This window comes from Melanotaenia boesemani, chromosome 20 (assembly GCF_017639745.1).
Source record: "Melanotaenia boesemani isolate fMelBoe1 chromosome 20, fMelBoe1.pri, whole genome shotgun sequence".
NCBI lineage: Eukaryota > Metazoa > Chordata > Actinopteri > Atheriniformes > Melanotaeniidae > Melanotaenia > Melanotaenia boesemani.
Window position 1 is genome coordinate 935,602 of NC_055701.1, and position 140,522 is coordinate 1,076,123.

The window sequence follows — 140,522 nt, forward strand, 5'->3', positions numbered from 1 at the left end:
CCGCCTCCTCTTCTCCACAGCAGCGTCCTAGCCCGCAGGTGGTAAATGCCTCAGTGCCACTGCTGGTTCGATGCCACAGTGACCTACGGTGACCTACGGTGAACACAGAATGGAAGTTTATATAAAAGCAAGCAGTATTATGTACTTTATGGGTACTTTGTACATCACTTTAGATAAGCGTCTGCAATCAGCTACGGCTTCGTCAGCGTTACCATGGAAACGGGCCGGTTCTCTAACCAGCTGTGTTTCCTAATCAGTTTTCAGATCAAGGACCATTTCGTTTACGCCAGAGACCCCGCAGTGCTTAATCTGGAGGTTCAACAATCATGAATAAACATACGGAACCTATAGCATTAATTATTTTTAACACTTATAGCCCATCTAGATCCGCGAAATCGGCTATAAAACTGCTAACATTTACGTTGCTAACTCTACTGCAGCCTCCAACAAATGATCAGATCCATAACTGTCATCAGGGATAGAAGAGATAAGAAGCCTGCTGCAGTTTATATTAGAATTATGATCAAATATCTTCATACTTACAACAGTAGAAAACAGCCTCCGTCTGCATCGGTACCGCTGAGTCGGTGGCTGCCAGCTCTGAAAAACTGGTTGAAAGTCCCTCCCCTTCCGCTACGTCAGCAAGATGGCGTCCGTTTAGTGCGTGTAGTGTCCATCGTTTCGCACTAGATTTTTGGCCGAGTTTAGGGCAGCATCCGGGTACTTTCAGTGCACTGAGCTTTTACTGAAATTTCTGTGTCAGCGCACTAAGCACTTAAATGTAGTGTTCGAAGTATAGAAGTGCGCGGTTTGGGACACACCCTAGGTGTCAGTGCTACTTATTTCTCTTTTAATTATCCCACAAAATCACCAGTAACAAATCATTCCGGCTGTTTTATACTCATATCTGACATTTACTTTCTAAGCATATCAGGAATAAAGACCAGTCATTTTAATACTCTGATAAGGCAGCCCATCCATCCATCCATTATTCATGGATAGACGGACGGACGGACGGATGGATGGATGGATGGATGATGGATGGTAGATGGATGGATGGATGATATATGGATGGATGGATGGTAGATTGATGGACGGTAGATGGATGGACGGACGGATGGAAGGATGGTAGATGGATGATGGATGGATGGTAGATGGATGGATGGATAGATGGATGGATGGATGGGTGGATGGATGGATGGATGATGGATGGTAGATGGATGGATGGATGATGGATGGATGGTAGATGGATGGATGGATGGAAGGATGGATGGATGGATGATGGATGGTAGATGGATGGATGGATTGATGGATGGTAGATGGATGATAGATGGATGGATGGTAGATGGATGGAAGGATGGATGGATGGATGATGGATGGTAGATGGATGGAAGGATGGATGGATGGATGATGGATGGTAGATGGATGGAAGGATGGATGGATGGATGATGGATGGTAGATGGATGGATGGATGATATATGGATGGATGGATGGTAGATTGATGGACGGACGGACGGATGGATGGATGGATGCATGGATGAATGGATGGATGGATGGATGATAGATGGATGGATGGATGGATGGATGATGGATGGTAGATGGATGGAAGGATGGATGGATGGATGATGGATGGTAGATGGATGGAAGGATGGATGGATGGATGATGGATGGTAGATGGATGGATGGATGATATATGGATGGATGGATGGTAGATGGATGGACGGACGGACGGATGGATGGATGGATGGATGGATGGATGGATGGATGGATGCATGGATGAATGGATGGATGGATGGATGATGGATGGATGGATGGATGGATGGATGGATGGTAGATGGATGGATGGATGGATAGATGGATGGATGGATGGATGGATGGAAGGATGGTAGATGGATGATGGATGGATGGTAGATGGATGGATGGATAGATGGATGGATGGATGGATGATGGATGGTAGATGGATGGATGGTAGATGGATGGATGGATGGAAGGATGGTAGATGGATGGATGGATGGATGGAAGGATGGATGGATGGATGGATGATGGATGGATGGATGGATGGATGGATGATGGATGGTAGATGGATGGAAGGATGGATGGATGATGGATGGTAGATAGATGGATGGATGGATGGATGGATGGATGGATGGATGATGGATGGTAGATGGATGGAAGGATGGATGGATGATGGATGGTAGATAGATGGATGGATGGATGATGGATGGTAGATAGATGGATGGATGGATGGATGGATGGATGGATGATGGATGGTAGATAGATGGATGGATGGATGGATGGATGGATGGATGGATGATGGATGGTAGATGGATGGATGGATGGATGATGGATGGATGTTTATATCTGGAAGAAGAGATGAACGTCAGGTGTGTGCTTTTTGGCCATTTTCCGGCTTGTTTACGGTGTTCATCGTTGGGACGGTTGGGGTGAAGAACCGGGCAGGTTTCTGTCCTCCAGTAGAAACCGATAAAATGCAGAAGTAGAAGAATCCTCCATGACTGGCTGCTGCATGGTGAACCTGAGCAGGATTAAATTCAGACCGGAGGTGACTGCAGATCTGCCTCCTCTGCTGCTTGATGACTGAGTGTATGAGGAAGGAGCAGCATGAACAGAGAGGAATTAAAGCCACAGATGCAGGCTGAATGAAACGAAGTAGGGGGAGGCTCCTCTGGACATTAGTTTTGTGCAGGGATGCGTTGTTCCTCTGGAATGTGTTCAGCCTGAATATGGTCCTCCTGGGCTGCTGCATAAACCAAGAATGTCTCTGTGCATGCTTGAAGTCATCAGTCATCATTTGAGAACCCTCATGGTATGAAAATGTTTATTTTAGCTGCTGCTTATTGCTCTGGCAGGACAAATGCACTTAGCACACAGTAAATATTGGCTTATTGAAATGATCTGAGAGCTCAGCATCCTCACGTCTGAATGAGTCTGCAGCTGGTCGCGGCCATCACTCAGCACATTAAACTCAAACATAATCTTTATTTATACATGAAGAACTTTCAGTATAATATAAATATTTATTCTCTGGTTTCAAGAGCTTTTTTAAAACCACTTTTTTGGACCGTCCGGTTTAGATTCTTTTAAAATATGAGCCGACTGTTAAGCAGGCATAGCCACCCGGTGTGTCTTCTGCTGCATCCTGGTCCAGACAACTGCTGCTCTGGATATTTTCTCTTCTTCAGACCATCTCTGGAAACCCTGGAGATGGTTGTAGGTGAGAATCCCAGTAGATCAGCAGTTTCTGACCCAATGACATGGTTTATATCCAGCTGAACCTCAGCGAAACACCATCACATATTCACACCTGAATCTGCTTTAACACATCACGACTGTGGGACAGGCTGTCGAACTGACTGGAATGAAGCAGCTGGCAAGAAGCTGTCGGATCCTTTTAGTTTGTGGTTCATGCTCGTTCCTGAGAGACGGGCGGCTTGTTTCACCTCAACATCTGCTGGCAGGACTTCATGTCATCATCCAGCAGTGGGAGTCGCCTGCATTTCATTCACTTCCACCACCTAAGTGTTCACATCTGAGCAGACTTTAGATGCTTTTCTGTCCATCATCACACACGTGATGCAGTCCCGAACAGCAGATGATGTAACTGGACCACATCCAGATTTTTCTCTCTCCATTAAAATGTTTTACAGGCTGAAACGTCTGTCCAGGCCAAGTTTTCTGAATGTTCTGTAACTCTGACATGGGAAGAGCAGCATTACACTTCATGATTCATGATTTCTTCTAGCTTCAGTAAAAGTCAGGCATCATCAAGTGCTTCAACTTCTGGTGGGAAAAGAGAAAGATGGAAAAATGATTCCCAGTCCTGCTCATTTCTAAAGAGGAATGTCTGTCACACCCGTCCTACTGTTCTCTGGGCAGATCAGTTTATTCACCCTCAGCATGTCGACGCTCCTGGATCAGATTCAGCTGGGAACATAAAATCTGTCTGTGGGAAGATAAACTTTTTGCTTCAACACCGAAGTTAAAGCTTCAGGATTTCTTCAGAGCTTTTTGGATGCTGGTTAGGAGAAATCTGAGCAGATGCAGACGCTGTTTGAGCAAACGTCTCCAAATGAAACCGCTGTCGGTGCTCAGATCCTGCAGACCAGGCATCAGCAACTCTGGTCCTCGAGGGCCGTGTCCTGCAGGTCCTGGATGTTTCTCTCCTGCAACACACGATTCAAAAAACATGGATCTACAACAGCTTGTTATCACGTTCTGCACAAGTCTGTTAATGATCCATTCATGTGACTCAGGTGTGTCACTGCAGGACACCTGGCCTGAGGACACCTGGCCTGAGGACACCTGGCCTGAGGACCGGAGGACCCTCTAACATCCCAATAACATCTGTGATGTAATCAGTGTCTTAACACTAGAGAAGGGTTTTATGGGAAACAGGTCAGTAGATGTTGGCAGCAGGATTCCACGTTGCTTTGCTCCTCAAAGAAAGTCACACTGAGACAAACTAGACCAATAAAAAACAAGATTAACCCTTCAAACTCCAGGAGATCTCCCCGAGCGCTATCTCTTCATCAGCACAACCGACACAGCGAACACGAGGAGATACAGATCGCTGATTAAAGCAGAGTTTAGTTGTGATGTCAGCCACCCACAGCACAGAGGAGGTGAAGAAGAGGCATGAGGAAGGTTGAGGACCATCCTCGCTGTGAAACCGTGCTTCCTTTGTCACAGATGCTGGAGAGGAAGGTAAACCGGGCTGCCGCATCTCCTCCAGCAAACCTCTCTTCAGGTTCCTTTCAGGAGACAATAAAACAGGATTAGAGACGTGAAACGAAGGAGAAAAACATCAAGGATCGGAGACCTGGTTGAGGAAAGACTGGAAACAGAAGTGGACTGGAAGTTCAGAGTCTCTCTGAGGATCATGAGGATCTTCTACACTGGAGTGGTGGAGAGAGTTCTGGTAACACCACCCAGTGGTACAGGACCAGGACTGGTCAGGACCGGAGGGCCCTGCAGAGGGTGCTGAGGTCAGCATAGCGTACCGTGGTACCACCCTCCCCCCTCCAGGACATCTTCATGAGGAGACCAGCAGCCAGAGGAACAGGATCATGGAGACCCTCATCATCCTAACAACGGTGTGGTGGAGAGGCGGCGCTCGGGCCGCCGTCTGAGGCTCATGAAGGCGAACTCAGAGAGACTCAGGAGGAGCTTCTTCCCTCAGGCTGGACGAGCTGGGAACTCGACCCCTGGCCAGCATCCGACCTTCTGCTGGAAACACCATCATTTCCTCCCTTTAACAAGCTTCTTATACATATCGTCAGTCTGTACAGCAGCACAGCACCGTGGCTCATTAGATTTATATTTATTGTCTTTTTAGTTTATAACCGTGTTGTTTTTGTTTCTTTACTGGTGGGAAGTGGGTGTGCACAGCCTCGGATGCATGTACGACTGCATTTCACCGCTTGGATCAATCTTAAAAACTACAGAAATGTCTCCTATTTGGTCATTCACTCTTTAACCTGTTTATGTGTTGACTAACTAGAATGCAAACCAGTAACCAGTAACCAGTAACCAGTAACCAGTAACCGGTAACCAGTAAAGGTCCACCCAGCTCTTCCTCCAGTCGACTGTGTACCAGGTGAAGCGGTGAACAACACCATCGCTTCTTCTTCTCCTGTGGCTTTGCTGCTGCAGGACGTGCACTGACTCCATGTTTCGCTCGTCTTGATCAGAGTGGGAACAATGTGGGGAAAATGACGGACCAAACACACTCCAGGGGGCCTGAAACCAGATCCCCTTTTACAGCCACTTGCAAAACAAGCTCTCTGTATAATGTAATGCAGTGTTGATCAGAGCCCTGCTGAGCCAGCAAGCTGCAGAGGCACTTTTAATTGTTGCAGGTGGCCTGGCTCAGGGAACATAGCTGCGATGCACAGGGATCTGCAAATAAAACTCCAAAGCATGCATGTGTGAACGGGTACACAAACAAGTGAGCTGAGTCCAAGACAGCTGTGTCTGAGACGGCTGTGCCAAGGTTCATAGCCCGAGTTAACAGCATGGCCTCCTTTCGCCTGCAGTCACTGATTCTGGCCTGCAGAACACCACCCTGGATTTAACCATGACGAGTCCACAGCTGAGCTTTGTACTATGGAAGCAGTTCATCAGCACGTTGCAGCCGCTCAAAACCAAAGGTCACGAAGACGTATGTCGGTGGTACATCTGAGTGGCGGCAGACACGAAACAGCCTGTTTCTAATTATTGACCTTTGAATGATTTGTTCAGATACCTTCCCGATGAAAGTATCGATCCTCTGCTTGGTTCTTCACGCCGAGGCAGACGCGGTCGTTTTTCTGACAGATTTAAGAGCAAATAAAGAAAATTCTTTAAAACTTGGTGGAGACAAAAAGGAAAATAACCCATTAAATTTTAGTGCACATACACATTTATTTTTATTATAAAAACAGCAGCGAAGTCAGAAATTTGTTCATCTGACTGTCTGGAAACAGCTTCTGTTTTCCCTCCATGTCAACAGGAGTCGGACAAAAACGTTAAGAACGGAGCGTTTGTCGTGGATTGGACGCAGGAGACCAGGTGGGAGGAGGAGTCACGGAGACGGATGAAGGTTTAACTAACCGAGCTGGAAGAGAGTCAAACAAGAAAAGACCAAACTATGAAAACCAGAACGCAGAGACCTGAAGACGGAAAAGCCCGGACTAACACACGCAATGGCCTGGCCATGCTGAAAGGAAAACCTGGAGCATGGACACATCGGGGCGAGTTACAAGATGAGGAGCAGGTGATTAATGACCTGGAGCTGGGGACAGGAAGTAAAAACTACAAAATAAAATGGAGAACTCCAACACGTCAAAAGACGATCAAACTAAACGGCAGAAGAAGAAAAGCCACTCACCACAACGCACAGTGTTGGAGCGTGACGGCCTCTGTGGTTACGTAACGACCATCACGAGCTCGCCTCTGAACGCTGAAAGCATCCGAACTGAACGTCACATGTTCGCCAGTCTGAAACTCCACAGTCCAGATGCAGTTCCTCGCTTCGTCTCTGATGTACGAGCTCACCGCAGAACGACGTCTCCTTTCCAGTGATGGAGGATGACACAGCTTCCTGACATCAAGGCTCTCCATCGCCTTCAGGAACTAATCTTCATCACAATCAGGTGGAAGAGAAAAAACATGGAAGCAACATTTACTGTCACGTTCAAAGAACTCACCCTCCTTTCATCTCTGGTTTCCATGGTGATGATGAACCCTTAAAACTCCACCAGGTCTCCCCGAGCTCCACCTCCTCCACCACCCGGAGCGGTGGTGTGTAGCTCTGTGGGGTAAATGTGATGGACATTTTACCCTTTAGCTGATCTACAGAACTTTTCCAGACATTTCTATCCCGTCCAGGAGGCTCGCTGTCCTCTGGTCCGCCTGGGGTGTCCCCCACGGGACATGGTGGGTGGGTTGTGTGTGCAGTGACTGTGTGATGGTGAGAGCTTGTGGGTGCGGCACAGGGACGGTGTGAGTGTGGGGTTATATAGGGTGCAGGTGGGGAGTGGAGGGAGGGGGTCGATAGCACCCTGGTTCCCGGGGTGTGCGGTTGGAACCTCGGGGTGTGTGCTGGCCTACGCCAGGTGGTTGTCTGGGGGGGCCTGGTCTGCCTCTGACCTCCGTAGAGGTGTGGTCACATGATCTCACTCACCACTCTTCATCCCTGATCACTCCTCTTCCTCATGCTCTGCATGCTGACACAGTCACTGAGTTGTCCAGTGTGTTTTTATACTAAGAAATAATTATTTTTTGTATTTTTCCTGTGAGTTAGTATCTGGTCGCTGTTATGTCTTTTTGATTTGGTTATTATTTAAAAACTCTTAATGACTGGCAGCCCTGTTTTTTTTTTTCTGTGTGTGTGTTTCTGCTTTTGTAAAAGTTGTAGAAATTTTCTGGTGTGTTCATGTACAGGTGTAACAGTTTGTTGTCTGGTGATGGTGTGGATTGAAGGTTGTTTCCTTCTGTCTGTGATCTTTTTGTCTCCTTTCTTCTTTCCCTTTTGCTCTTTTTGCTATTTTCCATCTTTTTCTTTCCCCTCCGGTCAGGTCCAGCAAGATTACATAGATTCCATGATTCAAAGTAAAAAAATTAATAAATGTATCACATTATAAAGAGGAGCCTTACCCATAGGCCTCCCCTTGGCAGAGCAAATTTGTTCAGCACGATACAGCAACCAGATTATCATCTTGCTGCTATGATGCTGGACAGAACAAGTTAAAAAAAAAAAAAAAACCTGGCATCTAACAGAGCTGATGGTTCTGGGTGGACATAACATGCTGTCCCACAACCAGTCCAGGATCTAGTCCACCAGGCTGTTTATACTGGAATTAAAAACTGTTACAGACTGGTTTATACTGGCATTAAAAGCTGTTACAGACTGGTTTATACTGGGATTAAAAGCTGCTACAGACTGGTTTATACTGGGATTAAAAGCTGCTACAGACTGGTTTATACTGGGATTAAACGCTGCTACAGACTGGTTTATACTGGGATTAAAAGCTGCTACAGACTGGTTTATACTGGGATTAAAAGCTGCTACAGACTGGTTTATACTGGGATTAAAAGCTGTTACAGACTGGTTTATACTGGGATTGAAAGCTGCTACAGACTGGTTTATACTGGGATTAATAGCTGTTACAGACTGGTTTATACTGGGATTAAAAGCTGGTACAGACTGGTTTATACTGGGATTAAAAGCTGTTACAGACTGGTTTATACTGGCATTAAAAGCTGCTACAGACTGGTTTATACTCGGATTAAAAGCTGCTACAGACTGGTTTATACTGGGATTAAAAGCTGCTACAGACTGGTTTATACTGGGATTAAAAGCTGCTACACACTGGTTTATACTGGCATTAAAAGCTGTTACAGACTGGTTTATACTGGCATTAAAAGCTGTTACAGACTGGTTTATACTGGGATTAAAAGCTGCTACAGACTGGTTTATACTGGGATTAAAAGCTGCTACAGACTGGTTTATACTGGGATTAAACGCTGCTACAGACTGGTTTATACTGGGATTAAAAGCTGCTACAGACTGGTTTATACTGGGATTAAAAGCTGCTACAGACTGGTTTATACTGGGATTAAAAGCTGTTACAGACTGGTTTATACTGGGATTGAAAGCTGCTACAGACTGGTTTATACTGGGATTAATAGCTGTTACAGACTGGTTTATACTGGGATTAAAAGCTGGTACAGACTGGTTTATACTGGGATTAAAAGCTGTTACAGACTGGTTTATACTGGCATTAAAAGCTGCTACAGACTGGTTTATACTCGGATTAAAAGCTGCTACAGACTGGTTTATACTGGGATTAAAAGCTGCTACAGACTGGTTTATACTGGGATTAAAAGCTGCTACACACTGGTTTATACTGGCATTAAAAGCTGTTACAGACTGGTTTATACTGGGATTAAAAGCTGCTACAGACTGGTTTATACTGGGATTAAAAGCTGCTACAGACTGGTTTATACTGGGATTAAAAGCTGCTACAGACTGGTTTATACTGGGATTAAACGCTGCTACAGACTGGTTTATACTGGGATTAAAAGCTGCTACAGACTGGTTTATACTGGGATTAAAAGCTGCTACAGACTGGTTTATACTGGGATTAAAAGCTGTTACAGACTGGTTTATACTGGGATTAAAAGCTGCTACAGACTGGTTTATACTGGGATTAAAAGCTGCTACAGACTGGTTTATACTGGGATTAAAAGCTGTTACAGACTGGTTTATACTGGGATTAAAAGCTGTTACAGACTGGTTTATACTGGGAATAAAAGCTGTTACAGACTGGTTTATACTGGGATTAAAAGCTGGTACAGACTGGTTTATACTGGGATTAAAAGCTGTTACAGACTGGTTTATACTGGGATTAAAAGCTGCTACAGACTGGTTTATACTGGGATTAAAAGCTGTTACAGACTGGTTTATACTGGCATTAAAAGCTGCTACAGACTGGTTTATACTGGGATTAAAAGCTGTTACAGACTGGTTTATACTGGGATTAAAAGCTGCTACAGACTGGTTTATACTGGGATTAAAAGCTGTTACAGACTGGTTTATACTGGGATTAAAAGCTGTTACAGACTGGTTTATACTGGGATTAAAAGCTGCTACAGACTGGTTTATACTGGGATTAAAAGCTGTTACAGACTGGTTTATACTGGGATTAAAAGCTGTTACAGACTGGTTTATACTGGGATTAAAAGCTGTTACAGACTGGTTTATACTGGGATTAAAAGCTGTTACAGACTGGTTTATACTGGGATTAAAAGCTGCTACAGACTGGTTTATACTGGGATTAAAAGCTGTTACAGACTGGTTTATACTGGGATTAAAAGCTGTTACAGACTGGTTTATACTGGGATTAAAAGCTGTTACAGACTGGTTTATACTGGGATTAAAAGCTGTTATGAGATGTCTTGCAGAGGGATGCAGCACTCTTAAAATTGCCAAGCTTTTGAGGTGTGATCATCGAACAATCAAGCGTTTCATTCAAAATAGTCAACAGGGTCGCAAGAAGCGTGTTGAAAAAACAGGGCGCAGAATAACTGCCCATGAACTGAGGAAAATCAAGCGTGAAGCTGCCAAGATGCCATTGGCCACCAGTTTTGCCATATTTCAGAGCTGCAACATCACTGGAGTGCCAAGAAGCACAAGGTGTGCAATACTCAGGGACATGGCCAAGGTAAGGAAGGCTGAAAAACGACCACCACTGAACAAGACACACAAGATAAAACGTCAAGACTGGGCCAAGAAATATCATAAGACTGATTTTTCTAAGGTTTTATGAACTGATGAAATGAAAGTGAGTCTTGATGGGCCAGATGGATGGGCCCGTGGCTGGATCAGTACAGGGCAGAGAGCTCCACTCCGACTCAGACGCCAGCAAGGTGGAGGTGGGATACTGGTATGGGCTGGTATCATCAAAGATGAGCTTGTGGGACCTTTACGGGTTGAGGATGGAGTCAAGCTCAACTCCCAGTCCTACTGCCAGTTTCTGGAAGACACCTTCTTCAAGCAGTGGTACAGGAAGAAGTCAGCATCGTTCAAGAAAAACATGATTTTCATGCAGGACAATGCTCCATCACACGCATCCAAGTACTCCACCGCGTGGCTGGCCAGAAAAGGTCTAAAAGAAGAAAAATAATGACATGGCCTCCTTGTTCACCTGATCTTAACCCCATAGAGAACCTGTGGTCCCTCATCAAATGTGAGATCTACAGGGAGGGAAAACAGTACACCTCTCTGAACAGTGTCTGGGAGGCTGTGGTTGCTGCTGCACGCAATGTTGATCGTGAACAGATCAAGACACTGACAGAATCTATGGATGGCAGGCTTTTGAGTGTCCTCGCAAAGAAAGGTGGTTATATTGGTCACTGATTTGTTTTTGTTTTGTTTTTGAATGCCAGAAATGTATATTTGTACATTTTGAGTTGTTATATTGGTTTCCCTGGTGAAAATAAATAAGTGAAATGGGTATATATTTGGTTTTTGTTAAGTTGCCTAATAATTCTGCACAGCCTGTACTGGGATTAAAAGCTGCTACAGACTGGTTTTAGTGGTAAAAGATATTTTGGAGTTTTTAGGGTTAAAGGATGGAGATGGAGACTAAGAAGATGGGTATAACTTGGTTTATTTGTTCTTCTGTTTCCTGTCCCAACACGTTATGTTTATTCCACATTTCTGAGGTCCGGCTGCTCCCAGTGTGACAAGAACAACGCAGAGAATTATTTTTACTCGATGAGTTTTTGTTTTCCAGTAAAGTTTTTTCCTCTCGATGCAGCATGGGAGATTTATTTTTTCGTCATGACAGCGTGCAGAACGGGAATGATTTGAAAGAGCTTAACCAAATGCATTAGTTCCACTCTGCATGTCCTGTATTAACGCACCAACTCACATGTGCAGAAGAACTCAACATTTCAACAGATTCTTCTCAGAGAAGGAACTGAATAAAAGACTCCACAGCCCCCCAAACAGAGAAATTCTTCACCTGCAGGATGTGTTGGGGTTTCCCTCCACCATCACACTGGCTACATTCTTCACCTCCACTTAATTTCCTACAAATGTTGCCCTAAATTATTCATAAATTCTAACTTGATGGAGATAAAATACCTTTTAAACATAGTGAAAAAGTCCCACAGGTGGTTTTTATGAGATGTAATGAAGGTATTTACATCCTCTTGTTACCTGTCACGGAGGTGAATGTGGATGATCAGCCTGCATAAGAAGCGCTGAGATGCAGACTGCGTGATGAACAGCTTCCTCTTCCTGCCGCTCTGCAGCTGTTGCCGGGCCTGCAGCCCATCGGGGCCGTAAATCACCGCCTTTGTACTCCAGAATCAGCCTATCAGCCGCAGGTGTGGGCTCAGCCTGGGATTCCACAGCTCCGCTGGAAACTGGACAGAAGTCCAGACACGCTGGGAGGACAGGGTTCTGATCCGTCCTGCTCACGGTTTAGTTGAGTCAAGGTGATGAAAACTGGTGGAGGGAAGATCATCATCATCATCTTCACCCTGTAAGTTCATTCTTAGAGAAGCTTTAACAGGCTGAGAGGCAGGAAGCAGACAAGCATTCGCCTCCAGAAATAGTTTGAGGTAAAATGTAAATAGTGCTTTACTGTACCTGGGATGATACCCAAAGCACTTCATATCATACGTCACATTCTCACACACACACACACACACACACACACACACACACACTGATGGCGGAAGCTGCCATGCAAGGCTCTCAACCACGACCCACCAGGAGTTCGGCTCAGAGCTCAGAGACACCTCGACATGAACTCGACAGACCGAGGATCGAACCGGCAACCCTCAGGCTGGAAGAACAGCGCTCTACCCACTGAGCCGCCCCGAGTTTGTACAGGAGCGCTTCCTGGATTCACCAGCTCTCATCCGAGGTGCTCTTTGGATCCGGGACAGGAAGCTCGGTATAACACAAACTCCACCTCCGTCACAGTTTCTGGCCTCGGTCCGACCGGATGAGTTCACAGTGTCTTCATAGTGGAATTCCACTAGTAGGAATTCTCTACCTGTAATGGAACGTTCCACCAGGAAACAGGAAAACTACAAACATGGTACCGTTTTACACCAGCAGGTGGCACTATTAAAACATCCGCATGCCCACATCAACACATGATTAAAAGCGACTTTCCTGGACAAATCGGACGTTTGCAGGAATATTCACATTAAACGGGAAAGTCCGGCTCGTCGTTCCGGCCAGGGATTTACGGCTCTCCTCCCTCTGCTTGAGTCTGTCACCTTCTCAGCTGGAAACGATGCAACATGCTTGTAATGTTTACGGATCACCGCGTGTTGCTCCATGAAATGCTTGAATGTAGGAGAGTTGCACCTGGACACCTGTCCTGCATCGCTCTACTGAACCTGTAGGTCTGTAGGTCTTCATCCGGACCAGGTCTGTTGGTTGAAGGTGTGCCATACAGTCGGGTATCTGCCTGAACATCACGCCACGTTAACCCGAGGGCCGCCATGTTGGGACACGAAGGCGTCCAATCCCTGCTGCAGCAACGTGTTACTAACTGCATGTGTTCCAGCACGAGCCTGGCAACGTCTACCGTTACCATGGAAACAGCACATATTGTGATGCTAGTCATGCAGATGGTGGTGTGCAGTCTGACGTGGAGGCCACAACGTCGGTTGTCAGAGGGTTCACCAGAAACCTGGAGAAGGTAGACCAGAATTAATAAGTTATCCTGACTGAACCGCCCCTACGTTACCATGGAGATCTATCCTGGACCCTTAGCCAGGTCCTTAGTTAGCTTAGCTTAGTTGGGTTAATCCTAGAGTTTTATTTTCCAGTCAGGAGTCAAACCTCATCAGAAATGACTTTTCTAATAGGTTTAATCCATGTTTTCATCTGGCCACAACCAGGCCTCAAACTACGGTTCAGTTTTTCCTTTTAACGTTCACCCTTATTATGAAGTTACAGTGATTGTAGTTATGAAGGCTGCAGATGGTCCATGGTGGCTAAATACAGCAGCTGTCCTACACAAACACCTCTAAAATGTTTGATGGCAATATGAGGCCAGTGTTGGAGAAGCTGTGGTTGGAGATTACGGGGATTCCCTCTGGGATGAACGGATGTGTGGAAATGAAGTTGTGCTGTTAGATGTTGAATTAATTAGTTTAATTTCTACCTTTAAGTTGGGATAACTGTAAACCAGGACCAGAGCGGAACCAGTTTTCAGCCTGAGAGCTTTAAACGAAGACCAGCCACCTGCTTCTGATGTGGACTGACTGGAAAAATAAAACATCTGTTTCACTTCCCATCCTGAAGCTTTTATTGTGAAGGTAAAGACACTAATAGCCTAATTTCCTGTATTACTGCATCAGATTACAGAAACACAAACCCCTTCCTCATGTCCTCATCTACCGTCTTCCATCATCTGTCCTCTACCTACTGTCCTCCATCTACCGTCTTCCATCGTCTGTCCTCTACCTACTGTCCTCCATCTACCGTCTTCCATCGTGTGTCCTCTACCTACTGTCCTCCATCTACCGTCTTCCATCGTCTGTCCTCTACCTACTGTCCTCCATCTACCGTCTTCCATCGTCTGTCCTCTACCTACTGTCCTCCATCTACCGTCTTCCATCGTCTGTCCTCTACCTACTGTCCTCCATCTACCGTCTTCCATCGTCTGTCCTCCGTCTATTGTCCTCTACCTACTGTCCTCCATCTACTGTCCTCGTCTACCGTCTTCCATCGTCTGTCCTCTACCTACTGTCCTCCATCTACCGTCTTCCATCGTCTGTCCTCTACCTACTGTCCTCCATCTACCGTCTTCCATCGTCTGTCCTCCGTCTATTGTCCTCTACCTACTGTCCTCCATCTACTGTCCTCCATCTACCGTCTTCCATCGTCTGTCCTCCGTCTTTTGTCCTCTACCTACTGTCCTCCATCTACTGTCCTCCATCTACCGTCTTCCATCGTCTGTCCTCTACCTACTGTCCTCCATCTACTGTCCTCCATCTACCGTCTTCCATCGTCTGTCCTCCGTCTATTGTCCTCTACCTACTGTCCTCCATCTACTGTACTCCGTCTACCGTCTTCCATCGTCTGTCCTCTACCTACTGTCCTCCATCTACCGTCTTCCATCGTCTGTCCTCCGTCTATTGTCCTCTACCTACTGTCCTCCATCTACCGTCTTCCATCGTCTGTCCTCCGTCTATTGTCCTCTACCTACTGTCCTCCATCTACTGTCCTCCATCTACCGTCTTCCATCGTCTGTCCTCTACCTACTGTCCTCCATCTACTGTCCTCCATCTACCGTCTTCCATCGTCTGTCCTCCGTCTATTGTCCTCTACCTACTGTCCTCCATCTACCGTCTTCCATCGTCTGTCCTCTACCTACTGTCCTCCATCTACCGTCTTCCATTGTCTGTCCTCTACCTACTGTCCTCCATCTACCGTCTTCCATCGTCTGTCCTCCGTCTATTGTCCTCTACCTACTGTCCTCCATCTACCGTCTTCCATCGTCTGTCCTCCGTCTATTGTCCTCTACCTACTGTCCTCCATCTACTGTCCTCCATCTACCGTCTTCCATTGTCTGTCCTCTACCTACTGTCCTCCATCTACCGTCTTCCATTGTCTGTCCTCTACCTACTGTCCTCCATCTACCGTCTTCCATCGTCTGTCCTCCGTCTATTGTCCTCTACCTACTGTCCTCCATCTACCGTCTTCCATCGTCTGTCCTCCGTCTATTGTCCTCTACCTACTGTCCTCCATCTACCGTCTTCCATCGTCTGTCCTCCGTCTATTGTCCTCTACCTACTGTCCTCCATCTACTGTCCTCCATCTACCGTCTTCCATCGTCTGTCCTCTACCTACTGTCCTCCATCTACTGTCCTCCATCTACCGTCTTCCATCGTCTGTCCTCCGTCTATTGTCCTCTACCTACTGTCCTCCATCTACTGTCCTCCGTCTACCGTCTTTCATCGTCTGTCCTCCATCTATTGTCCTCTACCTACTGTCCTCCATCTACTGTCCTCCGTCTACCGTCTTCCATCGTCTGTCCTCTACCTACTGTCCTCCATCTACCGTCTTCCATCGTCTGTCCTCCATCTACCGTCTTCCATCGTCTGTCCTCTACCTACTGTCCTCCATCTACCGTCTTCCATCGTCTGTCCTCTACCTACTGTCCTCCATCTACCGTCTTCCATCGTCTGTCCTCCGTCTATTGTCCTCTACCTACTGTCCTCCGTCTACCGTCTTCCATCGTCTGTCCTCTACCTACTGTCCTCCATCTACCATCTTCCATCGTCTGTCCTCTACCTACTGTCCTCCATCTACTGTCCTCCGTCTACCGTCTTCCATCGTCTGTCCTCTACCTACTGTCCTCCATCTACCGTCTTCCATCGTCTGTCCTCTACCTACTGTCCTCCATCTACCGTCTTCCATCGTCTGTCCTCTACCTACTGTCCTCCATCTACCGTCTTCCATCGTCTGTCCTCCGTCTATTGTCCTCTACCTACTGTCCTCCATCTACTGTCCTCCGTCTACCGTCTTCCATTGTCTGTCCTCTACCTACTGTCCTCCATCTACCGTCTTCCATCGTCTGTCCTCTACCTACTGTCCTCCATCTACCGTCTTCCATCGTCTGTCCTCCGTCTATTGTCCTCTACCTACTGTCCTCCATCTACTGTCCTCCGTCTACCGTCTTCCATCGTCTGTCCTCTACCTACTGTCCTCCATCTACCGTCTTCCATCGTCTGTCCGCCGTCTATTGTCCTCTACCTACTGTCCTCCATCTACTGTCCTCCATCTACCGTCTTCCATCGTCTGTCCTCCGCCTATTGTCCTCTACCTACTGTCCACCATCTACTGTCCTCCGTCTACCGTCTTCCATCGTCTGTCCTCTACCTACTGTCCTCCATCTACCGTCTTCCATTGTCTGTCCTCTACCTACTGTCCTCCATCTACCGTCTTCCATCGTCTGTCCTCCGTCTATTGTCCTCTACCTACTGTCCTCCATCTACTGTCCTCCATCTACCGTCTTCCATCGTCTGTCCTCCGTCTATTGTCCTCTACCTACTGTCCTCCATCTACTGTCCTCCATCTACCGTCTTCCATCGTCTGTCCTCTACCTACTGTCCTCCATCTACTGTCCTCCATCTACCGTCTTCCATCGTCTGTCCTCCGTCTATTGTCCTCTACCTACTGTCCTCCATCTACCGTCTTCCATCGTCTGTCCTCTACCTACTGTCCTCCATCTACTGTCCTCCATCTACCGTCTTCCATCGTCTGTCCTCTACCTACTGTCCTCCATCTACCGTCTTCCATCGTCTGTCCTCTACCTACTGTCCTCCGTCTACCGTCTTCCATCGTCTGTCCTCCGTCTATTGTCCTCTACCTACTGTCCTCCATCTACCGTCTTCCATCGTCTGTCCTCCGTCTATTGTCCTCTACCTACTGTCCTCCATCTACCGTCTTCCATCGTCTGTCCTCTACCTACTGTCCTCCATCTACTGTCCTCCATCTACCGTCTTCCATCGTCTGTCCTCCGTCTATTGTCGTCTACCTACTGTCCTCCATCTACTGTCCTCCGTCTACCGTCTTCCATCGTCTGTCCTCTACCTACTGTCCTCCATCTACCGTCTTCCATCGTCTGTCCTCCGTCTATTGTCCTCTACCTACTGTCCTCCATCTACTGTCCTCCATCTACCGTCTTCCATCGTCTGTCCTCCGTCTATTGTCCTCTACCTACTGTCCTCCATCTACCGTCTTCCATCGTCTGTCCTCTACCTACTGTCCTCCGTCTACCGTCTTCCATCGTCTGTCCTCCGTCTATTGTCCTCTACCTACTGTCCTCCATCTACTGTCCTCTACCTACTGTCCTCCATCTACCGTCTTCCATCGTCTGTCCTCTACCTACTGTCCTCCATCTACTGTCCTCCATCTACCGTCTTCCATCGTCTGTCCTCTACCTACTGTCCTCCATCTACTGTCCTCCGTCTACCGTCTTCCATCGTCTGTCCTCTACCTACTGTCCTCCATCTACCGTCTTCCATCGTCTGTCCTCCGTCTATTGTCCTCTACCTACTGTCCTCCATCTACTGTCCTCCATCTACCGTCTTCCATCGTCTGTCCTCCGTCTATTGTCCTCTACCTACTGTCCTCCATCTACTGTCCTCCATCTACCGTCTTCCATCGTCTGTCCTCTACCTACTGTCCTCCATCTACTGTCCTCCATCTACCGTCTTCCATCGTCTGTCCTCCGTCTATTGTCCTCTACCTACTGTCCTCCATCTACCGTCTTCCATCGTCTGTCCTCTACCTACTGTCCTCCATCTACTGTCCTCCATCTACCGTCTTCCATCGTCTGTCCTCTACCTACTGTCCTCCATCTACCGTCTTCCATCGTCTGTCCTCTACCTACTGTCCTCCGTCTACCGTCTTCCATCGTCTGTCCTCCGTCTATTGTCCTCCATCTACTGTCCTCCATCGTCTGTCCTCCGTCTATTGTCCCCTACCTACTGTCCTCCATCTACCGTCTTCCATCGTCTGTCCTCTACCTACTGTCCTCCATCTACTGTCCTCCATCTACCGTCTTCCATCGTCTGTCCTCCGTCTATTGTCCTCTACCTACTGTCCTCCATCTACTGTCCTCCGTCTACCGTCTTCCATCGTCTGTCCTCTACCTACTGTCCTCCATCTACCGTCTTCCATCGTCTGTCCTCCGTCTATTGTCCTCTACCTACTGTCCTCCATCTACCGTCTTCCATCGTCTGTCCTCCGTCTATTGTCCTCTACCTGCTGTCCTCCGTCTACTAACGCCTGCATCACTTATTAATAAACAGGAAGACGTGATCATGACAAGCATCGAGCTGTAGAAGCTCAGGCAGAACTGAGGCGCACAGAGAAGGAGATGGAGACAAACCAAACTCGTACAGCTTCAGGGACCAGCAAGAACTGGAGAGGACGATCTGGCAGGGTGGTGGTGGTAGCAGAGTTTAAATGGAAGTCCTGATTACGGAGATGAGATGCAGCTGGTGAAAACCTGATCTGGTTCCAACACACCTGTTCCTGCAAACAACACTGAAGCTGTTTTTGAGGCTTACGGTGGAAAAAGACCTAAAGGAGCTGATGTTATGCTCTTTTATAAGTTAATAAATTCGTTTGGAAGATTTTACAAGGAGAAGTTAAAATGCTTCAATGTTTGAAAAACCCTTCTGTTATGCTGCATCATCCACCCTTCAGTGGTAGCTGCTCCTTATTACTTTCAGACAAACCAACCATCGAGCCAAGATCATGCTCCAGTGTTTCATGGTGGTGTCGTTATGTAGAGGAAGAAAACCCTGAATGTAAACAGAAAGGAGGAGAAAATCCATCAGTGGTGTCAACCAACGTGGTCAACTTTAACTTTTGGACATCTGATGAAAAATCATCCCAGGATATCTTTAAAGATGCACTGTTGGGTGTAGATTCCCCTTTAGGTGGTGTTCCACGTGTAGATTCTGGATTCATCCTGAATGCGACCTGCAGAAAACTGATTTGGTCACAAATGAAGAAAATGCCTCTAAAATGCTCTTTGGAGCATGATTGTGTTTCTAAGTGTTTGTTTGTGCTGCACATGTTTTCCTGAGGGCCTCGTGGACATGAACATGAGTATTTTAATAACCACAGATGTGATGCAAACACAGTTTTGGCCACTGAAACAATAATTAGGGAAATGCCTTCCTGGGGGAAGATCTAAAACCCTGACTGTAACTAGAAAGTCATTTTCTAAAACTTCATTTTCGATTACCCCCTCAGTTAAAATCACAGAACTGCTCTGTCTGTTCTCTACTTACAACCCTCATTTTGTTAGCTTTTAGCCTCTGGCTCCAGTGCTGACCTAGAGACAGGAAATACTTCGTATCAGCTGCTCCATGTTGAACCCCATATCATGCAGCATCTACATACTCCCACCAGCTCCGATCATGAAAATGAATCACATATCTGATCATAATTATACTGATGACACTCAGCTCTCTGTCACTGACTCACCAGGGGACTGGTCCCAGACAAAGCTTCAGTTTGTGTATCAGTCAAATCAATTAGTGGATTTTCCCAAAGTTTCTTTGGATAAATACAAATAAATCTGAAATGGTTGTGTTTGGAACCAAAGATTAGCTTCAGTCTGCAATGTTCAAATCGGTGGATCAGTCTGAGTGGTTCTGGATCTTAGAAGTCTCTGAGCCACAGGGACTTCTAAGATCATCTGGGTTAGGTTCTGTAGGGAATGTGACATCAGGGCGGTGTGATCTCGCCTCTCTGAAGGTGCAGAACTCTGCAGAGTCATGGAAGAAATGCTCAGTCATGGTGTGATAAAGCAAGCATCATATGAGCTTCCTGAGGCAGGAATCACACAAACGTATTAAATCTTGATAAAGTGTGAATGAAGCTAACACGATGCACGCGCCAACGCTTCAGCTTATCTTCACATGACAGGACTTCTCTCTGACTGTTTAACGCTGCTGGGAAAGCTTTAATAAAGTTTCGGGTATTTGGTCAAAGTATTGATCAGCAGGGGGAATTCAAACTTTAGTTCAAGTCATTTTTATAATCAGGTTACTAAGAAAGCTGTTTCCAGAAGCCGGTGCAGTAAACAGGCAGATTGGTGGGGCTCGGTTTGCCTCCATCAGTCTGCAGAGGTGAAGCCGAGCCGCGAGAGGAGGGGGTGTTATACGAGCTGAGAGCAGCCAAGCCCCCTTCTTGGACATCGGCGAGGGGAAAATTCACTGATGAAATGTGGCACAGGCCCCGGAATGCAATTCCAAGCTTCCACATCTGTGAGATAGATGAAACCAGGTTCCTAATTTAACAAGCATGATGTCAGTGGGAATACGTGACAACGCTCCATCAGGGCCAGCGTACAGGTGGTCAGACAGCACTGCACTTAGCCCACTTTTATACTCTGCTTTTAGCATTTTCATGTATTCATCATCATGTCCAGGAAACAATCTACATCTAGTAATTACTCCGGTATTCCACCTCCTTAAAAAGGAGGTTTGACAGAAAAATGACTTCAGGAAGAAGAATTCCTCCAAAGAGTTGATGAAACCAGCCCTTTTTATAAAAGAACTACAGTTTTAAGTGAAAAGAGTACATGACCAGGTCCAGGCTGGCTCAGTCTGGTCACCATGACGACTGGGTGCATTAAACTGGACAAATGAAGACTTCTAACCAGCTACTGATGGTAATAACTGGCATCTGGTGGACCAGCTGTGGGAAATGACTAAAACAACATGACTTTACATTTATGAACTCCTTTATCTGTTTTCTGTTTCTACTGTTCTTATCTATTGTTAGTGTTTTTAGATTTGATGTTTGTTTTAACCTTTTAACTCCATTGTTTTCATCATGGGGATCCTTCACACCGGTATTGTTGCCTGTTTGGCCTGCAGGGTTCTTACCATGGTGATCGTCCTTGTCTGGCTGTCTGGGGGTCCTGCAGTGCAGCCCTATGGATGTAACGAGCTTCATACATCAAATTAGATTGACTGAACAGGTGAACCTTACAGAAAGCAACAATGGACGTGCTCGCGTGTTTTTCACTGTACAGGTACCGAGGTCTGGGATAAAGGAGGAAGCTCGGAGGGGACGGAGGTGGAAGCTCGGAGGGGACGGAGGAGGAAGCTCGGAGGGGACGGAGGTGGAAGCTCGGAGGGGACGGAGGTGGAGCTCGGAGGGGGTGGAGGTGGAGCTCGGAGGGGGTGGAGCCTTTGTGGTCGCTCCTGAACTGTGGGACTCTACGGGAAAGAGACGCCCCATCACTGTCCAGTTTTAGAAACGGCCTGAAGACGTTTTTACGATCTGGCCTTGGATCTAACATGAGACTCTTGTTTTCTTATTTTTAGTGTTTTATTGTTTTACTGCTATTGTTTCTGTTTCTACTTTGCATTTTACTTTACTTTGACAGTTTTTGCTTCTGTGCTGTTCAACTTACGTTGTTAAAATGCTCTATAAATAAATTCGAGCTGAGGCTGCATGTACGGGGAGAACATGCAGACTCTGCAAGTTATCCCGTGACAGCGGGGGGCTCTGGCTGGGGCCCCTCTCTGCTGCCCTCTGGGTGGGTCCAGGGTGGTCTTCGTGGTGGGGGGGCTTAGGTTGGTGTTCCAGGATGCTGCTGATGGCCTGGGTCTCTGGGCCGCCCTAGTCTTCCTCTAGCCTCGGTGGAGGGTCACACTCTGATCCTCCTCTTCCTCATCCTCTGCATGCTGACACAGCACAAGGGGTCCAGAGGGTTTATACACCAAGAGATGCTTTGGTTCAGGTGTGTGTGTTTCTGGTTCTTTGGTTCTGTCAGTCACACCAGGCCTGCTGCATGCTCACCTTCACAGGTGCAACTAATGAAGCTAATTGGACCAATAAGGCTCAGTTAAAGGAGCCTCCACTGGGAGGGGTGAAAGCTAGTCTGAACCTCAACACCAGCTGTGTAATCGTTTTTAATAATGGCAGATTCTTCGTGTGTGTGTTTATCGACCACATACAAACGATACAGACGGCGTTTTAGCTCTGATACATCACGTTCATCAGATCATATGTTGATCTCCACTTTGTTTACATAGCTGGCCTAGCTAAAGCCTTGCTAACAGCACCTTCTAAAAGCTTATTTTCTGTGCAGATGTTAATAAAACGGGTTCTGGACACATGACCCAGTGCAGAGGTCATTCTAGCAACCTTTAGTGGCTCCGACTGTACAACTCCAGATTAAATCAAACATCTGGGGCTATTTTTGGTAAAGGTGTGGAGGTTAAAGTAGTAGATGAGCTCGACTTGGAGGAAAGAACAAGTGCATCATCTCTCCATAGGAGTACCACAAGGCTCTCTTCTGGGCCCCCTCTCCTCACCACTGTAACCACACCCACTGGTACAATCCATGTCCAGTCATCATAACGTCAGCACAGCGTGATTGTCTGAATCCGATTCCAGTCCCACTGCTGCCCAGAGAGATTTCTGGGTCTCCAGCAGCTGTTTAACCCTTAAAACGCCGGCAGATGTCTCCGAGCGCTTTCACTCCTACCATCTTCGTTTCTCAGAAGCTGCAGTGTTTAACTCTGGGTGAACTCTACAGGCTGGTTTATAATAAAACAATAACCAGGCCAACCATAAATAGCTCAGATAAATGGCTTGTGGAGTTTTAGGGTTAAACTCAGATATTCAGGCTTCTTCTTCTGTTTTTCAGGATCATCATCTGTTCCTTTGGTTTCAGTTATTGCTCCATGGTGGTGGAAGAACTCTGAACACAGCTTCTACTCATGCTTCCATCGGGGTTTCCGACCATCTTCATGATTCCTGCTCTGAAGATAAAAACCAGAACCAGCTACGTGGCGTACCACTGCTAACTGCTACATATTAGAACAAGATGGCCTCCAGAAACCTCCAGCAGGGGTAAATGAGTCATGGCTTAAATAAACAAACAGGTGTGATTCCATAAAATTCAACACAAACAGCAGCAGGACCACAAGCAGACCTTCAGCAGGGTTAAACCATGACCTCAGAACGGTGACAGACTGAAGCGTTTAGCCTCAAAACTTCTGCTGTAAACACAAACAAATGAGCTCATCATTAACTCACCTCTGAGGAGAACGTGTCCATTATGCCACGAGAAGCTGCTTTTACAGTCTGAGTGAACGCTTGTTGTCGGCCGTCATCCATGATGAGCCGTGGGCTCTGCTTTACGAGCCACAGCTCAACATCTGGCTGCAGCTGGCAGATCAGAAAGCCTGAAACTGCTCCGATCCACAGACGGTACTGCAGGTGTGGAAAAACGGGCCCAGGGTTGTACTGGTTTTAATGTTGTGGCTGATCACATGACTGTTTACAGCCCCATAAAGCAGGTTCATGCAGAAAACACCAGACCCCCTTTCCTCACATGAACCCGGTCCAGGATCCCATCAGGTGGTTTTCATTTGGTTCCATTCTGAGTTCCAAAGTCTGAATGATCCACAATCCTGAATTCCTTATCCTGGAAACAGAAACCTGGAAACTAAATCCCGGAAAACAGAATCTTGGAAAACAGAATCCATCACCAAACTTCCGTCTGACCGATGGAAGCAGAAATGTCGCCCTCTGTGTCGTGGTGCTCCGCCCAGCATCCACCCAGATCACTGGTGATGGAGGACCAGAACATCCAGCATCATCTCCAGGCTCCACTTTACCTTCAGTAAATAAATACTGTCAGCCGAGCAGTCGGACGCTGCGGGAACCAACCTATTATCCCTTCATGCAACGAGTTGCTTCACCGTAAATGAAGCATTCTGACTCTTTTGCTACGACCAAAGTTCAGCTGATTACCAACACGAAGCTTTTCTTGGTCCAAAATCAGGACCAACCACCTGCACTCAAACTCGTCTCTGCAATATTTCATTAAAAAGTGTTTCCAGGCTCCTAAAACTCTCTGTTTGGACTTTATTTAAATCTCACTGCCTCAGTCGAAGCCTCGAGGACCTCCTGTGCTCTTTAATGGACCAGTTTGGGGGTCCAGGGACCCTAGGTTGGGAACCACTAACCATGGCAGTGTTGATGCTGAACAACATATAAAAATACATGACATGATGCATTCACTTGCACTCAGATATCAGAGGTTTACCAGGTACAGAAAGAATCATTTTGCTCTTCTTCACCTTTAGAGCTGCGTCAGTTAAACTTCGTTTAGACAAGATTAAAGCTTGTTTGCTTTAAATGGTGAATGCTCTGTATTTATAAAGCACTTTACATCTAAAGGTTTTATTTATTGCCTTTTATACTTTATAGTGAAGATTTTTAAAATCACTTAATAATCATGAGAGAAATGATCCCAAACCAGCCAAATAATTAAAACCACGTACGTCCACGGGAGGAAAAATAAAAGCGGTGCTGCAGAGGGAGACGTCTTCATCCGCATGTTCGTGAAGGTTTTTTGAACAGATGTTTAGGTAGATGGTGACGTTAATCAGGTTTATTGTTTTAATAGTGTTTTTCTTTTTATGTTTGACATCTTTCATTTTCTGTATTTTAAGCAGTTTTGTTTATATTGTTCTATGAATCACTTTGAAAATGTGCTATATAAACACATTTATTGTTATTATTAGTGTGATATTTAAGTGAAGCATCATAAAATTAACCCAGACGCAGCGATAACCTGGAACGGCTGCAGGGAATAGTTCATATTTTATAAGGAGGAGGAGGGATATTCATGCTCTTCGGTTCCTCTGACGTCAGCTGTGATCCGGTCAGGAAGTTCTGTTCCTGGTTCTGACTGAGTTTCTTTATTTGCACAACTCTCTCATTTCAGTGATGCACGTGCACGCTGTGTTTCCCTGTCAGGGCAGCAAACCGCCCACATTTCATTTGGTGTTGTGTTGCCACCTGGTGGTCAACAGGAAGTACTGCAGCTGCAGGCAGACCAACGCCTGAGTTTGATTCTTCTGCTAATGACACCTGATGTCTGGTCCTCTGATGGAGGCTAAACAGCATCTATAACAGGGATCAGGCTTACTGGGGAAGAGTGGAAAGGTTTTCCTACAGCTACATTATCCAGAATAAAACGGTCCAGAGATTCTGATGTCACATCGATATCATGTTTACTCAGTAAACGGATACTAACAAACAGCCTCTGTGTAAATAAAGTTTTCTGGCAGCATTCATGTTTGTCAGCATCTCAGAGGCTGGACCAGGACGGTAGAGTTCCCCTCGGATGTCTTAAACAGTTATAAAAGCAGGAATTCACCTCATTTTTGCTTCTTTGTTTCTCTCCTGTCGACCACGTTCAACTAGAGAACCATCATCTTCCAGATAAAATCATTTATTTACACGTGTCAGTGTTAGGAGGAGAAGCAGGTTGATGAGCTGCAGCCTCCCAGAAGATTCCCACATTAAAGTCCAGATGATTCCCACATTAAAGTCCAGATGATTCCCAGATGTTGGATCTGACTGGAAATCTGCTCAGTTTGAATCATCTCTTTTTATTTGTTTTAACCTCGTAAACAACAACACATTCACGCTGCATCCGCTGCTCCTCTACAGCCTTACAGGAGAAATCCACACATGAACCACGTTTCACATGAGAATCACGTGAACTGAACACGTGAAAAGAAGGCGAACTACACGCGAGAAAAGTTTTTCATGTGGTTCACAGGTGAGAAAACATGAATTCCACATGAGAGTCAAGTTTCTACGTTTCATCCTGACATGAAGGTTTTCTACCGAGACTCCGTCCAGGAATCCATCACGGATGTAAACACATGTAACGTTAAAACCCAGAATTCAGATGAAAGGATGAAACAAACAAACAAACAAACAAACAAACGTCTGCTTCTCTCCGAGTCCTGATTTCAGCCTGGAAGCTGCTGGTTTTCTCATTGTGAGGAGGTACATGGCAGCTCTGCAGAGGAAGACGTCGGTAGAAACCATCAGCAGGTCTCTTCATCGCTGCTCCTCCTCCTCTTCCTCCCGTCTCCGTCTGACGCTCCGTGGTGGTACCTGACCCTGGTCTCCGGGAGGCTCTGGCCCGGCCCCAGCACCTGCCTGACGGTCACGTTGACCCTGGAGCTCCGGATGTACCTGGAAATCACCGCCCAGTCTTGGTCCGACACCGGCTCCAGGACGCCGCCCTGGGGCAGGGGGGGCGCCGGACTCGGATCCTCTAGAGATGCTGCTCGCTCCGGAGGCGCCGGGAGGATGCGCGGGACAGCGTGGTAGAGGAGGCGGCTCTGGCCCGACATCACCATGATGTCCCCGCTATGCATGAACATGGCGGTGGGGGGGTCCTGTCTGCGGGTGCCCCCCAGGAGGAAGACGGCCGAGTGTCCAAAGCTGTCCAACAAAGACAAGGAGAGTCAGAAGGGGCGAAGACTTTTCTAGGAAGCAACATCCTGAGGACAGGCTGCACCTGAAGGACAGCAGAGGACGAGTGTGGTCCAGCTCCGACTCGTCCACGTGGATTCCCAGAGACGAGTCGGGGCGGTAGAAGTTCAGGATGGCGGCTTCGGAGCGGAAGCCCGGGAACCCGCAGGCGGCCGTTACCTGGACGGACAACGCGTGGAGGTCGGCCGGGAACGGCGTGAAGCTGTCGGCGGAGTACGTCTGGGGGGGAGAACAGAGAGGTCAAGTCTGGGCTGGAGACCGGAACCTCGTCCATCAGCTGATGGACGGTCACATGACACTGATGACATGATCAATGATTCACGTCGACCAATCAACTCGTCTCTCTCAACAGGTTCATTTCTGGATCACCTGTTTGTCTAACATTGGTTAAAAGGTCGTCCCATGGCTGATGCGTTTGTGTGTCAAGAGTTACGGAGGAATTTTCACTTTTCACCATTTAGTTAAACATTTTAAAAGTGAGAAGAACATGCAGGACATGTCTGAGGAGGAGGAAGCTGGAATAAAATGAAACATGGAATAAATACATGCATGAAAAATAAAATAAGCAAACTAAACATTACAAACTAAAATAAAGACAAACACTAAATGAATGAATAAAAAAACAGAAGACAGAACTAAATTAAAATTTAATAAAACAAAGTCCTTTTCTTGCTTTCCTGGAGGCTGAGATGTTTCAGGATGTTTTCTGATGCTGGAATAAAACCTGACGTGACAGCTGACCTTCTTCCACACTGACGTGTTTGGCCGCTGATGCAGCCGCAGGATCGATCCTGCAGCCGCTCACCTGCTCGCCGTTAGCGCCGCTCACCTTGGTGCTCCAGTTGTAGTGGTAACCCAGAGTGACCCAGCGCAGCTTCTCCAGCAGAGTTTTTTCTGGTCTCTTTCCAGGAGGACAGCTGTGGAGGACACGGAACTCAAGGATCAGACCACAAAGCCAACATGAGGATGTCTGTCCCTGCAGCGCCACCTGCTGGTTGGAGGATCTGAGAGGATGATTGGGGTCACGCTGCCTGACCATCCAGGACCCCCCTCCTCCCTGCGATGGCCGGTTTTCTGTCCCGGCCTCAGACAGAAGGCACCGCAGTCCGACATGCAGAACTGGAAGGTTGCGGGTTTTTATCCAGCAGCCGTCAGACAGTTAAACACACGGTAACGCCTGGCAACATGCGGCCATCCTGGGTACTTTAACTCAGCATTTCTACCATATTTATACTCATTCCTCCTAAAAGGCTGTGATGTGATGTCCTCGTGCATCTCTGGTGTCCTGTTGCTGAATGACAATAAAGAACCCTCTTCTGGAGGTGAGACAACAATGTTCAGCATTAATCTGCATATTTCTGGTTAAATTATCTCCGAGCTGCTCGACCAATCAAACAAATGTCTCACCTGAGGACGTGAGCGCTCTTGCCCCAGATGTCCTGGGTGTCGGAGGGAGACATGTGCATGTCCAGGTTACAGATGTTCGGTTTCTGAGGGTAGGTCTTCAAACACTGCCTGATCCAAAAGGCCTGGGAACCTCGAAGGAACGGATTGGAGATGAAGATGAACCCTGAGGACACAGTGATGTTCCAAATGTGAGACCCAGCAGAGTGACGAGCTACCGGAGACAAGTCTGGAGAGGACATAGGGTCCCCTCCAGTAAGAGTTCAGTACGTTAGATGAACAGTGTTCACCTGGACAGTCCTGCAGGCCGAAGGCTCTCCACTCTCTGACGGGCTTCAGTCCGACCCGAGCGGCCTCCTCATCGCTCACGGCAGCAGGATGCAGCTTAGCTGGAACTACCTGTCAGGTTCACACAGACCTCCACCATCAGGCCGAAGCTCAAACCTGCTCATCTGATCGTAAAGATTTTAACTTCATAAAGTCTAAACTCCGCCTCTGATTACTGGGCGTCACCGTCAAGCTCTTAGAAGCAGGCGGCCAGCCGCCTCCGTCTGGACTGGTTATTATATGACGGATTTGCAGATTATTTATGGTCGCGCTGCGTCGCCGCCGTAGCTCCACGGGCTCTCTGGTGATTGGTCAGTTTGGGATCACATGTTGCCGGATATCTGGATCTTCTGGCTGAATTTGTGTGGTAACCGCCATTTTTAAAAACAATAACCAGTGGATCAAGTTGATGAGAGGCTGATCGAATTATTTCTTCGTTTTCTTCACAAGCTAATAAAGACACTGAACCATGCTGGACGCCATTGTTGTTTTAAAACATGAAAATACCACCGAACTGAGAGAACCATCAAAAGAACTCCGACCTGGTGAGTTTACCGGTCGATACGCCCCTGCTGCCACCTTCAGGTTAGGAGGAGAAACTGCAACATGACACCAAAACGACATGTACATCCTACGCCGAGTGGAGAGCAAACTCACCAGCGTCAGCTACTCCGTAGCCGACCGCACGCAGACGCCGCGCGTCAGCTACGCCGTAGCCGACCGCACGCAGACGCCGCGCGTCAGCTACGCCGTGGCCGACCGCACGCAGACGCCACGGTGGTCACAGCCAAACAACCAGTTTTACTGCAGAAAGCTTGGCCAACATTTTCCACGTTACCATGGAGACGCATCCTCACACCTTTTGAATAAGATGCAGTGGAATTGAGACGAGATTCTGGCTGGGAAGTCTGGAATGTTCTGGAAGTCCTACTTCTGAAGGAGACTTTAGTCATCAGACGTTCTTCGTTAACAAACGCAGCATCAGGATGTCTGGATGTAGTTCCCGAGTCCTGTTGCTTCATTTTCCACAAAGAGCCGCACCGGATTCTACACGGAGACTGAAACACGAACATGTTCGGAAAGCTGAAGAGTCGCTACCGGAACGTCCAGCTTCTCCTGGTCATGATGAGAAAAGTTTTAATGGTTAAGAAATGAGCCAGTAAATGTTGACGTGAACGGCCAGAGGAGGATCCAGGTCTGGTGTATCTGCCGTGTGAGGGTCAGGGTTAGGCCTCGCTAGTTTTACCACCACAAACCTTTTCATGATTTTTCTGAAAGTGAAGGTGAACAGCCTTCCAGAGGGAAAGTTTTAACAGATTCCAGCTGTTTATGTGTGAAGTGGAAAAATAAAAGTCTAGAAAGGCAGCCTATGGAGACAGTCTATTATTAAATTTATTATAGTACTTAGATTTTATTAATTTTACTTAAAAAATAGTTGAAATACTTTAACTAATTAATCTTTAGCCAACAACAGCTGACATTGAATAAATAAATACATTTTTGTATGTATTCAAGCATTTGGAGAATAAAGCAGAATCTCATTCTTGTTAACAAAGATTTCATTTTTACAAAGATCCGTTTCTTTCTGAGAAGAACTCTTCCGTTCACATTTCCTGAACTTTCCCGCTTCTACCCGCAGCAAACATTATTTATGCCGGTACTTTCAGCTCAGGGATGAAAACGAGCATCACGTCCCCCCGTTAGCCGAGCTGCGTCCGCCTCCGTCCCGGCCGGTGGGCCGTCTGTCCCCCCACCTTGTCTCCCGGTGTCCCGCTGCAGAAGTCGGTTACATCCCTGAAATCCGGCGGAGGTTCTCTTCTCTTATAGAACTTAAATATTTTTCTAAAAGCATCTTCTCCACTCTCTACCATGGAGGCCGCCATCTTGGCCATGACGTGTATGAACTTTCAACTTCCGCCTTTTCCGGTTTACAGATTAAAAAAATAACAGACGACTATCTATCTATCTATCTATCTATCTATCTATCTATCTATCTATCTATCTATCTATCTATCTATCTATCTATCTATCTATCTATCTATATATATATATATATATAAAAATAATATAAAAATATAAAAATAAAAATAAATAATAATAATTTAAAATAAATAAAAATAATTTAACGCATGCGCTGATGTAACCCACGTAACTACGTCACAGGTCAGAGTGGCATTTGAAGGACGAAACATGGCGGCGCCGTCTAAGAAAGTGTTTGAGGTCTTCGTGTCTAAAATCCCGTGGACCGTCGCCAGCAGTGAGTCTCTTTCTTTCCTCAAATAAATCCCAACGTGTCAAGTTTCTACTGGAATGTTTTTGGAACAAATTCTCAGTTTTATTGTCATCTTTTTAGCCTCGTGTTGCTGAATGTGAAGAGACGCGTGACGTTAAAGATGTGTCTTCATGCACTTTAAATGGGCAGTATGTGTTCAGACTGTTGAATGAGGAATTAATTGCACTATTATTATTATTTTATTTATGAACCTGTCTGTTACAGTCCAGCAGTTTCCTAAAAACTCTGCTGAGCAGTGAATTGAATAAAACCCTTCATTAGTCCCTCAGTGGGGAAACTGCTTTGTTGCAACAGTACAGGTGATATCAAACACACACACAATAAATTATAATATATCCAGTATCTGGTCTGCAGGGTGAGTGTGTACAGGACATAAACATGTACATGAACACGTATATAAACATGTATGTAAACATGTAAAGACAGTTTCATGTGTTCATTATATTGTGAGACAGCAGCAGGAGGAAAGACCTGCAGCATCTCCTCCACACAGCGAGGATGGACCAGTCTGTCCCTGAAGGAGCAGATAGGGGGCCTGCAGGGGGGCTCATGGTCCGGCTTTGGGGGCACTGAGTCCAGAGACCAGCCCAGGACCAAGCTGGACTTGTAATGGGCCAGTCGAGCTCTGGGGGGACAGTGCACCTCTGGACCTCTTAGGTCTGCCCGTTTTCAGTGTTTCCACCTCAGAGCTTCTTCAGCAGCTTGTCAGCGTCGGTGGAAGCCTGAATCTGGTGTGGTGCCTCTGGCCCAAGAGTTTCGGAGGTGGTGATCCCTGGATTAGGCATTAAATGAGGTTGTCATGGCAACGTGAGTGGTTTTTATTCCTTGCGACACTCTGAGCTGGTGACTGACAGCCCGACATGTTTGTGTTTTTCAGAGGAGATGAAGGAGTACTTCGGACAGTTCGGCCTGGTGAGGAGCTGCCTCCTACCGTTTGTAAGTGAACCTGAATCAGACTCGGTTATTAATCCAGGACAAGAAAACACGACTCGTGTGACCGAAGCTCAGAAATTTGAAGCTGAACAGTTAAAAGTCTAAAATGACCACAAAAAAAACGGAGGATGAATGAAAGATGTTAACACCGGGACGGCGACAGCTGCTGGTCACATGACCTCAGCAGAGGCAGCGACAGATCCGACCAATCACACGAGGCTCGACCGTCTAGGGCGTACAACCAGAGGTTCAAATAACTCATCTTATTCATGTCTGAGGCTTCCAGCGGATAGAAAAGTCTTCACCCAGCTGAAGTTCCAGATTTTTAAATCACTTCCAGACTTTTTCCTCCTTCAATGTGAACTTTAACCGGAGCTGTTCACCTGGAAGCAGGAAGCTGGGCGAATGTTGGACAATCTGGACTTTATCTGGACCAGAGTCCTGGTGGAGACAGAATGCTGGGAGTTTTAGTTAAAGGGCGTCCAAATTTATGCATCCAGACTGTTAAAGGTTATTTTTCCTATTTTTCCTGGAACAGCCGGTTTGTTTTCCAGGTGAACTGTTCAGGTTATTAAAGGTCTCATTAAAGGAGGACATGAATTAAAAACCAGGACCCGTATTCCTGACGATTCTGGGAATCCTCTGAGATCCGAACTCAGCCTAGCAAGGCGTCCTAGGTCAGGAGTGATTCCAGAACGTTCTCAGAGCTCCGAGCAAGGACTGGACAGCAACTCCCGTCTCACTGAGGAGGTGTGGTCCACCCGTTGCTAGGCGCGAGTCATCATTTCAGAAGCTGTGATTGGTTGATCCTAAAGGTAAAAAACAGCTCTGGAGGCAGCGGGACGTCAGATCAGTAGATTTATTGGTGGAATCTGAGAATCCAGGAATGCGGCCGCGGCGTTTCACCTGGAGGACGTCACTTTACCCAGAAACCAAGTTAAAATGGACTAAACCTGAACCTCTCCACATAAACAAGTTCTGGTTTTATTTCTGGCTGAAACTTTTAGTCTAACCCAGACGAAGCTGCAGGGAAGGTTGGGAGGGAGCTGGTTCGCTGAGGCCTCACCGGGCAAACATCAGAAAGTTCTGCTTCTCCCGTCTGGAAAGCGGCGCCGTTTCTAGCCTGTGCAGAGAGAATAAATGGGAATGTTGTTCTGCTGCATCTTCCCCACTGAAGGTTGTCATTTTATGTGGTTTTAAACCAGGACAAGCAGACAGGCTTCCACAGAGGCTTCTGCTGGATCGGGTTCTCCACGGAGGAAGGGCTGAGCAACGCGCTGCAGAAGGACCGTCACGTCCTGGAGGGAGCGAAGGTAAAACGAGCATCAAACGTCCGGATCAGGAGCAGGAGGTGAAACGTCATGCTTCCTGTTGTTTTCAGCTCCAGGTTCAGAGGAACAGACGTCCGTTTGGAGGAGCAAAGTCGGACAAAGACGCCGACTTTGACTGACGCGCGGTGGACGGGACAGACGAGACGTTCAGGGACCATCTAGAAATGATCCTTGGACCCCGGTGGATGCATCCGTGTCCAAGTGTTTCTGTTTGTGTGTGTCAGCGTCTTGGTTTTCATGGTTGTCCTTTAATAAAATCTCTGTGTTGTCAAACTTCAGCTTGTGGAGGTTGTTTAAACCTTTTTCAGTCAATAACTGATAATAAAGAAAAATAGTTTTATTATTATTAAAACTATATTTCTGTTGGGTTGACTTTACGAAAAGAATCATTGTTTTCTTACCTTTTGAAATGAAGCACACCTGAGAGCGGCCATGTTCCTGCCAGGAAAGGCGAGTAGAAGAAGAGCGAGAGATGAAGAGGAAGGTGGAGGAATCCGTGGCTGATGTTGTGTGGACATTTGAGAGAAACTGTTGGGGATCAGAATGATTGCAGTAATTTAGCATTTATATCATTTAGATGCAGTTGTAAGAAGGTGTGGAAATAATATTTAAAATGTTTGTTTTATCCCATGACAAAAATAATAGAATGACCTGATGTAGAAGATGCTACTTCAGCTTTTTTATTTAGCAAATATAAATGAAGTTACATGAAATAAAGTAAATATGCAAAATTAAGTTTGATTGCTTAGCACTCTGGCTTTTATTGATAGCTTAGATATATAGATATGCCATCAGAGGTAACACAAAGAAAGATGAAATATGATAAAATATTAAATATTATCTAAATTCTATAGAAATCCGATTTGTTGTGGAATTTCTTTAATTATTTCCCGTCGGAGAACAGATTATCCGAGTTCCAAGTTGCCTTGAACGCAGCATCGGCTTGCAGTATTTGAACAGCTTTTTACGCATGCGTGAAAGTGTCGCATTAGAACCCGGAAGTGTAGTTTAAATGAGTTATAAACAGCAACATTCGAAGATTAGCTTAACATCGGCGGTAATGAAACCGGGTCTCCTCGTGTAGAACTACATTACCCAGAACTCCTCGCGAACGCGCGTCGAACACTCGAGAAGAGGTCAAAACAAAACCGGTAAGCGAGCTACAGACGCGGCGCGTGCAGTGTGAGGTGAGGCGGCAGTGGTTGTGTTTCAGGTGAAGGCGTGTTTGTGTCACACCTGTCACCCTCCGCGTGGGTCTGAAAGGCTGCTCTCCGCGGCGTGTCCGCTCACACACTCATGTTACAAAAGTGGTTGCATAATACAGGTATAAGAAGTGTTTATGTCACCGCCGCCATACATACACTGCGCGCGCCTGTAGTCTTCCTATAGCACACAGTTTGTCACCTGGGGTCAGGTCACACGCGAACGAGCCGTCCTCGTGTCCTGCTTCCAGTCCGGCAGGTAAACAGGAGAGAGACGGGACAGCTGTCCTCAGGTGTGTCATTCCCAGAACAACGTACCTCTGGTCGCGCGGGGTGAGTGCCGAAGTGAAGACCGGTGTCAGCTGATGTTCATGACCTGTTACATGTCATTTAAAAACACGCGAGTGCGCGTGGACGAGCAGGAGAACTTTAAATCACAACATTTCTCAGTGGGATTCTGTGATGAAATGTCCACAGAACAGATGGCGTTAATCCAAAGAAAACATTTATCAGTTATTTCAGCTTCAACTTTGTTTAAAGAAGATAACATTAGAAAGTGGAATTCTAAAAGGCTGGCCTCCACTCTTATCCACTCATTCCTGCTGGTATGACAGAGTTACAACACAGTCAGCTTTATTCTGAGCCCGTGAAATGAATAAAAACTGGTTTCTGTTTCTGTTAACTCACTTCTTCTTCTGCAGCCCTCTGATGGCGGCCCGGCTCCTGAAGGTGTCCTCTCTGGCCACAGCCGTGCTCGCCTCCTCTGGGTTTTACCTGCACAGCAGACAGCTGGACCTCAATGACCTGAGCGTGGTCCGCTTCGGACGGGCTGCCGCCGTGGTGAGTTCAGAAACAGGTGTATGTAGCGGGTAACCTGATCAGTGGTAGTTTAACTTCATCGAGCGGACCTTCTACCAGCCTGTTGATGGTCATTTTGTCTGTGTATTATTTAAACATGAGAAGACTCGTGTTGTTGTAAGCTGGCCGAAGCAGAGCTGGAAAAAAAGAAATCCCAGTTAAAACACCAGCAGAACTCAGTATGTGTTGTAGACTATTTTTTATTTAAAGTTGGAACAGGAGCAACAAAAGGCTGGAAAATAGCTGGGTATAAAAGGAGCACTTCAGAGAGGCAGAGTCTCAGATGGAAGATGCTGCTTCATCACGTCTGTGCTTGCTTGTCTCCAGACGGCCGTCATCAGCTACGACTATCTGACAGCTTTCAAGCATGTGGACTACGGCACCGAGGAGTACTGGGCCCTCAAGTCCAAGGTAGGCCACCGCTTCCGTAAGGTTCCAGCTGAGTGAGAAACACCGTGAGATTAGAGGCGTTTCTAGATCCTTTCTGGAAGACAAAGATCACATCAGCGGTGTAAATCTCTGAGAGGATGACGAGGTTTGCTTTCTGCCTGCAAGGTAAAGGTTCCTGAAAACCACATGCAGCCAGTTTTTCCTCTCCGAGACCAAGCGGTGGACAAACCAGCTGTCATTCTGCTCCTGCGCAGATTGCAGTGAAACTACTCCCAGCCAATGGAGTCATAGAGATGATGATGATGTCACTTCCTGGGTGCGTTTGTTTTACTTCCCAGGTGTGAATAAACTGCGTTATATTTGCCAGCCACGTATGCTCGATTTTCTCCTGATACAACCTCATAAAGGCCAATAAATTTCTCACGTAGGACTAAATAAATCTTGAACGCACTGCCTCTTCTTCTCTCAGACACGTTTTGTGTCCCACCACCATCATCATCATCGTCATCATCTCGGAGAACTACGGGTGTGGAAGTGATCTGAGGTTATCAGCTACTGAGCTGTAGCTGTGTGTCTGCATAGAAAGGCATGCTTACAAATATTTAGCATAAACTAACCTTCACTTAGTTAAACCTCAGATGTCCAAGTGTCAGTGAATGCAGCATGTCAAGCATTTCTCTACGTTGTTCTGCACAAACACTGAAAAATGTCTTCAGCTGTTTGTTTTTACACATTTAACATCTGATGACCACTGCAGTTGTAATAACCAGCTAATTATTAATTATAGGTTTCATCTGTGCTCCCCTTTCCTGGTCAGTGCTCCGGCCTGGTCCCCCAACAGAGCTGTTCTAGAGCGCCCTGAAGCATAAACCCTTCCTACCACCTGTCAGCCACCTGGTTAGAGAAAGTCCTGCCCTGATTTCTATTTCAGAACATGCTCATGTTTCCTGTCACCACATTCATGGCCCCTAAAAGAAAAAGCTGCCTATCCAGCATCTGATGTAGAGAAAACCAGAGATATCTACAGTAATACTAGATGCTTCATGGCGGAGCTTCGAACGTCCTCACCCGGCGGCCATATTGCCACAGCCTTGCTCTCTCTGGGATCTGTGGTATCTGAGGGAAGGTGAGAGACCTGCACAAACATAAATACTGTTATCTGGCTGAAGTCCTCACAGATTTACAGACGGTTTGGTGTCTTACTAAAGTTATGAACGTGGTTACAATTCTGGATACTTGAACATGGTGAAATTGCAGCTTTTCTGTAAACGTGCAGCTTAGGTGTGTTTTCCATCAGTAAGGCTCATCAGAGCAGCAGAGCGGCTCATTCGCCAGGCACCAGCAAGTTCCAGCCAATCACAGCCATCAGAGAGCAGGAGGTCGTGTACCTGGTAGCAGGAGGATCGTGTTGGACGATGAGTTTTAGCTGGAGCGGCACATCGGCTGCACACAGTATGGCCGACAGTCCCCACCATGCTGCTGGCGTTAGCTGCTCCCTGGTTTAAGCTAAAGCTGCATCGCATCGCCAAGATGGCTCCTCCTCGCTTCCAGAGAAACACCAGAAGCTCCACAACACGGTCCTGCTCACAGGAACCAGCCCAGACAGGTTTTTAGGTTGTTTGTGTGTCTCCATGTGAATATCTCCACAGTAGTGTAGTTCTCTGTACAGGGTGGGGTTCAACAAGCTGCATCAATGGATGTAAACGCATAAATCTTCTACCTATTTTCTTTTCCAAATAAATTTCACTTTTATGTCCAAGGTTTTACAGACATGAAGAGAATGTCAATAAAGTATTATGTCTTCCGTTTACCCGCAGAGCGTTACGCTCTGTAACGCGCCGCCGGTGTACAGCGGGTTATGGTACGATATACCAGCGGTACGTTACGCTCTGTAACGCGCCGCCGGTGTACAGGTCGTTGCGTCTGTATGTTGTAGTAAATTAACAGTCACAGAGATGATGGAGGAGTCAGATCAGAAAATGATTCAGAGCCAGAGGAAGTCACCACATCAGGTCCTCTGACCTCCATCTTTATTCCTCATTGCAGTTAATGAGCTCTGATGTCTGCATCTCATCTTCCTGGTGGTTTGTGTGTCCATCAGTCGGCAGGGCAACCAGCTGCTTTTAGCCTCTGCTGAAGAGCTCAGCAGCCACTTGTTCCAGCCTCATCAAAGGCTTCCAGAGCCAACCAGAGGCCAATTATCCGGCATCAGAGGGAGCGTGGAGCTCTGAGCTAACTGGAGCTGGAATGTGGGCTCACATCTGCTACCTGTTTATATTCACATGATCACATGATCACATGATCACACAGCTGAAGCACCAGGTCTGCTGGAGTTTAAATGAAATCAGATTTAACCTTTTAATTTTATCATCTGACCAAGATCTACACCGTCCTCTTCATCTACACCCATCTACACCCACCATCCTCTTCATCTACACCATCCTCTTCATCTACACCCATCTACACCCACCATCCTCTTCATCTACACCGTCCTCTTCATCTACACCCATCTACACCCACCATCCTCTTCATCTACACCGTCCTCTTCATCTACACCCATCTACACCCACCATCCTCTTCATCTACACCGTCCTCTTCATCTACACCCATCTACACCCACCATCCTCTTCATCTACACCGTCCTCTTCATCTACACCCATCTACACCCACCATCCTCTTCATCTACACCGTCCTCTTCATCTACAACCATCTACACCCACCATCCTCTTCATCTACACCGTCCTCTTCATCTACACCCATCTACACCCACCATCCTCTTCATCTACACCGTCCTCTTCATCTACACCCATCTACACCCACCATCCTCTTCATCTACACCATCCTATTCATCTACACCCATCTACACCCACCATCCTCTTCATCTACACCATCCTATTCATCTACACCCATCTACACCCACCATCCTCTTCATCTACACCCACCATCCTCTTCATCTACACCCATCTACACCCACCATCCTCTTCATGTACACCCATCTACACCCACCATCCTCTTCATCTACACCCATCTACACCCACCATCCTCTTCATGTACACCCATCTACACCCACCATCCTCTTCATCTACACCCATCTACACCCACCATCCTCTTCATCTACACCGTCCTCTTCATCTACACCCATCTACACCCACCATCCTCTTCATCTACACCGTCCTCTTCATCTACACCCATCTACACCCACCATCCTCTTCATCTACACCGTCCTCTTCATCTACACCCATCTACACCCACCATCCTCTTCATCTACACCCATCTACACCCACCATCCTCTTCATCTACACCGTCCTCTTCATCTACACCCATCTACACCCACCATCCTCTTCATCTACACCATCCTCTTCATCTACACCCATCTACACCCACCATCCTCTTCATCTACACCATCCTCTTCATCTACACCCATCTACACCCACCATCCTCTTCATCTACACCCATCTACACCCACCATCCTCTTCATCTACACCGTCCTCTTCATCTACACCCATCTACACCCACCATCCTCTTCATCTACACCCATCTACACCCACCATCCTCTTCATCTACACCGTCCTCTTCATCTACACCCACCATCCTCTTCATCTACACCCATCTACACCCACCATCCTCTTCATCTACACCGTCCTCTTCATCTACACCCATCTACACCCACCATCCTCTTCATCTACACCGTCCTCTTCATCTACACCCATCTACACCCACCATCCTCTTCATCTACACCGTCCTCTTCATCTACACCCATCTACACCCACCATCCTCTTCATCTACACCGTCCTCTTCATCTACACCCATCTACACCCACCATCCTCTTCATCTACACCGTCCTCTTCATCTACACCCATCTACACCCACCATCCTCTTCATCTACACCGTCCTCTTCATCTACACCCATCTACACCCACCATCCTCTTCATCTACACCGTCCTCTTCATCTACACCCATCTACACCCACCATCCTCTTCATCTACACCCATCTACACCCACCATCCTCTTCATCTACACCGTCCTCTTCATCTACACCCATCTACACCCACCATCCTCTTCATCTACACCCATCTACACCCACCATCCTCTTAATCTACACCCATCTACACCCACCATCCTCTTCATCTACACCCATCTACACCCGTCTACACCCACCATCCTCTTCATCTACACCGTCCTCTTCATCTACACCCATCTACACCCACCATCCTCTTCATCTACACCGTCCTCTTCATCTACACCCATCTACACCCACCATCCTCTTCATCTACACCCATCTACACGTCCTCTTCATCTACACCCATCTACACCCACCATCCTCTTCATCTACACCCATCTACACCCACCATCCTCTTCATCTACACCGTCCTCTTCATCTACACCCATCTACACCCACCATCCTCTTCATCTACACCGTCCTCTTCATCTACACCCATCTACACCCACCATCCTCTTCATCTACACCGTCCTCTTCATCTACACCCATCTACACCCACCATCCTCTTCATCTACACCGTCCTCTTCATCTACACCCATCTACACCCACCATCCTCTTCATCTACACCGTCCTCTTCATCTACACCCATCTACACCCACCATCCTCTTCATCTACACCCATCTACACCCACCATCCTCTTCATCTACACCATCCTCTTCATCTACACCCATCTACACCCACCATCCTCTTCATCTACACCCATCTACACCCACCATCCTCTTCATCTACACCCATCTACACCCACCATCCTCTTCATCTACACCGTCCTCTTCATCTACACCCATCTACACCCACCATCCTCTTCATCTACACGTCCTCTTCATCTACACCCATCCACACCCACCATCCTCTTCATCTACACCGTCCTCTTCATCTACACCCATCTACACCCACCATCCTCTTCATCTACACCGTCTTCTTCATCTACACCCATCTACACCCACCATCCTCTTCATCTACACCCATCTACACCCACCATCCTCTTCATCTACACCGTCCTCTTCATCTACACCCATCTACACCCACCATCCTCTTCATCTACACCGTCCTCTTCATCTACACCCATCTACACCCACCATCCTCTTCATCTACACCGTCCTCTTCATCTACACCCATCTACACCCACCATCCTCTTCATCTACACCGTCCTCTTCATCTACACCCATCTACACCCACCATCCTCTTCATCTACACCATCCTCTTCATCTACACCCATCTACACCCACCATCCTCTTCATCTACACCGTCCTCTTCATCTACACCCATCTACACCCACCACCCTCTTTATCTACACCACCCTCTTCATCTACACCGTCCTCTTCATCTACACCCATTTACACCCACCATCCTCTTCATCTACACCGTCCTCTTCATCTACACCCATCTACACTCACCACCCTCTTCATCTACAACACCCTCTTCATCTACGCCGTCCTCTTCATCTACACCCATCTACACCCACCACCCTCTTCATCTACACCCACCATCCTCTTCATCTACACCATCCTCTTCATCTACAACTACACCCACCATCCTCTTCATCTACACCGTCCTCTTCATCTACACCCATCTACACCCACCACCCTCTTCATCTACACCATCCTCTTCATCTACACCCATCTACACCCACCGTCCTCTTCATCTACACCCAACTACGCCCACCATCCTTTTCATCCACACCCACCACTCTCTTCATCTACACCGTCCTCTTCATCTACACCCAACTACACCCGCCATCCTCTTCATCTGCCAGGCAAGGCAGTTTATTTATACAGCACATTTCATGTACCAGTGCTTTACATAAAACAAAGACATTACAGATATTTAGAATAGTAAAAGGCATCACCACCCTCTTCATCTACACCGTCCTCTTCATCAGGTCCACCTTCTAGTACCGGGTCGGACCTTTTTAATCCTGGTGTGATAGATGAAGCAGGTGGTGGAAACCTTCCTCAGAGGTTTTCTCCATATTGACATGACAGCATCACACAGTTGCTGCAGGTTTGTCGGCTGCATCCATGATGAGAATCTCCCGTTCCACCACATCCCAAAGCTGCTCTACTGGACTGAGATCTGGTGGCTGTGGAGGCCGTTGGAGTCCAGTGAACTCATCGTCATGTTCTAGAAAGCAGGTGGAGATGATCTGAGCTTTGTGACATGGTGCATTATCCTGCTGGAAGTAGCATCAGAAGATGCTCCACTGTGGTCATAAAGGGATGGACATGGTCAGCAACAATACTCAGCCTGAAGGGGAAGGAGATCCGTTGATCCAAGGCAGGATGGATCCATGTTTTCATGATGTTTGCAGCAGATTCTGAGCCGAGCATCTGAATGTGGAGCTGAAATGGAGACTCATCAGACCAGCAACGTTTCTCCATCTTCTATTGTCCAGTGTTGGTGAGTGTGTGTGAATTGTAGCCTCAGTTTCCTGTTCTTAGCTGGCAGGAGGCACCCGGTGTGTCTTCTGCTGCTGTGTGATTGGCTGGTTGGATTTCTGTGGTAATATGTTTAGCTGTGTTGCAACTTACTTTGTCTTCCTTTGACTTCCTGATTTGAAAACTAATGCTGATTGACAGATGTCAGATCAACAGGTCCAACACCCCCAACATAACCAAGATATCCCCTGAAACAGACAAGCGTTCTTTACTTGAACCTGCATTTTGTTCTGTAAGGACAGCCCTTATAAAAATAGCAAATTTATCTGATAAATCTAGGCTATATTTTTTACAATGATCTGGCGACCTTCTGGATTAATCTTGGGACCCCCAGTTTGGGAAATACTTGGGAATGCTTTAGAGGAACTGACACCCTTAAGCCCCATTAATGCTCAACATGGAAGACGGATATGGAGTTTCTCGTCTGTCTTCAGTATTCTTTACGTGCGTATTTTGGGCCATTTTGGGGGCCCTTGAGGACCCATACCCTGATGGCGCTAACGAAATAGTACCACCAGACACCACGGGGGCAGTGTTGAGCAATGAAGTAAGATCAGCAAAAGAAACAAAGAAGAAGAACCTGCGGCGTATTTAATGAGCACACAGATCACCACCATCTACTGCGCTGCTTCCTTATATGTTTCTTTCTGAGGATGAACATCATCATGCTCTTCTTCGCTGTTGTCATGGTTACTATTAACTAAAACTGATGTTGGAACTTGGAGGGAACTCTGCACTGCCCTCTGGTGGATGTATGAAACAGACGTATTTACGTTCGGAAAGAAGCATAAACGAGTTTTTAGGCAAGCAAAGTTTATTTCTATCGTCAGAAACATTGAAATATCAGAATACAAGAAGCAGAAATTAACGTTAGAAAATTAACCAAAGAAAAAGGAAAAGGAACAAACTTTGGATAAAAACAGTATTAAGACACGATCCAGTTTAAAGATTCCAGCTTAAAGAACCAGATCCAGATCTGGACTCTAAATAAAAACTAGTCCATGCAGCAGAGAACAGGTGGGTCTTTAACCTGGATCTAAATAAACTGAGTGTTTCAGCTGATCTGAGGCTTTCTGGGAGTTTGTTCCAGACATGTGGAGCATAGAAGCTGAATGCAGCTTCTCCATGTCTGGTTCTGACTCTGGAACTGATAAGAACCTGGATCCAGATGGCCTGAGGGTTCTGGTAGGCTTATGTAGACCGACATCAGCTGGAAGCTTCTACATTTGGAGACCATTGCTGCTGCTAGTGAAGGCCATAATTAGGTGTTCGATTGAACCCAAGAATAGAAAAAGCTGGTGAATTATTTAGTTAATTGTGGTTGTGTGTTCCTCGCTGGTGGCCAGGTTCAGACCTGCGGTGGTGAGATAGATTAAACAATGAGAGAAATGAACACATTAATGTAAAGAAGAGGATGAAAGGAGAGGTCTATATCTGCACTGATCGTGCAATCCTTTATACCCTTTCAGTGTTTTCTCCCTCCTCCTCCTCCTCCTCCTCCTCCTCGTCTCAGGGAGTCCAGGCTTCTATTAGCATCTCATTACAAGCCATGCCAGCAGATGATTGGGAAATTAAATGTAGCTTACTTAATTCACATGAATAATGTATGACTGATGTTTGAGGCCTAGAGGCAGGCTTGGAGGCGTCGGTCCAACGTAGAGATGTAAACCTCCAGCCAAATCAAATGTCTCGTTCCCACCAGACGTCCTAATAGAAATGTGAGGGTTATCTTCATTTCCATGAGCCTGCGTGTCCTTTTTCTGCCTCCTGTTCATCTGAACCCGTCTGCTGTGGCCTTGGGTTGTTTATTCAGAGCTCTTCCTGCAAGCAGTTTCCTAGAAAAACACTATTCCCTGAGTCTGAAGATGCGTTTATGGTTGATCCTCCTCCCGCCCTGTGGGGTAGATTGTGATGGACAGCTAACTTTTGCCCACATTGTTTGAGCTTTGTCGGCTTCTGGTTGGACTCCAGCGTTGCGCCGCCTGTTCTTTCAGGCCTGTTTCCTGTGTTTTTGTCTGTTTTTGCTTTCTTGTTTGACTGAAAGGACAGTGTGTGTTGCTGAGTGATTGTCACCTCAGTTTTATAAGAATGAGACATGTGTCCAACAGTCCACACCGGCAGCACCGGCGTTCTGCAGGACAAAGCTCGGCGTCAACGGACTGGAGGCTGTGATGTGTCGCTCAGGGACAGACTGTTGGACTCTGAGACAACCTGAAAGCAGCAGCGTGAGGAGACCAGAAGCGGGTTGGACTGAAGGAGGAGGATGTGATGACCAGCAGCCAGGACAAACACGATAATGTGTAACCACGGCTTTGCCTCCTCAGCTGCGGGAGTACAGCGCAGGGGGCCGCAGGCAGGCAGCCACCTTGATGGCTGAGATGAAAAGAAAAACACGGCATCATGCAGATTGTCTGTGAGCCTCCAGGTTCAGACATAAAAGCTCGCCTTTTAGCCCCGTCACGCTGATATGAAGGAAACCCAACGCTCAGCTGATGCTGATTAGTGAACAAACTCCTCCCACATCAGCTTCTCGCCTCCGTCATCCAGCTTCCTCAGACTTTCGTAGACATGAAGCCACGTGGATGGCAGTGTCCATCGGTCTGCTGCTGCGTTCAAGGACGGCTAGAATCTGACCTGGGTTGTGTTGACTTTAATACACTGCAGTGTAACACAAACACTGGTCTGTGTGGAATCAGTGGCTTTGACTCAAGAATCCTCTATCTTTTTTAGTTTTACCTGAGTATGAGGAGGTGCTGGTCTTCTCAAGAGCTTGTAAAAACTAGTTCCAGGGTGATGTTCAGCATGGTGTAAAAAGTAGTTCCAGGTTGATGTTCAGCATGGTGTAAAAAGTAGTTCCAGGGTGATGTTCAGCATGGTGTAAAAAGTAGTTCCAGGTTGATGTTCAGCATGGTGTAAAAAGTAGTTCCAGGGTGATGTTCAGTATGGTGTAAAAAGTAGTTCCAGGGTGATGTTCAGCATGGTGTAAAAAGTAGTTCCAGGGTGATGTTCAGCATGGTGTTAAAAGTAGTTCCAGGGTGATGTTCAGCATGGTGTAAAAAGTAGCTCCAGGGTGATGTTCAGCATGGTGTAAAAAGTAGTTCCAGGGTGGTGTTCAGCAGTGTGTAAAAAGTAGTTCCAGGGTGGTGTTCGGCACGGTGTAAAAAGTAGTTCCAGGGTGATGTTCGACACAGTGTAAAAAGTAGTTCCAGGGTGATGTTCAGCATGGTGTAAAAAGTAGTTCCAGGGTGATGTTCAGCATGGTGTAAAAAGTAGCTCCAGGGTGATGTTCAGCATGGTGTAAAAAGTAGTTCCAGGGTGGTGTTCAGCAGTGTGTAAAAAGTAGTTCCAGGGTGGTGTTCGGCACGGTGTAAAAAGTAGTTCCAGGGTGACGTTCGGCACGGTGTAAAAAGTAGTTCCAGGGTGGTGTTCAGCATGGTGTAAAAAGTAGTTCCAGGGTGATGTTCGGCACGGTGTAAAAAGTAGTTCCAGGGTGATGTTCAGCATGGTGTGAAAAGTAGTTCCAGGGTGGTGTTCATCATGGTGTAAAAAGTAGTTCCAGGGTGATGTTCGGCATGGTGTAAAAAGTAGTTCCAGGGTGATGTTTGACACGGTGTAAAAAGTAGTTCCAGGGTGATGTTCAGCATGGTGTAAAAAGTAGTTCCAGGGTGGTGTTCATCATGGTGTAAAAAGTAGTTCCAGGGTGATGTTCGGCACGGTGTAAAAAGTAGTTCCAGGGTGATGTTCAGCATGGTGTAAAAAGTAGTTCCATGGTGGTGTTCAGCATTGTGTAAAAAGTAGTTCCAGGGTGATGTTTGGCACGGTGTAAAAGTAGTTCCAGGGCGATGTTCAGCATGGTGTAAAAAGTAGTTCCAGGGTGATGTTCAGCATGGTGTAAAAAGTAGTTCCAGGGTGATGTTCAGCACGGTGTAAAAAGTAGTTCCAGGGTGATGTTCAGCACGGTGTAAAAAGTAGTTCCAGGGTGATGTTCAGCATGGTGTAAAAAGTAGTTCCAGGGTGATGTTCAGCACGGTGTAAAAAGTAGTTCCAGGGCGATGTTCGGCACAGTGTAAAAAGTAGTTCCAGGGTGATGTTCGGCACGGTGTAAAAAGTAGTTCCAGGGTGATGTTCGGCACGGTGTAAAAAGTAGTTCCAGGGCGATGTTCAGCATGGTGTAAAAAGTAGTTCCAGGGTGATGTTCAGCACGGTGTAAAAAGTAGTTCCAGGGTGATGTTCAGCATGGTGTAAAAAGTAGTTCCAGGGTGATGTTCAGCATGGTGTAAAAAGTAGTTCCAGGGTGATGTTTATCGTGGTGTAAAAAGTAGTTCCAGGGTGATGTGCAGCACGGTGTAAAAAGTAGTTCCAGGGTGATGTTCAGCACGGTGTAAAAAGTAGTTCCAGGGTGATGTTCAGCATGGTGTAAAAAGTAGTTCCAGGGTGATGTTCAGCATGGTGTAAAAAGTAGTTCCAGGGTGATGTTTATCGTGGTGTAAAAAGTAGTTCCAGGGTGATGTGCAGCACGGTGTAAAAAGTAGTTCCAGGGTGATGTTCAGCACGGTGTAAAAAGTAGTTCCAGGGTGATGTTCAGCACGGTGTAAAAAGTAGTTCCAGGGTGGTGTTCAGCATGGTGTAGCATCTCTTCTTCTAACATGTCTGCAAACGTCTGGGAAGTGAGGAGACCAGTTGCTGGAGTTCTAGGAGAGGGATGTTGTCCCATTCTGGTCTGATGCAGGATCCTAGCTGCTCTACAGTCCTGGACCTTGGTTGCTGGATTTCTGCTTCCATGATGCTCCAGATGTTGTGTACTGGTGAAAGGTTTGGACTGCAGGCAGGCCAGTTCAGCAGCCGGACTCTTCTCCTGTGAAGCCATGCTGCTGTGATGGATGCAGGATGTGGTTCAGCATCGTCTTGCTGAAATCTGCAAGGCCTTCTCTGAAAGAGATGTTGTCTGGATGGGAGCAGATGTTGCGGTGCACAGAGATTTCCTCTAATTCTCTGAATCTTCTGATTATATTCTACACTGTAAATGGAGGATCTTCAAAGTTTGATTAACATTTTTCTGAAATTGTTCCACAGTTTTAGATCCAGTTTGTCTCAGATTGGTGAACCTATGTCCATCTTTCTGTCTGAGAGACTCTGCCTCTCTGAAATGCTCCTTTTATACCCAGTTATGTTACTGACCTGTTGCCAGGTAACCTGGTTAGTTGTCCAATGCTCCTCCAGGTGTTTCAGGTTTGTACCAGGTACTTTTCCAGCCTTTTGTTCCTCCTGTTCCAACTTTTTCCAGACGTGTTGCTGCATCAGATTCACTATCAGCTCATATTTTCATCACATGGTGAAACTTCTCAGTTTCATCCTCTGACTGTTGTTGTTCTGCTACTGGGAATAAAATATGAGATTCTGTTTTTTTCAGATTTTACACAGAGACTCGACTTCTTTGGGATGGAGGGTTGTTTTTCTCTCATGCTACATAAGCTGTAGATTCTCACGCGTGGCCATGGATTTACGTTATCAGTGGGTCACTACATCTCCACCATGTTCAGCCAAACAGAAAACACTTCTGTCTTCTCATTTGTCTACTTGGAACCTGGTCCTTCTCTCTGGCCTTTCACCCAGTGTGTGAGCTGCTTTTATTATGATTATTTAAACATTATTTGGTTTTTATGTATTCTATCTGGTTTTCATTATTTTAGCTTTGGTCCTATTTTGCATTTTATTATATTTTAAAATAGTTTTGTTTCTTGAAATATTTCATGTATTCTTACATTTGGGTCAGCACCTGCTGTACTTCTGTAGAAAGTTAACTTGGCTTTTCCGCTCGTGGTTACGTTATGTTTTATGATAAAAGTAAAAAAAGATTAAAAGTAAAGTCCAGGGTGCTTACATGAATGTGGTTTTATTAGTTTATTTTCGCTGATGGTGAGATCCTTGGTCTCTTCTTCTTCCTGCAGCTGCTTGCTTTGCTGGACTCTTTATGTTGCATCTGCAACCTCGTGTTAGCTTTAGAGCTTCTGACTCCTGGAACAATACAAGGACAGTTTTTAGGAATTAGACTGGAAGCCTTTCAACCTCTTGTACGTCACAAGTTGAGTTGTTTTGTTATTCCATGTTATTCAGTTGGTTTTAACTATTTATTGTTGGAACATCTAAATTGTTTGTAGATTTTTCAGTTAATAACTTTTTCCTACATACCATGAGAAAGTTTAATAATTGTGGGTTGATAGGTGTAAGTTTATTTATTTATGATCATGAATTTTTAATTTGGCTTTTGTGACTTGATGTTAGTGGAAAAGAATGTCACTCCTTGTGTATAAATAAAGTTTGTAGACATGTAAATCTCGTGGGGACCAACCTGCAGCTGATTCAGATACAAGCGTACCCCGTTCAGATCAGCCCATCTTGACCTGAAGGGACGTGGTATCTATCAAACATGCAGTGCTGCACACGGTCAGTCATTTTATATCTGAACTGCACTGATTCCACCTTCAGCCTCAGATGCAGTTCACCTCCCCACCAGCAGATGTCAGCGTTGACCACATCCTTCCTCACAGGAACCTGGGAGGGGGCTTGGCTCAGCTGAGTGCCCACCACCTCTCCTGGAGGCCTGGCTCAAATGAGGGGCCTGCTATGTAAATTGTGGGTGGGGCCAGATAAGTGCTGACCTTGAGGAGCTTGTGGCAGCAGCTTATCAGCCGAACAAGTCGGAGGAGGGAAAATCCTTGAGGGATGAGGAGAGGAGGGAACGTTTAACATTTGCTTCCCAACTGCCTGCTGTGGTTAAATCATTGCTGACGAGCTGGTCTGCAGCAGCCTCCATATCTGGGCTGAGGCTGCTGCTTCCTGCAAGCCAACCAGCATCACTATTTTTAACGGGGGGTCAGAGAAAGCTGGAGCTAATATGAACATCTGAACTGATTTACATCTTTCAGCTTTGGTTCATTTGTCATGATCACACAGTACCAGTGTTTCCACAGGGCACATTACAGTGATGGACGGGGCTGGGACAGGCTTGTTGTTGCCATGGTGACCAGTGCAGTCAACTGTTTAAAGGCATCATGTTGATGATGTGCAGATGAAACCTGAGCTCTTTAGAAACCCAGTTAAAAGCATCAGTACCCGAGTCTTTATTTACTGTGTTGTTTGTGTTTGTGTTAGCTAGGTCTTTATTTACTGTGTTGTTTGTGTTTGTGTTAGCTAGGTCTTTATTTACTGTGTTGTTTGTGTTTGTGTTAGCTGTGTCTTTATTTACTGTGTTGTTGTTTGTGTTAGCTGGGTCTTTATTTACTATGTTGTTGCTGTTTGTGTTAGCTGGGTCTTTATTTACTGTGTTGTTGTTGTTTGTGTTAGCTGGGTCTTTATTTACTGTGTTGTTGCTGTTTGTGTTAGCTGGGTCTTTATTTACTGTGTTGTTGTTTGTGTTAGCTGTGTCTTTATTTATTGTGTTGTTGCTTTTTGTGTTAGCTGTGTCTTTATTTACTGTGTTGTTGTTGTTTGTGTTAGCTGTGTCTTTATTTACTGTGTTGTTGTTGTTTGTGTTAGCTGTGTCTTTATTTACTGTGTTGTTGTTTGTGTTAGCTGTGTCTTTATTTACTGTGTTGTTGCTTTTTGTGTTAGCTGTGTCTTTATTTACTGTGTTGTTGTTGTTTGTGTTAGCTGTGTCTTTATTTATTGTGTTGTTGCTTTTTGTGTTAGCTGTGTCTTTATTTACTGTGTTGTTGTTGTTTGTGTTAGCTGTGTCTTTATTTATTGTGTTGTTGCTGTTTGTGTTAGCTGTGTCTTTATTTACTGTGTTGTTGTTTGTGTTAGCTGTGTCTTTATTTACTGTGTTGTTGTTTGTGTTAGCTGTGTCGTTATTTACTGTGTTGTTGTTTGTGTTAGCTGTGTCTTTATTTACTATGTTGTTGTTGTTTGTGGTAGCTGTGTCTTTATTTACTGTGTTGTTTGTGTTAGCTAGGTCTTTATTTACTGTGTTGTTTGTGTTAGCTAGGTCTTTATTTACTGTGTTTTTGTTTGTGTTAGCTGTGTCTTTATTTACTGTGTTGTTGTTTGTGTTAGCTGTGTCTTTATTTACTGTGTTGTTTGTTTTTGTGTTAGCTGTGTCTTTATTTACTGTGTTGTTGTTTGTGTTAGCTGTGTCTTTATTTACTGTGTTGTTGTTGTTTGTGGTAGCTGTGTCTTTATTTACTGTGTTGTTGTTTGTGTTACCTGTGTCTTTATTTACTGTGTTGTTGTTTGTGTTAGCTGTGTCTTTATTTACTGTGTTGTTGTTTGTGTTACCTGTGTCTTTATTTACTGTGTTGTTGTTTGTGTTAGCTGTGTCTTTATTTACTGTGTTGTTGTTGTTTGTGTTAGCTGTGTCTTTATTTACTGTGTTGTTGTTTGTGTTAGCTGTGTCTTTATTTACTGTGTTGTTGTTGTTTGTGTTAGCTGTGTCTTTATTTACTGTGTTGTTGTTGTTTGTGTTAGCTGTGTCTTTATTTACTGTGTTGTTGTTTGTGTTAGCTGTGTCTTTATTTACTGTGTTGTTGTTTGTGTTAGCTGTGTCTTTATTTACTGTGTTGTTGTTGTTTCTGGTAGCTGTGTCTTTATTTACTGTGTTGTTTGTGTTAGCTGTGTCTTTATTTACTGTGTTGTTGTTTGTGTTAGCTGTGTCTTTATTTACTGTGTTGTTGTTGTTTCTGGTAGCTGTGTCTTTATTTACTGTGTTGTTTGTGTTAGCTGGGTCTTTATTTACTGTGTTTTTGTTTGTGTTAGCTGGGTCTTTATTTACTGTGTTGTTGTTTGTGTTAGCTGTGTCTTTATTTACTGTGTTGTTGTTGTTTGTGTTAGCTGTGTCTTTATTTACTGTGTTGTTGTTGTTTGTGGTAGCTGTGTCTTTATTTACTGTGTTGTTTGTGTTAGCTCAGTCTTTATTTACTGTGTTTTTGTTTGTGTTAGCTGTGTCTTTATTTACTGTGTTGTTGTTTGTGTTAGCTGTGTCTTTATTTACTGTGTTGTTGTTTGTGTTAGCTGTGTCTTTATTTACTGTGTTGTTGTTTGTGTTAGCTGTGTCTTTATTTACTGTGTTGTTGTTTGTGTTAGCTGTGTCTTTATTTACTGTGTTGTTGTTTGTGTTAGCTGTGTCTTTATTTACTGTGTTGTTGTTTGTGTTAGCTGTGTCTTTATTTACTGTGTTGTTGTTTGTGTTAGCTGTGTCTTTATTTACTGTGTTGTTGTTTGTGTTAGCTGTGTCTTTATTTACTGTGTTGTTGTTTGTGTTAGCTGTGTCTTTATTTACTCTGTTGTTGTTTGTGTTAGCTGTGTCTTTATTTACTGTGTTGTTGTTTGTGTTAGCTGTGTCTTTATTTACTGTGTTGTTGTTTGTGTTAGCTGGGTCTTTATTTACTGTGTTGTTGTTTGTGTTAGCTGTGTCTTTATTTACTGTGTTGTTGTTTGTGTTAGCTGTGTCTTTATTTACTGTGTTGTTGTTGTTTGTGTTAGCTGTGTCTTTATTTACTGTGTTGTTTTTTGTGTTAGCTGGGTCTTTATTTACTGTGTTGTTGGTTGTGTTAGCTGTGTCTTTATTTACTGTGTTGTTGTTGTTTGTGTTAGCTGTGTCTTTATTTACTGTGTTGTTGTTGTTTGTGTTAGCTGTGTCTTTATTTACTGTGTTGTTGTTTGTGTTAGCTGTGTCTTTATTTACTGTGTTGTTGTTTGTGTTAGCTGGGTCTTTATTTACTGTGTTGTTGTTGTTTGTGTTAGCTGTGTCTTTATTTACTGTGTTGTTGTTTGTGTTAGCTGGGTCTTTATTTACTGTGTTGTTGTTGTTTGTGTTAGCTGGGTCTTTATTTACTGTGTTGTTGTTGTTTGTGTTAGCTGTGTCTTTATTTACTGTGTTGTTGTTGTTTGTGTTAGCTGTGTCTTTATTTACTGTGTTGTTGTTTGTGTTAGCTGTGTCTTTATTTACTGTGTTGTTGTTTGTGTTAGCTGTGTCTTTATTTACTGTGTTGTTGTGTGTGTTAGCTGTTGCTTTATTTACTGTGTTGTTGTTTGTGTTAGCTGGGTCTTTATTTACTGTGTTGTTGTTTGTGTTAGCTGTGTCTTTATTTACTGTGTTGTTGTTGTTTGTGTTAGCTGTGTCTTTATTTACTGTGTTGTTGTTTGTGTTAGCTGTGTCTTTATTTACTGTGTTGTTGTTTGTGTTAGCTGTGTCTTTATTTACTGTGTTGTTGTTTGTGTTAGCTGTGTCTTTATTTACTGTGTTGTTGTTGTTTGTGTTAGCTGTGTCTTTATTTACTGTGTTGTTGTTTGTGTTAGCTGGGTCTTTATTTACTGTGTTGTTGTTGTTTGTGTTAGCTGGGTCTTTATTTACTGTGTTGTTGTTGTTTGTGTTAGCTGTGTCTTTATTTACTGTGTTGTTGTTGTTTGTGTTAGCTGTGTCTTTATTTACTGTGTTGTTGTTTGTGTTAGCTGTGTCTTTATTTACTGTGTTGTTGTTTGTGTTAGCTGGGTCTTTATTTACTGTGTTGTTGTTGTTTGTGTTAGCTGTGTCTTTATTTACTGTGTTGTTGTTTGTGTTAGCTGGGTCTTTATTTACTGTGTTGTTGTTGTTTGTGTTAGCTGGGTCTTTATTTACTGTGTTGTTGTTGTTTGTGTTAGCTGTGTCTTTATTTACTGTGTTGTTGTTGTTTGTGTTAGCTGTGTCTTTATTTACTGTGTTGTTGTTTGTGTTAGCTGTGTCTTTATTTACTGTGTTGTTGTTTGTGTTAGCTGGGTCTTTATTTACTGTGTTGTTGTCAAAGTCACTTCATTTGTCAATTCTGCAATATGTACAAGACATACAGAGGATCGAAATTGTGTTTCACTCAGACCCAAGGTGCAGACAATAAACATTTAACATACATCTTTAAGTAAAAGAAAATGTCTCTGCTTTGCTATACTATATATAAAAAACTATATTAAGCTATATAAAAGGAATAAAAACAAGAAATATAAATAATGAAAAAGGCACAAGTAGCAGCAACATTGGTTAAGGAAAACCAGATACTGCAAAATGAACACAGTGGTGCAAATGGCATGGCAGTTGTGTAGGTTTAGCTTATATACTGGTAAGTTAAGTGTCCATAAACAGTTCAGTTGATGGGTGGCGGGTTCAGAGTCTGGAGGTTTTGTGGGCAGGGAGCAGCGAGGGGGGGGGGGGGCAGGGGGGCAGGGCAGGGAGTGAGTTCAGCATCCTGACAGCCTGGTGGAAGAAGCTGTCCTTCAGTCTGCTGGTCCTGGCGCTGAGACTCCGCAGTCTCCTCCCTGAAGGCAGCAGACTGAAGAGGCTGTGTGACGGGTGGGTGGGGTCACCAGCAATGCTGAGAGCTTTGCGGGTCAGGCGGGTGCATTAGATGTCGTAGAGGGAGGGGAGAGGGGCACCGATGATCTTCTCGGCTGTTCTCACAATGCGCTGGAGGTCTTGCGGCAGGACGCGGTGCAGGAGGCGTAGCACACTGTGATGGAGCTGGACAGGATGCTTTCCACAGTGCCTCTGTAGAAGGTCTGCATGATGGGGGCCGGGGCTCTAGCTCTTCTCAGCTTACGGAGGAAGTAGAGGCGTTGATGGGTTCAACGAACTGTTGGGGGATGATTGTGTTGAATGCTGAGCTAAAATCAATAAACAGCATTCTGGCGTATGAGTTTGTTGAGTCCAGGTGAGTGAGGGTAGCTTGCAGGGCAGTGGAGGTGGCATCATCGGTCGAGCGGTTGGGCCGATATGCAAACTGGAAGGGGTCCAAGGAGGAGGGGAGGACAGATTTGATATGTTCCATGACGACTCTTTGCAGGTTTTGTTTCGGTCTTCCTTCGATGCGTATGAAGGCTCTCCATGTCCACGTCGGTCTGACAAACCGGTCTGAGATCCATCACTTCTGGAACTCTGGGAGGAATCAGGCAGGTTTAAATGGATCAATGAATGGAACGAAAAGTGAAGCAGTTGAACAGCAATGGCTACATACTCCTGACATCAGCTGTCAGGAGTCCAGTAATTCTGGACGTTTTCTTGGTTCGGATGTTTCCGGACTCCGCCTGCAAACACCCAGCTGGTGTCCGTCCCTCCAACCGTCCCTCCATCCATCCATCCGTCCCTCCATCCATTCATCATCCATCTGTCCCTCCGACCGTTCATCCATCCATCCATCCATCCTTCTATCCATCCATCTGTCCCTCCAACCGTTCATCCATCCGTCCCTCCGACCGTTCATCTATCCATCCATCCATCAGTCCGTCTCTCCATCCATCCATCAGCCATCTGTCCCTCCGACCGTTCAGCCATCCATCCATCCATCCATCTGTCCCTCCAACCGTTCATCTATCCATCCATCCATCAATCCGTCTCTCCATCCATCCATCATCCATCCTTCCATCCATCCGTCCCTCCGACCGTCCCTCCATCCATCCATCTGTCCGTCCGACCGTTCATCCATCCATCCATCATCCATCCATCCACCGTCCCTACGACCGTCCATCCATCCCTCCGACTGTCCCTCCATCCATCCATCTGTCCCTCCGACTGTTCATCAATCCATCCATCTGTCCCTCTGACCGTTCATCCATCCATCCATCCGTCTGTCCCTCCGACTGTTCATCCATCCATCCATCCATTCATCCATCCCTCCGACTGTTCATCCATCCATCCATCCATCCATTCATCCATCCCTCCGATTGTTCATCCATCCATCCATCTGCCCTCTGACCGTTCATCCATCCGTCCCTTCGACCATCCTTCTATCCATCCATCTGTCCCTCCGACCGTTCATCCATCCATCCATCTGTCCCTCTGACCGTAAATCCATCCGTCTGTCCATCCATCCATCCATCCGTCCCTCCGATCGTCCCTCTATCTATCCACCCATCTGTCCGTCCTTCTGACCGTTCAACCCTCCATCCGTCTATCCCTCCATCCATCCATCCATTTGTCTGTCCGACCATTCATCCATCCATCATCCATCCATCCATCTGTCCCTCCGACCGTTCATCCATCCATCCATCCATCTGTCCCTCTAACCGTTCATCCATCCATCCCTCCAACCGTTCATCCATCCATCCATCCATCCATCCATCCCTCCAACTGTTCATCCATCCATCCATTCGTCCTTCCGACCGTTCACCCATCCATCCATCCGTCTTTCCATCCATCCATCCATCTGTCCCTCTGACCATTTATCCATCCATCCATCCATCCATCCATCCATCCGTTTCTCCATCCATCCATCCATCCCTACGACCGTCCCTCCATCCGTCCCTCCGACTGTCCCTCCATCCATCCATCTGTCCCTCCGACTGTTCATCCATCCATCCCTTCGATTGTTCATCCATCCATCCTTCTGTCCCTCCGACTGTTCATCCATCCGTCCCTCCGACCATCCCTCTATCCATCCATCTGTCCCTTCGACCATCCTTCATCCATCTGTCCCTCCGACCGTTCATCCATCCGTCCCTCCATCCATCCATCCATCCATCCATCCATCTGTCTGTCCCTTCAACCGTTCATCCATCCATCCATCCATCCATCTGTCCCTCTGACCGTTCATCCATCCATCCATCCATTCATCCATCCCTCCGATCGTTCATCCATCCATCCATCTATCCCGCCGACTGTTCATCCATCCATCCATCCATTCATCCATCCCTCCGATCGTTCATCCATCCATCCCTTCGACCAGCCTTCTATCCATCCATCTGTCCCTCCGACCGTTCATCCATCCGTCCCTTCGACCATCCTTCTATCCATCCATCTGTCCCTCTGACCGTAAATCCATTCATCATCCATCCATCCATCCATCCGTCCCTCCGATCGTCCCTCCATCCATCCACCCATCTGTCCGTCCTTCCGACCGTTCAACCATCCATCCGTCTATCCCTCCATCCATCCATCCATTTGTCTGTCTGACCATTCATCCATCCATCATCCATCTGTCCCTCTAACCGTTCATCCATCCATCCCTCCAACTGGTCATCCATCCATCCATCCATCCATCCGTCTATCCCTCCATCCATCCATCCATTTGTCTGTCCGACCATTCATCCATCCATCCATCTGTCCCTCCGACCGTTCATCCATCCATCCATCCATCTGTCCCTCTAACCGTTCATCCATCCATCCCTCCAACCGTTCATCCATCCATCCATCCATCTGTCCCTCCAACCGTTCATCCATCCGTCCCTCCAACTGTTCATCCATCCATCCATTCGTCCTTCCGACCGTTCACCCATCCATCCATCCGTCTTTCCATCCATCCATCCATCCATCCATCCATCTGTCCCTCTGACCATTCATCCATCCATCCATCTGTCTCTCCACCCATCCATCCATCCGTCCCTCCGACCGTTCATCCTTCTATCCATCCATCCATCCCTCCGACCGTCCCTCCATCCATCCATCTGTCCCTCCGACTGTTCATCCATCCATCCCTTCGATTGTTCATCCATCCATCCATGTGTTCCTCCGACCGTTCATCCATCCGTCCCTCCGACAATCCCTCTATCCATCCATCTGTCCCTCCGACCGTTCATCCATCCGTCCCTCCATCCATCCATCCATCCCTCTGATCGTTCATCCATCCATCCGTCTGTCCATCCATCCGTCCCTCCGACCGTCCCTCTGATCGTCCATACATCCATCTATCCATCCATCCATCCATCCATCCATCCCTCCGACCGTCCCTCTGATTGTCCATCCATCCATTCATCTATCTCTCCGACCGTTCACCCATTCATCCGTCTGTCCATCCATTCGTCTGTCCCTCCATCCATCCATCTTTCCTTCCATCTGTCCCTCCGACCGTCCCTCTGATCGTCCATCCATCCATCCATCCATCCATCCATCCATCCATCCGTCCGTCCATCCGTCCCTCCGTCCGTCCCTCTGATTGTCCATCCATCCATTCATCTATCTCTCCGACCGTTCACCCATCCATCCGTCTGTCCATCCATTCGTCTTTCCCTCCATCCATCCATCCATCCATCCGTCCCTCCGACCGTCCCTCTGATCGTCCATCCATCCATCCATCAATCCATCCATCCATCCATCCATCCATCCATCCATCCATCCGTCCGTCCATCCGTCCCTCCGTCCGTCCCTCTGATTGTCCATCCATCCATTCATCTATCTCTCCGACCGTTCACCCATCCATCCGTCTGTCCATCCATTCGTCTTTCCCTCCATCCATCCATCCGTCCCTCCGACCGTCCATCTGTCCCTCCGACTGTTCATCCATCCCTTCGATTGTTCATCCATCCATCCATGTGTTCCTCCGACCGTTCATCCATCCGTCCCTCCGACAATCCCTCTATCCATCCATCTGTCCCTCCGACCGTTCATCCATCCGTCCCTCCATCCATCCATCCATCCCTCTGATCGTTCATCCATCCATCCGTCTGTCCATCCATCCGTCCCTCCGACCTTCCCTCTGATCGTCCATACATCCATCTATCCATCCATCCATCCATCCATCCATCCATCCCTCCGACCGTCCCTCTGATTGTCCATCCATCCATTCATCTATCTCTCCGACCGTTCACCCATTCATCCGTCTGTCCATCCATTCGTCTGTCCCTCCATCCATCCATCCATCCATCCATCTTTCCTTCCATCTGTCCCTCCGACCGTCCCTCTGATCGTCCATCCATCCATCAATCCATCCATCCATCCATCCATCCATCCATCCATCCATCCATCCATCCGTCCGTCCATCCGTCCCTCCGTCCGTCCCTCTGATTGTCCATCCATCCATTCATCTATCTCTCCGACCGTTCACCCATCCATCCGTCTGTCCATCCATTCGTCTTTCCCTCCATCCATCCATCCATCCATCCGTCCCTCCGACCGTCCCTCTGATCGTCCATCCATCCATCCATCAATCCATCCATCCATCCATCCATCCATCCATCCATCCATCCATCCGTCCGTCCATCCGTCCCTCCGTCCGTCCCTCTGATTGTCCATCCATCCATTCATCTATCTCTCCGACCGTTCACCCATCCATCCGTCTGTCCATCCATTCGTCTTTCCCTCCATCCATCCATCCATCCATCCGTCCCTCCGACCGTCCATCTGTCCCTCCGACTGTTCATCCATCCCTTCGATTGTTCATCCATCCATCCATGTGTTCCTCCGACCGTTCATCCATCCGTCCCTCCGACAATCCCTCTATCCATCCATCTGTCCCTCCGACCGTTCATCCATCCGTCCCTCCATCCATCCATCCATCCCTCTGATCGTTCATCCATCCATCCGTCTGTCCATCCATCATCCCTCTGTCCGTCCGTTTTTCTGTACTGCTTGTTTAAGTTCATGGTTGCAGGGTAGCTTGAGTGTGTCCGAGGTTTGTAAGTTTTTTGCATGTTGCCTGCGTGCAGCTGCATCTGGAGGGCGAGGAGAGTCTCTGCATGCATTTTCATACCCAATCAGCACGAGTCATCTGTAAAACTCGGGTCAAATGTCCTGCAAAGAGGCAGAAAAGAGGAAGCTGAAGAAATAAATTATTAACAAAGCTTGTTCTGATCTGCTTATCTCACCTTGCTAGCGAAGAAATTCAAGATGCTGCAAAGCTGATGGAATGAACCAGCATAGGCCGTGTACTGGTGGATTTCAGAGGTCTGAATGAGACATTCTCACATTACGATGGCATTAAATCTGTCCATCATATACATAAAACTGATCGGATCACTGATTGGTAAACATGTCAGCTGGAATCAGATGGATTTCAGTCAGATAGATGACACACTGTCCATGTAGACGTAGCTAATGATGCTAATTCATTCAGCTGCAGAGTTAATGAATGTACGGAATCAGTGGGTCAGTGATGCTTTCACTGACATGCCGTAAACATGGCGGACTCCTGTCAGGGCTCGCTGGTGTCTGTTCAGGGAAAGCGGTGAACACTTATTCCCTGATGGCCTCCATGGTTAGAGCATTCAGGTACACAACCGCTGTCCAGCATCGCTCTGCTTTCCTCAGTATAGATTAAAACAACGTCGTTCGCTGACAGCCGAGCCCTCTGGAAGCAGCCTGAATGTTTCCCGTCTGAGCTCTTTTACGCCAGCAGGGGCTGTTTTCATCGCGTCCCGCCCAGCTGATAAAACTCTGATGAAAGTGATGTCAGCGCCGTATCAGACTTGTTTCCCGGTTTTCCCGCTGGCCTCCTGAATGTGTTAAAATCGGACCCAACTCAGCTGGTCCATCGTCTCACGTCTGGGAATAAAAGTGAGTCAGAAATAAAGGTGGAGCTGGTGGCTGCACAGAAAATCACTTTCTACACTTCTTATCCTACATTTGTGGGAAAACTTCCTTCCATGAAATCAGCACATTTAAAGTGTTTTCTCTTAAATAAACCCGGCCAGCGTATCAGAGGAAGCATCTCAGGGTTTTACACGTGTGTGAGTCCCAGGACACAAAACAGTTTTCACCAGCCTGATCTCTGGCCTGTGGCAGCTCAGATGTTTTTTATTTATCTAAAAAAAAAAACAAACAAACAAACAATTTTTTAAATTTATTTTAATCCAAATTTAATTCAAATGTATTTATTTAAACAGAACTGGTGAGCTGCAGTTTCCACTGTGGTCTGTTCGACGGGACAGATTCATACTGATCCTCTTCCTCCTCCTCGTCCTCCTCTTTGTCTTTCTCCTCTTCCTCCTCCTCTTCCTCCTCTTTGTCTTTCTCCTCCTCTTCCTCCTCTTTGTCTTTCTCCTCTTCCTCATCCTCTTCCTCCTGTTTGTCTTCCTCTTTGTCTTTCTCGTCTTCCTCCTCCTCTTTGCCTTTCTCCTCCTCCTCTTCCTACTGTTTGTCTTTCTCCTCTTCCTCATCCTCTTCCTCCTCCTCGTCTTCCTCTTTGTCTTTCTCCTTTTCCTCCTCCTCTTCCTCCTCTTTGTCTTTCTCCTCTTCCTCATCCTCTTCCTCCTCCTCTTCCTCCTCCTCGTCCTCCTCTTTGTCTTTCTCCTCTTCCTCATCCACTTCCTCCTGTTTGTCTTCCTCTCACCCCTCCTTCTGCTCCTCCTCATCCTCCTTGTCCTCCTCATCTTCCTCCTCATCCTCCTCCTCCCCTTCCTCCTCCTCCTCTTCTCCTCTTTGTCTTCTCCTCTTCCTCCTCCTCCTCTTTGTTTGCTTCTTCCCCCTCCTCCTCTTCTTCCTCATCCTACTCTTCCTCCTCCTCTTCCTCGTCCTCGTCCTCTTCCTTATCCTCCTCCTCTCTCTTCTCCTTCTCATCGTCCTCCACTTCCTTCCCGTCCTCCTCCTCCTTTTCCCCCTCCTCTTCTCCTCCTTGTCGTCCTCCACTTCCTCCTCCTCTTCCTCTACCTCCTCCTGCTCCTCCTCCTCCTATTCCTCCTCCTCCTGCTCCTCTTACTCCTTGTCATCCTCCACTTCCTCCTCCTCTTCCTCTACCTCCTCCTGCTCCTCCTCCTCCTCTTCCTCCTCGTCCTCCTCCTCTTCCTCGTCCTCATCCTCCTAGTCCTCTTCCTTATCCTCGTCCTCCACTTCCTCCTGTTTGTCTTCCTCTCACCCCTCCTTCTCCTCCTCCTCATCCTCCTTGTCCTCCTCATCTTCCTCCTAATCCTCCTCCTCCCCTTCCTCATCCTCCTCTTCTCCTCTTTGTCTTCTCCTCTTCCTCCTCCTCCTCTTTGTTTTCTTCTTCCCCCTCCTCCTCCTCTTCCTTCTCATTCTCCTCTCTCTCCTCCTTCTCATCATCCTCCACTTCCTCCTCCTCTTCCTCTACCTCCTCCTGCTCCTCATCCTCTTCCTTATCCTCTTCCTCCACTTCCTCCTTTTTGTCTTCTTCTCACCCCTCCTCCTCCTCCTCTTCCTCCTCCTCCTGCTCATGGTGGAGGTTTCTGCCGTTTTAGTGTCATGTTTGCTGAAGCATGACACTAAAATACAGAGCATGAAATTAACTGTGGCTCCCTCCTCCTCCTCCTCTTCGTCCTCCTCCTCTTCCTCCCCCTCCTCCTCCTCTTCGCTCTTCATCGCATCTTCCTCTGGTTTTACTGTGACGGGGTCGCTCTGTCTCAGAGGCCCAGCGAGGGCCTTGGTCCGCCCTGCAGGACTTTCCTCGTCCTCTGATGGACCAGCAGCAGTGAAAACACAGGTTTAATCTCAGCATGAACGTGTGCCGCTGCACCCCCCGTGACGGCCAAGCAGCTGATCGTCAGCATCAGCAATAAACAGCTTCATTCAGTCCACTCCACCACTGTCCACTCCACCACATGTCCACTCCACCACTGTCCACTCCACCACATGTCCACTCCACCACATGTCCACTCCACCACTGTCCACTCCACCACATGTCCACTCCACCACTGTCCACTCCGCCACTGTCCACTCCGCCACTGTCCACTCCACCACATGTCCACTCCACCACTGTCCACTCCGCCACTGTCCACTCCACCACTGTCCACTCCGCCACTGTCCACTCCGCCACATGTCCACTCCGCCACATGTCCACTCCACCACATCTCCACTCCACCACATGTCCACTCCGCCACTGTCCACTCCGCCACATGTCCACTCCGCCACATGTCCACTCCGCCACTGTCCACTCCACCACATGTCCACTCCACCACATCTCCACTCCACCACATGTCCACTCCGCCACATGTCCACTCCGCCACATGTCCACTCCGCCACTGTCCACTCCACCACATGTCCACTCCACCACATCTCCACTCCACCACATGTCCACTCCGCCACTGTCCACTCCACCACATCTCCACTCCACCACATGTCCACTCCACCACATGTCCACTCCGCCACTGTCCACTCCACCACTGTCCACTCCACCACATGTCCACTCCGCCACTGTCCACTCCACCACATGTCCACTCCGCCACTGTCCACTCCACCACTGTCCACTCCACCACATGTCCACTCCGCCACTGTCCACTCCACCACATGTCCACTCCGCCACTGTCCACTCCACCACTGTCCACTCCACCACATGTCCACTCCGCCACTGTCCACTCCACCACATGTCCACTCCGCCACTGTCCACTCCACCACTGTCCACTCCACCACATGTCCACTCCGCCACTGTCCACTCCACCACTGTCCACTCCACCACATGTCCACTCCGCCACTGTCCACTCCACCACATCTCCACTCCACCACATGTCCACTCCGCCACTGTCCACTCCACCAGATGTCCACTCCGCCACTGTCCACTCCGCCACTGTCCACTCCACCACTGTCCACTCCACCACATGTCCACTCCGCCACTGTCCACTCCACCACATGTCCACTCCGCCACTGTCCACTCCACCACTGTCCACTCCGCCACTGTCCACTCCACCACTGTCCACTCCACCACATGTCTACTCGACCTCTTGTCCACTGCCCATACATCCACTGGATGGATATTTCCTGTGTTTGTCCCCCAGTCTGTCCCACAGTTAAAGTCTTCCTTGTGCTTCTAACCAAGTTCATGTTGAATTTTGTGTCTCCTGTGAACTGCCTGCGTCTCTGTGGCTGAGCAGGTGTTTGATGCTAACTGCTAACAGCATCTCTGCCGTGTGGTAATGACCCAGGTCGTCAAGCTGAAGTCATTCTGATTGTAAAAAGAGAGAATTTTTTATAATAAAGATGCCTGATGTGTCTGATACAGACGGCTTTTTCTGCTAATCGTTGTAATAATATAATAATAATAATCGTTCCCCAGACCTCTGAGTGGTGTTGTTTGTTACCTTGTTCTGTATGTGTGTGTGGGGGGAGTCACACCCAGGCCTTTAATTTCCTTTTATTACTCTCCATTTATAACTATCATCCATAAATTCATTATGTTTATATAATAAATAGAATAATTTTTATTTTACTATTGATTACTTCAAGTCAGACTGGGTATAAAAAATTAAATATATAATTTTTATTATGTTTTATACGAATCAGACTGATCAGGGTGAATTTAGATTGAATATAAAAACTGCGAACCAAACTTTCTTTTATATTTTATTCCTTCGAGCCTGAAACGATAACAGGAGGAAGGTGGCGCTGTGGCTCTATCATGGTTTCTGAGCAGAAAGTCTCATCTGGAGTCTCTGGTGGCTTGTTTCTGTCATTGCTTTGTCATCATCACCCAGATGACACTCATGTCAAACGGTCCTGGGGGAGGCTGCCGGGGGAGGGAGGGGGGAGTCAGGGGTTAAGGGAAGCTAATTTCACGCCTTTTTATTTGCTCTGGTCTCAGGAGAGGAACTCTATGAGCATTATCACTTCCAGCTGGTTCAAATGGACACACACACACACACACACTCTTTGTGTTTCATGGTGACGATGCCTCCAAGCTCAAAGTCAGGTACATAAAGAAACTGATATTGTTTCCCAGAATGCCGTGGGCTGAGTGGGATTTTCCAGTTCTCCTGTTCTTAACGTTCAGAGCCGAGTGAAATGAGTCGTCTCAGCGTTTCCTGGGAGTGGTTGTATTTACTCCTGGAAACCGGAGTTAATACAACCACTCCCGGTTTCCAGACTTCTGCTTCTTCTTCCTCCTCTGACAGTTTTTACGCTGCAGAAAACGCTGAAAATGAGACAAAAAGACCCTTAAAACACCAGTAAAACGTTAAATAAAAGAGGTGAAAGTCGACGTGGGTTTGCAGAGTTGTTGGGTTCCTTTGTTCCCTGCTCCGGGGTCCCAGGACTACGGACCTTTACGGAACATTCACAGCAGCAAAAAGAGCAAATAAATGTGCTTTAATTCCTCCAGGTAGACGTGTTCACCTGCAGCCACCAGGATGCTTAAGGTTTCCTCATCTTTCAGCAACCCAAGAGAGAGGAAAAAAAGAGCAGAAGTTTTGAGAAAGAACAAGATGATATTTGAGCGTGAAAACCAGAAATCCTGTTCTCAAAGCAAACAATTACGCTCCTGATTAAAATGTCCCCATATATATTTCCTTCCTTTGTACTGGAGTGACACTGTGAATGTTTTGCCTTCATTTCGTTGTGAAAGCGCCATCTCTGAGCAGCTTATGAGTGTAAAAACGCGTGTTGCTAGGGGACAAAGGTGTTCCTGCAGACCTGACCCGTTCCCTGTCCGGCAGGTCCACCTGCGATCAGCTGAGCGGCTCCGGGACCTGTGCTGCGCCAACCGGGGGACTTTCATCAAGGTGGGGCAGCACCTCGGAGCTCTGGACTACCTGCTGCCTGAGGAGTACACCTCCACCCTGAAGGTGCTCCACAGCCGAGCTCCTCAGAGCAGCATGGAGGAGATCCAGCAGGTCATCAGAGAAGATCTGGGAAAGGAGGTGAGAGGTGGTCACATGACAGGTCACATGGTCCCTACCGGCTGACGTGGGAATCATTTTTTATTCATGCAAACACATCATACAAAAACGGAGAAAAAAGTAATACTTGGACAAACAAGGTGAAAACAGATCAGATAAAGTCCAGATGCTAACATATAAAATAAGAATAACAGTGATATTAATAACATAACTGAAATAAAATCAGGATCTTAGTTGTCATAACAAAAAACTAAAAATGGCATAAGTAATGACAAATATATCTTAATGGAAAGAAGAAAATAAGTCATTTTAAAGTATTATTATTAACTACAAAAAAAAAGCAGAATTATGATCTCTGTTCTCATCAGATTAATAATAATGCTGATAAACAATGAGACATAGGGAAGAAATAAGGAGGAAGAAATAAGGAGGAAGAAATAAGGAGAAAGAAATAAGGAGAAAGAAATAAGGAGAAAGAAATAAGGAGGAAGAAATAAGGAGGAAGAAATAGGGAGAAAGAAATAAGGAGGAAGAAATAAGGAGGAGGAAATAAGGAGAAAGAAATAAGGAGGAAGAAATAAGGAGGAAGAAATAGGGAGGAAGAAATAAGGAGGAAGAAATAAGGAGGAAGAAATAAGGAGGAAGAAATAGGGAGGAAGAAATAAGGAGGAAGAAATAAGGAGGAAGAAATAGGGAGAAAGAAATAAGGAGAAAGAAATAAGGAGGAGGAAATAAGGAGAAAGAAATAAGGAGGAAGAAATAGGGAGGAAGAAATAAGGAGGAAGAAATAAGGAGGAAGAAATAGGGAGGAAGAAATAAGGAGGAAGAAATAAGGAGGAAGAAATAGGGAGAAAGAAATAAGGAGAAAGAAATAAGGAGGAAGAAATAAGGAGGAAGAAATAAGGAGAAAGAAATAAGGAGAAAGAATTAGGGAGAAAGAAATAAGGAGGAAGAAATAAGGAGAAAGAAATAGGGAGAAAGAAATAGGGAGGAAGAAATAAGAAGAAAGAAATAAGGAGGAAGAAATAAGGAGAAAGAAATAAGGAGAAAGAAATAAGGAGGAAGAAATAGGGAGAAAGAAATAAGGAGGAAGAAATAAGAAGAAAGAAATAAGTAGGAAGAAATAAGGAGGAAGAAATAAGAAGAAAGAAATAGGGAGAAAGAAATAGGGAGGAAGAAATAAGGAGGAAGAAATAAGGAGAAAGAAATAAGGAGAAAGAAATAGGGAGAAAGAAATAAGGAGGAAGAAATAAGGAGAAAGAAATAAGAGGAAAGAAATAGGGAGGAAGAAATAAGGAGAAAGAAATAAGGAGGAAGAAATAGGGAGAAAGAAATAAGGAGGAAGAAATAAGGAGGAAGCAATAAGGAGGAAGAAATAAGGAGAAAGAAATAAGGAGGAAGAAATAAGGAGAAAGAAATAAGGAGGAAGAAATAGGGAGGAAGAAATAAGGAGAAAGAAATAAGGAGGAGGAAATAAGGAGAAAGAAATAGGGAGGAAGAAATAAGGAGGAAGAAATAAGGAGAAAGAAATAAGGAGGAAGAAATAGGGAGAAAGAAATAAGGAGGAAGAAATAAGAAGAAAGAAATAAGGAGGAAGAAATAAGGAGAAAGAAATAGGGAGGAAGAAATAAGAAGAAAGAAATAAGGAGGAAGAAATAAGGAGAAAGAAATAAGGAGGAAGAAATAAGGAGAAAGAAATAAGGAGGAAGAAATAAGGAGAAAGAAATAAGGAGGAAGAAATAAGGAGAAAGAAATAAGGAGGAAGAAATAGGGAGGAAGAAATAAGGAGAAAGAAATAAGGAGGAGGAAATAGGGAGGAAGAAATAAAGAGGAAGAAATAAGGAGAAAGAAATAAGGAGGAAGAAATAGGGAGAAAGAAATAAGGAGGAAGAAATAAGAAGAAAGAAATAAGGAGGAAGAAATAAGGAGAAAGAAATAGGGAGGAAGAAATAAGAAGAAAAATAAGGAGGAAGAAATAAGGAGAAAGAAATAAGGAGGAAGAAATAAGGAGAAAGAAATAAGGAGGAAGAAATAAGGAGAAAGAAATAGGGAGGAAGAAATAAGGAGGAAGAAATAAGGAGAAAGAAATAAGGAAGAAGAAATAAGGAGGAAGAAATAAGGAGAAAGAAATAAGGAAGAAGACATAAGGAGGAAGAAATAGGGAGGAAGAAATAAGAAGAAAGAAATAAGAAGAAAGAAATAAGGAGGAAGAAATAAGAAGAAAGAAATAAGGAGGAAGAAATAAGGAGAAGGAAATAGGGAGGAAGAAATAAGGAGGAAGAAATAAGGAGGAAGAAATAAGGAAGAAGAAATAAGGAGAAAGAAATAAGGAGGAAGAAATAAGGAGAAAGAAATAAGGAGAAAGAAATAAGGAAGAAGAAATAAGGAGGAAGAAATAGGGAGGAAGAAATAAGAAGAAAGAAATAAGGAGGAAGAAATAAGGAGGAAGAAATAAGAAGAAAGAAATAAGGAGGAAGAAATAAGGAGAAAGAAATAGGGAGGAAGAAATAAGAAGAACGAAATAAGGAGGAAGAAATAAGGAGGAAGAAATAAGGAGAAAGAAATAAGGAGGAAGAAATAAGAAGAAAGAAATAAGGAGAAAGAAATAGGGAGAAAGAAATAAGGCGGAAGAAATAAGGAAGAAGAAATAAGGAGGAAGAAATAAGGAGGAAGAAATAGGGAGAAAGAAATAAGGATGAAGAAATAAGGAGGAGGAAATAAGGAGAAAGAAATAAGGAGGAAGAAATAAGGAGGAAGAAATACGGAGGAAGAAATAAGGAGGAAGAAATAAGGAGGAAGAAATTAGGAGGAAGAAATAGGGAGGAAGAAATAAGGAGGAAGAAATAAGGAGGAAGAAATAGGGAGAAAGAAATAAGGAGAAAGAAATAAGGAGGAGGAAATAAGGAGAAAGAAATAAGGAGGAAGAAATAAGGAGGAAGAAATAGGGAGGAAGAAATAAGGAGGAAGAAATAAGGAGGAAGAAATAAGGAGGAAGAAATAGGGAGAAAGAAATAAGGAGAAAGAAATAAGGAGGAAGAAATAAGGAGGAAGAAATAAGGAGAAAGAAATAAGGAGAAAGAATTAGGGAGAAAGAAATAAGGAGGAAGAAATAAGGAGAAAGAAATAGGGAGAAAGAAATAGGGAGGAAGAAATAAGAAGAAAGAAATAAGGAGGAAGAAATAAGGAGAAAGAAATAAGGAGGAAGAAATAGGGAGAACGAAATAAGGAGGAAGAAATAAGAAGAAAGAAATAAGTAGGAAGAAATAAGGAGGAAGAAATAAGAAGAAAGAAATAGGGAGAAAGAAATAGGGAGGAAGAAATAAGGAGGAAGAAATAAGGAGAAAGAAATAAGGAGAAAGAAATAAGGAGGAAGAAATAGGGAGAAAGAAATAAGGAGGAAGAAATAAGGAGAAAGAAATAAGAGGAAAGAAATAGGGAGGAAGAAATAAGGAGAAAGAAATAAGGAGGAAGAAATAGGGAGGAAGAAATAAGGAGAAAGAAATAAGGAGGAAGAAATAGGGAGGAAGAAATAAGGAGAAAGAAATAAGGAGGAGGAAATAAGGAAGAAGAAATAAAGAGGAAGAAATAGGGAGGAAGAAATAAGGAGGAAGAAATAAGAAGAAAGAAATAAGGAGGAAGAAATAAGGAGAAAGAAATAAGGAGGAAGAAATAAGGAGAAAGAAATAAGGAGGAAGAAATAAGGAGAAACAAATAAGGAAGAAGAAATAAGGAGGAAGAAATAGGGAGGAAGAAATAAGAAGAAAGAAATAAGGAGGAAGAAATAAGAAGAAAGAAATAAGGAGGAGGAAATAAGGAGAAAGAAATAAGGAGGAAGACATAAGAAGAAAGAAATAAGGAGGAAGAAATAAGGAGAAAGAAATAAGGAGAAAGAAATAAGTAAGAAGAAATAAGGAGGAAGAAATAAGGGCGAAGAAATATGGAGGAAGAAATAAGAAGAAAGAAATAAGGAGGAATAAATAAGAAGGAAGAAATAAGGAGGAAGAAATAAGAAGGAAGAAATAGGGAGGAAGAAATAAGGAGGAAGAAATTAGAAGAAAGAAATAAGGAGGATGAAATAAGGAGGAAGAAATAGGGAGAAAGAAATAAGGAGGAAGAAATAAGAAGAAAGAAATAAGGAGGAAGAAATAAGGACAAAGAAATAAGGAAGAAGAAATAAGGAGGAAGAAATAGGGAGGAAGAAATAAGAAGAAAGAAATAAGAAGGAAGAAATAAGAAGAAAGAAATAAGGAGGAAGAAATAAGGAGGAAGAAATAGGGAGAAAGAAATAAGGAGGAAGAAATAAGAAAGAAATAAGGAGGAAGAAATAAGGAGAAAGAAATAGGGAGGAAGAAATAAGAAGAAAGAAATAAGGAGGAAGAAATAAGGAGAAAGAAATAAGGAAGAAGAAATAAGGAGGAAGAAATAAGGAGAAAGAAATAGGGAGAAAGAAATAAGGAGGAAGAAATAAGAAGAAAGAAATAAGGAGGAAGAAATAAGAAGAAAGAAATAAGGAGAAAGAAATAGGGAGGAAGAAATAAGAAGAAAGAAATAAGGAAGAAGAAATAAGAAGGAAGAAATAAGGAGGAAGAAATAAGGAGGAAGAAATAAGGAGGAAGAAATAAGGAGAAAGAAATAAGGAGAAAGAAATAAGGAGGAAGAAATAAGGAGAAAGAAATAAGGAAGAAGAAATAAGGAGGAAGAAATAGGGAGGAAGAAATAAGAAGAAAGAAATAAGGAGGAAGAAATAAGGAGGAAGAAATAAGAAGAAAGAAATAAGGAGGAAGAAATAAGGAGAAAGAAATAGGGAGGAAGAAATAAGAAGAACGAAATAAGGAGGAAGAAATAAGGAGGAAGAAATAAGGAGAAAGAAATAAGGAGGAAGAAATAAGGAGGAAGAAATAAGGAGAAAGAAATAGGGAGAAAGAAATAAGGAGGAAGAAATAAGAAGAAAGAAATAAGGAGGAAGAAATAAGAAGAAAGAAATAAGGAGGAAGAAATAAGGAGAAAGAAATAAGGAGAAAGAAATAAGTAAGAAGAAATAAGGAGGAAGAAATAAGGGCGAAGAAATATGGAGGAAGAAATAAGGAGGAAGAAATAAGAAGAAAGAAATAAGGAGGAATAAATAAGAAGGAAGAAATAAGGAGGAAGAAATAAGAAGGAAGAAATAGGGAGGAAGAAATAAGGAGGAAGAAATTAGAAGAAAGAAATAAGGAGGATGAAATAAGGAGGAAGAAATAAGGAGAAAGAAATAAGGAGGAAGAAATAAGAAGAAAGAAATAAGGAGGAAGAAATAAGGACAAAGAAATAAGGAAGAAGAAATAAGGAGGAAGAAATAGGGAGGAAGAAATAAGAAGAAAGAAATAAGGAGGAAGAAATAAGGAGGAAGAAATAGGGAGAAAGAAATAAGGAGGAAGAAATAAGAAAGAAATAAGGAGGAAGAAATAAGGAGAAAGAAATAGGGAGGAAGAAATAAGAAGAAAGAAATAAGGAGGAAGAAATAAGGAGGAAGAAATAAGGAAGAAGAAATAAGGAGGAAGAAATAAGGAGAAAGAAATAGGGAGAAAGAAATAAGGAGGAAGAAATAAGAAGAAAGAAATAAGGAGGAAGAAATAAGAAGAAAGAAATAAGGAGAAAGAAATAGGGAGGAAGAAATAAGAAGAAAGAAATAAGGAAGAAGAAATAAGAAGGAAGAAATAAGGAGGAAGAAATAAGGAGAAAGAAATAGGGAGGAAGAAATAAGGAGGAAGAAATAAGAAGAAAGAAATAAGGAGGAAGAAATAAGGAGGAAGAAATAGGGAGAAAGAAATAAGGAGGAAGAAATAAGGAGGAAGAAATAAGAAGAAAGAAATAAGGAGGAAGAAATAAGGAGAAAGAAATAGGGAGGAAGAAATAAGGAGAAAGAAATAAGGAGGAAGAAATAAGGAGGAAGAAATAAGGAGAAAGAAATAAGGAAGAAGAAATAAGGAGGAAGAAATAAGGAGGAAGAAATAAGGAGAAAGAAATAAGGAAGAAGAAATAAAGAGGAAGAAATAGGGAGGATGAAATAAGAAGAAAGAAATAAGGAGGAAGAAATAAGAAAGAAATAAGGAGGAAGAAATAAGAAGAAAGAAATAAGGAAGAAGAAATAAGGAGGAAGAAATAGGGAGGAAGAAATAAGAAGAAAGAAATAAGGAGGAAGAAATAAGAAGAAAGAAATAAGGAGGAAGAAATAAGGAGGAAGAAATAAAAAGAAAGAAAAAAGGAGGAAGAAATAGGGAGAAAGAAATAAGGAGGAAGAAATAAGGAGGAAGAAATAAGAAGAAAGAAATAAGCAGGAAGAAATAAGGAGAAAGAAATAGGGAGGAAGAAATAAGAAGAAAGAAATAAGGAGGAAGAAATAAGGAGAAAGAAATAAGGAAGAAGAAATAAGGAGGAAGAAATAAGGAGGAAGAAATAAGGAGAAAGAAATAAGGAAGAAGAAATAAGGAGGAAGAAATAAGAAGAAAGAAATAAGAAGAAAGAAATAAGGAGGAAGAAATAAGAAGAAAGAAATAAGGAGGAAGAAATAGGGAGAAAGAAATAGGGAGGAAGAAATAAGAAGAAAGAAATATGAGGAAGAAATAAGGAGGAAGAAATAAGGGCGAAGAAATATGGAGGAAGAAATAAGGAGGAGGAAATAAGGGCGAAGAAATATGGAGGAAGAAATAAGGAAGAAGAAATAAGGAGAAAGAAATAAGGAGAAAGAAATAAGGAAGAAGAAATAAGGAGGAAGAAATAAGGGCGAAGAAATATGGAGGAAGAAATAAGGAGGAGGAAATAAGGAGGAAGAAATAAGGAGAAAGAAATAAGGAGAAAGAAATAAGGAGGAAGAAATAAGGGCGAAGAAATATTTAGGAGGAAATAAGGAGAAAGAAATAAGGAGAAAGAAATAAGGAAGAAGAAATAAGGAGGAAGAAATAAGGGCGAAGAAATATGGAGGAAGAAATAAGGAGGAAGAAATAAGGAGAAAGAAATAAGGAGAAAGAAATAAGGAGGAAGAAATAAGGAAGAAGAAATAAGGAGGAAGAAATAAGGGCGAAGAAATATGGAGGAAGAAATAAGGAGGAGGAAATAAGGAGGAAGAAATAAGGTTACTCCCTACATCAATATCGTGTGAAATAACATTGGTACGGCTAGGGATATCCTGAAATATCTGAGGGAACTTGCGGACTAACGCGAGTAACTCAGATCTTTGGTCATTGGAGAGATGGTCTAATGTAACCGGTAGTTTCTGCAACATCTCGGAGTTACATAACCGCGGGGTGAGTTTTGCAGTAAGATTATCTGACCACTGCCGTTCCACGGGAGCAACTTCCGGATCCCCTATCACAATACCGCACTGAACCTCAGGGACAGCTGTATTTGACAACTTAGGTTCAGCGTTAGCTAGAACCTCACGGGAGACATACGCCTTTAACATGTTGACATGACACGTCCTAGTTTTTCGTCTTCTTTCGGGCGTCGAGATTACATAATTTGTATCTGATAGTCGTTTCTTAACCTTGTACGGTCCTGAAAATCGTGCCTCTAACGCATTTCCTGCGAGCGGAAGGAGGGCTAATACCAAGTCACCTTCAGTAAATTGACGCACTACAGCCTTTCTGTCATAATGCCGCTTCATTTTTATCTGAGCAACCTTTAGTGCTTCCGACGCAAAGCTACGCGCTTTCTTTAGCCTAGCTTGGAATGAATTCACGTACTGGCATACGTTCTTGTCGGCTGAGAGGTTGCTGTCTAAAAGGGTTTCCTTTAAAACCTTTAGTGGTCCTCGCAGCGAATATCCAAATATGAGTTCCGCTGGGCTGTATCCTAATGACTCTTGGGGAGCCTCCCGTGCCGCAAATACCACAAATGGGATGCCTTCATCCCAGTTTCTTGTTTCCTCTAAACAATACTTTCGTAGCATAAATTTTAAAGTCTGGTGCCATCTTTCCAATGCGCCCTGGCTTTCGGGATGGTATGCCGTGCTAGTAACGTGTTTAATCTGCAGTTTAGATAAGACCTGCTTAAACAGCTTTGATGTGAAATTGCTACCTTGGTCGGTCTGTACTATTCTTGGCAGTCCAAATGTGGAAAAGAACTTTAACAGAGCCCTTGTTACAGCTTGGGCAGTTATTCGACGCAATGGTACAGCTTCCGGATATCTCGTGGTAGCGCACATTAGTGTTAACAGAAAACAGTTAACGGATTTTGTCCGTGGTAAAGGACCTACACAATCTATAATTAACCGTTCGAATGGTTCACTAACCACCGGTATGGGATGTAACGGGGCACACGGAATCCTCTGGTTGGGCTTTCCGGTGATTTGACACACATGACAGCTGTTAATATAGCGAACTACATATCGCTTTACTCCAGGCCAAAAGAAATGCCTCAGTACTCGCCTGTAAGTTTTGTTCACCCCCAGATGTCCTGACCAATGATCGTCATGAGCCAGACGCAATACGTGCTGCCGGAGCGGCACTGGTACCACAATTTGCTCATCCCCACTGCAGTCCTCCCCCGGAACTGCAACCGGGCACCAACGTCACATAAGCACTTCATGCCTAATAAAGTAACCCCTGTCGGCTGCCGCCATCTCCCCTTTAGCATTTACTTTAGCAAAACACTGCTGTAGCGTGGGATCATTCCTCTGCGCCGCACACAGACCTGAACGGGACAGGGGTAACGGAGAAGCAGTCGGATGCAGCTGAACCTCCTGAGCTTTTACGTCAGGGGTGTTCTCTGTCTCCCCTGCCTCTCCCATCTGCCTCCCACCATCTGAAAAAGATTCAGCAAGGAAACTATCAGATAAATCCACATCAGTGTCATTATCACCCAGAGTGTTATTTTTACGGGATTGAGCACGGGTTACCACACAGCTGGAAGCGCTGCACACAGGGACATCCAGCACTTCCAAGGCAGGTAGTACTCTGCCTCCCGCAATGTCATTCCCTAAAAGAACGGAGACATTAGCAATGGGCAACTCATCACAAACAGCCATTGGAAAAACGCCGGTGGCTACATCTGTTTTTAAATGCACCAAATGCACCGGTCGGGGCACATAACCCATTTCCACTCCACGCAGCATGACCATGTACCCTGCGTAAGACTTTTCAGAAAAGGGCAAGGCATCTGCTCTAATGAGCGTTTGGGAAGCACCCGTATCCCGCAACATTTTCACAGATACATGATCCGATCCATTCTCGGACAGAGCCACAACACCATCCGTGATGAACGGAGCGAAACAGGGGTCCAGAGCTGCATCAGCTTCCGTCCCAGTCTGTCTGTTTCTTACAAATGCCACTCCTTTTTTCGGAGGAGATTGTCCTTTTTGCCTGTTTCTAAGCTTCAGGCAGTTGCTCACCAAATGTCCTGCTTTATTGCAATAATAACACAAACATTCTTCAAGAACGCGGGGTCTAACTGATTTCATTACCTTTTCAGGAGTTTTTTCATTAACGGGTTTGAACACCGTCTTGTGGGTCAGCACATATTCATCAGCGATGACAGCTGCCGCAGACAATGTATGAACGCGCTGCTCATTTATATACACCACTACACTCTCCGGTAGCTGCTTCTTAAACTCTTCTAGAAGTATTAACTCCCGAAACGTCTCCAAACTGCTCACACCAGCAGAAGAGCACCAACGGTCTAAGAGATTGCTCTTTTCCCGAGCAAACTCTACAAATGTCTGGGATTGCTTTTTCTGGTAATTTCTAAATTGTTGGCGGTAGGCTTCAGGTACTAATTCATATGCTTTTAAGACCGCCGCCTTCACCTTGTCGTAGCGCTGGCTGTCCAACAGAGGGAGCGCTGCTACTACCTCCTGAGCCTTCCCTTTCAATCTGCACTGCACAAGCAGGGCCCACCATTTATTAAGCTCATCATTCCCAAAACCGCCACTGTTTTCGGCCGTAACGCCTTCCACTTTGCTGCTGCATATGACTGGAATACACTGCAGAACACTCTCAAACTTCCAGCTCTGATATCTGTTTCTCTGTTTAGACAGAGACTTCAACAGATTATTGTAGATACTTGTTCCTGCTGACGATGCTGACTCTCCCTTATATACAAACATTTCTCCACTACTTTTTCTCTCACATAAATCCGTCTTATATACTGTGTTCTTCCCCCTTTCATTTTTATATATTTGTACTCACTCTGCGTTTTTTTTTTTTTTTTTTTGTTTTTTTTGTTTTTTTTGTATTGTATTGTTGCATTGTGGTCCTGTGTATGCACAGTTGTCTGTTTATATGTATGTACGTTATTTATTCCTGCTGGGGCCTCTTGGCCAGGTCATGTTTGTAAATGAGAACTAGTTCTCAAACATTTTTTTACCTGGTTAAATAAAGGTTAAATAAATAAAATAAAAAAATTCTTGTGGCCACCTTAATGTTATGGCAATCCTTTCAAACGCTGCAAAATAGCAGTCAACATCACTGTCCCCAAAACAGGGACAAAAGGAATAAATTTGGAGATGTCAAAGGGGTGAGAGGGGTGAGAGCCACTGGATGAGCCACTAGGGACATCAGGGGCAGTTAGTGTGGACTGGGTCTGAGCTTCCAGCTCTAGACGGCGCATTCGCACTTGCTTATCCGCCTCAATTCCCATCCGGCGGATTTCAAGTTGCAGGCTGTGCTGGTGCTCCAGCCGTAGTCTTTCCAGTTTTACCTTCAACCGGGCATCCAGCAGGGAGGAACCTGAGCTATCCTCCGAGAGGAGGAGCGGGTCAAACCTGGGGAGAGTGATAGGCGGAGACTTCCTATCCTCACTCCCTGGAATTGACTCCTCATCACCAGCTGCACTCAACTGGCAATCAAGCTCAGCATTGCTGGGCCCCGCCACCTCAGACGGACCAGCCATCACAGGCAAAACAGCAGAGTCAGTCACAGCCCCATGCAGAACGCCTCTTTCAAGTAATCCAGCCACAATTAATTCCCTCATCTCACGCTTCAACATCTTTTTATTTATCGGGATGTCATAACAATCAGCGATCACTGTCAAATCATCCTTTCTACACCGATTCACACGATCTAGGGTCGGATTTCCCTTAAAATCCTCTAGATCAAAGGAAGCCATTTTGATGCCAGCCACTTACCTCCACAGGGCAGATTCCAATAAACTCAATCAATTAAGAGTCTGCGCTCTTTGTTTCCTTACAAAACAAGACTCCCGGACGAGCCCCCACTTTGTTACGACCCCTACTCAACCTAGGGGTAGCTGGGTCGGTAACAAATCAAAATGGAACAAAACTTAAAGTATGCACAATAATTTATTACAATACAAACGGGTTCAAGTGTTACATAACAACCAAGGTAAGTAAAGAGATCCTAATTAACACAAGGTGTCCTCATTCGAGGTTAGAATTAACCAAACACAAGCTATTCTTAACCAAACAAAGTCCACTATATTTCCAAATGTATCACAAACCAAAATATTACTCTTACTCCCTTAAACAGAGTTTTTATATACACCAAATCAAGTATATTCAACAAATAAACAAAAGGTGTCCGCTAAACCAAGGAATACAAAAGAGGGCGCAGAATCTCAAACAATAACCTATTCCGGTGTCTAAATAAATAACTAAAGGGAAGATTAATGCTCCTACAAACCACCAAGGTTCTCAGTCCAGCTACTACGTCAAGCACAATCCCAGCACTGGCAAGCTGTGGGCCGAAAGAACACAGCTGCCATGGCCATGATCAGCGTTGCTGCCTCCTTTTTATAAGCCAGGCGTCGTGCTGGTTGGCTGAAGAGGAGGAAGTGCGGTGAAGGAGTCGTCCACTAAGGTGTCGGAGGCTTGTCTCCGAAGAAGGAAGGTGGAGCCGAAGGCGACCAATCACCAGGAAGGAGGAAGAAGGAGGAGGTCTCTGAGGCGAGGTGCAGGGTGCAGGCTATGCAGCATCTCACTAGCACGTACCCAGGCAGAGGCCAGGGGACGTGACAGTACACAAGGTCCGCTTAACAAACCTCACATGTATCTAATTTATTTTGTAAGTTTAACGTGAAGTTATTTCAAACTTTTGACGTCTGCCGCCGTTTTGTTCCCTGGTCAACCGCCATATTTTTCTCTTGCCGGACTTGATTGCGCATGTGCAACTATCAGCAGAGATAAAAAAGAAAAAAGAAGACGATGTCTCACTCTGTAGGTTTTTTTGTCGACTATTTTCATTGTCGAAAACGTTGACTAGCCGTTGCAGCCGTAAATAAAAATTATACTACGACTACTACTACTACTACTACTTCTACTACTACTGCTACTTCCACTACAACTACTACTACTAATACTACTACTACTTCTACTACTACTGCTACTTCCACTACAACTACTACTACTAATACTACTACTACTTCTACTACTACTACTACTACTACTACTACTACTACATCCACTACAACTACTTCTACTACTACTACTTCTACTACTACTACAACAACAACTACTACTACGACTACTTATACTACTACTACTGCTTCTTCCACTTCAACTACTACTACTACTACTACTACTTCTACTGCTAGTCCTACTACTACTACAAATACTACTACTACTACTACTTCCACTATGACTACTACTACTACTTCTACTACTACTGTTACTACTACTACTACTACTACTACTACTACTGCTACTTCTACTACTACTACTACTACTAATGATAATAACAAAAATAATAATAATAATAGCTCTGAATATTTAATGATGGAAGGGGGTACTGGTGTATGTAGCTCTGTGGGGTAAACTTCAGCCGCTACAGACTGGTTTATACTGGGATTAAAAGCTGTTACAGACTGGTTTATACTGGGATTAAAAGCTGCTACAGACTGGTTTATACTGGAATTAAAAGCTGCTACAGACTGGTTTATACTGGAATTAAAAGCTGCTACAGACTGGTTTATACTGGGATTAAAAGCTGTTACAGACTGGTTTATACTGGGATTAAAAGCTGCTACAGACTGGTTTATACTGGAATTAAAAGCTGCTACAGACTGTTTTATACTGGGATTAAAAGCTGCTACAGGCTGGTTTATACTGGGATTAAAAGCTGCTACAGACTGGTTTATACTGGAATTAAAAGCTGCTACAGACTGGTTTATACTGGAATTAAAAGCTGCTACAGACTGTTTTATACTGGGATTAAAAGCTGCTACAGGCTGGTTTATACTGGGATTAAAAGCTGCTACAGACTGGTTTATACTGGGATTAAAAGCTGCTACAGGCTGGTTTATACTGGGATTAAAAGCTGCTACAGACTGGTTTATACTGGAATTAAAAGCTGCTACAGACTGGTTTATACTGGAATTAAAAGCTGCTACAGACTGTTTTATACTGGGATTAAAAGCTGCTACAGGCTGGTTTATACTGGGATTAAAAGCTGTTACAGGCTGGTTTATACTGGGATTAAAAGCTGTTACAGGCTGTTTTATACTGGGATTAAAAGCTGCTACAGACTGGTTTATACTGGGATTAAAAGCTGGTACAGACTGGTTTATACTGGGATTAAAAGCTGTTACAGGCTGGTTTATACTGGGATTAAAAGCTGTTACAGACTGTTTTATACTGGGATTAAAAGCTGCTACAGGCTGGTTTATACTGGGATTAAATGCTGTTACAGACTGGTTTATACTGGGATTAAAAGCTGCTACAGACTGGTTTATACTGGGATTAAAAGCTGTTACAGACTGGTTTATACTGGGATTAAAAGCTGTTACAGACTGGTTTATACTGGGATTAAAAGCTGCTACACACTGGTTTATACTGGGATTAAAAGCTGTTACAGACTGGTTTATACTGTTTCCGACTGGGTTAGATTAACTAACTTGGAGTTTTAGGTTTAAAGGGGAATAAATTGTATTAAATGTGTGTTTTGTCGTGGAGGGATTCTGTCAGACTTAGATAGAAGAAAGAAAACGTGTCATATTTCTATGTTCTTTTAGGAAGGCTGGGGGTCCGGTGCTGCCTCCTGACACCTTTGGCCCACCCTCATCCAACATCCAGTCAGCCCTCGGAGCTGACATAGTCCCTCATTAGCCTCCTCTCATCTCTGTAGACTCCCAGAACACACACAGTAATTAGTGTGTAGGTTTGAAGGTTAAACAGGCATCCTGAGGGACCCTCAGTTATTAGAGCCGACGTGGAACCTCCGAGTGGCCCTCAGGCTGCCCGGCCAATACAAATCTGTTCTCTGAACAAGGAAAACGACGGCCTGAAGGAAAACACTTCCTCTGGTCGGTGTGGTGCTGAGTAAAAAACACATGGTTTCCATGGAAACCTTTGACCTTCACTTATTTAGACAATCCTTCACACAAAAGGTTGTAAAAAACGGTTAATAAAACCAGCAGAGTCCATAAAACCTGAATCTCTTCCAGATTAGAGCTGAAGAAAAAGAGACAGACTCAGTTCCACAGTGATTTTAAGAAAAGTGTGGGACAGAAACTGCAGCCGTTGGAAGGAAGCGCTGCATCTACAGTCTGAGTCTGAGCAAAGGACACAGCTAGAGACCGATGGACCACTGAGGACACAGCAACGGTGGACATGTTTAGCATAGACCAGAGACTTCTCAGCCATGAAGGTGGAAAACCATGAGGGGATCTTTGAATGGAAGCAAACTAAAGCCAGACCAGGAAGTGATTCAGCGTTATCTCTCCTTCATACGACATTGTGTCCACTTCACTGAACGGACGGCAGCGACATCGTCTCCCTCCTCCAGTAACCGTCTTCATCTTCCTTCATATTCACAGCTCCAACTGCAGCATGAGGAAAATTCCCCTGCTGGTTGTGGAACATAAAAAGAGGCTAATTTGAACATGATGTGGGCCGACAGGTACAGGCAGAACATCGGCCTTCGGATGATAAATTATACAAGCAGCATGAGATCCAGCGTGGGACCAGCTGAGTTATTCATTATGCAAATATGCTAAATGGAATGAAATTGTCTGCAGCCACCAGCGTCTACACGACGAGTATCCGACGGGATCCGGCATGCAGAGAGAGCGTCTCTGGGTTAAAGAACGGGATGAGCTCGACTCTCCTTTCTGGGTGAAATTCATTGACTAATGTCGCCCAGCGTCGGGTCTACAACCACTGGCTGAACACTCCCCCCTGCCACCCACAGCAGCTCGGGTTAATCTGAGCTGGGGAGTTAATAAACATGGAAATGCATGCATGCAGGTCTCGTTCCCACAGGGCAGACCCAGTGACATACGGTCCCTGAAATGAGTTATGGCACAAATAAAATGGCCCCTGAGGCCCCGCAGTTGGAAGGCAACACACTGCTGAAGAGAGGAAAGGAAAGGTGGCCAGTTTGGCTGCTGGCGGACGGCCACAACCCCGGCTGGAGGGAGGGGGGCAGACAGAGACCAAGTGGCATTTAAGGACATCGGTTCATCTCAGGGAGGTGAACTTGAACTCATCATGTGAAGAATCTCCTCTAATCTGCATGGACCGACAGCAGAGGCAGCAGAAACCATCTCTCACCTCTTCACTTTGATTTTATTTCTACTTTTTTAGCTACAAATAGATGAGCTTCCAACAACAGAATCAGCACCAAGAGAAAACTGAGTCCTGCCGACACTTTTCTGTGTTCATCCCGACACGGCATGTTCTGATGCTGATGAACCAGACGAAGCCCAAATGAAACGTCAGGGTTTCAAACGCACTGTTCCGTTTCCAGATCTAAACTACCCACATAAAACCGGGTCATTATTCAAACCTGAAACCCCCCACCACCCTCCATGCTGACTTCTTCCTCCTGCTTTATGATCCTCATCCTCAGCACTGCTGTACTTTAAGTCTCTGCTTTTAGAATCAGAACCGCGGGTGACGAGCCTTCAGCTGCTGGTCTCCACGCTCCGCTTCACATTTTCATCTGAAACTAAACTGCAAAATAACATAATCCATATATGAACCGACTTACATCTCACAGTCTAAAGGTCTGAATGACCCCGATCCAGCCCCGTACCTTCACAGAACCCCGATCTGGTCCCGTACCGTCACAGAACCCCAATCTGGTCCCGTACCTTCACAAAACCCCGATCCAGCCCCGTACCTTCTTTGTTTTTAATCTGTTTTATGAATCTCTGGAGGTCCTCTGAACATTTTGGACCAGATCATTCCAGTCTGATTGAATAAACTTTGTTTATACATCCCAACCAGCCTCTAAGCAGCATCCTGACACACAAGAGTCAGTTTTCCTAAACTAAACAGTCTGATAAATGTGGTTAGAAAATACTGGAGCAGCTCCTGTTGTGGATTTTGGATCACAGTTGATGTTGTAGAACCCGCCTCCGCTTCCTGAAACGCCGTGACCACAGATGTCCCCACACTTACTCCACCCCGCTTTGACAAGACCCCAAATACCCACGATGCACTCGTGTTTCCTGGTGTCTCGCCTCAGCACCAGTAAGTGTAACACTCCTCCTGGATTGTGTTTGCTGAAACAACATATTGCACAGGCTGGCCTTTCAGCAGATTCACTGTAGAGAGGAAACGGCAGCCAGAACGACAGCAAAGCTCTCCAAATCCACGCTCAGCGGGGATGCATATGTCACCACAAATGGTGCTGAAAACAGCATGGCACCACACGCGCCGCCTCTACATGAGAATATCCACCTTTTAAAAAAGAAGGCTGTGCAGCGAAACGGAAACGATCCTGCAGCCGCCTGCTGCAGCTCATCAGCATCACTTCTTTTCCAGCCACTCCAAACGGAGGAGAGCTGATTCATCCCGCCGCCGCTTGCTGCACACAAGAGCTTTATTATACCGCCTTTTCAGGGATGATGACGCCCCGCATAGATAGCAGGAGATATCAACCCGATGAGCAGCCGAACACTGAAGCCACACAGAAGAGTTGAAGGACAGAAAACTGATTAACACTTAAAACTCCAAGATCTGATCTATTGGTTTTATTTAATCTAAACCAGTCTGTAACAGCTTTTAATCCCAGTATAAACCAGTGTGTAGCAGCTTTTAATCCCAGTATAAACCAGTGTGTAGCAGCTTTTAATCCCAGTATAAACCAGTCTGTAACAGCTTTTAATCCCAGTATAAACCAGTCTGTAACAGCTTTTAATCCCAGTATAAACCAGTCTGTAGCAGCTTTTAATCCCAGTATAAACCGGTATGTAACAGCTTTTAATCCCAGTATAAACCAGTATGTAACAGCTTTTAATCCCAGTATAAACCAGTCTGTAACAGCTTTTAATCCCAGTATAAACCAGTGTGTAGCAGCTTTTAATCCCAGTATAAACCAGTCTGTAACAGCTTTTAATCCCAGTATAAACCAGTCTGTAACAGCTTTTAATCCCAGTATAAACCAGTCTGTAGCAGCTTTTAATCCCAGTATAAACCAGTATGTAACAGCTTTTAATCCCAGTATAAACCAGTCTGTAACAGCTTTTAATCCCAGTATAAACCAGTCTGTAGCAGCTTTTAATCCCAGTATAAACCAGTATGTAACAGCTTTTAATCCCAGTATAAACCAGTCTGTAACAGCTTTTAATCCCAGTATAAACCAGTCTGTAGCAGCTTTTAATCCCAGTATAAACCAGTCTGTAGCAGCTTTTAATCCCAGTATAAACCAGTCTGTAACAGCTTTTAATCCCAGTATAAACCAGTCTGTAGCAGCTTTTAATCCCAGTATAAACCAGTCTATAACAGCTTTTAATCCCAGTATAAACCAGTATGTAACAGCTTTTAATCCCAGTATAAACCAGTCTGTAACAGCTTTTAATCCCAGTATAAACCAGTCTGTAGCAGCTTTTAATCCCAGTATAAACCAGTATGTAACAGCTTTTAATCCCAGTATAAACCAGTCTGTAACAGCTTTTAATCCCAGTATAAACCAGTCTGTAGCAGCTTTTAATCCCAGTATAAACCAGTATGTAACAGCTTTTAATCCCAGTATAAACCAATCTGTAGCAGCTAATAATCCCAGTATAAACCAGTCTGTAGCACCTTTTAATCCCAGTATAAACCAGTCTGCAGAAGCTTTTAATCCCAGTATAAACCAGTCTGTAACAGCTTTTAATCCCAGTATAAACCAGTCTGTAGCAGCTTTTAATCCCAGTATAAACCAGTCTGTAACAGCTTTTAATCCCAGTATAAACCAGTCTGTAGAAGCTTTTAATCCCAGTATAAACCAGTCTGTAACAGCTTTTAATCCCAGTATAAACCAGTCTGTAACAGCTTTTAATCCCAGTATAAAATAGTCTGTGGCAGCTTTTAATCCCAGTATAAACCAGTCTGTAGCAGCTTTTAATCCCAGTATAAACCAGTCTGTAGCAGCTTTTAATCCCAGTATAAACCAGTCTGTAGCAGCTTTTAATCCCAGTATAAACCAGTCTGTAGCAGCTTTTAATCCCAGTATAAACCAGTCTGTAACAGCTTTTAATCCCAGTATAAACCAGTCTGTAGAAGCTTTTAATCCCAGTATAAACCAGTCTGTAACAGCTTTTAATCCCAGTATAAACCAGTCTGTAACAGCTTTTAATCCCAGTATAAACCAGTATGTAACAGCTTTTAATCCCAGTATAAACCAGTCTGTAACAGCTTTTAATCCCAGTATAAACCAGTCTGTAGCAGCTTTTAATCCCAGTATAAACCAGTATGTAACAGCTTTTAATCCCAGTATAAACCAGTCTGTAACAGCTTTTAATCCCAGTATAAACCAGTCTGTAGCAGCTTTTAATCCCAGTATAAACCAGTATGTAACAGCTTTTAATCCCAGTATAAACCAATCTGTAGCAGCTAATAATCCCAGTATAAACCAGTCTGTAGCAGCTTTTAATCCCAGTATAAACCAGTCTGCAGAAGCTTTTAATCCCAGTATAAACCAGTCTGTAACAGCTTTTAATCCCAGTATAAACCAGTCTGTAGCAGCTTTTAATCCCAGTATAAACCAGTCTGTAGCAGCTTTTAATCCCAGTATAAACCAGTCTGTAACAGCTTTTAATCCCAGTATAAACCAGTCTGTAGAAGCTTTTAATCCCAGTATAAACCAGTCTGTAACAGCTTTTAATCCCAGTATAAACCAGTCTGTAACAGCTTTTAATCCCAGTATAAAATAGTCTGTGGCAGCTTTTAATCCCAGTATAAACCAGTCTGTAGCAGCTTTTAATCCCAGTATAAACCAGTCTGTAGCAGCTTTTAGTCCCAGTATAAACCAGTCTGTAACAGCTTTTAATCCCAGTATAAACCAGTCTGTAGAAGCTTTTAATCCCAGTATAAACCAGTCTGTAACAGCTTTTAATCCCAGTATAAACCAGTCTGTAACAGCTTTTAATCCCAGTATAAAATAGTCTGTGGCAGCTTTTAATCCCAGTATAAACCAGTCTGTAGCAGCTTTTAATCCCAGTATAAACCAGTCTGTAGCAGCTTTTAATCCCAGTATAAACCAGTCTGTAGCAGCTTTTAATCCCAGTATAAACCAGTGTGTAGCAGCTTTTAATCCCAGTATAAACCAGTCTGTAGCAGCTTTTAATCCCAGTATAAACCAGTGTGTAGCAGCTTTTAATCCCAGTATAAACCAGTCTGTAGCAGCTTTTAATCCCAGTATAAACCAGTCTGTAACAGCTTTTAATCCCAGTATAAACCAGTCTGTGGCAGCTTTTAATCCCAGTATAAACCAGTCTGTAGCAGCTTTTAATCCCAGTATAAACCAGTCTGTAACAGTTTTTAATCCCAGTATAAACCAGTCTGTAACAGCTTTTAATCCCAGTATAAACCAGTCTGTAACAGCTTTTAATCCCAGTATAAACCAGTCTGTAACAGCTTTTAATCCCAGTATAAACCTGTCTGTAGCAGCTTTTAATCCCAGTATAAACCAGTCTGTAACATCTTTTAATCCCAGTATAAACCAGTCTGTAGCAGCTTTTAATCCCAGTATAAACCAGTCTGTAGCATCTTTTAATCCCAGTATAAACCAGTATGTAACAGCTTTTAATCCCAGTATAAACCAGTCTGTAACAGCTTTTAATCCCAGTATAAACCAGTCTGTAGCAGCTTTTAATCCCAGTATAAACCAGTATGTAACAGCTTTTAATCCCAGTATAAACCAGTCTGTAACAGCTTTTAATCCCAGTATAAACCAGTATGTAGCAGCTTTTAATCCCAGTATAAACCAGTATGTAACAACTTTTAATCCCAGTATAAACCAGTCTGTAACAGCTTTTAATCCCAGTATAAACCAGTCTGTAGCAGTTTTTAATCCCAGTATAAACCAGTATGTAACAGCTTTTAATCCCAGTATAAACCAGTCTGTAACAGCTTTTAATCCCAGTATAAACCAGTCTGTAGCAGCTTTTAATCCCAGTATAAACCAGTATGTAACAGCTTTTAATCCCAGTATAAACCAGTCTGTAACAGCTTTTAATCCCAGTATAAACCAGTCTGTAGCAGCTTTTAATCCCAGTATAAACCAGTATGTAACAGCTTTTAATCCCAGTATAAACCAGTCTGTAACAGCTTTTAATCCCAGTATAAAACAGTCTGTGGCAGCTTTTAATCCCAGTATAAACCAGTCTGTAGCATCTTTTAATCCCAGTATAAACCAGTATGTAGCAGCTGTCAGACTGGGAGGTAAAATGATGTAAAATGAATGTATGAATATATGTAGCAGCATAAAGGTCGGCCAGAAGAAGAAAGCAGAATTTATTACTAACAGAACTTTGTAGAAATAACACACAGATCAACAGTGACCAAACCTTTTCTCATCCCATCGTTCTCTCAAGTCTTGGCTTTCAGGAGAAAAAATATTGTTATTGAAACAAACACACAACAGAAACTATTTCCATGTTTCCACTTTTTCCTCATTTCCAGTTATTCCTGCTACTATTTACCTGCTATCCTCACTAAACCAACTCCAGCTCAGCTGCTTTGTGGCGCCACCGTGCATCAGAAACATCTTCTTGGCTTTATTCCAGCCATAGAGGAGCATTATTTTTCTTCTTTTCACACACACATAGAACTTTCTGCTCACTGGTTGATCTTTGGCTGCTCCTGATTGGACGTTACCGTCAATCTAAGCTCTCTGATTGGTGGAAAGTCTGACAGGAAGTGGCTTCATCATCATGTCCAGGTCTAAATAGAGGTCTCTTAGCAACATAGTAGTGATGGTGATGTTTTTATGGTGAAATGTGATAAATAATGCTGTTATCATGGATCATTGTGGATTTACCAGATAGAGTCTCTGAATAAAACTACATTTAGTGGCTGGATTGTAAACCTCCTGGACGGGATAGAAATGCTGGAAAACTTCCGTAGATCAGCGAAAGGGTAAAATATCCATCACATTTACCCCACAGAGCTACACACCACCGCTCCTGGTGGTGGAAGAGGAGGACCTCGGGTAGACCTGGTGCAGGTTTAAGGGTGTAGAGATGAAATGTGCAGACGTGGGTCTCCATGCAGATCCTCTGGCGCTCTAAATTGTGTCTGAGGTCTTTAAGGGTTGAACAAGATGAACTGCAATAAAAAAGCCGTTTAACAGCAAATTCTGATCCACTTTCGTCCCTCCTGTCATCTTTTGTCCTCATCTGTCCCCCAGCTGTCAGAGTTATTTGTCTCCTTCGAGACAACGCCTCAGGGTGCGGCCTCCTTAGCTCAGGTCCACAAAGCAGTGCTGCATGATGGGAGGACTGTAGCTGTCAAGGTCCAGCACCCCAAAGTCCAGAGGCAAAGCTCCAAGGACATCATGGTGATTGAGGTGAGTCTGACTGCCTGTCCTGCTGGTTTCTAAGTCCCCGCCTCACATCCAGATCATTTCACACTGACAGCAGAAAAGACGCATTGATTTCCGCAGCACATGTCATGCATAAGGCTAAACGGGGCTTCACATAATCAGAAACAGACGAGAAGGTACAGATAGAGGTCGTCATCATTGACGTCATGTTTCAGTAGCCGGATAATCTACAAAGTTATTTCTGAAGGCCCAAATATGGGTCAGCACCAAACCAGAATCATGTTTTTTTCCATTTTGGAGGGCTGGATGGCTACCATTTGTGATGTATGAGGTCTTTGTGTTCATTCTGAGAGCAGGTGGAGTGGTGTCACCGTACAGAACTTCTGTTTTCCATGTGGTGCAGTACTTGGGATACCTCACCCCTCCTCACTAAACTAGACATAATCTTAACAAGTCTCCATCCAAGCAAGCTGGATAAATAACAAACATCCATCCAATCAATTAAACCTAACCAAACCCAATTAAACCTAAACAAACCTAACCAAACCCAACTAAACCTAACCAAACCTGACCGAACCCAACTAAACCTAACCAAACCTAACTAAACCTGACTGAACCCAACTAAACCTAACCAAACCTGACCGAACCCAACTAAACCTAACCAAACCTAACTAAACCTGACTGAACCCAACTAAACCTAACCAAACCTAACCAAACCCAACTAAACCTAACCAAACCTCACCGAACCCAACTAAATCTAACCAAACCTAACTAAACCTGACTGAACCCAACTAAACCTAACCGAACCCAACCAAACCTAAACAAACCTAACCATACTCAACTAAACCTAACCTAACCAAACCTGACTGAACCTAACTAAACCTAACCAAACCTAACTAAACCTAACTGAACCCAACTAAACCTAACCAAACCCAACCAAACCTAAACAAACCTAACTAAACCTAACCTAACCAAACCTGACTGAACCCAACTAAACCTAACCAAACCCAACTAAACCTAACCTAACCAAACCTGACCGACCCCAACTAAACCTAACAAAACCTAACCAAACCTACACAAACCCAACTAAACCTGACCGAACCCAACTTAACCTAAACAAACCTAAATGAACCTAACTAAACCTAACCAACCCCAACTAAACCAGAGAAGGAGTGTGTGGTGAAAACAAGACCCGAGCATGTGGGCCATCTGGACGGACCCGACCGGACCATGACTGTGTTTTCTTGGCAGGTTCTGTTGAAGGCGGTCCACTGGCTCTTCCCAGACTTCGCCTTCATGTGGTTGGTGGAGGAGGCCAAGAAGAACATGCCTCTGGAGCTGGACTTCCTGAATGAGGGACAGAACGCTGAGAGAGTGGCCGACATGTTGTCCCATTTCCCCTTCCTGAAGGTATGCAGAAGGCTGTCCTGGTGAGACGTCTGTCTCCGGTTTGAAACCTTCCCGGCTCAGCTAATAGAGGTCAGACTCCTCCTCGGTGTCTGAAATCCTCCTTTGTTCTGCTCCTCCACATTCGAACAAAGCAGAGGCCCACAAATCATATTTCCTTTACTAGACAGAGTTGGACTTCATGTCCATTATCATTTAATTTCCTGCTGTCCTTTCTCTTAATTCGCCTGTTTGAGAGCTTTTATTGGCTCGGGTGAGTGTGAATTAGACTTCTTTCTGCAGCCGTCTGGCTTGGTTTTATTTTTAGACTTAGAGACCTGAAACGTCTTTTCTTTTTCTTTGCTGCTTCTTCTTCTGCAGAATTTAATTGCATAATGTGGCATATAATGGAGACATAAACCTCAGAGAATGAAATTAAATTTTGTTCTAATGTCTTTGAATGCAGCATCACCAGCCCAGTTGGTCTGAGCTGAATCTGGAGTGATAAAACATTTAAAGTGATGCTTTGTCTGACTCTGTTTCTCTTGGATTTATTGACTCAAATGTTTTGGTGTGTGCAGGTTCCCGCGATCCACTGGGATCTTTCCACAAAGCGGATCCTGACCATGGAGTTTGCAGAGGGAGGCCAGGTCAACGACAGAGGCTACATGGAGAAGCACAACATCAACGTGAACGAGGTGAAGCTTGTTCGGCTGTAGAGACGAACGTTTACTGACTGAAACTGTCCCAGACTTCCTCCTACAGCAGTGTGTGACTGTCAGGCGTGTGGAGGCGAGCCGCCGCAGGTTAACCAGCTGGGATAAATCCCACGTTCAGCATCACCTGCTCCGTCCGGCCCTTTCCATCCAGAAACATCCTCCTTAACCAGATACGGAGACGCATGGAGACGATGGAGAGGATAAAGGAGGAATTTCTGCTTCACTCATCTTAAAACCCAGATTTGAAGCGACGTAGAAATAAAGTTTAAGAACCTTCAGAAACACTCTGCTGAAAACTGGTGAGATGAGTAAGAGACAACCCGACTGGAGACGTTTTTAACCTTCAGTCTGGTTTACGGTCCGGAACGTTCTCGTCCGGAACGTGCTGACTCCTACAGGCGTGTTTCACCCACCCCGACCATGAGCTGGTGAAGCAGATAAACCAGGAGGACCTCCACTCCTTCCTCCACCCGTTGGCTCTCCGGCTGTATAATGTGTGTTTGTGGGTGTGTGTTGATGGATTTGTGAGGACCAGCTTCAGTCCTGGCTGCTGGCTTCTGGAAATGAGCTGCTCAGTTTTAGCCTGAATGTGTTTTTATTCCAACCAGACTGAACAAACCTGGAAATGTTTCCTGTGAGTTCAGATGTTCAGCAGTTTCTTCTGCTTCGTTTTTTAAAGGCTTTAAATGAAATCTGCTGCTCTGAAGCATAAATTTCTGCAGCTCAGTCAGGTTTAATATGCAATAAAAAGAAGCTCGAAATGACAATAATTATTATTATGAGGAATTATACAATTAATTTATTCTTATTTTAAAAGATTTCTTTCTATATTTTTCTTTTTTTAAACTATTAAATTGGAAATAGGAGAAATACAAATAAGAAATGGAAAAAGTTATTAAAGTAAATCAAATCAAAAGAAAGTAAATTGTAAGTTGCTAAATGTCTGTAGAGTAGCAAATAAATGAGAGAACTGAAAAATATTCATTTTTATTCTTATTATTTATTAGTTTCACATAGATACAAAAAAAGGAAAACATCACCTACTGCTGTATTGTTATTATTCATTTTTCCATTTTATTAGGTTTAATTCTTTTAATCACATTGATTTATTCTTTCATTTCTAAATGAATGTTTTTTATTCTCCATTGAAACCATTGTTTCTCTTTTTTTCTCCCGATCTAAATAAATACCGTCACTCATCTTAGGAATTTTCCTGCTGTGGGCTCTGCAGGTCCTCCTGCACCTGAGCAGCACAGGTGCTTCTTCACCTCCGTCTCCGTCTGGGGTAAACAGGGCGGCTGGCGAGCCTCCGCGGACTAACCGCCAATCACAGTTTAAAGGCTCCGGATGAGTCCAGGAAAGTAAATTCCATGAACATGAGTGGGAATCTGGAGGCCAGTGGAATTCACACGTCCTCGCTCGTCCCACAGAAAACCGGGTTAACCAGGAAATCTGCAGGCTGGTTGATCCCTGTTTCCACTCACAGCAGCACATTTTAGGAGGCTGTCCTTACACAGATTTATCAATCATCAAAGCCCAATAAAACTGCTGCTCTGGATATTTTCTCTTCTTCAGACCATCTCTGGAAACCCTGGAGATGGTTGTGGGTGAAAATCCCAGTAAATACTCAGACAAACAACCATGCCACGTTCAAAGTCTCTTAAATCCTCTTTCTTCCTCATTCTGATGCTCAGTTTGAACTTCAGCAGGTCGTCTTCACCACGTCTACATGCTGCCGTGTGATTGGCTGGTTGGATATTAGCGTAAACAGGAAGTGGAGCAGGTGGAGCGGATGAAGAGAATGCTCCAGCAGCTTGCTTACAGGTGGATCAGCTGTTTTTTCTGCTAAGACCTGCTGCATCCTTGTCTTTGTTTCATCTTCTTCTCTTCAACCCCCAACCCAGCATACATATGTAAAATCAGCAATAAACAAATCTAATAATAAAGAATGATACTTAAATTATCAAGAGGAGCCTTATATCCATAAAGCTCCGCTTGTGCCACATATTAGCTTGAACTGAAGCCGGTGAACAAGAAGAATAAAACCTTTAAATAAATGGATTGATGTTACGTAGAACCACCTGCTTAAAGCATCTGCTGATGCAGTGATGAACAACTACAACCTAAACTAAAACAAACCTGGAAGTAAGCCCCTGATGGCTGATGTTTGATCTGAGGGTCAGACGTTGGTTTCCAGTTGAAACTGTTGGTTCTCCAGCTGGAGGTCTCGGTGAGTTAGCTTTCTGCTGGCGTTCCACCGTTTATGGACGGTGTGATTTAAAGCTCTGGGTCAGGCTATGTTCATGATTATTATCATTTATTTTTGTTTAAATGTGTTTGGGTCAAACTGGACTGTCTTCCACTGTTTTCCCACAGATTTCGGAGAACTTGGGGAAAATGTACAGCGAAATGATCTTCGTCCACGGCTTCGTCCACTGCGACCCACACCCAGGAAACGTCTTGGTCCGCAAGTGTCCTCGCAGCCAGAAGACGGAGATCGTCCTGCTGGATCACGGCCTGTATCAGGTGGGAATCTACAGCGTTCCCTCCTAACGCTGCAGCCGTGTTTCAGGTGGAATCTACAGCGTTCCCTCCTAAAGCTGCAGCCGTGTTTCAGGTGGGAATCTACAGCGTTCCCTCCTAACGCTGCAGCCGTGTTTCAGGTGGAATCTACAGCGTTCCCTCCTAACGCTGCAGCCGTGTTTCAGGTGGGAATCTACAGCGTTCCCTCCTAACGCTGCAGCCGTGTTTCAGGTGGAATCTACAGCGTTCCCTCCTAACGCTGCAGCCGTGTTTCAGGTGGGAATCTACAGCGTTCCCTCCTAAAGCTGCAGCCGTGTTTCAGGTGGAATCTACAGCGTTCCCTCCTAACGCTGCAGCCGTGTTTCAGGTGGGAATCTACAGCGTTCCCTCCTAACGCTGCAGCCGTGTTTCAGGTGGGAATCTACAGCGTTCCCTCCTAAAGCTGCAGCCGTGTTTCAGGTGGAATCTACAGCGTTCCCTCCTAACGCTGCAGCCGTGTTTCAGGTGGGAATCTACAGCGTTCCCTCCTAAAGCTGCAGCCGTGTTTCAGGTGGGAATCTACAGCGTTCCCTCCTAACGCTGCAGCCGTGTTTCAGGTGGAATCTACAGCGTTCCCTCCTAACGCTGCAGCCGTGTTTCAGGTGGAATCTACAGCGTTCCCTCCTAACGCTGCAGCCGTGTTTCAGGTGGAATCTACAGCGTTCCCTCCTAACGCTGTCAGGTGGAATCTACAGCGTTCCCTCCTAACGCTGCAGCCGTGTTTCAGGTGGAATCTACAGCGTTCCCTCCTAACGCTGCAGCCGTGTTTCAGGTGGGAATCTACAGCGTTCCCTCCTAACGCTGCAGCCGTGTTTCAGGTGGAATCTACAGCGTTCCCTCCTAACGCTGCAGCCGTGTTTCAGGTGGGAATCTACAGCGTTCCCTCCTAACGCTGCAGCCGTGTTTCAGGTGGAATCTACAGCGTTCCCTCCTAACGCTGCAGCCGTGTTTCAGGTGGAATCTACAGCGTTCCCTCCTAACGCTGCAGCCGTGTTTCAGGTGGGAATCTACAGCGTTCCCTCCTAACGCTGCAGCCGTGTTTCTGGTGGAATCTACAGCGTTCCCTCCTAACGCTGCAGCCGTGTTTCAGGTGGAATCTACAGCGTTCCCTCCTAACGCTGCAGCCGTGTTTCAGGTGGAATCTACAGCGTTCCCTCCTAACGCTGCAGCCGTGTTTCAGGTGGGAATCTACAGCGTTCCCTCCTAACGCTGCAGCCGTGTTTCAGGTGGAATCTACAGCGTTCCCTCCTAACGCTGCAGCCGTGTTTCAGGTGGGAATCTACAGCGTTCCCTCCTAACGCTGCAGCCGTGTTTCAGGTGGGAATCTACAGCGTTCCCTCCTAACGCTGCAGCCGTGTTTCAGGTGGGAATCTACAGCGTTCCCTCCTAACGCTGCAGCCGTGTTTCAGGTGGGAATCTACAGCGTTCCCTCCTAACGCTGCAGCCGTGTTTCAGGTGGGAATCTACAGCGTTCCCTCCTAACGCTGCAGCCGTGTTTCAGGTGGGAATCTACAGCGTTCCCTCCTAACGCTGCAGCCGTGTTTCAGGTGGGAATCTACAGCGTTCCCTCCTAACGCTGCAGCCGTGTTTCAGGTGGAATCTACAGCGTTCCCTCCTAACGCTGCAGCCGTGTTTCAGGTGGAATCTACAGCGTTCCCTCCTAACGCTGCAGCCGTGTTTCAGGTGGGAATCTACAGCGTTCCCTCCTAACGCTGCAGCCGTGTTTCAGGTGGGAATCTACCGCGTTCCCTCCTAAAGCTGCAGCCGTGTTTCAGGTGGACTCTAAAGCTTTCCCTCCTAACGCTGCAGCCGTGTTTCAGGTGGAATCTACAGCGTTCCCTCCTAAAGCTGCAGCCGTGTTTCAGGTGGGAATCTACAGCGTTCCCTCCTAACGCTGCAGCCGTGTTTCAGGTGGAATCTACAGCGTTCCCTCCTAACGCTGCAGCCGTGTTTCAGGTGGAATCTACAGCGTTCCCTCCTAACGCTGCAGCCGTGTTTCAGGTGGGAATCTACAGCGTTCCCTCCTAACGCTGCAGCCGTGTTTCAGGTGGGAATCTACAGCATTCCCTCCTAACGCTGCAGCCGTGTTTCAGGTGGAATCTACAGCGTTCCCTCCTAACGCTGCAGCCGTGTTTCAGGTGGGAATCTACAGCGTTCCCTCCTAACGCTGCAGCCGTGTTTCAGGTGGGAATCTACAGCGTTTCCTCCTAACGCTGCAGCCGTGTTTCAGGTGGAATCTACAGCGTTCCCTCCTAACGCTGCAGCCGTGTTTCAGGTGGGAATCTACAGCGTTTCCTCCTAACGCTGCAGCCGTGTTTCAGGTGGAATCTACAGCGTTCCCTCCTAACGCTGCAGCCGTGTTTCAGGTGGAATCTACAGCGTTTCCTCCTAACGCTGCAGCCGTGTTTCAGGTGGAATCTACAGCGTTCCCTCCTAACGCTGCAGCCGTGTTTCAGGTGGAATCTACAGCGTTCCCTCCTAACGCTGCAGCCGTGTTTCAGGTGGGAATCTACAGCGTTCCCTCCTAAAGCTGCAGCCGTGTTTCAGGTGGGAATCTACAGCGTTCCCTCCTAACGCTGCAGCCGTGTTTCAGGTGGAATCTACAGCGTTCCCTCCTAACGCTGCAGCCGTGTTTCAGGTGGAATCTACAGCGTTCCCTCCTAACGCTGCAGCCGTGTTTCAGGTGGGAATCTACAGCGTTCCCTCCTAACGCTGCAGCCGTGTTTCAGGTGGGAATCTACAGCGTTCCCTCCTAACGCTGCAGCCGTGTTTCAGGTGGAATCTACAGCGTTCCCTCCTAACGCTGCAGCCGTGTTTCAGGTGGAATCTACAGCGTTCCCTCCTAACGCTGCAGCCGTGTTTCAGGTGGAATCTACAGCGTTCCCTCCTAAAGCTGCAGCCGTGTTTCAGGTGGGAATCTACAGCGTTCCCTCCTAACGCTGCAGCCGTGTTTCAGGTGGAATCTACAGCGTTCCCTCCTAACGCTGCAGCCGTGTTTCCTGCTGATGGCGGAGGCCTTGGCTAAAGAGGCAGCAGACACGTTCATTAGAGCCACTGCAGGATAAAAGCTTTTTCATAAACAGCTCATTTCATGTTGTCCTCAGCAGAGTGCTATCTTTGAATGCACCCCAGCCTTAATAATGCACGGCACACATGCACGCTCATGCAGCACACACACAAACACACAAACTCTTCTTTCTTTAACACACTTGCTCTTACAACCACCGACTGGCTGAGACAAACAGCTCTCACATGTTTACTGTTTGTTGTCGTATTCATGAGAGATTTTAGTCATAAACATGCACACACACGTGCACACACAGGCTTCCCGTGGACCATAATGGCTCCAATTTATTCCTAATGACATGTGAATTGTGCCGTCATTGTGGAGGAGAATCTTAATCCAGTCATTTCCAGTACGGCTCTGTGCGTGTTGTGTTTACACCGTATTTTCCTGGATGAGGCGTCCACGCTGGAAAACTCTGTTTTACGTTTTCAACCATCGGTTTAGAAATTTCCTCTCTAATGTTTTGTTACCAGGTTTTATTGAGGCTGTAAATGCGGACGATCAAAGCTGAAAATGTGAATTTACATGTAGACAAATAGAAAAAGGTTGTTAAAAACCTTCCAAAGCTCTGCTTTGATTCTCTGCCTTTTGTTCCGTTCTCTGTCTATGCCGAGATATTCCGAGTTTCCAGCTACCAGCCTTGCTGCTGCTAAAATCCTGTTTCCTGTCTGTCAGACTGTCTGTTTTTTTCTGGTTTAACACGTGAAACTAAAGAAACGAGAACAAATGATGAGTCTAAAGATCCAGTTCAAACCGTCTGTTATGTGTCAACTCAACTCTGGTTCTTCCTTTTTTATCCCGAAGGATTCAGAGGTCCTCTGAAAATGGTCCCGTACTGAGTCTGGACTGAAACTGGTCCGGTACCGGGACTAGACTGGAACTGGTCTGGTCCTGGGACTGGACTGGAACTGGTCCGGTACCAGGACTGGAATCATTTTGAACCTTCAGAAAGAACCACTATAAGAACCAGACCACTATAAAATTTCCAAAGTTGGAGATGAAGACATGAGGACTCAAGACCAGGACTCAGGATCAGGGCTCTGGATCCAGACTCTGGACGAGAACGGTGGTTGTAAAATGTAAACCTGGCTAACGGTGGTTTCCTCCTCCAGGTCCTACAGCCAGACTTCCGGATGGACTACTGCCGTCTGTGGATGTCTCTGATCAGAGGGGACATGTCGGGTCTGGAGCGCTACAGCCGCAGACTGGGAGCTGGAGACCTGTACCCCCTCTTCGCCTGCGTGCTGACTGCTCGGTCCTGGACCTCCGTGAACGCTGGCATCGGTTCTGTTCCCGTCACACATGCTGAGGTACGCTCCACCACACCTACAGCCATGAGGACGGTGACCTCATCGGTCACATGACCTGTCCAGCTAATGCTCCTGTTTTGGTTCTGCTTCAAACGTGCGGGTCCATATCTACAGAACCAAAGCAGGGTTTGAGGTCCACATCATCAGAAAACAGCTTTCCTTTAGACCGGCTGGATCAGAATCAGCTGCAGAGTCTCAGTTTCTGGTCAATGAAATTCACACATCAGAACCCGGTTCATTTGGACCAGAAACACTCTGAAGTCCTCCAGCTCAGCCAGAGGAACATGGCTCCATCAGCAGAGGAGCGCCGCGTCTGGATCCGCGTCTGGATCCGCATCTGGATCCGCGTCTGGCTCCGTGTCTGGATCCGCATCTAGCTCCGCGTCTAGCTCCGCGTCTGGCTCCGCGTCTGGATCCGCGTCTGGATCGCATCTAGCTCCGCGTCTGGCTCCGCGTCTGGCTCCGCGTCTGAATCCGCGTCTAGCTCCGCGTCTGGATCGCATCTGGCTCCGCGTCTGGATCCGCGTCTGGCTCCGCGTCTAAATCCGCGTCTAGCTCCGCGTCTGGATCGCATCTGGCTCCGCGTCTGGCTCCGCGTCTGGATCGCATCTGGCTCCGCGTCTGGCTCCGCGTCTGGATCCGCGTCTGGATCGCATCTAGCTCCGCGTCTGGCTCCGCGTCTGGATCCGCGTCTGGCTCCGCGTCTAGCTCCGCGTCTAGCTCCGCGTCTAGCTCCGCGTCTGGATCGCATCTGGCTCCGCGTCTGGCTCAGCGTCTGGCTCCGCGTCTAGCTCCGCGTCTAGCTCCGCGTCTAGCTCCGCGTCTAGCTCCGCGTCTGGATCGCATCTGGCTCCGCGTCTGGCTCCACGTCTGGCTCCGCGTCTAGCTCCGCGTCTGGATTGCATCTGGCTCCGCGTCTGGCTCCACGTCTGGCTCCGCGTCTGAATCCGCGTCTAGCTCCGCGTCTGGATCGCATCTGGCTCCGCGTCTGGATCCGCGTCTGGCTCCACGTCTGGATCCGCATCTGGCTCCGCGTCTGGCTCCGCGTCTGGATCCGCATCTAGTTCCGCGTCTGGATCCACGTCTAGCTCCACGTCTGGATCCGCATCTAGCTCCACGTCTGGATCCGCGTCTAGCTCCACGTCTGGATCTGCGTCTTTCTCCGCGTCTGGATCGGCTTCAGTCTGACAGTCGGGATCGTTGGACCGCCATCTCAGAGATGATTCCACTGCTTTAGACTCAGTTTTCTAACCTCTAACAGTGACATCAGCAGAAAACAATAACTAAAAACGAGAGGCGGACCTTCTCCCGTTGCTATGGACACCATTGTCACATTGGCCATCTTGTTGCCATGTTTAGCGGGTTTCAGACTTTAGCGATGGATCTAGTGACTTGTTTGGAGACTCATGGAGACGGAGGTGAAAGCATGTATCGTCTTGTTCTAACCAATGAGCAGCAGTGCTGCTTTAAGCCCCTCCCTCATCCCAAAGCTGTCAGTGAGGACTGGTGTTGTGCTGAAATAAGCACCCCACCATGAAAAGCACAGGGGTTTTCAGCACAACACCGGTCCTGGTGCAGCAGGGGTTCGCTGCTGATCTGCATCCAGACTGAAAACGAAGCTGCTGCCGGTGGATCTGTCCTGGCCAACGGTCACATGACATCATACTGTAGACGTGTAAAAGTAAAACCCGCCGTGCTGTGGGGGCGGGCCTAGCTTGTGTCACAGCCGGCGTTCCCCACCGCAGAGCCAGACGAATAAAATGGCTTCAATGTGCAAGTTGCTCTGAGATTTTATTTCCTAGATTTACTTTTAATCCTCCGTCCTATTTCTTGCTTTATATGTCCATTATTTTAATTGATTTTATTTTATTTTTTATCTATATTCTGTTTTTTTTATTTTTATGTTCTTTGTTTCAAATTCTGTTTTTAAATCTGGTTTTGCATGGTTCTGGTGATCATAAAATAAAATAAAAAGAGCCTTAAACATTCTCGTTCATCGTATTTGCAGCTCTTCTACAGAGCCGTCATATTTAGTTTATGTCTTAAGTTTTATTTAATTTTGGGATTTTATTCAGTGATCTAAAATAATCCTTTAAGGATTTTTTGTTGGACTTGTTGTAGCTCTGTGTAGTTACTGCTGGACCTGGACCTGGACCTGGAGCTGGACCTGGACCTGGAGCTGGACGACGCAGGCTTCTGTCGGCCGTGTGTGTGCGGCTTAAATCTGAAGTGTAATGAGTTTCAGATGCCGTCCTGTTTGTGTCCCTTCAGACCTGCAGGTGTTCTACAACGCCATCTGTCTCACGGCCGTGTATTTATACCTCCGTTACGCAACGCTTTGGAGCTGGCGGCCGCCCCACCGCCGTCTGCTTCGGCGTGCCGCCTCCTCACACGATGAACTGCTGGCTGTAAAAACAGATGAAATTTACTGTTTCAGCAGCATCAAGCTGTGAAACATCTCAGATGATATTTGCTCCTGTTTCTGTTGTAGTGATGCTGGACTCTTAGCCAGAATAATCCAGAAAAAGTTCATTTAAACAGATTATTTCAGTTCTTGGTGCTTCAGCTGACCTGCTAGTGGATTCATGGAGAGCTGATGGAGGAAGATGCAGAGACAACTGGTCCAGCAGAGTAAAACACATTGTTTTACCACCAAACTGGTTTACTGTTGGTGTCTGGCTGAACGAGGGTTTTTGTTTGTCCCGGCAGTGGAAGCCATGTGTCCACAGTCGTGGTCAAACACTTGTTGATGGTGTAATCATCTGCAGATTAAACGTCCACGACGGCATCTCCTCTCCCCGTCCCCGTCCTCTCATTTAAAGTCCTGCTTCTCAGCGCCGATGCTGCCTTCCATTAGTGGGGATGGAATCACTGTTGAGTGCTTTTAGAGCTGCCTCCTCTTCATATGCAGGAATATTTTATCTCTTTAATGAATGCTTCTCTTCTAAAAACACTGAAAACAAAGCAATTAGTCGGCTGCTGGTGCTGCAGGTCAATGATGTTCAGTCACACGCTGCTTATTTTTAATAATTCAATATTTAGCCAGTCTGGCTGCAGAGGTGTCCGGTTCAACGCTGCTTCTGGTTTAACATCCACATCCAGTTAACGGCCTCAGGATTGCTGGGCTGGATTCACGCCGTTTGAACGTCTCTATTGTTGTTGTGCTGATGGATTTTTCCTGTATTCCTGACACGTCTCAGCCACTATAATTACCACTTTTCACTCCTGTAAATGAAGTTTTTCTGCATTTAAAGCTTGCGATGAATAATTCATTGAAATGTCCAGAGTTCCTCAGAGACGCTTTTCCACATTTACATTTCTGATTGTAAACCATCAACCTGGCCCATCGTACATGAGATGTAGTTTCTACATGCACGTCCTTAAACGCATCACAGAGAGAAAATGAACATTTCAGCACTTTAACGGTGTATAAATCACATCTGATACAGACAGTTTCTGAGACCTTTTTCATCACTTTATGGTAAATATTTTAGTCAAAACACTGTCGTACACAATCTGACACTGGCCTTCTGCCCCCTGGTGGACACCTCCTGCACTGCAATAATTTGGACATACATGCAAATTATTAAAAAATTTTTTTCTTTTTTACATTTTGTTAGAGGGCAACAAAGACTTTAGGTCAACATTTGAATTTCCTGCCAATAATTTCTTCAGGCTGCATCTCAGACCCGGTAGATCCCAGCTTTTATCACACAAACACTGTGATGTCAAACAACGAAATAAGCAGAGGAGAGGAAAAAATCACAGTCCCAGCCATGGATTATGACTAACTGGATGTGACGGCTCATGTGGCAGGTCATGTGGCAGGTCATGTGGCTGGTCATGTGGCGGGTTATGTGGCGGGTTATGTGGTGGGTTATGTGGCGGCTTATGTGGCGGGTTATGTGGGGGGTTATGTGGCGGGTTATGTGGCGGGTCATGTGGCGGCTTATGTGGTGGGTTATGTGGTGGGTCATGTGGGGGGTCATGTGGGGGGTCATGTGGCGGGTCATGTGGTGGGTCATGTGGCGGGTCATGTGGCGGGTTATGTGGTGGGTCATGTGGGGGGTCATGTGGGGGGTCATGTGGTGGGTTATGTGGTGGGTTATGTGGGGGGTCATGTGGGGGGGTCATGTGGGGGGTCATGTGGCGGGTCATGTGGCGGGTCATGTGGTGGGTTATGTGGTGGGTCATGTGGTGGGTTGTGTGGGGGGTCATGTGGGGGGTCATGTGGCGGGTCATGTGGTGGGTCATGTGGTGGGTCATGTGGCGGGTCATGTGGCGGCTTATGTGGCGGGTTATGTGGTGGGTCATGTGGGGGGTCATGTGGGGGGTCATGTGGTGGGTTATGTGGGGGGTCATGTGGGGGGTCATGTGGGGGGTCATGTGGCGGGTTATGTGGGGGGTCATGTGGGGGGTCATGTGGCGGGTCATGTGGCGGGTCATGTGACTGGTCATGTGGCGGCTCATGTGGACCTTATCATGTCAGAGGGGACATCAAGGAAAGGGTCATGCTGAAGGTGTGGGGAATAGTTTTTTGCTGTTTGCCCAGCAGAGTCATTCATATTGAGCTGGCAAACTCATTGTCAACTGAGTTTCCTGATGGCTTATTAGAGGTTCACAGCAATCCGGGTTCGCCGGAGGAAGATTGGTCAGGTTAGGCAGAACTGTACAGGTACCTGGACAACCAGTGGGTGTCCAGTCTGGATTTTCCACAATCCTTCCTGTGGTGTGGAAAATACTTCCTGCCGACTCGCCGATGGTGCTGTTGGTATTGTAAAGAGAGCGTTTATTAGTCTTGGCCAGAAGTTTGGACTCCACTAGAGTGAGTTTCATACAACCCTCTACATCACCGCCAGTCTTGCAAAAGAGTACAGAGCCGTGAGGACCGAATTCAGTGCACCACCCCTAATAGTAATAATAATAATAATAATAATACATTTTATTTAAAGCGCCTTTCAGGGCACCCAAGGACGCTGTACAAACAAATAATAAAACATTAAAAGTACAGGAGAGGCAGACATATACAACACAATCTAAAAATCTAAACATAAAGGGCAGAGTGGCGAGGATGTGATTGAAAATAATGTTACAGAGAGTATGCTGTTCTGAAAAGATGAGTTTTGAGTTTGGAAATGAAGATGAGGAGAGAATCGGTATTGTGGAGGTCAGGAGGAAGAACGTTCCAGAGCTGGTGCTGAGACGGGCAGGAGGGACAGAGAGATGGATAGAAGAGGAGGAGCGAAGACATCTGGAAGGGGTGACTATGTGGAGAAGATCTGAGAGGTAAGGGGGTGAGAGTTTATGTATGGATTTGTATGTATGGAGGAGAATCTTGTATTCTATCCTGTACTTGATGGGAAGCCAGTGGAGTTCTTGCAGGATGGGAGTGATGTGATGAATGGAAGGAGTTCGGGTGATGATGCGGGCAGCAGAATTCTGAACCATTTGGAGTTTATGAATGGATTTTTGTGGGAGGCCAAAGAGGAGAGAGTTGCAGTAATCCAGGCGGGAGGTGACAAGGCTGTGCACCAGGATAGAGGTGGTGTGGGGGGTGAGGGAGGGGCGAAGACGGTTGATATTACGCAGATGGAAATAGGCTGAGCGGGTGATGTTATTGATATGTGAGGTGAATGATAAGGTGCTGTCGAGGATGAGCATCTCAGAGTGGTGATTCTAAAACCTTAGATTTTTCCACCTACCCATTTAAACGGCTCCGAGCAGTGCAGGCTGAGGTGACCAAGTACTGGAGGAGCTGGAGACAACTTGCTGGTCCAAACTTATTTACAAGGAGTAAGTGGCACACTGCACGAAGAAATGTCACCACTGGGGATATCATCTGGTTAATTGATGAAAACACACTCAGAGTTTAGTTTACGCTTGGCAGAGGCATCTTGAGAGGAGTAAACATCTGAGTCGTCCCTAGGTATTGCATTCCTGTGACAAGTGAAAGCTCTGCAGACATCCAGGACAAGTCTGTGCAACAGATAAAAAGAATATTAAGAACATTGTGTTTTCCAGTGGGATGTTTCTAATCGTCATGTCAGCAGTTCCATATATTTATAGAAATCTCCAGAAAGAACAAGAGACCACGACTGAAACGGCTGATGGGGAACTTTCTACCTCTGTTCTGCTCAGCTTTGCTCGATGGTTTGTGACCATCCATCTTCCTTCCCGAGGTTTCCGGCATGGTTCAGCTCTGAAGATGGAGGTGGTCATGACAGGCCTCCTCATCCAGACCTTGACTCAGACTCCTGCATTAGGATGATGACCAAACCTCACCTGTCGATGAACAACCCGGGACGACCCGCATGTTTACACGCTAACTGTAAATCCACCCCCGCCCCCTCCTTCATTACATTTCTTTATTCGTTCTCATATTTAATGTGATTCTGTTGTTACCGTTTTCTTTTCCATTAAAAAAGACAACAAAACAGTAAATTTACGTGTTGGTTTATTTTAGGCAGAACTTGCTCTTAATATTTTTTTACTTGCACTGAACCGCTAGACCACCTCCCTGTAGTCTGTTCTTCATGTGATGGGAGATCGCTGCATAAACAAGGTCTCATCCACCATCCCTGGTTTCAGCTGTGTTCTCTGTTCCTGCATCACAGAACCACCAGCAGAAAAATCTCCTAACTGGCTGAACTGGATGCTGGGATAGCGGGAACATTCCTCACAATAAACACAAGGTTTGGAAAAACTCCTGCAGGGCTTCACAGTGAAGGTGACCCCAACGCCTGATAAGAAAACACTGGTCATGTCCACAAAAATAAGAAAGAACAGAAAGAGAAAAGGAAAAAAATCCTATTCCCGCCTGCACTACATAAATATCCACCTGAGAAATCTAATCTGTCATTTTTACCCACAAAACAGCGTTTCTGCAGGTACCCGACCGGTTGTAGGACTCCTGGACCGCCCTGGCTGTGTGGCATGGAGGATGGTCCTGGTGGAATCCTCTGAGTTAGGGAGCAGTCTTAGTGTGAGGATGCTTTCTAATCATATTTTACTTATAAAGCGCTTTTCATACATAAGTAGCACAAAGTGCTTGGCATAATTAAATGTACTCAAAAACAATGTCTGCAGAATAAAAAGGTATAAAATAGCAATTTAAAAATCCACACCTTCTCTTTCTCTCTTTTAAATACATGATTAAGTAACATAAAATTAATGGAATTAAGTAGATGAAACAAACATTTTTATTAAACATTTTATGGTGGCTGCATTTTTTAACTGACTGTCTCCTGTTTGTGACTTTGCTGCTGCTTTTATTGGCCTGAATTCCCTTGAATAAGAGGTCTGTGATCTCAGTGGCACTTTCCTGGTTAAAGATGGGCTAAATAAAAAAATCTTTCCTCTGAACATAATATGCTGCTGTAAAATCAGCTGGTCGACTCTTAGCACTCTGCAGAACGAAAAATCACCAGCCAGATCCTTCCTCCCCCCAGAACTGAGTCCCTTTGCCTTTTGCGCAGCCTATTATTGCGCCACTCTGAATACAATATGTCCTTATTGAAGCTTTCAGATGCAAATGAGAGCGGCGTCACCTTCTCTGTGTCCTGCTGACAGCTGTGAGGCCCGCTACCCAACCTCCTATAATTGCTGCTAATTGTTATTCCCCAAGCAAGGCTTAGCCAAGTACTTGTGAAGACCCATCACCCTGTTATTTGGGCAGGAGGGGGGTTGAGCTGCGGTATTATGTTGTACGTCTCTCTCTTTAGCTTGGTAATTCCTGGTTTAGATTTGGAAGTAAATAGAGGAGATGACGAGGTGGGGGTGTGACGGTCAAAGGTTGTCCGAGGAAGATTTGTTGCAGAGGATTTCTCTTAATGTCGACTCCGTATCCTGACGGGTGATGTTTGATGGCGACGCCAGAGATCACTCTCTGGGTGGGTGGATGGATGGATGATGGATGGGTGATGGATGGATGGATTGATGGGTGGATGGATGGATGGATGGATGGATGGATCGATTGATGGGTGGATGATGGATGGATGGATGGATGGATGGATGGATGGATGGATGGGTGGATGGATGGATGCATGGATGGATGGATGGATGGTGAATGGATGGGTGTGTGGGTGGATGGATGAATGGTGGATTGATGGATGGTGGATGGATGGATGGATGGTGTGTGGGTGGATGGATGGGTGTGTGGGTGGATGATGGATGGATGGATGGATGGATAGATGGATGGGTGTGTGGGTGGATAGTGGCTGGATGGATGGATGGATGGTGGATTGATGGATAGTGGATGGATGGTGTGTGGGTGGATGGATGGATGGATGGGTGTGTGGGTGGATGGGTGGATGGATGGATGCATGGATGGATGGATGGATGGTGAATGGATGGGTGTGTGGGTGGATGGATGAATGGTGGATTGATGGATGGTGGATGGATGGATGGATGGTGTGTGGGTGGATGGATGGGTGTGTGGGTGGATGATGGATGGATGGATGGATAGATGGATGGGTGTGTGGGTGGATAGTGGCTGGATGGATGGATGGTGGATTGATGGATAGTGGATGGATGGTGTGTGGGTGGATGGATGGATGGATGGTGAATGGATGGGTGTGTGGGTGGATGGATGAATGGTGGATTGATGGATGGTGGATGGATGGATGGATGGTGTGTGGGTGGATGATGGATGGATGGATGGATAGATGGATGGGTGTGTGGGTGGATAGTGGCTGGATGGATGGATGGTGGATTGATGGATAGTGGATGGATGGTGTGTGGGTGGATGGATGGATGGATGGTGAATGGATGGGTGTGTGGGTGGATGGATGAATGGTGGATTGATGGATGGTGGATGGATGGATGGATGGTGTGTGGGTGGATGGATGGGTGTGTGGGTGGATGATGGATGGATGGATGGATGGATGGATAGATGGATGGGTGTGTGGGTGGATAGTGGCTGGATGGATGGATGGATGGATGGTGGATTGATGGATAGTGGATGGATGGTGTGTGGGTGGATGGATGGTGGATGGATGGGTGTGTGGGTGGATAGCGGCTGGGTGGATGGATGGATGGTGGATGGATGGGTGTGTGGGTGGATGGATGGATGGATGGTGGATTGATGGATAGTGGATGGATGGTGTGTGGGTGGATGGATGGATGGATGGTGGATGGATGGGTGTGTGGGTGGATAGTGGCTGGGTGGATGGATGGATGGTGGATGGATGGGTGTGTGGGTGGATGGATGGATGGATGGATGGATGGGTGGATGGATGAATCGATTGATGGGTGGATGGATCTACATGGGGTGTTGTGGAGGATGATGCAGCTGAATCAGACGCTGTGTTTTCCCTCCTTTGCTGTGGGCATTAGAGGCGGACTCAGAGCAGAGACTCGGTTTATCTGTGTCAGTGTTGACTGGCTTTCTGTCTCCCTCTGTGAAGCTACCATCTCTGTTTATCTGAACCGACAGCTCTGACAATGCAGCTGTCACGTGTACACACCAACAGGCTGGAGAGTCCTCTATCTACAACCCTGGATCCCCTAAATACAGTAGAGAGGATATTCTGTTGGAAGATAAATCTGTAAAATTCAGATGATGTACCTATTTATTTAACCAGGAAAACCTCATTTAGATTAAGAATCTCATTTACAAGAGTGTCCTGGCCAAGACAGCGAGATCCACGGTGGTTTTTCCTGGGGCGGTCGGCTTCTTGGGCGGGGCTCTGCCGGGTGGAATGGGTGGCCCTTGAATCTGTAAAGTGTCTGCCCTCCATGTGGCCCGCGCCCTGTGCAGCTTGGTGCCCCTGCCCCATTGTCCTGGGGGGCACCATTCTGGGGGCCCCTCTGCTCTGGGCTGAGTGGGCCGCTGCTTACTCTGCTTTGCCTGTCTTGTGCTCTGTGGACCTGTCGGGCCTTTGGGGCCTCGGGCTCCCCCTGTCCCCCGCTGATTCTTCGGGGTGCGACGTGGTCACAGCCCTCTTGTAAGCACACCTTTCATCCTTGTTGCATGGTCACACATACGTGTTCACCTTCACACGTGCATGCTCACAAACGTGCTCGTCTCTCCAACCCCTTCCAACTAGATGTTGCTGATGTTTGTGTGTTGGTATGTTTCTCTGCAGGTACGTTGTATGACTGTTTGATTTCATCATTATCCTATTTTCTTAATGTATCATGTGGTAGTTTATATTGTTTTTGTGAATACTGATGTGATTTAGGAGCCTAGACAACTTTTATTTACACATTTCAGTTCTGTCCTTTTCTCTTTTTAGCTCTTCCTCCGTCTCCCTTTCAGGTTCGGCACCGACATATCAAGACTAAAGAAAATAAGATTATAATAAAAATAATAAAAATATTCCAAACATCAAGGGCAGCCATTTGCCTTGGTAGAGCAAATCTGTCCGGCAAAATATGGCACACAGACCGCCGTTCTGTATGTTAGGATGCTGGGCAAGACAGGGTTAACAAAAAAAAAAAAAAATAGTTGGCAACTAATATCTGGATCACATCTGGTCCACACAACACTTGCCAGCACTGTAACTGAGCTACAAGTGCCAAAAGTGGCCCAGGTTAGGCCCGAACATGTCTACTATCAGGAAAATATTAATGACCAAAAAAGAAAACCTGTTTTTTCTTTCACGGTTCATGTTTTTAATATTCTGTAATACAGCCCAGGGACCATAACAGTCCTTTAGAAGGTTTACAGGATTTTTATTGTTTCTATTTTTTTTGCAATTGCAGAAATTGTAATAATCTATCAAAATCAGTGATGCTGCAAATCTTTGACGCATCCTGGACTAATAATCTGCACAAAGCAAATTCATGACATTACTGAAATGGAAAATATCTAATTTTTGTGTAAATAATTGGTCATACTATGTCAATAAACTGGCATCTTGTGGAGAAGAAAATAGGTATTACATACATAAACTGGCATTTAAAGAGTTAAAATGATGAAAACGAATTTACTGTAGTTAATGACTCAAAAAAAAGTTTTCCGTATTTTTAATATATTGTAATATAAACGGGGACAAAAAGGTCCTTAAGGGGAATTAGGAGATGTTTTTTTCCTGATGAAAAGCTGCTGATGGACAGCTGTAGGACGTTTTTAACGTGAGCCGACAATGTGTAATCAAACTGGTGATAACTGTCCGCCATGTTTGATTTCCTGGATTTGTTTCGCCATCATCCTGCCCTCCTGCAGACCTCCTGGTTTTACTCTCCGTCTTCAGGTTGCTGAGTGTGAGGGACGGTAATCTGCCGTCCACTTTGTTCCATGACTAATGGTGTAATTTAGGCCGGCTGATGTGCAGCAGGAACGGCTTTGAAGTGGAGTAGAGTTAGACGCTGGCGGACTCTCAGCGACTCCAGCCCCGTCTTCAACATCAAAGAGAACAAATAGTTGCCATGGAGGTAACTGCTGCTGCCTTTTCTCTATTAGCGTTCCCTTCTCCACCACTCAGTGTTTTCATTTGTGTTCAGGCGAGTCTGCAACCTCCGATTCTTCCTCTCCCTCATCTTCATCTCAGCTTCATTGTTTCCTCCCTACCACGTCTCCTCCCAGAAAGCAGAAATCTCCAGCTCCGTCTCACGTTCCTTCTGGTCTCACGTCCATTCCAAGCATGTCTCCGTCCCTCAGCTTGTCTTTCTGAAAGACTTTCTGTCCTCTCTGTCAGTGTTTGGAGGAGGACGCCTCTTTCTTTCCACGGAGTGAGAAACACAGTTCAAACCCCAGCAGTTCTATAGGAATGTAGAAACCAGGAGAACATCTCTGTCCACTTTAGAGCTTCTGATCGTTTCTCCACACAAACCAGGAGTCACATGACAGCAGAGACTCTGCTGTTTCCAGAGACGTCTGTCTCATCACAGTGGGACAGAAACTCTGGAGCTAGCAGCCAGAACCAGAAACCAGGTCTTACTGTTGCTGTTTGTGGTGAAAAGTTTGATTCCAGCTCTAAAAATCGGCTTATGTGTTCTCCTATGACTCTGCCTTTGATTGACATGAACCCGGAAGGTCCTGCTGGTTTCCACGGAAATGAAGGAGGTTTATAGTGTTTATAGGGTTCACTCTTCCTATCATACACACTCTTGGGGTTCACTTCCTTCTGGACCCTTGTGGTCTTTGGTGAATGTGGGACTATCCCTGGATCCTCCTGACTCTGACCATTGATAAAGGTGTCAATCATCATCATCATCGGCCAATGGCTTCCTGAGATATTTACCTGCGTAACACCTCTGTTAAACACTTGGAAACCTTTACTTTACTCATTCCTGGGATTATTTTACTCATTCCTAGGACTACTTTACTCATGAATATTGTGAAATGTTTGTTCTCACATCCATCTTGAAGATAATTTTATGTGGCTGCCCTCTTCTTCACCACCACTACACTGTTCTGGTGCCTTAGTAGTTCATTTTATATCTGCTTCCTCTGCAGAATATTTTAGGGTTCTCTAAAGAAATTTCTTATCATTTTTATGCTGATGATATTTAACTATATATTTTAACCATCAGGATGCTTTTAGGATATAGATCTTGTTTGGTGTTTGGATGCTGTCAGAAGTTGGATGAATAACAACTTTCATCAACTGAATCAGACAAAAACTGAAGTCATTGTTTGTGGCCCTAACAGATTTCTCCCATTTCTCACTTGCCTCATTTATTAAGCCCTTTGCCTAATAAATAATAAACCTTGGGGTAATCCTTGACCCTGCGACTTTGAATGCTAATATTAAATAGCTGGTTTCTTCTTGTTTTCATCATTTAAAAAATATTGCTAAGCTGAGTCCACTTGTGTCCTGATCTGAAATGGAGATGATACTCATGTCTTTGTGTCTCGACTATTGTAACTCTAATTTTGCATGTATAAGTAAAAAATCTTTGGAACGTCTTCAGGTTGTTCAAAAGTATTCGTGTCACCCCTGCACTAATTCAGCTGCATGGCTCCCTCTTCATTACAAAGTGCATTTTAAAATTCTGGTTTTAACATACAGAGCTCTAAATGATCAAACACCAGTTTGTATCAGTGGCCTTTAGCAGCCTTACGTTCCCCGCAGGTCCCCGAGATCACATGACCAGAGCCCGCAGGTCCCCAGATCATGTGACCAGGGCCAGCAGGTCCCCAGATCATGTGACCAGGGCCAGCAGGTCCCCGAGATCACGTGATCAGGGGCTGCTGGTTGTGAAGCTGAAAACCAAAGGTGAACTAATCTCTCTGGAACATCTTTCCTCTCAGTCTGAGGTCTGCAGACTCCGTGATCTTTTTTAAAAAGCTAAAAACACATATTTTTTTTAAATTTGTTTTTCCTGGGTTTTATTTGAGTTTACGTCTCCTGTGTTGCTTTGTGTTTTATTGTGAAGCATTTTGTGACTTTTATTCTTGAAAGGTGCTGTATAAATAAAGATTTAATTTACTTTCCACTGAAAGTAATGTGGTTTTCTTTTATGAGGATAATTATTTATATTTCCTACCGTGTTCCAGGTGAATTTACTCTGACACAGTATCACATTCTGGCACTTCTGGAGTAATCTCACATCTCAGCTTTCTGTAGAGACCGAGATTATACATACAGCCCTCGTAGTGGTCAAGATGTACTTCATTTATTTCGGGGATATAATTTCAGACAGGAGGGAGATAAATAGGGCTCCTGAAGAAGAGGTAAACCTCCCAGGTAGTTTTTCTCCAACAGGAACAGTCTGAAGCAGAAGACTGTTTGATTTCCACCATGATCTTCGTTTTTCTCCTGAAAGTTTGTTTCTTCTGTGTCTGTTGGATTATATTTCTGATTCATGAAGTTAGATTGATTCATGAGGTACTACAGATGGTAAACGTGCTGTATTCCAACTGCAACACCACGTTGAAGTCATTTCAAAGGTTTATTATTTCAAAGGTACATTATCATCAGCGCAGGTTTTATCTTTTAATCACAAAAGGAGGATTTCTGACATTCCCGGGGGCAGTGAATGTAGCACGATGTGAAGCTGTGGGTGCAGATAAAGATGGAAGATCTGAGCTGATTCTGCAGAGCTGAACGGACTGAACCTCAGTCCGATTATAGCATGCTGTCCTGCTTTGTGGACGGGGTCTGGGACTCTGGTCCAACCCCACGAAGAAAGGACACTAAAGGGTTTTCTGTGTCGGCAGGATGTGGAGATTCGGACCAACGCAGCGCTGTACCTGCCTCAGATCAGCGAGCTGTTGAACAGAGTTCCTCGACAGATGCTGCTGCTGCTGAAGACCAACGATCTGCTGAGGGGCATCGAGACCACTTTACAAACCAGAGCCTCGTCCTCGTCCTTCATCAACATGTCCCGCTGCTGCATACGAGCCATAGCCAGGTCAGAAATCTGTCTTTTATGTCCATTTGAAACTTCAGATTTCTTATTTAACGTTAAATAATTTATTGGTCATTAACAATGTTTATGTTGAGTTTGACTTTTAAAGAACTCATTCTAATGCTGGCTCATTAAAAACCACAGCAGGCCTGGTTATCTGGACCAGCTGAGAGCTAAAATGGCTAACTGTAGCTTTATGAGGTTTGACTGAAGTAACAGTTCTTTATAAAAGGGTTAGAATAAATATTCAGCTTACAATCCTAAAAAAGTTGGAAATCTAAATAAAATGTAAATAAAACCCAAATCCTCTCAATATATTTTATTCCCAATAGTAGATAAACAACATATCAGCTGATGAAACTGAGACGTTTCAACATGTGATGAAAACATCAGCTGATAGTGAATCTGATGCAGCAACACGTCTGGAAAAAGCTGGAAAAGGAGCAACAACCTGGTACAGATCTAACTGGTGCAGATCTAACTGGTACAGATCTAACTGGTGCAGATCTAACTGGTACAGATCTAACTGGTGCAGATCTAACTGGTACAGATCTAACTGGTACAGATCTAACTGGTGCAGATCTAACTGGTACAGATCTAACTGGTGCAGATCTAACTGGTACAGATCTAACTGGTACAGATCTAACTGGTGCAGATCTACCTGGTGCAGATCTAACTGGTGCAGATCTGACTGGTACAGATCTAACTGGTGCAGATCTATCTGGTGCAGATCTAATTGGTACAGATCTGACTGTTACAGATCTAACTGGTACAGATCTAACTGGTGCAGATCTAACTGGTACAGATCTAACTCCTGCAGATCTAACTGGTGCAGATCTGACTGGTACAGATCTAACTGGTGCAGATCTACCTGGTGCAGATCTAACTGGTGCAGATCTAACTGGTACAGATCTGACTGGTACAGATCTAAGTGGTGCAGATCTATCTGGTGCAGATCTAACTGGTACAGATCTAACTCGTGCAGATCTAACTCGTGCAGACCTAACTGGTGCAGATCTGCCTGGTGCAGATCTAACTGTTACAGATCTAACTCCTGCAGATCTAACTTGTGCAGATCTGACTGGTACAGATCTAACTGATGCAGATCTAACTGGTGCAGATCTAACTGGTACAGATCTGACTGGTGCAGATCTAACTGGTACAGATCTAACTGGTACAGATCTAACTGGTGCAGATCTAACTGGTGCAGATCTAACTGGTACAGATCTAACGTACAGATCTAACTGGTACAGATCTAACGTACAGATCTAACTGGTGCAGATCTAACTGGTGCAGATCTAACTGGTGCAGATCTAACTGGTGCAGATCTAACTGGTGCAGATCTAACTGGTGCAGATCTACCTGGTGCAGATCTAACTGGTGCAGATCTAACTGTTACAGATCTGACTGGTGCAGATCTAACTGGTGCAGATCTACCTGGTGCAGATCTAACTGGTGCAGATCTAACTGGTACAGATCTAACTGGTACAGATCTAACTGGTACAGATCTGACTGGTGCAGATCTAACTGGTACAGATCTAACTGGTGCAGATCTAACTGGTACAGATCTAACTGGTACAGATCTAACTGGTGCAGATCTACCTGGTGCAGATCTACCTGGTACAGATCTGACTGTTACAGATCTGACTGGTACAGATCTAACGTACAGATCTGACTGGTGCAGATCTACCTGGTGCAGATCTAACTGGTGCAGATCTGACTGGTACAGATCTAACTGGTGCAGATCTATCTGGTGCAGATCTAATTGGTACAGATCTGACTGTTACAGATCTAACTGGTACAGATCTAACTCGTGCAGACCTAACTGGTGCAGATCTGCCTGGTGCAGATCTAACTGGTACAGATCTAACTCCTGCAGATCTAACTGGTGCAGATCTGACTGGTACAGATCTAACTGGTGCAGATCTACCTGGTACAGATCTGACTGGTACAGATCTAACTCGTGCAGATCTAACTCGTGCAGACCTAACTGGTGCAGATCTGCCTGGTGCAGATCTAACTGGTACAGATCTAACTGGTGCAGATCTGACTGGTACAGATCTAACTGGTGCAGATCTAACTGGTGCAGATCTAACTGGTGCAGATCTAACGTACAGATCTAACTGGTGCAGATCTAACTGGTGCAGATCTACCTGGTGCAGATCTAACTAGTGCAGATCTGACTGTTACAGATCTGACTGGTGCAGATCTAACTGGTGCAGATCTAACTGGTGCAGATCTACCTGCTGCAGATCTAACTGGTACAGATCTGACTGTTGCAGATCTAACTGGTACAGATCTGACTGTTACAGATCTAAATGGTACAGATCTAACTGGTGCAGATCTACCTGGTGCAGATCTAACTAGTGCAGATCTGACTGTTACAGATCTGACTGGTGCAGATCTAACTGGTTCAGATCTAACTGGTGCAGATCTGCCTGGTGCAGATCTACCTGGTGCAGATCTAACTGGTACAGATCTAACTGCTGCAGATCTAACTGGTGCAGATCTAACGTACAGATCTAACTGGTACAGATCTAACTGGTACAGATCTAACTGGTGCAGATCTAACTGGTGCAGACCTAACTGGTGCAGATCTGCCTGGTGCAGATCTACCTGGTGCAGATCTAACTGGTACAGATCTAACTGGTGCAGATCTAACGTACAGATCTAACTGGTCTAGATCTACCTGGTGCAGATCTACCTGGTGCAGATCTAACTGGTGCAGATCTAACTGGTGCAGATCTAACGTACAGACCTAACTGGTGCAGATCTGCCTGGTGCAGATCTACCTGGTGCAGATCTAACTGGTGCAGACCTAACTGGTGCAGATCTAACTGGTACAGATCTAACTGGTGCAGATCTGACTGGTACAGATCTAACTGTTGCAGATCTAACGTACAGATCTAACTGGTGCAGATCTAACTGGTGCAGATCAAACTGGTACAGATCTAACTGGTGCAGATCTGACTGGTACAGATCTAACTGTTGCAGATCTAACGTACAGATCTAACTGGTGCAGATCTAACTGGTGCAGATCTAACGTACAGATCTAACTGGTGCAGATCTAACTGGTGCAGATCTAACGTACAGATCTAACTGGTGCAGATCTAACTGGTGCAGATCTAACTGGTACAGATCTAACTGGTGCAGATCTGACTGGTACAGATCTAACTGGTGCAGATCTAACTGGTACAAATCTGACTGGTGCAGATCTAACTGGTGCAGATCTAACTGGTACAGATCTAACTGGTGCAGATCTGATTGGTGCAGATCTAACTGGTGCAGATCTACCTGGTACAGATCTACCTGGTACAGATCTAACTGGTACAGATCTAACTGGTGCAGATCTACCTGGTACAGATCTAACTGGTACAGATCTAACTGGTGCAGATCTAACTGGTGCAGATCTAACTGGTACAGATCTAACTGGTGCAGATCTAACTGGTACAGATCTAACTGGTACAGATCTAACTGGTGCAGATCTACCTGGTCCAGATCTAACTGGTGCAGATCTAACTGGTGCAGATCTAACTGGTGCAGATCTACCTGGTACAGATCTACCTGGTGCAGAACTAACTGGTGCAGATCTAACTGGTACAGATCTAACTGGTGCAGATCTAACTGGTACAGATCTAACTGGTGCAGATCTACCTGGTGCAGATCTAACTGGTGCAGATCTGACTGGTACAGATCTAACTGGTACAGATCTAACTGGTGCAGATCTAACTGGTACAGATCTAACTGGTGCAGATGTAACTGGTACAGATCTAACTGGTACAGATCTAACTGGTGCAGATCTAACTGGTACAGATCTAACGTACAGATCTAACTGGTGCAGATCTGACTGGTACAGATCTGACTGGTACAGATCAAACTGGTACAGATCTAACGTACAGATCTGACTGGTACAGATCTAACTGGTACAGATCTAACTGGTACAGATCTAACTGGTGCAGATCTTACGTACAGATCTGACTGGTGCAGATCTAACTGGTACAGATCTAACTGGTACAGATCTGACTGGTGCAGATCTAACTGGTACAGATCTAACTGGTACAGATCTAACTGGTACAGATCTAACTGGTGCAGATCTACCTGGTGCAGATCTACCTGGTACAGATCTGACTGTTACAGATCTGACTGGTACAGATCTAACGTACAGATCTGACTGGTGCAGATCTAACTGGTACAGATCTAACTGGTGCAGATCTATCTGGTGCAGATCTAATTGGTACAGATCTGACTGTTACAGATCTAACTGGTACAGATCTAACTCGTGCAGACCTAACTGGTGCAGATCTGCCTGGTGCAGATCTAACTGGTACAGATCTAACTCCTGCAGATCTGACTGGTACAGATCTAACTGGTGCAGATCTACCTGGTACAGATCTAACTGGTACAGATCTATCTGGTGCAGATCTAACTGGTACAGATCTAACTCGTGCAGATCTAACTCGTGCAGACCTAACTGGTGCAGATCTGCCTGGTGCAGATCTAACTGGTACAGATCTAACTCCTGCAGATCTAACTGGTGCAGATCTGACTGGTACAGATCTAACTGGTGCAGATCTAACTGGTGCAGATCTAACGTACAGATCTAACTGGTGCAGATCTAACTGGTGCAGATCTACCTGGTGCAGATCTAACTAGTGCAGATCTGACTGTTACAGATCTGACTGGTGCAGATCTAACTGGTGCAGATCTAACTGGTGCAGATCTACCTGGTGCAGATCTAACTGGTACAGATCTGACTGTTGCAGATCTAACTGGTACAGATCTGACTGTTACAGATCTAAATGGTACAGATCTAACTGGTGCAGATCTACCTGGTGCAGATCTAACTAGTGCAGATCTGACTGTTACAGATCTGACTGGTGCAGATCTAACTGGTGCAGATCTAACTGGTGCAGATCTGCCTGGTGCAGATCTACCTGGTGCAGATCTAACTGGTACAGATCTAACTGCTGCAGATCTAACTGGTGCAGATCTAACGTACAGATCTAACTGGTACAGATCTAACTGGTGCAGATCTAACTGGTGCAGACCTAACTGGTGCAGATCTGCCTGGTGCAGATCTACCTGGTGCAGATCTAACTGGTACAGATCTAACTGGTGCAGATCTAACGTACAGATCTAACTGGTCTAGATCTACCTGGTGCAGATCTACCTGGTGCAGATCTAACTGGTGCAGATCTAACGTACAGATCTAACTGGTGCAAACCTAACTGGTGCAGATCTACCTGGTGCAGATCTAACTGGTGCAGATCTAACTGGTGCAGATCTAACTGGTACAGATCTAACTGGTGCAGATCTGACTGGTACAGATCTAACTGTTGCAGATCTAACGTACAGATCTAACTGGTGCAGATCTAACTGGTGCAGATCAAACTGGTACAGATCTAACTGGTGCAGATCTGACTGGTACAGATCTAACTGTTGCAGATCTAACGTACAGATCTAACTGGTGCAGATCTAACTGGTGCAGATCTAACGTACAGATCTAACTGGTGCAGATCTAACTGGTGCAGATCTAACTGGTGCAGATCTAACGTACAGATCTAACTGGTGCAGATCTACCTGGTGCAGATCTAACTGGTACAGATCTAACTGGTGCAGATCTGACTGGTACAGATCTAACTGGTGCAGATCTAACTGGTACAAATCTGACTGGTGCAGATCTAACTGGTGCAGATCTAACTGGTACAGATCTAACTGGTGCAGATCTAACTGGTGCAGATCTGATTGGTGCAGATCTAACTGGTGCAGATCTACCTGGTACAGATCTACCTGGTACAGATCTAACTGGTACAGATCTAACTGGTGCAGATCTACCTGGTACAGATCTAACTGGTACAGATCTAACTGGTGCAGATCTAACTGGTGCAGATCTAACTGGTACAGATCTAACTGGTGCAGATCTAACTGGTACAGATCTACCTGGTACAGATCTAACTGGTACAGATCTAACTGGTGCAGATCTACCTGGTACAGATCTAACTGGTACAGATCTAACTGGTGCAGATCTAACTGGTGCAGATCTACCTGGTACAGATCTACCTGGTGCAGAACTAACTGGTGCAGATCTAACTGGTACAGATCTAACTGGTGCAGATCTAACTGGTACAGATCTAACTGGTGCAGATCTACCTGGTGCAGATCTAACTGGTGCAGATCTGACTGGTACAGATCTAACTGGTACAGATCTAACTGGTGCAGATCTAACTGGTACAGATCTAACTGGTGCAGATCTAACTGGTACAGATCTAACTGGTACAGATCTAACTGGTGCAGATCTAACTGGTACAGATCTAACGTACAGATCTAACTGGTGCAGATCTGACTGGTACAGATCTGACTGGTACAGATCAAACTGGTACAGATCTGACTGGTACAGATCTAACTGGTACAGATCTAACTGGTACAGATCTAACTGGTGCAGATCTAACTGGTACAGATCTAACTGGTGCAGATCTAACTGGTACAGATCTAATTGGTGCAGATCTGACTGGTACAGATCTGACTGGTACAGATCAAACTGGTACAGATCTAACGTACATATCTGACTGGTACAGATCTAACTGGTACAGATCTAACTGGTACAGATCTAACTGGTGCAGATCTAACTGGTGCAGATCTAACTGGTACAGATCTAACTGGTGCAGATCTAACTGCTACAGGTCTAACGTACAGATCTAACTGGTGCAGATCTAACTGGTACAGATCTAACATACAGATCTAACTGGTACAGATCTAACTGGTACAGATCTAACTGGTGCAGATCTAACTGGTACAGATCTAACTGGTACAGATCTAACTGGTGCAGATCTAACTGGTACAGATCTAACGTACAGATCTAACTGGTGCAGATCTGACTGGTACAGATCTGACTGGTACAGATCAAACTGGTACAGATCTAACGTACAAATCTGACTGGTACAGATCTAACTGGTACAGATCTAACGTACAGATCTGACTGTTACAGATCTGACTGGTACAGATCTAACTGGTACAGATCTAACGTACAGATCTGACTGGTACAGATCTGACTGGTACAGATCTAACGTACAGATCTGACTGGTACAGATCTAACGTACAGATCTGACTGGTGCAGATCTAACTGGTGCAGATCTAACTGATACAAATCTAACTGGTGCAGATCTAACTGGTGCAGATCTGACTGGTATAGATCTAACTGGTACAGATCTAACTGGTACAGATCTGACATACAGATCTAACTGGTGCAGATCTGACTGGTGCAGATCTAACTGGTGCAGATCTAACTGGTGCAGATCTGACTGGTAGAGATCAAACTGGTACAGATCTGACTGGTACAGATCTAACTGGTACAGATCTAACGTACAAATCTGACTGGTGCAGATCTAACTGGTACAGATCTGACTGGTACAGATCTGACTAGTGCAGATCTAACTGGTGCAGATCTGACTGGTACAGATTTGACTGGTACAGATCTAACTGGTGCAGATCTAACTGGTGCAGATCTGACTGGTGCAGAGCTGACTGATGCAGATCTAACTGGTGCAGATCTAACTGGTGCAGATCTGACTGCTGCAGATCTAACGTACAGATCTGACTGGTGCAGATCTAACTGGTGCAGAGCTGACTGATGCAGATCTAACTGGTGCAGGTCTGACTGGTGCAGATCTAACTGGTGCAGATCTAACGTACAGATCTGACTGATGCAGATCTGACTGGTACAAATCTACCTGGTGCAGATCTAACGTACAGATCTAACGTACAGATCTAACTGGTACAGATCTAACGTACAGATCTGACTGGTGCAGATCTGACTGGTGCAGATCTAACTGGTGCAGATCTAACTGGTACAAATCTACCTGGTGCAGATCTAACGTACAGATCTAACTGGTACAGATCTAACGTACAGATCTGACTGGTGCAGATCTGACTGGTGCAGATCCAACTGGTGCAGATCTAACTGTTACAGGTCTGACTGGTACAGATCAAACTGGTACAGATCTAACGTACAGATCTGACTGGTGCAGATCTGACTGGTGCAGATCTAACTGGTGCAGATCTAACTGGTACAGATCTAACGTACAGATCTAACTGGTACAGATCTAACGTACAGATCTGACTGGTGCAGATCTGACTGGTGCAGATCTAACTGGTACAGGTCTGACTGGTACAGATCTAATGTACAGATCTGACCGGTACAGATCTAACTGGTGCAGATCTAACTGGTGCAGATCAAACTGGTACAGATCTGACTTGTACAGATCTAACTGGTGCAGATCTATCTGGTGCAGATCTAACTGGTGCAGATCTAACTGTTACAGATCTGACTGGTGCAGATCTAACTGGTGCAGATCTAACTGGTACAGATCTAACTGGTGCAGATCTAACTGGTGCAGATCTAACTGGTACAAATCTAACATACAGATCTAACTGGTACAGATCTAACGTACAGATCTAACTGGTACAGATCTAACTCCTGCAGATCTAACTGGTGCAGATCTGACTGGTACAGATCTAACTGATGCAGATCTAACTGGTGCAGATCTAACTGGTACAGATCTGACTGGTGCAGATCTAACTGGTGCAGATCTAACTGGTACAGATCTAACTGGTGCAGATCTAACTGGTGCAGATCTAACTGGTACAGATCTAACGTACAGATCTAACTAGTACAGATCTAACGTACAGATCTAACTGGTGCAGATCTAACTGGTGCAGATCTAACTGGTGCAGATCAAACTGGTACAGATCTACCTGGTGCAGATCTACCTGGTGCAGATCTAACTGGTGCAGATCTAACTGTTACAGATCTGACTGGTGCAGATCTAACTGGTACAGATCTAACTGGTGCAGATCTTACGTACAGATCTGACTGGTGCAGATCTAACTGGTACAGATCTAACTGGTACAGATCTGACTGGTGCAGATCTAACTGGTACAGATCTAACTGGTGCAGATCTAACTGGTACAGATCTAACTGGTACAGATCTAACTGGTGCAGATCTACCTGGTGCAGATCTACCTGGTACAGATCTGACTGTTACAGATCTGACTGGTACAGATCTAACGTACAGATCTGACTGGTGCAGATCTATCTGGTGCAGATCTAACTGGTACAGATCTAACTCGTGCAGATCTAACTCGTGCAGACCTAACTGGTGCAGATCTGCCTGGTGCAGATCTAACTGGTGCAGATCTAACTGGTACAGATCTAACTCCTGCAGATCTAACTGGTGCAGATCTGACTGGTACAGATCTAACTGGTGCAGATCTAACTGGTGCAGATCTAACGTACAGATCTAACTGGTGCAGATCTAACTGGTGCAGATCTACCTGGTGCAGATCTAACTAGTGCAGATCTGACTGTTACAGATCTGACTGGTGCAGATCTAACTGGTGCAGATCTAACTGGTGCAGATCTACCTGGTGCAGATCTAACTGGTACAGATCTGACTGTTGCAGATCTAACTGGTACAGATCTAACTGGTACAGATCTGACTGTTACAGATCTAAATGGTACAGATCTAACTGGTGCAGATCTACCTGGTGCAGATCTAACTAGTGCAGATCTGACTGTTACAGATCTGACTGGTGCAGATCTAACTGGTGCAGATCTAACTGGTGCAGATCTGCCTGGTGCAGATCTTCCTGGTGCAGATCTAACTGGTACAGATCTAACTGCTGCAGATCTAACTGGTGCAGATCTAACGTACAGATCTAACTGGTACAGATCTAACTGGTACAGATCTAACTGGTGCAGATCTAACTGGTGCAGACCTAACTGGTGCAGATCTACCTGGTGCAGATCTAACTGGTACAGATCTAACTGGTGCAGATCTAACGTACAGATCTAACTGGTCTAGATCTACCTGGTGCAGATCTACCTGGTGCAGATCTAACTGGTGCAGATCTAACTGGTGCAGATCTAGCGTACAGATCTAACTGGTGCAGATCTGCCTGGTGCAGATCTACCTGGTGCAGATCTAACTGGTGCAGATCTGACTGGTGCAGATCTATCTGGTGCAGATCTAACGTACAGATCTAACTGGTGCAGATCTAACTGGTGCAGATCAAACTGGTACAGATCTAACTGGTGCAGATCTAACGTACAGATCTAACTGGTGCAGATCTAACTGGTGCAGATCAAACTGGTACAGATCTAACTGGTGCAGATCTAACTTACAGATCTAACTGGTGCAGATCTAACTGGTGCAGATCTAACGTACAGATCTAACTGGTGCAGATCTAACTGGTGCAGATCAAACTGGTACAGATCTAACTGGTGCAGATCTAACTTACAGATCTAACTGGTGCAGATCTAACTGGTGCAGATCTAACGTACAGATCTAACTGGTGCAGATCTAACTGGTGCAGATCTAACTGGTGCAGATCTAACGTACAGATCTAACTGGTGCAGATCTGACTGGTACAGATCTAACTGGTGCAGATCTGACTGGTACAGATCTAACTGGTGCAGATCTAACTGGTACAGATCTAACTGGTGCAGATCTGATTGGTGCAGATCTAACTGGTGCAGATCTACCTGGTGCAGATCTACCTGGTACAGATCTAACTGGTACAGATCTAACTGGTGCAGATCTACCTGGTACAGATCTAACTGGTACAGATCTAACTGGTGCAGATCTAACTGGTGCAGATCTAACTGGTACAGATCTAACTGGTGCAGATCTAACTGGTACAGATCTACCTGGTACAGATCTAACTGGTACAGATCTAACTGGTGCAGATCTACCTGGTACAGATCTAACTGGTGCAGATCTAACTGGTGCAGATCTAACTGGTGCAGATCTACCTGGTACAGATCTACCTGGTGCAGATCTAACTGGTGCAGATCTAACTGGTACAGATCTAACTGGTGCAGATCTTACTGGTACAGATCTAACTGGTGCAGATCTACCTGGTGCAGATCTAACTGGTACAGATCTAACTGGTACAGATCTAACTGGTTTTTGTCCTATTATTTGGTGTAATAAGGTAAATGGTGGTTTATTTAAACTTTTCATGGTTTCCATTTTTGATTCTTGCCTGGAAACAGTTAAAGTTCATTAACTGGTTTGTTACTCAGTAAACTGGGTTTACTGGACCCAAGTGGTTGATACAGAAACAAACTTAAACTTTAAACAGGCCTAAACCCCTCACCTCCTCTTCCTCCTCATCCTCTTTGCTCCTTCCCTTCCCCCTCCCTCCAATTCCTCCTCCTACAGACACAAGAGGAGCAAGGCCCGGTCCAGGAGGAGGCGTCTGCAGATCTCCCTGGCTGAGTCTCTGAGTCTGTGGAGACTTTCCATGTATGAATTCTTCTTGTGGCTCAGAGGCTCCACGGTGGTGAGCTGGCTCAAGACTCTGCTGGTGTTCCTGCACTGACATCTGAATCAGACCAAAACCACAGTCGGTCCAGAGCTTTTCATACAGAACACAACAAAGCCTGCTCTCCAGGACCAGTCCAGGACCAGTCCAGGATCAAGTCTTCTTCACATGAAAACCGCTGTAGATGAGACGGATGATGGAGACCCAGCTTCTCTTTATTTATAACTTTTATTATGTCCTCAGGTTGATTTTGAACAGTGGAATTGGATCTTGAACACTGAGGGAGCCGAGCCGGACCGCCTGGAATCGGATCACCGGTTCATTCCTGCTCCTCAACAACTGACCTCGTATGGCGTTTCCATGGTAGCAGTTTACTGTTGATCCTGTCAGATCTGCATCCTGGAGCTTCTTGCCGGTGTCGGGCGGATGGTGATGATTCGGTCAGATGAGGGATGACGTGACTGAGTCAGCAGTTCTTGTACCAGCCGGATCCAAACCGCGGACCGAACCGGTGTTCTGCTGTTTTAACTCGTTATTCTGTTTTATGTCTTGAATGTTTGTTGAGCTGCCGGCACGTTGGAGTCCATTCACGCCAGCGGCTGGATGAACCGAACAAGGTGAATTAAAGGAACACACATGTCCTCTTGTTCAGGATTTGCTGTGATTTCTTCCCAACGTGTCTGGAGTTGGATTTTATAAAAATGCTTCAATAATCAGGTTAACCAGGTCCTTTAATATCATATCAGCCAAAAAGTCTTTTTCATCATGTTTAGAGAGAAATAAATTCAGCAGGAGCAGAACTTTTAGATTATTCATCACTAAATCCAAATGTTGATAATTTACATTACAGCAACAGTTCCAGTCCTCCCAGCAACAGTTCCAGTCCTCCCAGCAACAGGTCCAGTCCTCCCAGCAACAGGTCCAGTCCTCCCAGCAGCTGGTCCAGTCCTCCCAGCAGCAGGTCCAGTCCTCCAGCAGGCGGTCCAGTCCTCCCAGCAACAGTTCCAGTCCTCCCAGCAGCAGGCCCAGTCCTCCCAGCAGCCGGTCCAGTCCTCCCAGCAGCAGGTCCAGTCCTCCAGCAGTCGGTCCAGTCCTCCCAGCAACAGGTCCAGTCCTCCCAGCAGCCGGTCCAGTCCTCCCAGCAGCAGGTCCAGTCCTCCAGCAGTCGGTCCAGTCCTCCCAGCAGCAGGTCCAGTCCTCCCAGCAGCAGGCCCAGTCCTCCCAGCAGCAGGTCCAGTCCTCCCAGCAGCCGGTCCAGTCCTCCCAGCAACAGGTCCAGTCCTCCCAGCAGCCGGTCCAGTCCTCCCAGCAGCAGGTCCAGTCCTCCAGCAGCCGGTCCAGTCCTCCCAGCAACAGGTCCAGTCCTCCCAGCAGCCGGTCCAGTCCTCCCAGCAGCAGGTCCAGTCCTCCAGCAGCCGGTCCAGTCCTCCCAGCAACAGTTCCAGTCCTCCCAGCAGCAGGTCCAGTCCTCCAGCAGTCGGTCCAGTCCTCCCAGCAACAGGTCCAGTCCTCCCAGCAGCCGGTCCAGTCCTCCCAGCAGCAGGTCCAGTCCTCCAGCAGTCGGTCCAGTCCTCCCAGCAACAGTTCCAGTCCTCCCAGCAACAGTTCCAGTCCTCCCAGCAACAATGAGCTTCTAACAGAAAGAAATAAGATTTCCTGAAATAAGAAAAGTGTCTAAACTGTAGAGCAGTGAGGAATATCTTGAACCCAGTGCGGAAATATTTCCATCTTTATTTACCAGGAAAATGCATAAAAACTATAAATAACACAATAATACACGTCTGTTACCACATATTAAAACACGTAGTCCACCATCAGTGTAAACAGTGAGCGGGTTGACGGGATCGTCTTTCTATCCTGTTAAATATCTTTGTTTTTAAAGCCCACAGTGTCTGTTTTCCTGCATATTTAATGACAGCAGCTTCCTTACCGGCTGCAGAGGCCCGTTGAACGGATGTGAGCTGGTCTCAGGTCTCATTTCACTCCAAGCTGAACTCATCCAGATGTTTATGCAGCATTTTCTAAAGTTCAGAACCACATTTAATGCCGTACGTAACAGAACAGGATGCAGCAGTCTTCAGAAGGAGGGGAACTCCTGAACCCAGCAGCCAGATGAAAACCACTTTCCCTAAATGTAGCATCCGTGGTCCCCAGCTCCACGTTATCCCTCCGGATGGTGGTTAGTACCTGAATGCAGCATGTAAGGACTCCAGGAGTGACCTGTCTCACCTTACAGCACCTGTCCCGCTCTCCCCTCTTCGTTTCCTCCTCTTCCTCATCATAATTTAATTATATTCTGTGTTCTGGTCGACACTCTTTTTAAGGAGGGTTGTGCTGTTGCTATAGAAACCTCTATGTCTTCCCACCCGTCATACATCGCGCTGTTGCTGTTCCACACGTGATGCTACGGCCTCACATCTGACTTTGGCAGGCGGAAGAAAAAGTAGTTCCTGCTAGCTGGGTAGAATTATTCTACTTCAGCTCGAGGTAGACGGCGTTTTTACCCAAATCAATCAAAAACATCAATATTCTAACATGAAAAATGATGGTAGACCTTTAAACGCTGGTATGTCAGCTCATCACTACAGTCCAGTAAGCAGTGGGTTGGTAGTCCAGCTCCGGCTTCAGCATTCAGGTTCAGGGGTTTTGCTGTTGGCTGGAACCGTGTGGTGCTGCCCTTCAGCAGGGGCTGTTCTTGTCCTTGTCTTTTATTGCTCTTGGTCTAAGATCTTTATTCTCAAAGTGAGAAAGAAACACAAAAGAAGCATCAACAGGCTGGTTAACAGTTCTGAGGGTTTTCCACTTAATAAGGATCTTTTCCAACTTGTTTTAGGATAATTCTCATTAGTCTAAAGTCCAGATATTTTTCTCATCCAGGACATTTTCCCATGTGGAATCATCTTCGTGCTCTAACAGATTTTTTCACAGGATTATTTAATCTTAATTTAAGTGTTTTTACGCTTGTTAAGACAGCTTATTTAAGCAGTGTTGTTTCAGTGTGCAGCTGAAATCAGGAAAAACCTGTAAATCCTCCATATTTAATGTCAGTCACAAGGAAAAGCAGGAAATATTAAAGCGGCTGAAACTGGTGTCAGTTAGCTCTGCAGTCTGGATGTGTGTCTGCAGAGTAAAACATCAGAGCCCGTGTAGCAGCAGCCGCCGTGGCTTTGAAACAACGAAGTGGCGTACGGAGAAAATCCAGATTACAGGTGCAGCCATGCTGTGGGGAAACGTTCAGGAACAGCAGGGTTTGACGTTAAAAGCTAATGTCAGCAGGCTCATAATGACGGCGTTTAGCAGGCAGAAGGTTTACAACGTTCTCACGCTAGCTCAGCTGCAGCTGATGGGAAGAGACAGAAGACTAAAGAAGTCAGAAACTAAATCTGAGCTGGGAGTTGATTTTGGGCTCCGTTCACCCTCCAACAAAATTTCCTGCAAACAAAAAGTGGTATTAAAAATTTCTGACCTGTGAGCAGCTGCCAAACACACTGATGTCATTTTTATCCTTTTATGGTGCACTATGTAGAGTGGAGACCGGGTGGAGGAGCACAACCAGGTGGATTAGCGCAACCAGGTGGAGGAGCTACCCCACCCGGTCATTCCTCCACCCAGTCTCCACGGTCCTGGACTCTGGGGTAGCTGCTGCTTAGTAACAGACATATTTACACCTTTGTCCATGATTTAAGAGCCTGCAGCGGGGTGGAAGGACGGGAAGCCGTCTGCGCTCTGATTGGATAGTTTGATTTGTCACCATCCAATCAGAGAGAAGCGTAAAGATACGGACAAATTTTGCAGCTTCAGAGTCTCACACATTTGCTTTGCGTCTGAGAACAGGGTTTTCACAAAAGAACTTTATTATTTTTTCCACAAATAAAAATCTCTTTTACAACCCTGCAGATCCTTTCTGCACATGTGCAAACTGGAGTTTTTAGTCACGTTGTTTCTACAGGGCGAGCAGCTGATTTACCGATGCAACGTCTTCATGACTTCATTTCGAGCTGTAACAGTTGTAATCGTGGAATGGCCCTTTAAGACTACTTTTGGTTGTCTACTAATGATGACGTCAGTGAGATGCTTCGAGAAGAGAGGAGACCATCTTGCGCACGCTTGGACTGCAGACGGACATTTTGGGAGCTCAGCTCTTATTCTTTCTTTTTCCTCCTCGTTGTGACGGACGTGTTGTGTCGCACTGTTTTATTTATGTATAATGAGACAGCAGCCGTTCAACCGGGCTTTATATGGCTGATGAATGTCCTTTTATTAAAGAGCACGCGCTGTGGATTCTTCAGTGTCGCTGTGAGTTTGTCAACCTTGGGGCAGCGTTATCCGGCTAACTGAGCTAATTCCCCACAACACGCTTCCCGTTACAGAGCCCAAAGAAGATTTTCTGAGGTTTTTTTGTGATTGTGTTAAAACCGTAGAAGATGTGAAAACGTCCTTTCAGACAGTAAAAGTTAGATTTTTTGTGACCCGTTTAAACTTTGGTTAGTACGTGAAGGTGTGCCTGAGTTTAGGGGCTTTTCACTCACTTCCGTTTCAGTGGAACAAAGTCGTTTTTTATGATTTTCAAGGTGCACGTTTTGAGTGGGGATGCACTGATACCACATTTCAATTTCAAGCTGATAACAAATGCTTACATTTGTGTACTTGCCGATACTGGGTACTAAAATGAGTACTAATAACCCTCATTACAGGTAACTGGTCAGACGGGACCAGTGTGCGCCATGACTGACTGGTTAACCAGACGGGTCGTCCTGCAGCGTAAATGTAAGGCTGGAGAACGGTATGAATATAACTTTAAACTATTGTTTACGTGTTAACACATTTTGAAGATTGAACTCTTTGTATTAACGCGTTAACTTTGACAACCCTAGTATGGAGTTCTGTAGCGTTGGAACACATTTAGGAATAATTATGAGTATCGGGCTGATTCCCCAGTTTTTATTTGCTTTGTCAGGGTTGAGTTGAAGCTGTGCGACGGGTTAGACTGGAAAAGGTGCTGGAAACCGAAGCAGTTTAATGTTGAGCGCAGACGAACTGTAACGTGCCTCATCTCCAGCAGCATCAGCACCAGAATAAAAGTTCCAGTCATAGCGGAGATTCCATTCGGAAGCAGCAGCAGCCAGAAAGTCTGACTTGTTTCTGTCATTTAGCTCAGAGATTCAGGCCATGCTTTGAATATTCTCATTTCCAGCCTCACATGTTAGAACCCCTCCAGCAGCCAATCAGAGAGATGCACTCCCAGCCTGCTGATAATTCTCTCTCTACACTGCGTCCAGCGAAAGTGCATAATTGCAAAAATATCTGAAAGGATGAAATCATTAGTGGCGCTCACCGTGGACATCCCAGCCGCTGTGAGAGGCGGTTAACGGTATGGTGGCCATGTTTCATGGGGTGCATTGAAATGAGTTTAAGTTAAGTTGGAAAAGCCTCCTCACGTCAGCGTCGCGTTGTCTACAGACGTGGAGTGAATGTGGACGTCCACACACAATCCTCGCTGCTGGCTCCTTCCACAGGCTTTCTATAAAACACACATTTCACCTTCCTCGGCCTCCACCGTTTCCCGGTTATCCATCTCTATCACACAGAACCACCCAGGCCTGCCACCGGTAATAAGGACAGCTCTCTCTGTCTCCTCCCTCTGTGGAGGAGCTGCATGAAAGGTCAGAAACTGATCAGACACAACAACAAAGCCCCCTCATGGGTAAAGTGACGTCCTCTGAGCATCAGGTCAGCTCCAGTCCTGGTACTGGACCGGAGGGTAAACTGGTTCTGGAAGGGTCAGACCGGAGGGTAAACTGGTTCTGGACCGGCGAGTAAACTGGTCCTGGACCGGAGGGTAAACTGGTTCTGGAAGGGTCAGACCGGAGGGTAAACTGGTCCTGGACCGGCGAGTAAACTGGTCCTGGACCGGAGGGTAAACTGGTTCTGGAAGGGTGGAGCTGCAGCTGTATTTGCTGGTGTTTTCCAGTTTGTGAGTGAACCTCTTGGCTGAGCTCTGGAGACCATGAAGCGGGAGAACCACTGTGGTCCACGACATTCAGGTAACGGCCAGGTAAGTCCGCTGTGCGAGTAGTGGCTCGGGTCTGCATGTGGGCGGTGGCCATGTCAGAGTCCTGCTGTTCAGGTAATAAATGAGGTGTCACAGTCGACTGGCCCACGCCGTCCACCCGGAGCAAGTGTTTCTCCTCCTCCATCCATCCCTCCTCCTCGCTCCACATTTTCTCCTCCTGACAGGAAGTTCACTCACTCCGGCTTCATGGGAGCGTCTTCAGAGCTGCACTCAGCCTGGTCTCTTCTTCTGATTAAAAATCCAATATGCCTTCCCTGCAGCCCGCCTCCAGCATGATGGATGTGCTGCTTTGATTTCAGATTTATCATAAAACGAATCGTCATGACTTTTTCTGTCTTTTACAGCAAACTGGGTGAATTGATTCCAGATTATTTCATACAAGCTACAGTTCTGGAGTGGGACCAGAAGATGCTGCATTCACTGTCCTCCCGGCCTTTTCTGTGATGTTATGATGTTGACCTTTCTGGTTTGATCATACTGAAAATAAAGAAACAGAAGGGATGGATGTTTGTGGCTGATTTCAGGCCTGGAGGTGAACTTCTGGTTTGCCTCTGAGCAGACGGCGTAGTTCCCACCGATGTGAGCTGAAGCTGAAAGACTCAGATTAAGAAGGTTGGTGAACTGTCAAAGTCCAAAGTCAAGGATGAACTTTATCATTTATCATTTAATTTTGTTTTCACTGACCCAGAGTCGGCCTCTCCCATCCTTCTGGAAAGGTCAGAACACAGAGAAACTTTCAGAGCTTTTCTTTTATTTGAAGACGTCAACTTGTGGCTTTTAAACCGCGACACGACTTCAGCTGTGATTTCTAGAACGGTGATGTGCACGTGGAGCGCCGGGACATGGGATGGTCCTGTAAAGTTTCACAATAATGAAATTTAGAGATGTTAAATGTGTAAATCTGGAGGACGGAGTTAGTTGTACAAGCTGTTACGACCCCTACTCAACCTAGGGGTAGCTGGGTCGGTAACAAATCAAAATGGAACAAAACTTAAAGTATGCACAATAATTTATTACAATACAAACGGGTTCAAGTGTTACATAACAACCAAGGTAAGTAAAGAGATCCTAATTAACACAAGGTGTCCTCATTCGAGGTTAGAATTAACCAAACACAAGCTATTCTTAACCAAACAAAGTCCACTATATTTCCAAATGTATCACAAACCAAAATATTACTCTTACTCCCTTAAACAGAGTTTTTATATACACCAAATCAAGTATATTCAACAAACAAACAAAAGGTGTCCGCTAAACCAAGGAATACAAAAGAGGGCGCAGAATCTCAAACAATAACCTATTCCGGTGTCTAAATAAATAACTAAAGGGAAGATTAATGCTCCTACAAACCACCAAGGTTCTCAGTCCAGCTACTACGTCAAGCACAATCCCAGCACTGGCAAGCTGTGGGCCGAAAGAACACAGCTGCCATGGCCATGATCAGCGTTGCTGCCTCCTTTTTATAAGCCAGGCGTCGTGCTGGTTGGCTGAAGAGGAGGAAGTGCGGTGAAGGAGTCGTCCACTAAGGTGTCGGAGGCTTGTCTCCGAAGAAGGAAGGTGGAGCCGAAGGCGACCAATCACCAGGAAGGAGGAAGAAGGAGGAGGTCTCTGAGGCGAGGTGCAGGGTGCAGGCTATGCAGCATCTCACTAGCACGTACCCAGGCCAGAGGCCAGGGGACGTGACACAAGCGTCCAGAAACAGGAGGAACAAAAGTCAGTGATGGGGTTAGATCCAAGCTGGACAGAAGAAGGAAGACAAATTAAGGATGAGTGATGATCTGACATCCAACGACCAGGAAAGATTCCTAAACACAAAGAAACAGGATTCATAAAGATGGATGGATGATTGATGGATGGATGGATGGTGGATGGATGGATGGAAGGTTGATGGATGGATGGATGGATGGATGGATGGAAGGTTGATGGATGGATGGATGGATGGATGGTTGATGGATGGATGGATGATTGATGGATGGATGGTTGATGGATGGATGGATGGATGGATGATGGATGGATGGATGGATGGATGGATGATGGATGGATGGATGGATAGATGGATGGATGGATGGTTGATGGATGGATGGATGGATGGTTGATGGATGGATGGATGGATGGATGGATGGATGGAAAGTTGATGGATGGATGGATGGATGGAAGGTTGATGGATGGATGGATGGATGGATGGATGGATGGATGGTTGATGGATGGAAAGTTGATGGATGGATGATGGATGGATGATGGATAGATGGATGGATGGATGGTTGATGGATGGATGGATGGATGATGGATGGATGGATGGATAGATGGATGGATGGATGGATGGATGGATGGTTGATGGATGGATGGATGGATGATGGATGGATGGATGGATAGATGGATGGATGATGGATGGATGGATGGTTGATGGATGGATGGATGGATGATGGATGGATGGATGGATAGATGGATGGATGATGGATGGATGGATGGATAGATGGATGGATAGATGGATGGATGGATGGTTGATGGATGGATGGATGGATGATGGATGGATGGATGGATAGATGGATGGATGGATGGATGGATGGTTGATGGATGGATGGATGGATGATGGATGGATGGATGGATAGATGGATGGATGATGGATGGATGGTTGATGGATGGATGGATGGTTGATGGATGGATGGATGGATGATGGATGGATGGATGGATGGTTGATGGATGGATGGATGGATGATGGATGGATGGATGGATGGATGGATGGATGGTTGATGGATGGATGGATGGATGGATGATGGATGGATGGATGGATGGATGGTTGATGGATGGATGGATTGATGGATGGATGGATGGATGATGGATGGATGGATGGATGGATGGATGGTTGATGGATGGATGGATGGATGATGGATGGATGGATGGATGGAAAGTTGATGGATTGATGGATAGATGGATGGAAGGTTGATGGATGGATGGATGGATGGATGGTTGATGGATGGATGGGTGGATGGAAAGTTGATGGATGGATGATGGATGGATGATGGATAGATGGATGGATGGATGGATGGATGGATGGATGATGGATGGATGGATGGATGATGGATGGATGATGGATGGATGGATGGATGGATGGTTGATGGATGGATGGAAAGTTGATGGATGGATGATGGATGGATGGATGGATGGATAGATGGATGGATGATGGATGGATGGATGGATGGATGGATAGATGGATGGATGGATGGATGAACGTATACATTCATCCTCCCGTCAGGCCCCCCGGCTCATTGTTTCCTCTGATGGCGTCTGTCTAGGTGCCTGACTGCATTTCCTGTCGACCGTCATATCTGGGGCGGGTGACCGATCTAATTTCACAGCTGACAGCTGGCAAACACACTAACAGCCGTGTGTGTGTGTCACTTCCTCTCCAGTCACCTCCACCTGAAACTACCTGGAATGCAGCGTGTCCAGGTCAGCTGATGCCTGACTGGAAAGTCCTGTGAAACGAATGAGAGGAAGTAGCTGTGTGACTGGTCTCGCTGCAGGTGTTGGAGGAGAGTTGGTGGAAGCGTCAGGATGAATGTCAGGCTGGATGACTGGAATGGGAAGTGAAAGCACATCATTGGCTCATTAAGGTAAAGAGACGGTGTCTCTGTGGGTCCTTTTCTTCCTGATCTTCATCCAGGTCATTCAGCTCTGCAGGGAGTCATGTGATCCCGGTGTGCTGGAGACGAGATGCATCTAAAAGTTCCAGGATAGCGGATCTCCAGGACCAGACTTGGTCTGAGCTTTTGTCCTAGGAACTAACACTGTAATGTCCAGGAAACTATGACTTTTTTGGTTTTCTGTTAAAAGCTTGAGTTTGTGCAGCTTCTACCGGCATCACTGTGTAACTGCTGCTTATACGGAGTAACAGGACGTGTTTGAGGTCATTATAATATCTTTCTGTTCCTCCTTAAAGTCTTATTTTCATCCTTTTCACATATATTTGATTTTTATGTAAATATCTTAAGTATTTTTTTATTCATGCAAACACAATTTAAAAGAGAAAATAAAGGTTTGTACATGGACGAGGTATAAATAAGAGCGGTGTGTGCATGTTGCAACCAGGTGAAAGTAGCTCTACTCAAAGATGATGATGATGGCAATAAAAACTGAGAACTGCATATATTATGATATGAACCCTTTTGTGCACAGATGCAAGAGGACGTCATCGCCGTCATGTTCCCACGGACAGGATTCACCTGGCGTTTTATTCTGGAGCCCATTTTCCACCCAAAACTCTGTTACCGTGGCAACAAGGGGCCAAAGCTCAACCAAACTGTTGCATTTTCCTGTCAGCGTCGTCATGTAAACGGGCCTTAATGATCAAATCCACATCAGAGAGCAGTTTTCCTCGTCTACCTTCACGCCGCCTGTGTTCTACCATCACACTGTTTCCAGAGATAATTCTCTAACTGTCTCACCCTCCTGCACAAAAGACATTTCTCAATCGATGCACAGAGCTGGAGCTCGGAGCTTCAGAGGCTGATGGAGAGGAACAAAGGAAAAACGATCCATCCGCCGAGACACTGTCGCCTCCTCGTTTGTTCTTTTCTCTGTCCACATTTCTCTAAGTTCATCTCAGCAGCAGAGACGGTCATTACTAAAATATGTCCCATGTTTTCATGGCTGCTGGGAATGGACATTTATACGCTGACGTTAAAATTTCTCCGCCCGCAGAAACAGGTGAAGTGTTGCTGCTTGTCTCAGGAATCCTGACTTTCCTTCATTTGAACCACAGAAAGATTCCGTGTTTGAGATCTAACGACTGTTGGGACGTCGTATTTAACAGAACTGAAAATAGTGACGAGTTTATCTTTTTCCACCTTTATCGCCTGAATGCATCACCAGACGTCATATTTAACGTTCAGCTATGGAGTATTTTAAATGTGTGCAGCAGGTTCTGGTCTGGTCCAGTCTGGCTCGTGTTTACCTCTGTGTTTTTAAGGGACATGAGGACTGTGAAGCTTTAGAGGAGGAACTCTTCCTCAGGAGTCTGGGGTCCGTTTTTGTGCTTCGTAGTGGGAAAATCTAGAACCCAGACTCTGCTTAACACATGCAGCGACATCCCCGAACAAGACGCCTGGATGGTGGCAGATGTTCCAGAGCCCGGATGTACCCTTCAGCATCGATGGTGCCTTCGTCCACGTGAGAAAGTCCCACAGAGCTGCTTTAACCTGAACCTGCAGAGACCAGCTGTGTTAACTGAAGATGGCTTCCTGAAGCTGAGGCTTTCCCCCGACGTCTGTGAATGACCGAGACTTTCCTTCCACATCCAACATAAGACTCACCTACAACTGGGCTACTCACTTCTGTCCTACGAGAGCCGCAGACCTGCAGGTTTTCAGTGTTTCCCTGCTCCAACACACCTGACTCAGATTAATGAGGCCTGCTTTTAGCTCCACATGATGATTAGCATTAGCAACATGCACATGGTGAAGGCTTCATGTTATCTCTTCAGTGCATTTCATTGGTTTATATCTGCACACCTGTATGAACAGAGTTCAACTCAGGCTAAAGTCAACTTTATTTCACCATGAAGCTAAGCTAGCTGAGCAGCTAAGCTAGCTGAGCAGAAGCTAGCTGAGCAGCTAAGCTAGCTGAGCAGCTAAGCTAGCTGAGCAGCAGCTTCCCTCTTACTGTCATCCTCCTCTCTGTGTCTGCATTTAGCTTCTTTAACTTCATCCTTCCAATACAAACATCCTCTTCGTCTTGGACGATGGAGGGGTCGATCCAATCGAACAACCACACACCCCCAGACTTAGGCAAATGACCAACTACAAGCCCAAAACCCCCCACTCCACTGACGACCTGCGAACAGCCAACCTCTTAAATGGATTCTACTGTCGCTTTGATGGACCATCAGGCAGCCCTCACACCTCCACCAGCCCCAGTCCCAACAACAACAAAGACTCTTACCCCCCCTCCTACCCCGCCTCAGAGGAGAATGCATCATCAAGGACTTCCACAACGCCCCCCTCCTTCCCCACCCCCACAACCTTTTCCATTGGGGAAGAGCAGGTGAAGAAGCAGTTCGAACGTGTGAACCCCCGGAAAGCCCCCGGCCCAGACGGTGTCTCTCCAGCCACCTTGAGACACTGTGCAAACGAGCTGGCCCCAGTGTTTACGGACATTTTCAGTGCCTCACTGGAGGCGTGTCACATGCCGGACTGCTTCAAAAATTCCACTATAGTTCCTGTCCCCAAGAAGCCAAGGATCACTGGACTTAATGACTACAGACCTGTGGCACTGACCTCTGTGGTCATGAAGTCATTTGAGCGCCTGGTTCTGTCCCACCTCAAATCCCTCACGGCCCCCCTCCTGGATCCCCTGCAGTTGTCCTACAGAGCCAACAGGTCTGTAGACGACGCCATCAACATAGCCCTGCACTTCATCCTGCAGCATCTGGACTCACCGGGAACCTACGCCAGGATCCTGTTCGTGGACTTCAGCTCTGCCTTCAATACCATCCTCCCAGACCTCCTCCAAAACAAGCTGTCCCAGATGAACATGCCTGATCCCATCTGCAGGTGGATCACTGACTTCCTGACGGACAGGAGGCAGCACGTGAGGCTGGGGAAGAACATCTCGGCCTCCCGGACCATCAGCACTGGCACCCCCCAAGGCTGTGTACTTTCTCCTATGCTCTTCTCCCTGTACACCAACTGCTGCACCTCGAGCCACCAGTCTGTCAAACTTATTAAGTTTGCGGACGACACCACCGTTATTGGACTCATCTCTGACGGGGATGAGTCTGCCTACAGGATGGAGGTTGAACGTCTGGTGTCCTGGTGCAGCCACAACAACCTGGAGCTGAACGCCCAGAAGACAGTGGAGATTATTGTGGACTTTAGGAAGCACACAGCCCCACTCCCCCCCATCATCCTGACTGACATCCCCATCACCACTGTGGAATCATTCCGCTTCCTGGGTACCACCATCACCCAGGACCTCAAGTGGGAGCCCACCATCACCTCTGTCATCAAGAAGGCCCAGCAGAGGATGTACTTCCTGAGGCAGTTGAAGAAATTCAACCTGCCAACAAAGACAATGGTGCAGTTCTACACAGCCATCATCGAGTCCATCCTCACTTCTTCCATCACCGTGTGGTACGCTGGAGCCACCACCAGGGACGTACAGAGGCTACAGCGTATCGTGCGCTCTGCTGAGAAGGTGATCGGCTGTACTCTCCCATCTCTCCAGAACCTGTACGCCTCCAGGACACTGGGCCGTGCGGGCCGGATCGCAGCCGACCCTTCTCATCCTGGTCATGGACTTTTTGAGCCACTCCCCTCAGGCAGGAGGCTACGGTCCATCCGGACCAGAACCTCTCGCCACAAGAAGAGTTTCTACCCTTCTGCTGTTGGACTCATGAACAAGAACTCTAGGCCATAAACGCTCTGTCTCAGTCACAGGACCTGTGCTTCATGCAAAAAGAGACAAACATACCAAAGCTACTTTACTGTCACTTTAGCATACTCCCTTCTGGATTATGCTCTAATTCCATACCCATCCTGTATATTTTGTAATTTTGTGTTAAAGTGTAGAGACTTTATTTTGTTTTAAAATTTTTATTTTATATTTATTGCATGCTTAAACTTATAACTTATATTGTTTTTATGTCTGCACCAAGTACCGCAGCATTTTCCTAATGATGTGAACCTGTTCACTCATATGGCAATAAAAAACCATTCTGATTCTCTGACTCCCATTTCCTCTTCTCCTCGTTGTTCGATGCTGAGATGTTTTTACTGATTTAGGTCCAGTTCAGATATTTTGTGCTTTTCTTTTCTTCTCCTTCTGATTTAATGGACGCGTTCTCATCCTGGTGAAGGATTTATTCTGGTCCATCATCTCTACAGTCTTGTACTGTTGGGGATGTTCAGCCTTCTTTCCTCCATCTCATACTGAGCATGCTCAGAAAACCTCCAGGTACATCCAGCAGGTGGCTGCGGGAACTCATTTCAGCCTCTTGTCCTGACAACGTCTTACTTTCTGTTTTATAGCCCAAAGCCTGCGACCCCACATGACGGCTGCAGTGTTGAATCTAAAGCTTTGGCCTCCTGGCTCAGGTTCCAGCTCGCCACAAAGCTCCAGTGCAGCGAGATCCTCCCAGTTCGCTGCTGTTGATGATGATGATGAAGATGCTTTCTGCCAGCAGACCAGTGATGGATGCTGCTTATCTCAACGGAAACTAGAGCTGCAGAGTAAATGTCTGTGTGTTGACTGAGTGGGCTGGCAGAGCTGCGAGGCTTGGTAGGTGTGTTGGTCCGGAGTGAATTAACGTTGGTGTGTGATCACTCTGCATTATGGAGCAGCTCAATAAAGCGACACTGCAGGTCGTTGGCATGTCAATCTGCTTCTGCCACACACGCCTGCAGCAGACCCAGACAAGCACACACACATCTGCTCCCTACAGGCAGGCGTGACTTATATACTCTGAAGTGGAGGAGATAGCACGGTGATGTGATCAATAGCACTCTGTCCCAGTGTCCTCAGGATATATACCGTCTGAGGGCAGTAAAAAGCCACAGGACTCACTTTCTCTGTTTATTTCAGCTTATCTTCATCACCATCGCTGTCGCTCAGAGCTCCATCCTCTGCATCCTCCGCCCTCCTAAAGATCCTCCCTGAGCTCTGATTGGATGTCACGGCTGGCTTTAGATGCATCAGCGTGTGCTTTTCTGAAATGAGGGCACGAAAAGTCATGACGACATTTTCACAGCATCTAAACTCCTGCAGAACAGCAGCCTCCATCAGTCACTCGCTTCCCTGTCAGCTTATCTCTCTTCATGAGTTACTAAGCAGAAAAACAGCAGCTTGTCCGTTTGTCACCACTAAAATATTCCAACATCTTTGTTTCTTCTCTGCATGAACAACCTGCTACATGATCCCAAAGTTTACTGAGAAACACATGAAGCTAAAACCGTCGTTACCTTCAAGCAGTCATGGATGATGTCATCAGTCTCTCATCGTTGTGGAGGACTATCAGCTCCACTCTGACTGGACCACACGAGACCTGGTCCCCCTCCAGCCTGTCTGGTTCCTGCAGTCAGGACGAGGTCTGAACTCTTTAGTATCCAGAGGAGTTCATGGTCCATCAATGACTGCTGGTGTCCAGACCATCATCCCTCCACCACCGTGCTGACAGCTGCTATGAGGCGTTTAAGGACCAAACATGTCCACTGTGGTCTGGACTGTCCAGAGGACCTGGTTCCAGAAGTCTGGTGGTTTGTTCAGATGCAGCTTTGCCAGCCGAAGCCGTGCTGCCATGTTGTTTTTTTCTCCTGCAACCTTCCCAGGAAGCCGTACTGGTTCAGTCTTTTCTAACTGGACTGTCATGAACCTGAACATCAAACATGCTAACTGAGACCTGGAGAGTCCTGGAGAGATGAGATCTGAGTTTTTTCTGGATCAGCTGTTTTGTAAATAATCTCTCTCTGTAGGACGATGGAGTTGTGGTCGTCTGGAAATCTCCCCCAGACTGGTGCAACCAGCATCACTGCTCACGTCTTTAGTGTCTTTTAGCTTAGCGTCGTGTTTATTTTAGTTCCCTCATCATCTTCAGACCTGGTTAGGACTTGATGATTTTGCAAAGTTCTGATGTGTTAAACTTTTTTTTTACCTTGATATTGGAGGACTGATGCTAGACCATCACATTTAGAGAAAAATAATTGATTTTTAAACTCTCTTTATTGAGCATCAAGGTGAAAATCAGAAACCTAGAGGAAAAAAATGATCCTGAAGGGCCTTTCTTCTGTCCTGTAGCAGCTCTGATGGCTTTTACAGATTTTAATGTAAACTTTGGAGTCGGTGTGTGTAGAAGACGAGCTGCCAGGAGGGGAAATTAAAGATCAGTTAGACGTGATGACAGCAGGAAGTTCTGGATGTGAAGTCAGCAAAGCTTTCAGCTGCGTCACCTGACCGAGGTTTTAACATCACATGATGCTCCTGTTTTAAACCCTGATGAACCTTCATGCTTGGTGATAAATGTCATTTTCACACCTTTTGCTGGAAGAGACCAGTCCATTTTTACACCCTGAACAGCTGCTTGCCTTCATCTCCTGCTCTCCAGAGGTGTCAGGAAAGCTGTAAACCTGCAGAGCCAAGAGATGATGGCCGCTGAGATGCATGTAGCTGGAGAAGCGTGAGGATGGCAGAATGATCAGGATCATTCAGGACTGAGCTCTGCAGCCGCTGGTTAATCCTGCAGCAGATCTGACCACAACCATCCGGACCCCACACCACAGGGAGGAAGCAGCAGCTCACCATTTACAGGCTGCTTCAAGCAGTTTAATAAGCTACGGCTAATTGGCTCACTAGCCTGGAGCTTCCAGGACATCATGGGTGAAGTACCGAGGGAAGATTACAAAGAAAATCAAGTTTTTTTTAATCAAAATCTGAGGTTTGACATGAAAGAGATGGCATCTGTCTGACTTACTTATTCACAATAAATATGCAGTCATTAAAACTTTTACTCATGGCTTCTCCATAATGTTTAATTTCTAATAATCTTGGTGAATCCTGTAAATGGAGCCGCATGTGGACGGAGAATGCATCTGTGGGATGAGCAGCAGGGTTGAGGATGTGGATTATATCCGTGGAAAACTGTCTGGATCTTCTTGGACAAACGGCAGATTCTGCTGTTGTTTGGTGTCGTTTGTTGGATTTGAATCATCACGTCCTCAACTCTGCTGCTTGTCCCACACATGCTTTTTTTTTGCACATCGGCTTTTTTAGGCAGTAAGCAGAAAATGTTGATGGTGGGATGTGACATCAGCTCTGTGATGTGTGAGCAGGAGGATGGATGAAACATCCTGAATGGAAACGCAGTAATCAGGAATATGTGGTAAAACCAGAATAATTTATACAGAATTCTTGTTTCCATGCTGATCTTTACCACTTAGGAGCATAAAAATTCAACTTTTCACTCAGTTCCAGTGGAGGAAACTGTACTGGTGATACTCGTGTGTGATCTGGAAGTGTGGATTTCTGCCCAACGTGAAGTCTCGTTGAAATGTTCAATGAGCAATCAGCCCGTCTTTAATGTCTTGAATGAAGTGAAGCTAAACTCACGAATCAAGCAGCTGCTGTCAGCTCGGTTCAGATGCAGCTGCACGCCTCCTCCCAGCTTTGGCCTGCACTTGTAGTCAGCATTAACTCCACAATGAGGCTGGAAAATCAGCTGATTGTTGGAGAAACAGAAGCAATCAGCTGATAGGAGGAAGAAGCCACGCTGCTGTGGGCACGTTCGTGATCCAGTTCATCGTACAGAACATGTCTACGCTTCAGAAACTGGAAGGAAGGACTTTTAAGGTGAAGTATGACTAATTTATTTCAATATTTTAAACAAGAAGAAACACAATAAGATGTTTAAGAAAAGTGCTGAACAGATAGTAAAGAAACGCAGACTGTCTCACATGAAATGACGTTTTTCTCCCTCGTTTCAGCAGATTTAGACCCGAAACGATTCAAATCCAAAGAAAGAAATCACAAACCCAAAAATCATGTTTAGAAAGAACTTCACGTTTCCAGCATTGTACAGCCTCAGAAGAAGGAGCTTCCGGTAGTTTCCAGAAGTTTGAATATTTAATGTAAACAGTTTCTGATGTTAACATGAAGAATTCTCATAGTGAAGTGAATTAACTGGACTCCTAAAAGCTAAAAGCCGCCTGGAACAATGACTGAGGAGATCTGCAGTTTAATAAACACCATTCATTAACACGTTTCCGTGGCAACACTGGAAGATTTTTATTTAATAATGTGTGCACAAGATGAACTGCACAGAATAATAACTTAGATTTTATCCTACAAATGACATGAATATTAATATTACTGACATGTTCTCAGCTTTGTTCCCAGCTTCATCCTCATCATCATCCTCACTAACATTCTCCTGCTGCACCACGTTTGTCAGATTAAAAACATGCTTTCAACCAAATCCTGATTTATGTTTTAGTCCCAAACGACCGCTGTCGGTGCCTAAACCTAACCAAACACGTCGGGCGAGTTTACCATGTGAGAATGAGACTGAAAATGATTTGAGCAGAAAACTGAAAGGAAAACTAAGCAGACAACCATCAGGAGCACCTGCAGGAAGACGAGCTGAGAAAAACAACAGAGACAGAAAACATGACTGTAGCTGTTGCTGGTTGAACCTGCAGGATCACGAGGTGAATATAAGTGTGTGGGTTAGTAAACAAACCAAAACTACCCAAGTAATCCAGATTTACTGAGACCCCGTCCATCCTCTACATTCTGTTTTTCCTCCATCAGGATGGAGACTGATGCTTCCTACAGAACGTCCTTCATTAAATCTCTGCTGCGCTGCTTCACGTAACTCGGTGGGATGTGTTGCTTCACAAATTTACTTTTTATTATTCTCTGTTTTTATTAATCACCGTATCTGCTTTCCTGCTGTTGTGTCGCAGCTTTTTCAAAGAGGAATTTCCATTGGACAATAAACTAATCGGAGTCTGAAAACATGAAGAATGAGTCGTGTTTAACGATGACTGCAACCTCGCCCCTCCAAGGATCAGAAGCAGACAGAGGGGGTCCCGAGGCTCGGACAGCCAGCAGCCACCATGGCAATGAAACCTGGTCAGTCCACCACAGGGACAACCAGAAGATGGCAGGGAAAGGGCCTGGACAGAGCCCCCATTGCCATGGAGCATAGACCTTGGAGACCAGGGACAAGCCAGCATGAGTGGAGTGCAAGACCCTGCAGGACCCCGATGCCAAGAAATCAGACAAAGAAGTGAGAAGCTTCAGCTGAAATGGTGCGTTCACTGACCACAACCTGAGCAGATATGGAGGAATGTTTGGCCCAAATTTGGCCCACATCTGCAGCTTCTTCTTTTGTCCAAATTCTGACTTGAATGACGGCATTCAGGGTGAGCACGGCTGCCGCGTAACCTTTGGACCAAGATTCTTACAGCATCTGAAATGTTCCATGTCAAAGCCAGTTTATGACATTTGGGCCACATCTGGCCCATGCTGCACCTGCCAGGGCCAGAATTGGCCCAGATTATCTGAGGATCTGGGGGTCACTCCATCATCTTGTGTAGAAAAAAAAGAAAACATTTCAGTTTGGGACTGAAGGTTTGTGGCAGGTTGTGGTTTTATATCTGTTTCTTCATGTTCATGTTTCATAAATGTCTCGTTAAGCAGAATTCTGCCTGGATAGAAAGAAAAAGTTGCTCACTCATGTGATGGTCATGTGATCAGTCATGTGGTGAATCATTTGCCATAGACTAAGCATAAACCTGCTTTTTAAGCTTACGCTCACGTAGCAACCGCTCCACCAAGTAGAACTGGTCTCATTCTTGCTTGTGTACTAGGGTTGATACCGGAGGAGTCCACTAGGGGGCGCATTACATAACTCAGATAGAGATGTTAATTTTGTAAGAAAGAAACAAAACAATAAACATGGAGACGACAGAGGAAGCCACTGATAATTGCCACTGGCTAATTTAGAGATCAGCAGGAAAAACACCAGCATAGATGGATGTAAGGACCCTAAACCAGAACCAGGTCTGGTCTCTATGTTCTATCATCTTTACTGGTGTCCACCCTGTGACCTTCCGTCTGGTCTAACTGGTCCCTGCAGTGCCCCCTACTGGTTACTGGAATACTGCAGACGTTTGCCTCAAGCCTGCTTCCGTCCCGTAAGCTCATTCTCTGCAGGAAGTCCTGCTGCTGGTCTTTGGTTAACATTTTACTTCCAGAGAATTACTAAAGTGAGATGCATAACTTAAACTGAAATAGATGTCTAGGGAGAGACAC

At 45.6% G+C, this 140,522-nt stretch overlaps 3 protein-coding genes and 1 long non-coding RNA gene across 10 annotated transcripts; 2 read left to right on the top strand and 2 right to left on the bottom strand.

Moving 5' to 3' along the window:
• Positions 1 to 6,875: 6,875 nt before the first annotated feature.
• On the bottom strand, positions 6,876 to 12,703 carry LOC121631439. The gene is made up of 3 exons (XR_006008741.1): positions 12,665 to 12,703; positions 12,230 to 12,520; positions 6,876 to 7,139 (listed from the first exon to the last, which is right to left on the bottom strand). It is a non-coding gene; the product is annotated as an uncharacterized LOC121631439 (long non-coding RNA).
• A 13,197-nt stretch (positions 12,704 to 25,900) lies between these two features.
• On the bottom strand, positions 25,901 to 33,665 carry alkbh1 (alkB homolog 1, histone H2A dioxygenase). 2 transcript variants are annotated; one of them, XM_041972323.1, is made up of 6 exons: positions 33,586 to 33,665; positions 28,591 to 28,699; positions 28,304 to 28,466; positions 27,726 to 27,813; positions 26,922 to 27,115; positions 25,901 to 26,845 (listed from the first exon to the last, which is right to left on the bottom strand). In XM_041972323.1, the coding sequence occupies exons 1-6, from the start codon at positions 33,616 to 33,618 to the stop codon at positions 26,443 to 26,445; spliced, it is 990 nt and encodes a 329-aa protein (XP_041828257.1). In that variant the 5' UTR covers positions 33,619 to 33,665; the 3' UTR covers positions 25,901 to 26,442. The 2 variants fall into 2 exon arrangements, with proteins under 2 accessions (XP_041828257.1, XP_041828256.1); XM_041972322.1 differs by lacking the exon at positions 33,586 to 33,665 and adding an exon at positions 30,382 to 30,551.
• LOC121631430 (SRA stem-loop interacting RNA binding protein) lies at positions 30,754 to 33,457 on the top strand. Its single transcript, XM_041972339.1, has 4 exons — positions 30,754 to 30,884; positions 31,798 to 31,856; positions 33,059 to 33,166; positions 33,235 to 33,457. The coding sequence occupies exons 1-4, from the start codon at positions 30,818 to 30,820 to the stop codon at positions 33,301 to 33,303; spliced, it is 303 nt and encodes a 100-aa protein (XP_041828273.1). The 5' UTR covers positions 30,754 to 30,817; the 3' UTR covers positions 33,304 to 33,457.
• A 573-nt stretch (positions 33,666 to 34,238) lies between the features above and the next one.
• adck1 (aarF domain containing kinase 1) lies at positions 34,239 to 121,428 on the top strand. Of its 6 annotated transcripts, none has more exons than XM_041972309.1 (11): positions 34,239 to 34,335; positions 35,088 to 35,226; positions 35,572 to 35,655; positions 64,114 to 64,317; positions 85,842 to 86,000; positions 87,228 to 87,386; positions 87,944 to 88,060; positions 90,458 to 90,607; positions 94,823 to 95,020; positions 109,128 to 109,321; positions 120,541 to 121,427. In XM_041972309.1, exons 2-11 carry the CDS (start codon positions 35,095 to 35,097, stop codon positions 120,698 to 120,700), a joined length of 1,557 nt encoding a protein of 518 aa, XP_041828243.1. In that variant the 5' UTR covers positions 34,239 to 34,335; positions 35,088 to 35,094; the 3' UTR covers positions 120,701 to 121,427. The 6 variants fall into 6 exon arrangements, with proteins under 6 accessions (XP_041828243.1, XP_041828242.1, XP_041828247.1 ...); XM_041972308.1 differs by lacking the exon at positions 34,239 to 34,335 and adding an exon at positions 34,347 to 34,719; XM_041972313.1 differs by lacking the exons at positions 34,239 to 34,335; positions 120,541 to 121,427 and adding exons at positions 34,347 to 34,719; positions 109,651 to 109,683.
• The last annotated feature ends 19,094 nt before the right edge of the window (positions 121,429 to 140,522 follow it).

Coding starts and splice junctions, on each gene's coding strand:
- alkbh1 (XM_041972322.1), bottom strand. CDS start 30,519: ATGGCCAAGATGGCGGCCTCCATGGTAGAGAGTGGAGAAGATGCTTTT. Junction 28,700..30,381: donor GCGGGACACCGGGAGACAAG/GTGGGGGGACAG, acceptor TGAACCTGACAG/GTAGTTCCAGCTAAGCTGCA. Junction 27,814..28,303: donor AAGAGCGCTCACGTCCTCAG/GTGAGACATTTG, acceptor TGTCCTCCACAG/CTGTCCTCCTGGAAAGAGAC.
- LOC121631430 (XM_041972339.1), top strand. CDS start 30,818: ATGGCGGCGCCGTCTAAGAAAGTGTTTGAGGTCTTCGTGTCTAAAATC. Junction 30,885..31,797: donor CCCGTGGACCGTCGCCAGCA/GTGAGTCTCTTT, acceptor TGTGTTTTTCAG/AGGAGATGAAGGAGTACTTC. Junction 31,857..33,058: donor GGAGCTGCCTCCTACCGTTT/GTAAGTGAACCT, acceptor GTTTTAAACCAG/GACAAGCAGACAGGCTTCCA.
- adck1 (XM_041972309.1), top strand. CDS start 35,095: ATGGCGGCCCGGCTCCTGAAGGTGTCCTCTCTGGCCACAGCCGTGCTC. Junction 90,608..94,822: donor TGGATCACGGCCTGTATCAG/GTGGGAATCTAC, acceptor TTCCTCCTCCAG/GTCCTACAGCCAGACTTCCG. Junction 109,322..120,540: donor TGCATACGAGCCATAGCCAG/GTCAGAAATCTG, acceptor CTCCTCCTACAG/ACACAAGAGGAGCAAGGCCC.